The 142,781-nt window shown below is 39.4% G+C and overlaps 8 protein-coding genes across 13 annotated transcripts in view; 6 read left to right on the top strand and 2 right to left on the bottom strand.

Annotated features, from left to right (window-relative positions):
- The window catches only part of LOC122843148 (FH1/FH2 domain-containing protein 3-like), a 57,663-nt gene extending 40,211 nt beyond the window's left edge, over window positions 1-17,452 (top strand). For 4 of the 5 annotated variants that reach the window (XM_044137699.1, XM_044137698.1, XM_044137696.1 and 1 more), the window contains 12 exons: window positions 1-634; window positions 1,481-1,621; window positions 4,838-4,996; window positions 5,074-5,256; window positions 6,985-7,104; window positions 10,816-10,977; window positions 11,135-11,325; window positions 12,122-12,326; window positions 12,496-12,519; window positions 12,718-12,925; window positions 13,909-14,073; window positions 16,174-17,452. The exon at window positions 1-634 is cut by the window's left edge and continues 58 nt beyond it. In XM_044137699.1, coding sequence (XP_043993634.1) covers window positions 1-634; window positions 1,481-1,621; window positions 4,838-4,996; window positions 5,074-5,256; window positions 6,985-7,104; window positions 10,816-10,977; window positions 11,135-11,325; window positions 12,122-12,326; window positions 12,496-12,519; window positions 12,718-12,925; window positions 13,909-14,073; window positions 16,174-16,250 — 2,269 coding nt within the window. In that variant the 3' untranslated portion in view covers window positions 16,251-17,452. The remainder of the gene's footprint in view (window positions 635-1,480; window positions 1,622-4,837; window positions 4,997-5,073; window positions 5,257-6,984; window positions 7,105-10,815; window positions 10,978-11,134; window positions 11,326-12,121; window positions 12,327-12,495; window positions 12,520-12,717; window positions 12,926-13,908; window positions 14,074-16,173) is intronic. The other variant, XM_044137697.1, reaches the window with a different exon arrangement.
- Window positions 17,453-17,472: 20 nt separating this feature from the next.
- Window positions 17,473-19,760, top strand: LOC122843150 (glutathione S-transferase A-like). Its single transcript, XM_044137701.1, has 6 exons — window positions 17,473-17,776; window positions 18,688-18,753; window positions 18,845-18,950; window positions 19,044-19,162; window positions 19,255-19,340; window positions 19,413-19,760. The coding sequence occupies exons 1-6, from the start codon at window positions 17,609-17,611 to the stop codon at window positions 19,543-19,545; spliced, it is 678 nt and encodes a 225-aa protein (XP_043993636.1). The 5' UTR covers window positions 17,473-17,608; the 3' UTR covers window positions 19,546-19,760.
- Window positions 19,761-22,072: 2,312 nt separating this feature from the next.
- Window positions 22,073-24,259, top strand: LOC122843149 (glutathione S-transferase A-like). Its single transcript, XM_044137700.1, has 6 exons — window positions 22,073-22,510; window positions 23,131-23,196; window positions 23,287-23,392; window positions 23,491-23,609; window positions 23,702-23,787; window positions 23,877-24,259. The coding sequence occupies exons 1-6, from the start codon at window positions 22,343-22,345 to the stop codon at window positions 24,007-24,009; spliced, it is 678 nt and encodes a 225-aa protein (XP_043993635.1). The 5' UTR covers window positions 22,073-22,342; the 3' UTR covers window positions 24,010-24,259.
- Window positions 24,260-25,087: 828 nt separating this feature from the next.
- gstr (glutathione S-transferase rho) lies at window positions 25,088-31,323 on the top strand. Its single transcript, XM_044138883.1, has 6 exons — window positions 25,088-25,324; window positions 26,550-26,615; window positions 26,716-26,821; window positions 26,919-27,037; window positions 27,130-27,218; window positions 30,353-31,323. Exons 1-6 carry the CDS (start codon window positions 25,157-25,159, stop codon window positions 30,483-30,485), a joined length of 681 nt encoding a protein of 226 aa, XP_043994818.1. The 5' UTR covers window positions 25,088-25,156; the 3' UTR covers window positions 30,486-31,323.
- On the top strand, window positions 25,116-38,113 carry LOC122843817 (glutathione S-transferase A-like). Its single transcript, XM_044138884.1, has 7 exons — window positions 25,116-25,168; window positions 32,921-33,076; window positions 34,168-34,233; window positions 34,363-34,468; window positions 37,416-37,534; window positions 37,609-37,697; window positions 37,818-38,113. The coding sequence occupies exons 1-7, from the start codon at window positions 25,157-25,159 to the stop codon at window positions 37,948-37,950; spliced, it is 681 nt and encodes a 226-aa protein (XP_043994819.1). The 5' UTR covers window positions 25,116-25,156; the 3' UTR covers window positions 37,951-38,113.
- Window positions 38,114-45,701: 7,588 nt separating this feature from the next.
- Window positions 45,702-104,134, top strand: ctnnal1 (catenin (cadherin-associated protein), alpha-like 1). 2 transcript variants are annotated; one of them, XM_044137749.1, is made up of 19 exons: window positions 45,702-46,178; window positions 76,890-77,079; window positions 84,608-84,795; window positions 86,243-86,362; window positions 87,632-87,721; window positions 87,927-88,097; window positions 89,759-89,959; window positions 93,014-93,100; window positions 93,334-93,492; window positions 94,140-94,232; window positions 96,083-96,233; window positions 97,765-97,802; window positions 97,894-97,944; window positions 98,203-98,357; window positions 99,130-99,178; window positions 99,713-99,769; window positions 101,249-101,368; window positions 102,197-102,280; window positions 103,258-104,134. In XM_044137749.1, the coding sequence occupies exons 1-19, from the start codon at window positions 46,083-46,085 to the stop codon at window positions 103,426-103,428; spliced, it is 2,271 nt and encodes a 756-aa protein (XP_043993684.1). In that variant the 5' UTR covers window positions 45,702-46,082; the 3' UTR covers window positions 103,429-104,134. The 2 variants fall into 2 exon arrangements, with proteins under 2 accessions (XP_043993684.1, XP_043993683.1); XM_044137748.1 differs by having other exon boundaries at window positions 93,011-93,100.
- A 393-nt stretch (window positions 104,135-104,527) lies between these two features.
- abitram (actin binding transcription modulator) lies at window positions 104,528-108,499 on the bottom strand. Its single transcript, XM_044137750.1, has 6 exons — window positions 108,284-108,499; window positions 108,155-108,206; window positions 106,012-106,141; window positions 105,839-105,915; window positions 105,685-105,754; window positions 104,528-105,530 (listed from the first exon to the last, which is right to left on the bottom strand). Exons 1-6 carry the CDS (start codon window positions 108,363-108,365, stop codon window positions 105,399-105,401), a joined length of 543 nt encoding a protein of 180 aa, XP_043993685.1. The 5' UTR covers window positions 108,366-108,499; the 3' UTR covers window positions 104,528-105,398.
- A 16,937-nt stretch (window positions 108,500-125,436) lies between these two features.
- Window positions 125,437-132,438, bottom strand: sla1a (Src like adaptor 1a). The gene is made up of 8 exons (XM_044138460.1): window positions 132,257-132,438; window positions 131,726-131,813; window positions 130,797-130,896; window positions 130,554-130,640; window positions 130,258-130,361; window positions 128,554-128,685; window positions 128,036-128,165; window positions 125,437-127,489 (listed from the first exon to the last, which is right to left on the bottom strand). Exons 2-8 carry the CDS (start codon window positions 131,787-131,789, stop codon window positions 127,288-127,290), a joined length of 819 nt encoding a protein of 272 aa, XP_043994395.1. The 5' UTR covers window positions 131,790-131,813; window positions 132,257-132,438; the 3' UTR covers window positions 125,437-127,287.
- Between the last annotated feature and the right edge of the window lie 10,343 nt (window positions 132,439-142,781).

Here is a 142,781-nt window from a genome sequence, read left to right as displayed (position 1 = left end):
CATGCTGGACATGCTGTACTCCCAGAACTCAAAGCCCAGCGCCGAGGAGGAGGAAGAGCGGGAGGAGAAGGGGGAGGGGGAGGAAGAGGACAGGGAGACCCATCAGGAGACGAGCCTGGAGAGCAGCAACAAGGAGGACAAGTCGGAGCATCGACGGGGTATCCGTCCGATCGCCGAGCGCTTCGGTGACCTGGTCAGAGACCTTGGCTCATCCCACCCCCACCTGGACGCCCCGGCCAACGAGCCGCCTCCTCCGCCTCCGCCTCCGCCTCCGCCTCCTCCCAAAAAGGAGTCGGACACCATCTGGGACCAGCTCCTGGCCAGCCCCCGAGAGCTGCGCATCAGGGACATCAGCTTCACCGACCTGACGGACGACGATGACAAGGACATTCTGGACGCCGTTCTGCTGGGAGGGTGCGGCGACCTCCCGCCTCCGCCGCCTCCTCCACCGTTCATCCCACGGCTTCCTCCGCCGCCCCCCATTCTAGGTTGCTGCCCTCCTCCGCCTCCCTTGATCGGCGTCTTGAGGCCTCCGCCGCCTCCCTCCTCTAGCGGTCCAGCCACGGCGCCCCCTCCCTCCGAGCCGCCTCTCTTCAACAAGAAGAAGAAGACAATTAGGCTCTTCTGGAGCGAGGTGAGTCAGGAACAGTTCTAACCTGCTGATCATTTTCCCTTTTGGAGTTTGCATTAACTGCATTCTACAATACATGTTTTATATTTATGTTGGCCTTCCTGCCCTGAACTCATAGGAGCCGAATCGTTGTGAAACGGCATGTGATTGATAATGTGATTGATAATGTGAAACAAAGAGGAAATTATCTTCCAACTTTTGGATGGTTAGCTCTAGAACCGGTGTATTTATTTCTCAAGCTAAAGTCTAACTCCCTGTTTAAAAGTGGAGGCCTGCGGCAGCACCACGTTCGCTGATGCTATTGGTCCTCGATGTTTATGGGTTGAGCTTGGGACCGCTCCTTCACGTCTCTCTCTCTGTCGATTTCCTGTCTGAATTCTGGAAATAAAGGCCACTATTGCCACAAAAACCTAAAATATACAGACCGAAGTGAACAGCAAACACGACTCTGTATACGGAGAAGAAACAACTTCTTCCATCTTTTGTCCTTCCTCTGCCTTCATTTCATTACTCCTCACTGATACTCAAACTTGTTTGCTCAGTAACAACTTCCACATTTAGGAATTTTGTCAGCACAACCTGTTATCTGATCTACTGAACAGAGAATATCTTTTTCCTGAGTCGCCCATCGCCACTCGACTTCTCAGTGCACAAGTAGCTTTATTGAACTCTCCACAGATAATGAGGAGAGTTTGGATCCAGACTAGTCGTCATTTTGTCAAAGTGATTTTGTTTGTTCAGCCACTTAGTCCTCAGGCAACGACTCCTTCTCTATGTCCCAGATCTGCTTTTTTTTAAATATATTTTTTGAAAACGATGTGAGTCAATCTGTTGACTGTTTGTCCTCAGGTGCGTCCCACAGACTGTCAGTACCAGGACCACAAGTGGAGTGGGGACTCCTTCTGGTCCAAAGTGGAACCTGTCAAGTTGGACACAGCCAAACTGGAACACCTGTTTGAGACCAAATCCAAGGAAATACCAGTGACCAAGGTAAAGAGACCAAATCTTGAGTTAGGGCAGTGGTTCCCAAAGTGTGGGGCGCGCCCCCTAGGGGGGGCATATTGCCATTGCATGGGGGGCGCGGGAAGCGGTATGGATGAATGAAAGAAAAAAAACAATCTGTAAAGATGGTTTGTAGTGTGTTTTGTTGCAACCTGAAGTGTGAAATAAACTTCAGTGGAGTTTGAAAACAAAATATGTGTGTAGATTTATGTCTGGTTGAACGATGTGTGTGCCCAGTTGGTTTCTTTTTCTTTTTTGGGGGTGATTTTATTGTAACCCATAGGAGGGCCCAGAAAATCTTTGGGAACCATTGAGTTAGGGATATTCAATATTTTGAGTGTCCCTTCCCTCCCTGTCAAGCTTTGTGCTGTTAGCTAAAGTCTCACTTCCTGTTTAAAAGCAGAGACCAGGGGAAGCACCGTGTATGCTGATGCTATTGGTCCTCGATGTTTCTGATTTGAGCTTGGTCAGACCAGAAACACACAATATCCTCATACTATGAGGATATCCTGCAGACTTGGTTGCAGGATTCTGCAACCAAGTCTGCAGAATCCTGTTACTTTCTCCTTAAAGTAATTCAGTGATGGTGAAGCAGAGAAAAATAGAAGAAATGCAGAATAGCTCTTGAAAGTCATCGTTAAAATCCAAACTAAATTTCTAAGATGCCACCTCCACTTTATGTTGAAAGAACCATAAAGTGGTTAAGCCATAAAGTGAATCACTGAATAATGTTCTATTGTCCATTCATGATATTTTTGCTTTTAAATTTCCCAATTTTTAAACATTTATTTTGAGTTTATTGTTTGGATATTTGTTTTCATCCGTGTTCTACTAAGGGTATTTTCTAAGTTCTCCCTCTGATTTCTCGAATGCTTCACCTTCTAGGGTTAAATGAGGTTGTGAGTGTTTGATCCCGATCAAACAGGGGAGGCTTGATCCCTTTGCAATTTTCATAAAGCCTTTAAATAAGAGCTGTGTGGGGTTCAAAGGTGGAGAGCAGAGGCTGGGACTCTCACTCTTTGAACGCCTGAGCCTTCGCTTCAGAACCTGCAATTTACGCCGAAGCCCGATCATCGGTGGCTCTGCGTGGTTCTGATGTGACAGGAGGCGTGACGGCGGTTAGCGCCGGCTAGCAGGACGGCTTTGTTCACTTCACTTGCACTCCAACACAGTGTGTGTGAAAGGATAGCAGGTGAATTATCAAAGAAATGTTGCTAATCCCTAAAATAAAAGTATTTCCACTCATTGAGCACACTGGAGGTCATAAGTTTACATACACTCATCTTCATAATCATGACTGCAATTTTAATTTGAGGCTTTTAATGATTTAAACTGGTTTTTTTTTTTTGAGGGATTAAAAAGATCCAACAAGCAACAATTATGTGCAAAATTATTTAGATTTTTTTGTAGATTTTCTCTAATCTGAACAAGGTTTAAATTGTGTAGATGTATGAAGTATGTGCATCCCCACCAGTGTGTGTACATGTGTAAAGCCTACACAAAGTCCTGATTTAATTCTGGCTGGATAATTGACCTCTCTTCTTGTCATGGACAAAATGGTAGAGTTCAATGAAATTAAATTAGTTCATTTGAATTAAATTAGTTTTCTGCCAAAATAAGAAATGGTTTGTAATATAAACATGAAAAAAGCTCCTTCTGTTATATTATCTTTGTGTTTTTCTTTTATTATACAAGTAGGACTAAATATACAAGCATATATTTTTGGTACCTTCTTTTGTTCTGTCTTTCTTTCCCGTAAAGTTGGAGTTTTTTGGTTTAAGAAAATGGTTTTATGGTCTTCTCATAAAAGTTTTAAAATGCCTTTTTGTCCCAGAACCTAGAATTGGATAAACGACTTAGCTCTTTAATTAAACAGTAGAACGTAAATAATTGAAGCAGTTGGTGTTCATAAAACTTGAGCCACTTTCTTTTTCCAGGGGTCACTTAAAGTTTACAGCTCCAGACGTTTCTTTGAATTGGCTCTTTAGAAGGTCAAATTGCTGACCTCTGGTTTAGCCTAACTTTCACCTCTGATGAAGTGAAGCTGCTTAGGATGTTCAGGAGCATCTCCGGAAGATTGAAGTTGCCGTGAAGTGGAAACTCTTGGGCCACCGTTACCTCTGTCCACAGCGATGTTTCACACACAGGCGCCAGGAGTCTGATGACTGAGATTGATGTGGCTTCAAGGTCAAATGAAACGAGCAGCTGCCCCCGTTTCACATGGACAAGTCAAAAACCTTCTGGAAAATAAAACAGAGCAGCTTTTCCACAAAGACAAAATGACGGCTTGCGTCGGTCGAGGTCAGGTTTTGACCCCATACCAGTGTGAACGCATCGTGATGGATGAGGGATTGTTTTTTCCTTAAGTGATATTGGTGAAACAGGACTCAATATTCATTTTTTTTCATGGTTGTTCCTAGAAAGCTGGATCTGCTGTGGAAAATTCACCAGTATATATATATATATGAACAAATTTTTACCTGTTTAAAGAGGAAGAGTGGTCAAACATCCATCCAGAGTTACACCAGGAACTTGTTGATGACCACAAATGCATGTAGATTTTTTTTTTACAAGTAATCAGATTGAGCTTCAATGTATTTTACACGTTTTCACCTCGTGGATGAGAGAAAATCCAAAATAAAAGAGGACGTTAGATCCAAGTTGTTGTTTTTGTCGTTGTCTGAGGTTTGTTGCATCATGACACCACCCTGACGAAAGAATGCATTAAAGATAAAGTTAAAAGCACTCATGCTCATGATGAGTGTAAGTAGATTTCCTACCAGCATGTTAATTACTGTACCATAAAACACTGTAAAGTAGAGTTGCAAGTGTTAGTGAACTGGTGTCTCTTCCATGGTGGATATGAGGTCTTGGCAGCTACTCTGTTACACTTTTATAAGGTAAAATTGTATGACTTCATCCCTTTAAGAGCTTCAAATCCCCTCCAGCTCTGGTAAAGGTCATATATGGTCATGCAGCGGTGTGAAACGGTGCCTATAAATTGATGCAAACACTCTCGTAAAACCTAAACGCGCGCGGTATTTCCTGCTTCCAGTATCCATATAGCCCCCACAGCTGCAGTCGGGTGAAAAGTTGTCGAATCCTTACGGGCCTGTAAAGTGGACCACAGTGAAAGAGGAAACGGGAACAGATGGGGACGGGACGCGGAGCCTGACCCTTTCCTCCATCTTCCCTTTGTCTCAGAAAACGGCGGCGGACGGCAAGCGCCAGGAGATCATCGTCTTGGATTCGAAGAGGAGCAACGCCATCAACATCGGCCTGACGGTCCTGCCTCCGCCGCGCACCATCAAGACGGCCATCTTGAACTTTGATGAGTACGCGCTCAACAAGGAAGGCATAGAGGTGAGAGCGTTGGGTGATTTTCCAAAAAAGAAGTTGCATGCACGCGTCCACTAATCTATCGCTGTCCCGTCCCACAGAAACTCCTGACGATGATTCCGACTGAGGAGGAGAAGCAGAAGATCCAGGAAGCCCAGCTGGCCAATCCGGATGTCCCACTGGGCTCAGCGGAGCAGTTCCTCCTCACGCTGTCCTCCATCAGCGAGCTCTCCGCCAGACTCCAGCTCTGGGCCTTCAAGATGGACTATGAAGCAACAGAGAAGGTCAGTTTGAACTTGAGGTGCTTCAGTTTTGTTCATTTCGGTGACGTTTCCTTGGGGGCGTCAATGTAAGTGCGCATCGAAACTGATGTGCACTGCAAAGACACACTAACTCTTACCAAGCAATTTTGGTCTAATTTCTTGTTTTAGTATCTCAAGTGAATAAGACAAAACAGACTTACAAGTAACTTGTCAGCACTTGCTCTGTTGACAGATTATTACACTTATAACATGGGAGAAATGTCAAGAACCTTTTCAACAGTATTAAGGAATTATTGACTTAAAACAAGTTACTATATCTTGCTTGTTTTACTAACAAGTAACTTTTAAGCTACTATATCTTTCTTAAAAGTTACTTGTAAGTTAGTCTTCTCTTATGTCCGGTGTATTAAGATACTTAACCTACAAACTAAACCAAAATGACTTGGTAAGACTTTGTCTTGTGTCTTTGCAAACATACAACACTTTGTTTGATCACGTCTATCTTGTACTTGATCGCTAAATTCCGAGACGCACTAATCTTACTTTCCTGCCCAAGTATGGAAACCCAAGAAGACCAAAAAAGGCATGAAATGTCATGATGCGATTGCAGCTTCCTGGAGGGACTGCGAGTATACCACAAACATAATGTATTTTGTAAGGACTTAATGAGAAAGACCCATTTTATACACTTGTTACACCAGAGAAGTAGGGTTCAGTTTCCATGCTCCTCTCATCGGGAACAAACTTACAGGAAACTGAAAAAAAAAAAAGCCAAAAAACTCAGTTTTTTCCTTTAAGTCAACACTAAAATCCTACCTGATCATAGCTGGCTTTGATTAGAAGTAAGTGGAGCATTGATCAACATTTTTGATGTGTACTAGCTAGTAATGTAATGTGTATTGCTTGCTTCTTAATGTGTGACCATATGATGTTTTTAGGATGTAAGGCACTGTGAACCGCCTTGTTGCTGAAATGTGCCATACAAATAAACTCAACTTGACTTTACATGCTTCTGGAGTGCAATGAGGAGGACTACCGGGTGTCAGAATTTGTTGCACCAGGCACAAGTGCCATCCGGTCCAAGTGTGTTTTTTATGTTAAGTGGAAACAAATCGCCAACTCCTCTAGCTGCAGAGGTTTGTGGGAAGGTGCGCAGCATGTGTGCCGTTGTTTGTGCAGCCCGGAAGAAACAACATCCTGCAGAACATCAAAATAGTTACATCACAACAAGATATGCACGTTTTATTAGCAGCACCCCTGCCTTCGTCGTCATGCGCGCTGTGATTACTCCGGCAAAGAATGCGTCCGCGGGGAGAAGTTCAAAGCCGGAGAGCCATGAGAAAGAGACGCACCTAAAGTTTACGGCTTTTCGCCGCCTTTCATCTCGATGCGCCCGAGACGCAACCGTGGCTTTTCACGGAGCGGCGCTCACGGCCCGACCCTTCTGGTCTCGGGGGGACTGTTCGCCGCCGAAATGCTCAGCATACCATGCAGAGAAAACAACTGCGCGCACACGCACGCACAGGAAAAGCTGTTGCTTGCTGCTTAGAAAAAACTCAGGGTTCAAGCAACCTGGAGTATATTTTACGGCGCAGGACCAACCTTTAAACAACCTCTCATGAACCTTAAGCGAGAGCAGATGATTTGTAGCGGGAGGCGAGGTGCACCTGTTTTGCCGCAGACTCGTAAAACACATGTTTTCCGAGAGTTCTGTTTGGGTCCGCTAATGATGTACTGCTCTCCTGACAGGAAGTGGCCGAGCCACTGCAGGATCTGAAGGAGGGGATGGAGCAGCTGGTGAAGAACAAAACTCTCAGATGCATCCTCTCTACGCTGCTGTCCATTGGAAATTTCCTCAATGGCGTCAACGTGAGTCATCCCTTGTTTTTAAAAGAACATAAAACAGGAAGTTCATCTTCTTAGAAGTCAGAATATATGTGAAAAAGCACAGAAAATATGCATCGCACGACAAAAAATTATGATAGTAAGCTTCCTGTCAGCTAATAAGGAGGAGGAAGGTGATAGAAATTTTTCCTTATTTAAATAGATTGGAGATCTATCAAACTGGCACCCTGGTAGATAGAATTTGTAATTTCTGGTATGTTTCCACCATATGTCATCATTTCTCTAGGACTATTGTTCTCACAGTAGGAGAGATTTGTGACCCAAATCCGATGTTTATTTTTTTGTTGTTGTTTTTCTTGCCACATTGACCCCATATCTGACTTTTTCCACAACAATCTGAACGTCTCCATTTTAATATTTTCACCCCAGAAAAATCCAATCTGTGCCACTTTCATATGTGTTACTAAATTGGATGCACATCTGACAGTTTTCAATGCGTTTGCAGTCTTAACGGTCATTTTATCCAAATTTTGTGTCGTTGACGTCACACATGCACCAGAAGAAGCCAGCAGACTTTAACGATGGCTGTAAATGAAAGTTCTGAAGTTATGCAGGAAGTTTGCGTCACTGAAGGACGCAAACTTCACAATCGCACCACTCTTCACACATCCAAACAGATAGTTTCAGTCAGTGTGCCACACAGGCCATTTTGTGCTTCCTTTTTATCAGCTACCCTCGTGATGTCACGATCTTGTGACCTTCTACAACTCAATAACTTTAAAATCGACCCTAAGTCAGCAGCATCCCTTGTCTTCTCTGTGCGCTCCTGTGTGACGTCTGTGTTCTTCTGTGCATTCAGGTTGCTTTTGGGTAATAAACTGTTCACGCAAGAGTCTGATCGCATTAAACTAGTACTATAAACAACCACGTAAAAAATAAAAAAAATCGAATTTCAGCAAAAAATCCAAATTAAACGTCAAGACCTGCTGTGTGAGCGTAGCCTAAAAAAAACTTTAAAAAAACGTGCGGCCAGACTATTTGAACATCATTTGTTACGTCTTTTATTTTGCTCAGACACTGAGAAAAAGGGCAAGTCACTGATACAAGTAATTACCATGGGTAAACGCGTAAAAGGAAAGTTTAAGCATAATAGCTGTCGATGTGATTTGTGCTTGGAGATACCAAGACTTGTTTTGTACTGACGCAGAGTTAACCTGTTTAACCCCACATTTTGTCCTGCAAAATAAGTGCATGCATTTCAATCCTTAGTCCTTCATAACACATGATATTTATGAATTATTACATTTGATGTTGGTTATGTTAGTGAAAATGTAGGTTTTATACTCGGCAACAATTGTTGCCGGTGGGAAACTGCAGAGTCTGAACTACACAAATATAAAAATAGAAAAATATAAGAAAAATCATGACATTCATAACCTATTATAACAGAATGGTTACAAGAGTGTATAAAGATTCAATACTACATCCTGCAGATGTCATAGTCTGAATGTGCTGAGTGACCTTTGACCTCATTTGGTCATTTCATCAGTGAGACAAAGTCAGGTGAAAGTGTTGGTATGAACAAATCTGCATCCAGGAGGTAATTCTCCCTGTTCCACCAGACCAAGAAGTACACCTCGGCTCTGTCCTAAAGTAGTTTCAGGCGTGGCGTTATCAACTTGTAGTATTCAAGATGACAAATTCAGTGCAGAGGCCACACTTTGTGTAAAGACTCGCCTTTTCGGGGGAAGAGGGGGGGCTCAACTGTGGGAATGACAGTGATGTAGGAGACATCATTTTCAGGTTCTTTTGGATCTAGAAGATCTAAAATATCTGATAGTTTTAAGCTGTGTGGGAACAGCAAGCAAGACAAACCATTGACATATAGCATAGTGCTGTCTGTGTGTTATACTAGTGGCAACCATTGTTGCCATGCTTACATTCACTCTTTTATGATCAAAATATGGATGAAGGGATACAATTTTCTTTATATATCAGTAGAAGACACTTGTTAAATAGAAATCCATCATCTTTACTTTCCTGAACCTTACACACTTCTGTATAGGGGATTTCTAGGAAAATAAGAGTAAGCACTCACATTATACCTTTATGTGTGCTTGATAAATGGCCATCCGTGCATCCAACATCAATCCTATTTAGAAAAACCTTCTTTGCAAGAAATACTTGTCATGAAGGTAATTCTGTTTTAGAAAAGCAGAGCTCCAAATGTTTTGATTTTTTATGTCAGTAACAGTGACGTGCGGTGAGGGTCATAGCTGGTGAGGCACTGACTTAATCATAATCGGATTTACAATATATATCCCCTGCATGTTGTTATTTACGTAAGGAAATTTCACGCATGCGGACAAAGCTGGAGGGCAAAAAGACAATTCTTCTACATGTCATGCATGGTAGCGCTGCCGCCGTAGAATAATTCCGTTAACTCAGTGAAACCTGGACATGTAGATATTATTAATTTCGTGCTGTGCTCCACAGCAAAGGGAAAAACCGTCAAAGTTCAACTCAAAACCACTTACTCACTCTGCATCAGCGCAGCTATGCGCAGACTCGTTGCCATAGCAACTGACAACAACACCATAAAAAAAAACAGTCAGATATTTCCCACACAAAGTCTGTTGCAGTAGTATGGTTTTAGGCTTAATGTTTATTTTCTGATTATTAGTAATGCTGTTGTACGAGGAGAAAACTATAAATATATTGCAGCACTTGATTTTACTGTATGGCTAGCTCGCTGTTACTGTCTCTTACTCTGCAGTTGCGGAGTCACAATGTCTGGGATCATGAGCGCCCCCTGCCATGAAGCAAGAGAACTGCCTGCCTCACCTCGAATCTGTTCTCTGCCGTTTATAATCGCTCCTCAGCACACAAAACACAAAACACGTCACACACAGTTAGTGACAAAAATATATTCATATCCATCCATCCATCCATTTTCTGTTCACCCTTTGTCCCTAATGGGTTCAGGAGGGTTGCTGGTGCCTCTCCAGCTACGTTCCGGGCGAGAGGCGGGGTTCACCCTGGACAGGTCGCCAGTCTGTCGCAGGGCAACACAGAGACATACAAGCATTCACACACACACTCACACCTAGGGAGAATTTAGAGAGACCAATTAACCTGACAGTCATGTTTTTGGACTGTGGGAGGAAGCCGGAGAACCCGGAGAGAACCCACGCATGCACAGGGAGAACATGCAAACTCCATGCAGAAAGACCCCGGACCGGGAATCGAACCCAGGACCTTCTTGCTGCAAGGCAACAGCTCTACCAACTGCGCCACTGTGCCGCCCCTGTACATTATATTATATAAGCTAAATTATTATCATCAAATGGCAGCCAGTGCAGTTAGTGAGAGGTTGATAAATACCAGGTGACGCTCAGCTCGCTGCTGCCTTTCCGGCTGCGCTTCCGATCATTTGAATGAGAAAATGCGAAAATTCAGCGATTTTGAAGAAAAAAATAATCAGAATTGGTTAAGCTAAATGAAACATAAATACTTTATAGTACAAACCACCGGGTGAAAATAGCAATATAAATTATTTTGTCATTATCATCATTATAAATTATTTTTCCATGATGACCTCCTCTGACCGGTCAGTAATCTATGCTTTAAAATTTTACCCATGAGCTTTGAAAAAATGATAATGAAAATGTCATTTCCTCCAGGATTTTAACTTTTCAGGAAGTTATTTGATATTTTCCCACTAATGTTTTTCAGGCCAAAGGCTTTGAGCTGACATACTTGGAAAAGGTCCCAGAAGTAAAGGACACGGTCCACAAGCAGTCGCTGCTGCACCACGCCTGCTCCGTCGTGGTGGAAAACTTCCCAGAGAGCACCGACCTCTACTCCGAGATCGGAGCCATCACACGTTCCGCAAAAGTACGCTTTAGAAAACTGACCGGCAAACTGTTTTGCATCACAAGAGTTACAGATTCTAGGAATTAAGCAAATAAGTCAAATAATCCAGTTGGTTCCCAAAGTTCGATCATGTCTGGCGTCCTCGTTGGGCGTATAAATAAAGGTCCTGCTCCATCAGGTGGATTTCGACCAGCTGCAGGAGAACTTGTGTCAGATGGAGCGTCGCTGCAAGGCTTCGTGGGACCACCTCAAGGTGATCGCCAAGCACGAGATGAAGCCCCAGCTGAAGCAGAAGATGTCTGACTTCCTCAAAGACTGTGCTGAAAGAATCATCATCCTCAAGATCGTTCACCGCCGGCTGATCAACAGGTAGCCCCGCACGCCTGGTTTACGCTGCAGGATTTACAGTGATGGCTAGCCACGAAGGTCTGGTCTGTTCAATAAAGGAAGCTGGATACAGATGCATGCAGACCACACTTTTCAGATTTTTATCTTAAAAAACGTTAGGAACGAATTTGTACTCTGATAGAATTTGTTTTTCTCTCTAAACCAGAGCCGCTACTAAATGATTAATTAGTTATCATTTGATCTATAATTTTTTTTGACGATTAATCGGCTAATTGGATAAAAATGGCACATCTGACAACTTTTTCATTTAACCACGTATAGGCATACGTTTTACACCATATTAGAAATACATTGAAATATGCAAACAAACAAATAATTCAATTTCTTTACAAATTAGAAAGTAAATTTTTTTTTTCCTAACGTGCGATACCTTAGCATTTCTTTATTAAATCTGAACCGGGTGAAGCTAAAACTACGACATTTAAATTTATGTATTTTTTGTAGGGTTCTTTTCAGGTGTTTGAGTCTGAACACTCTAGTTAACAAGTAATTGATTACAAAAATAATTAGCAGTTATTTCAATAATTGATTAATCGCGACTAATCACAATTAATCACTAGTTTAAATAGGACTTTTTCAGTCTAAATACTCCAGTTAAGGATTAATCGATAACCAATTTAGTTGATGATTACTTCAACAATTTATTTATCACGATTAATTGCGATTAATTAATTCAAATAGAGGACACTCGCTGTGTTTTTCTCCTCTTCGTGTGGTAAACTGTTGCCGGGCGTTCCCGTCACGTTTCCCTGCTCAGGTTTCACTCCTTCCTGTTGTACCTCGGCCATCCAGCCTACAGCGTGAGGGAGATCAGCGTCAACCGCTTCAGCAAAATCCTCAGCGAGTTCGCTCTGGAGTACAGGACCACCAGGGACCGCGTGCTGCAGCAGAAGCAGAAACGAGCCGACCACCGGGAGCGCAACAAAACCCGGGGCAAGATGATCATGGACATGAACGCACCTGTGAGCGCCTCACACACACACACACACACACACACGCACACACACTCGCACATGGACATCCTCAAACACTCCCAGCTGAATTTTTTTTTTTCTTCTGCTCCCTTCCGAGTTCTGATTTTCACTTTTCTCCCTGCTTCTCTTTGATTTTAAATCCTCCTTCCTCCTGTAGTCTGATGATGAAGAAGAGCGAGAGGTACTGAGATGTGCGCCAGCCCGTGTGCATGCTTGTGTGATATTGACACCCTAACCTTTTCCTGGATCAGTTTTTAAACTTTTTACCTAACATCTGAGTGAAATTGAACTGGTTTCCTTCATGATTTAACTTAGGAAAATACAGATTTCGCAAGCAGCCAACTTCTGAACTCCGGTTCTGAACTTCTGTTCGCTGCAGTGCGGTCGCGACGGCTCAAGCTGCAGCAACAACGGTGCCCCTAGTGGGCAGGACAGCGACCAGCCCCAGGGTCTGGGCCACACTGAGGATGCTGCAGAGCACGAGCACATGAAGGCTGTACTGAGAACAACCCTGACAGGGAGCGACAAAGAGGCCGTCGGAGTGCCAGGACTCAGGACGAGGACCAGATCTCGGCCGGGAAGAGGAGGTGAGAGAATGCTGGAGGTCCGATGTGGACACGTTGCAGCGGCCAAAGTCCCGCCCAGAAAAACTGCCCACCGACGACGACTACCACACGTTTTAGCTGTCAAGTTGTCAACATAATGCGCTAAGTCATAACTACGTGTCATATATTGAAGAAAAGGGACTCAGTGTTTTGCTATTAATGCTACAACAACTAGAAAACAAAGTCCAAGGGTGTCACTTCCACAGGTCAGTAAAAAACAAATTATAACAATAAAAAAAAGTTGCCAGGGAGAGGAAAGTAGGTCAGTTGTGCTAGCTTGACTTTGATAATTTTAACATGTATATTTACTGCAGAATTCAGTATGTTTGGTTCCTTTAAAAAAATAAAATAAAATAAGTCGACCCACACACTGACTCTCTGTATCAGCAGAGCAGGTGTTTAAATTAGCTAATCAATCAACACCGGCGTTCAGGCGATAACTTATTAATAATTGCAAAATAAACGCGAGCCTCTGACAACATAGCCCTGAATGTTCTGCTCTCTATGTGGGAAATGTTTGCGTCTTTTTGGTCGTTGAATCCCGATGCACTTTGAACGCAATCTCCGCCCCACCTGATAGTGGAGCTGTTGTCTGTTGCTATTGTCAACGGGTCCGAATTTATTCTTCCCTGGATTTTCTGCGTTATTCTCACTTACTTTGCGGGAATGCGTGAATCTTCCGAACGTGAACAATAACAATTCAGCATGTCCACAAGATTAGACGGTCCTTCAGTGGCGTCTAATCTACAGACATTTTGGGGCAATTTACTTGGAACCACAACAGTTTGAGATTTTACACAAGTCATACAACACATTATAAAAAAAAAAAAAAAATGATTTCAGAAGGGCACTCTTTGTTCAGAGGAAAAATGGCTACATGTTCCAGCACCACCTAGTGTCTACCTGTGCCCTGTCCCTGCACTCTTTTATGCGCGCAGTTAAGCTTTTGCCGTCTGTTGGTGCAGGTCACACCGTGCAGCCGTGGACGTCAGCCGTGGAGGACACGCAAGCCTGTGGAGACGACGCTGCAGATGAGATCATGGAGCGCATAGTGCGCTCGGCCACGCAGGGTCCAGGAACCAGAACTCAGCCCAGAGAGAGGAGGAGATCCAGAGCCAACCGCAAATCACGTACGACCCAAACTATACCGCTCATTTCCTGTCTGGCTAAACAAACCTTTGAGTATAAGTCAGACGGGAAAGGCAGAGACGCACCGATCAAAAAGTGTTGGTTGTCAATTTTGTAAAACGCTGACGTCCCAGTACCAATTTTAGTCAATTTTTCCATGCAAGCAATAATTAATATATTATTAACAACTTACTTTACAATACAATGTATTTTTAAAAATGTCAAATTTGTATATTGTACATTCAGAAATAAGTTAAAAGTAGAATTTCAAAGAAAAAGTTACAATTCCAAATAAATATTTATTACAATTAAAGCTCACCTAAAAGAAATTAAAGCATATGTTTTTTTGTTTTTTAAACATTTTCAATTATTGCAGTACATTATATGATACAATCGAAAAATACGTCACGGCTGTGTCCAATTTAATGTTTGTGAGAGGGGGAAAAAAAACCCGGTGATTGTCATGTGAGGCTCAGGGATCAGACCAAAATGCATACAGGAATGTGAAAGACTTACATTAATGCAGTTGGAGATGAACAGAAAACATGAAGGAGAACTACTGACAGATATAGTAATCAAGGAAGTGTGATACATTTCTGTATGTGAGGAATCAGCAGAGAGAAAAAGCAGATCAGTGAATCTTGACACAAGGGGGCAGACATGGCACGGGTAAAATAATTATAGCTCAGAGAAAATGACTAATGGAGATCTAGAAGGAAATAAGCAGAGAGAAAACAATCTTAAAACCTACAAGAACAGAAATATATAATAGGACAGCACCTAAATATTTCCTTACATTTGCCAAAATCTAAGGAAATACATAATGAGATACAATATTAACCTTACAACCAAATCTAAGGGATGATCTTCTACAACTTTCCTATTTGCTTGTCATAACCTTTTATGGCTTATCTGACTTCATTTCAAATGTCTTACTGATAGTAAATACTGTTAGCTTTAATGAAGGGGTCAAAGGCTACCGTTTTGACTTCTCCTCCAGTAGCTAATTGCAGGTGCAATGACAAAGCAACAAAAACAAAACAAGGGCTGTCTTTGAACTCAAACCTCAAACAGCATTTTTCAGACTTCTGCTGAATGTCTTTCTTCCATCCACCCATTTTCTAACACCCTTGTCGCTTAGAGGGGTCGGGAAAGGTGCTGGTGTCTATCTCCAGCTAAGGTTCTGGCCGAGAGGCGGGGTCACCCTGGACAGACAAGACACACACACACACACACCCACACACACACGCACACCTAGGGAGAATTTAGAGAGACCAATTAACCTGACAGTCATGTTTTTGGACTGTGGGAGGAAGCCGGAGAACCCGGAGAAAACCCACCATGCACAGGGAGAACATGCAAACTCCATGCAGAAAGACCCCGGGCCGGGAATCGAACCCAGGACCTTCTTGCTGCAAGGCAACAGCTCTACCAACTGCGCCACTGTGCAGCCCTTAATGTCTTCCAGTCTACATTAATACATATTAAGTTATATGTGGTGGTTGAACTATTAAAATAGGCAGCTATCAGCACTTTGGAATAGAAAGTATCTTTTTAAAACAGAAATGTTGTGTGGCTGCCTACACAATCACGAGGAAGGATGTTGACTGAAGTGCTATCGTTTTACAATGAGGACAAGCCAGAAAAGGTTGTTGAGTGAGTCCCCTTCGTTCAGTTACATCATCTTGTTACTGAACGAAGGGTAACAAGTAACAATTGTGAGCGTTGTAACAGCATCCACAATTGCAACATCAGTTGTTAGCTAGCTAGACGCTAGCTAAGATGTTTGATAGCGTCTAGCTAGCATCTTGCTGTTAATTAGCATCTAACAGCTAACAGGTGTTGGCTATTAAATGCTAGCTACAACCTCCTAGCAGCTAACAGGCTGTGCTGCTGCTAGCATGACCTGCTAGCGCTTAACATAACATGATTTACAGATTTAGAAAAAAAAATTCTTTTTGAGTTTCCAACCAGAGTAAGTTGAAAGTCATTTTATTCTGGTTGCAACATGATTCTTCAACGCATTCCTACATAAAAGTCATCGTGTGGGACTTTCTGTGTATGGTGCTGTGATATTTTTCTTTCTCTTTGTCTCTGTGCAGTGAGGCGGACTCTTAAAAACGGCCTTACACCAGAAGAAGCTCTGGCTTTGGGGTTGACCGATTCTCCGGACACATAAACATGCTGACCTCCCTTCACCTTGACCCCCGACCCCAACCTGTCCCCACTGCTGTGGAAACGCGCCTGCGTGAGACGCCCATGTCAGCCTTTAGAGTTCTAGCCCACCAGCCACAAGCCTCTTTGGGTTTTGCACCAGCTGCTACTAATGTGTTTGAGTGAAGACGCTGCCACCCGGGATGGTGTGTTTGTTCTCGTTTTGTATTCGAAGCACAGAAGCAGAAAACGGAGGTGAAGAAAGACGTGTTCTCTTCAGGACTAGCTTAAAAATCTCTTTCAGTCCCACGCAGGTACTATAAAGAATTCAACGTCTTGGATCTTTCCAAAGATCTTTTAAAGAAATCCAAAGGGATCTTTTCTGATTCATTGAAGCTGTGAATTTTTTATTTTATTTTTTTTTTGCTGTAAAGCAGTTGATAGGAATTTTAATTAGTTTTTTGTTTTAAACCAGAATCCAGGTGATCTCCCTTGAGAAAAAACAAAACAAAAACGAAGAAAGTATTGTACATATGAAATAGGAATATGAAAGGTTTTCAGGCTGATGAGTGCCTTTCTTTTTAAAAAGGGACAATGCTGTACCTTTGCAAGCACCATCCAAGCTACGGTGGCTCAGAGGTGTCACATTTACAGTATTTATTAAAGCTCTGACGTCTTGCACCTTAACTGACATGTATCCTCTCTTATGCTGAAACGAGCGACTGAAACGGAGGAGTGTTTTAATCTCAGAGGAACATTTTTCATAAAAAAGAAAAAAAGAGACGATGATGAAACTTGTAGCAGACACGCAGAGCACTCTGCATTAAATGTGTAAACACCCTCAACAGGTAAAACATCCTGTAGTTCGACAGTGTGCGCGCTTAGTGAGGTGGTGTCGTATTTTTTATTTTTTTTTCTGTAGAAACTTGTATTATAGTCTGTGAGAAAGTTGGAGTTTCTGTGGATTGTAATTGTAAAGAAAACCCATGACAAAATGCGTCCGTCCCAGAAATCTTTGTCTTTTTTTTTTTTATGTTGGAGTGAGGAAGTGTTGGAACTCTCCGTTTTGATTTCTGTGCTTGCATTGTACTCGGTCTGAACTTGAACAGGGGACACGGGGCGCTTCGAAGAGCGCGCGGTTCGGACACGGAGGCGCGCCGACAGACACTTTAACTTGAAATGCCGTGTTAAACACATTCTGCAATAAAAAAAGCAAATGAATGTTCACCTCCTTTTTCTGTTCTTTTCTTTCACCTCTGAGTTAGACATTAACTAATGGGTGGGCCTTTGACCGGCCAACTTTTTGATAAATTAGAGAGTGGGAGTTGCTCAGCCGCTCTTGACCACGTTTCCCAGACAGAGCAGTGAGGTTTGAGTCTAACTATGGCGAAGTCGATGTATCTGCTGTGGGGGTCCGGATCCCCTCCCTGCTGGCGCGTCATGATCACCCTGGAGGAGAAGAAACTACAGGGATACAAACAAAAACTGCTGTCTTTTGAGAAAGAGGAGCATAAATCTAAAGAGGTTTTGGACATCAACCCCAGAGGACAGGTAGGTGCACACCTAAACACTGCTTGAAGGGTTTTCACTTCACGATTTAAGCTGGTGCTACGGAGAATTTAGTTTGAAGATGGACTGTTGTATTCTGCTTTGTCATTGTACCTGCAATCAGCTACCAGAGGAGAGGTTACAACTGTAGACTTTGACCCCCCCAACGGAGCCCCTGGCCTAGCAGAAGATCATGATTTTGAACTTATGTCTTATTCTAAAATAGAACTGATTGCAGCTTGTTGCGATTGTTCCAGTTCACAAAAAGCTGTGTATTTTGACCTGAGCATGGTTGTTCTTTAGACTGTTCCTGCAGTAATGTGCCTTTTAATAATAATTTAGAATGGAGTTACAAATGAAAAGTTGTGATGTGTTTCAGTTCATTTTCTTGATCGTGACCGACTGCTAATGAGAAGCCAAATTCTCCAGAAACAAATCAGTACGACCAATAGCAATCCTTTGCTTAAAATAAAATTAAAATGTCCATTTTGGTAATCCAGTCATTGTCATCTTCCACAAGTAGCATCAGCTACAAAAGCTCCTTCGGTAAAGAAGTGCATGAATGGAAAGGAAGAAGAAAATAGTGAGGATTGCAGCTGGAGCTGCTGCATCAACACACAGACATGCAACTGTTCCAATCCCTGGGTTTAGATCATGCTAAACCTAAACCAATGACATGCATTGTTATTGGTATGTAACCAGTTCAGTTAGCTGGGTCATGGTTTAATTGGGTTTGATATAGTTCTGCTCTGAGCACGAGTCCCACCGGAAACTCTTGTATCATTTTACCTCCCAAGTCCTTCAGCTCAGCGCTTAGCAAAGTGGGTATACATGCATGCATTTAATCGAGTAGCAGTGCCACACCATGAGCTTTCCAAGCTGATTTTATTGTGTTGTCAACATCTTCCTACCAGCTTCCTACCTTCAAACATGGAGACGACATAATCAATGAGTCTACTGGAGCGTGTTTATACCTGGAGGTAAAGCATAGTTCATAGTGAATATCATCAATGTATTGTTTGAAATTAAAGTTCCCAGGATTATGTTTGCTTTTGTCTCCTGCGGTAAAAGAATCAGTTCAAGTCTCAGGGCAACAAGCTGATCCCCGACAACCCTGCAGAGAAAGCTCTGATGTACCAACGAATGATGGAGGGTCTCACTCTAATTGAGAAACTAAGTTAGTTTCATTCATACATGTGCACAGCTGCTATCATACTAGCTTGAAAAATGCTAAGGACAGAAATAATACCATCAACACTGGTTGTTTCAGACTTGGTTATCTTCTACGACTTCTACGTCCCTGAAGGAGAGCGCCATGACTCTGCTCTGAAGAGAAACAAGGACAATCTGGTCACTGAGCTTCAACTCTGGGAGAGCTACCTGGAGAACGTAGGTTTGAGCGCCGCACACAGAAAGACACGTGGAGAAAGTCACACGTTACGCTGACGACAGTGCTGTTTTCGTTTGCTCTGTGTATGAAGGTGTCTGCAGGCTGCTACCTAGCAGGAGGATTCTCCTTGGCCGATGTTGTCGTCTTTCCAAGCGTTGCTTATGCCTTCCGTTATGGGTATGTAATTAAGTTTGATGTTTTCTGAAAGTCAGATCTTTCTCATGAACATCAAGACTTGGTCTTTTTTAGGCTGTCTGCAGGTCGTTACCCCAAACTGGCCAAATACTACAGCCTTCTGAAGGACAGACCCAGCATCAAAGCTACTTGGCCCCCAAAATGGTTCCAAATCGAACAAAGATCTGAAAGCCTGAAGGACATCTGAACAACGAAAACACTGTCTTCATTTGAAATTACGAACTTAATGTAGCATGACCTTGTTCATACAGGTCGATCATCACATGGTTTCTCTACTTGTGGATAATGTATCAGGTCAGATGTGTCGTGAGGGTTTTACTTATAAAGTTAAACTCAGACGATCAAAAAAATTCGACTAATCACAGTTTTGCTTTGTCACTCAATAAAGTCAATTCAAAACTGCTTGTTTTGTCAGCTTGGTTTGTTATTTTCTGGTATTAAAATATGTTTGATGATCTGCGAAGCTTAAGTGTGACATATAAGTCAAAACCGTAAGAAACCTGTAACCTGTGGAAAGTGGCTACAGGTGCTTTTTGTGGCTTGAATTGAGTTTTGGTTAAGGTGAGGGTTAAGAATAAACTAGCAATAGTAAGGTAATGTCAGGTTTAGGCATAAACATAGTTACTAAAATGATAAAAATCTGTTTTACTGTAGAAAGTATAAGAGAATAACAGAATCCACATTTTAAGGCTGCCTTTAGAATCAGTGATTAGCTGATCTCACAAATATGTTACAACCAAAACAATATTATGATGGATGCCACATGTTTAGCAGCCCCTTTGCATCTTACATTAGCCATTAGCATGTGTGGAGAATTATCAGCTCTCCTTGCTAAGTTCTTGATGTATGAGGTTGAAGAAGAGTCAGCGAGTTGAATTTATGAATTCCATTTATTAATACAAAAATACAGCTGGTCAACTTCTCATGCTACCAGTGCTGTAGTACTCGACACCGGTCTTGGTCTCGAGACCATTTGTCTCTGAGAACAGTTCTTAAAGATACAGTGTTTTCGGCAAAGTTGAGCTGACTGTCCAGGAATGACACAAGGAATTAAACATTTGCCACAGTTTCAACAGGTTGGCCATCAAGTGAAACTGGGATCACTTTCAGGTCTTGTTTATCTCATTTAATTAGCTCTACGTCCTTAAGAAAATGAAAAGGTGTGTTCTTTTGTGAGGGGATTTGTAATATTACGGTTCCAGTAATACCAGAATTAATCATAAACGATGAAGACTTTGTGGTATTCTGATTTAGTGACATAATTAGATTATTGTGTTACCACCCCCACAAGCACACAACGCCTTGTGCTTGGTTACTTCTTGCTTGTTACTCCTTGGTCAGTGTTCATAGTTGAGCATTGCCTCAATTGATATGTTTAATGGTGCAGACAGTGGGGATTTCTTTTTTTTTTCTTTCTTTTTTTTTTAAATTTTATTTAGTCAACTATCTACAACAGTACATTGAATACAGGGACAAAGTAAAACATGACATTTTTTTTTTTCCTTCTCCCCTCCTTCCCACTCCCCATCCTGTGGTCTCTTCCTTTACCTTCTGTTTATTCTGACAGTGGGGATTTCTGACATGAATGATATGGGCAAATGCCCAGGGCATTATCTTTTTAGAAAAGCAGAACAAAGAATTTGTTCTGCTTTTAATATTGGTTAAATTTATTTCAGCTCTAAGTATTTAATATTTAGGAGGTTTTGTGGGTATGTGAATCTTTCAGATCAATTTGTTTAGCAATTTTGATCATATTTCTTCTTGTGTCACGTAACGCGGGGCGCCAGTCTTGGTCTTGTCTCGGTCTTGATACACTCTGGTCTTGGTCTTGTCTTGGTCTCGGGTCAGGTGGTCTTGACTACAACACTGCATGCTACCTTTAGGAGGTAACAAGACAAAATGGCAACAAGGTAATTTCCTTTGTTAGCCTCATCCAGCCTTCCTGTTATCTGCTAAATCTCAACTCTCTGTAAATTCCTACGTAGAAATACTTTGCTATTTAAAAGCTTGATACACTTTTTGTGTCTTGTCCAACTTCATTTTAAACACCTTCCTGATGGACAGTATCACTGATATTGATGGAGTGAGGGGCAGGGTCGACGTTTAGAGTTTTAACCTTTCCTCCATAAGCTAATTGTAGGTCCAGTGACAAAGCAAAATACAAGGGTTGACTTTGAACTAATATCTCACCCTAAATCAGAACCGACTGCAGCTTGTGATTGTTCAAATAGAGATTAAAAAAGCTGTAAATTTCCATCTGAACTCCGAAACAAAAATATTCAGACTATTAATCATTAGTCATTAGATCAACATTACAGCTAAACTGCTTGTAAATAGTTGATAACAAATTGTGTTCTGAGAACTATTACACAGTCTGAGAGACAGCACTCTTGGCCCAAATTACATCCCAAACTCTTTAGCAAAGTGCTTATAAAAGGAGTGAGTGAAACCGAGGAGTGTTTGAGTTCAGAGGAAATTTTTTGTGAAGAGTAAAAACGTTACAATGATGAAACTTGTGGCGGACACGCAGAGCACTCTGCATGAAATGTGTAAATGCCCTCATCAGGTAAGACATCCTGTAGTTCGACAGCGTGCGGGTGATTAGTGAGCTGGTGTACTGGTTTCCCTAGAAACTTGTGTTATGGTCTGAGAAAAAGGTGGAGTTTGTAAGGATTGTAGTTGCAAAGGCAACCCGTGACGTCCGTCCCAGAAATCTTTGTCTTTTGCAAATGATGGAGTGAGGAAGTGTTTGGACACGAAGGAGTGCCAATGGACACCTGCACATGAAATAAACACATTCTGCAAAAAAAAAAAGGAAAATAAGAAAGAAAATGACTGTTCACCTCCTTTTTTGTTCTCTGAGTGAGGCATTAACTAATGGGCGTGGCCCTGAACAGACGGTTTTTGATAAATTAGAGAGTGGGAGTTGCTCAGCCGCTCTTGACCACGTTTCCCAGACAGAGCAGTGAGGTTTGAGTCTAACTATGGCGAAGTCGATGTATCTGCTGTGGGGGTCCGGATCCCCTCCCTGCTGGCGCGTCATGATCACCCTGGAGGAGAAGAAACTACAGGGATACAAACAAAAACTGCTGTCTTTTGAGAAAGAGGAGCATAAATCTAAAGAGGTTTTGGACATCAACCCCAGAGGACAGGTAGGTGCACACCTAAACACTGCTTGAATTATTATTATTATTATTATTATTATTATTATTATTATTATTATTATTATTATTATTATTATTATTATTATTATTATTATTTTTATCAGAATTTTATCTGACATGACTGAGAATTTTGCTTCCGTACTTTTTCAATTGGTGCAAGGTGGACTATTACCAGAGGATACGTACCTTTCTGCATAGAAACTCAGATCTCAATAGAACTGAACTCAGCTTGGTGCAGTTGCTCAGGTAGAGACAGGAAAAGTTGTTCATTTCCATCTGAATGAAAAAGCAAAAATATTAAGGCTAGTATAAATCATTAATCATTAGGTTAGCATTAGAGGTAAATTGCTTCATTTCTTCTTTGTTGATTACAAAATGTGCTCTGACCTTTGAAACTCTGTCCAGGTCAGACAGTTGTACCATGCTGCACCACAACTCCTTTAGCTCAGCACTTAGCAAAGTTTTTATTTTACAAATATATGGTGTTGAAGAAAAAAAAGTACCTCATAATTACAAGTCTGATGATAATACTCTGCATTTAATCAAGTAGCAGTGCCACAAGATGAACTTCACCAGCTAACATCATTATGTCAACATCTTCCTACCAGCTTCCTACCTTCAAACATGGAGACAACATAATCAATGAGTCTGTTGGAGCGTGCTTATACCTGGAGGTAAAGTACGGCGCACACTGAATGTCATACATGTATTGTTTGAAAATGAAGTTCTTATGATTTTATTGCTTTTGTCTCCTGCGGTAAAAGAATCAGTTCAAGTCTCAGGGCAACAAGCTGATCCCTGACAGCCCTGCAGAGCAAGCTCTGATGTACCAACGAATGATGGAGGGTCTTCCCTTTCTTGAGAAAATAGGCAAGTTTCACTCAAGCACGTGCACTTGGACTGCCGTGTTAGCTCGAACAACGCTCGGGACAGAAACAGAAATATTAACACTGGTTGATCTGTCTTAGAACTGGTTATCTTCTACGACTTCTACGTCCCTGAAGGAGAGCGCCATGACTCTGCTCTGAAGAGAAACAAGGACAATCTGGTCACTGAGCTTCAACTCTGGGAGAGCTACCTGGAGAACGTAGGTTTGAGCGCCGCACACAGAAAGACACGTGGAGAAAGTCACACGTTACACTGACGACAGTGCTGTTTTCGTTTGTTCTGCGTATGAAGGTGTCTGCAGGCTGCTACCTAGCAGGAGGATTCTCCTTGGCCGATGTTGTCGTCTTTCCAAGCGTTGCTTGTGCCTTCTCTTATGGGTATGTAACTAAGCTTGGTATTTGCTGGAAAACAGATCTTTCTCATCAATATTATGACTTTGAGGGGGTTATTATTATTTTTTCTTTAGGCTGTCTCCAGAACGATACCCTAAACTGGCCAAATACTACAGCCTTCTGAAGGACAGACCCAGCATCAAAGCTACTTGGCCCCCAAAGTGGTTCCAAATCGAACAAAGATCTGAAAGCCTGAAGGACATCTGAAGACAGCTGAAAATTGCAATTACACATTTAATAAAAAATATAATTAGTATAATTTGCTAACATAGCTAGATCAACCCTGTTTTCTCAATTTGTGTGTAATGTAGTAGGTTAGATGTGAGTGCCCTGTGAAGTTGAAATCAGATGATCAAAATATGTGACTAATCACAGCTCATTTATTAATAACTGAATTGACATTACGTTTTGTATGACTTGGCTACCCCTCAATAAATAAATGTTTTTTTCCAACATAGTTTATTACTGTTGTCGGCCATTAAAATACGTCAACAAATATGTGACAAAATAGCAAAAAAGGAAGATGACAGGGCCTGGCATTTTTCTTTGTGCGTCACACATATGGCACTTGTGTGAGACCAGGAAAAATTCAAATTACATATTGATTAATTTCTAAATTTCCAAAAAAGTAGCCATAAGCACGGCAATGCCAAGATTGCCAAACTTTAGTAAATCCAAAGACGATTGCAGAAAACCTATAATGCATCTTTGTTTGCAAAAATAAGAACTATAGTGCAGAATTGTACTGTGAAACAATTCAAAGCACATCTTTCATTTATCCATAACAATGACAAACAGATGAAATACTGGCATAACTGTAACACACTTTTCAAATCTATAAAAATCTGTAATGTGGCGCCTACTTGAATTCTATCTTCCAATAGAAGTCACGTAATTTGTATCTCAGTGTAGAATCAGAGTGGATAAACAGCACAGAGACTAATAAAAGAACATAGGCCAGGAGTATGTTGTGAACGTGCTGTCGGCGTCCTTGAATTCATTAAACATGGAAATGTATTGTTTCTCGTTTGCATTGCCAACATTTAGTCCCACTGTTTTCTGAATGTCAATTAGAACGTCCTCGTTCTAATTGACATTAGAACGAGTAGGTGGACAGTTCGTCTCCACCTACTGTGGAGTTCGTCTACTGCTCCGACTTCCATCACGGGCTGAACGCAGCATTGACCTCTGGAGATGTAGTTACCTCGCTATGCCACTGGGTGGCAACATAGGCTCTTTTCTCGTGGGCGTATAAATCGAAGAAAGCGGAATTCTGCCTAGTGCGTGTTGTGCACAGACTGACTGTTGCTTAGCTTGTCGAAAGCCTGACTTTGAAACTCTTGAACCTGAAATCATGGCCCAGGACATGACTCTGCTGTGGGGCTCCGGCTCGCCTCCCTGCTGGAGGGTCATGATCGCCCTGGAGGAGAAGAAGCTGCAGGGCTACAACAGCGTGCTGCTGTCCTTCGAGAAAATGGAGCACAAGTCCCAGCAAGTGCTCGACATTAATCCCAGGGGACAGGTAGGTTGACGTTTCTGCAAAGAAATACCGCACTGAAACAAATATTTGCAGACTAATGTTCCCGAATCGCTCTGCCTTGATTGTATCACAATAATAAAAAGGCCGAACTGCTCCTCTCCAGTGCTTTGGTTTTAAAGTAAAATTCCGGGCACAGAAAGCAAAGGATGTGATTATTTGATTAGTCTCAGTAGTGGTAGAAATAGCAACCCAGCTGCATTAAATTTACTACAGCATTTAAACGCCTCCCTTAAACTCAGCTGCATGCCAGGCCTCTTGGATAATAGCGGTTCTGATTGTTTCATAATGAAGGGCCTGTCTGCCACTTCAGCCAAGTCACACACAGTTCACCCAGTGAATAGCAATGAATCCAAAACTTGGATATAGTTTTTCTTCTATACCATAATATTCATAAGTACATTTTACACGTTACAGAACAACTTGTTGAATGAAAAGCTTATAATGGTTTATATCTTAGTCAAATCTCCAAAAGAACTTGTCAAAGTCTTTAGTAGAACCGATAAACTTTTCAAGTGATACCATTGTATGTTTACAGAAATTAAGAAATCTGCAGAATCCTTTTTTTTTTCTGTTGCTTTAGAAGTGTGCATAAAGCTTTCTAATAATATCCCCCTTTTTTATAAGCTGGAATAAACACAAACAGAGACTACTGGTGTGTAATGTGAAGAAATTTAGTTTGAGTACTTTTTCAAAAGCACACCTAAGAGCTACATTGTGAAATAATGTTTTGTTTCAAGCCGTAACAATCATTGTAAGTTTTTATTTTTTTTCAACTTGCTTTATGCATTGGCACTGTGTTTATAATTGCAACAAAATAAGAATGGCTTAAAAAAAAAAAAAGGAATGGTGGTGTCAAAGTCCAGGCTAGGGCTGAAACGATTAATCGAATTAATTGTGATTAATCGAATTAATTGTGACTAATCGATTTTTGAAATGATTGTCAACTAATTCAGGGATCAGTTAATCGTTACCTGGAGTGTACAGACTCAAATAAAATGCCATTTTCTGAAAAAACACACTCAGAGCAGTAATTACACAAAAACTGTACAAAATTTAAAAATGCTTTTTAGATAAAAAAAAAAAGTGTTCAACTTCTAGTTGGACAGGTGTAGCTTCGCCTCGCTCAAATTCTGTGAAAACTAAAGCAAACAATTGTAATCCTTCAGTTTATTTCCTTTTCTCATGTCATTTCTTTATTTTCCTGCAGGTTCCATCATTCAAACATGGAAATGTTATTGTTAATGAATCCTACGCAGCCTGCTTTTACCTTGAGGTGAGGAAGCCAGTCTGCAAGCAGCAATCTGCACAATTGCATGCGATTAGGGGAGGAAAAAAAGAAAAAAAATAGAAATGATGATCGTTTTGTTTCGCAGAGTCGGTTTAAATCCCAGGGAACCAAGCTGATCCCAGACGAACCCGAGGAGCAAGCGCTGACGTACCAGCGCATGTTTGAGGGCCTCTCGCTCTACGACAAACTGAGTAGGATGAACACGAGTCGGGGTCGTTCTGTAGACGTGAGCGACCGCTTGTTCCTGAGCACGTTGGATCAAAACCCGCAAATTTCTCCTCTTTCCAGGTGCGGTCATCTTCTACGACTACTACGTTCCCGAAGGGGAGCGGCTCGAGTCGGCTCTGAAGAGAAACAAGGAGACCCTGGTCACTGAGCTCAAACTCTGGGAGGGTTACCTGGAGAAGGTTTGGGGAACGACCCAACCAACATAAAGCAGCTAAACGAGTTCTGCTGCACCCTAACTGGCTCTTTGTTCCCCCCACTCCTCCTTCTGTAGCTGGGCTCTGGTTCTTACTTGGCAGGAAAGGATTTCACAATGACGGACGTGGTTGTTTTCCCAACTGTTGCCACTGCGTTCAGATTTGGGTAAGAACAAGGAACATTCCTCCTTTTGTTCTGTTTTTTTTTTTTTTCCTAGCTTGTAATTTCAGTTATGACTCTAGGGCTGCTGTAAACAATAATTGTAATAACCTATTGATTTTATTCTGACGATTGAATTATCAAATAAAAAATCTGATCAAGGTAAATATTGATATATAAAGTACTTTAAAAATTTGGGTTCCATAAAACGATAATTGACACATTTAAATCTTTATACAATAAACCAACAGCTAGAATCAAAATTAATGGAGATCTGACCAATTCATTCACTTTGGAGAGAGGAACGAGACAGGGGTGTTGTGTGTCGCCGCTTCTCTTTGCCTTATATATTGAGCCCATGAGTCAACTTATCAGGCAGAGTCCAGATATAAAAGGGGTTTCAACGACATCTGGGGAGCAAAAACTATCCTTGTTTGCTGACGATTTATTGATAAATATAACGCAGCCCACACAGACAATCCCAAAACTGATGAAGTTACTCGAAGAGTTTAGTTTAATTTCTGGTTACAAAATTAACATAAATAAAACTCAAGTATTAACATTTAACTATGATCCACCGTCTTCAATTAAGACTGTGTACAACTGGAAGTGGGAGGCTGAGTCTATCAAATATCTGGGTGTGTCACTACCGAGGGACTTCTCAAAACTGTTTGATATAAATTATGGCCCACTAAATTTGAAAATAAAATCAGATTTACATAGATGGAATGTTATTCCCTTTTTGGGTTTGAGCTCCCGGATAGAATCCATCAGAATGACTCTCCTTCCACAGCTACTGTACTTATTTCAAAGTCTACCCGTCAGAATTCCACCTAAACAGTTCTCAGAATGGGATAGATTAATAGCGAGATATTTATGGCAGGGTAAAAAGGCCAGAATTAAGTTTAAAACTTTACAACTAAAAAAGGAAAAGGGTGGAATGGGCCTTCCCTGTTTGCAGGATTACTACCACGCAGCCCAGCTGAGATCTTTAGTCTGCCTGTGCTCACCATCATACACCGCAGCATGGAAGGAAATAGAAGGCACAACAATAAGAGGAATCCCAATAACAGCCCTACTTGGTGATTATAAACTACAAGAGGAACAGCAGATCCCAGAAGACTCCATTACAGGTAGTTTTCTCAGGTCCTGGCAGGAATTGGCTAAAATCTGCAGAATAGGAAAAACATCTAAAATTATGAGGTGGTGTGCCTATGATTCAGATTTTGCACCTAATAGGACTGATAACAGATTTAAGTTATGGATCTCAAAAGGATTAACTACCTATTATTCATTTGTCCATAAAGGGATATTTCAGAGTTTTGAAACCCTACAGAAGGATCATGGACTGGAGAAAGATGATTTTTTTAGGTACCTGCAGGTGAGACATTATTTTAATAGTAATTTTAAAGAGGGGCTGAGAAAGAGTGATTCAAGTTTCATGGAGACATTTCTATCACTAATTAAACCCAGTTCAGACAGTAGAATTATCTCTAAGTTATATAATGCCATACAGCTGTCTAAACATGAGAATACAGAATACATAAAGAGGAAATGGGAAAAGGAAATTAAGGTTAAAATCTCACAAGAAGGCTGGGAAGAAATATGTCAACTGCAGTGGGTCTCAACTGGATCGAACACATGGCGGGAGTTTTGTTGGAAAAACATCGCACGATTTTTTGTTACACCCATTCAGAGACGATATCAAAACAACGATGACGCCTGCTGGAGGCTCTGTGGGTCTAAGGGAGCCAACCACTTCCATGTTTTTTGGGAGTGCCAAGCAATAACACCATACTGGGAAGAGTTCCACAAACATATTGAAAATGTATTTAATGTAAAGATTCCATTCAAATGTGAAACATTGTACTTGGGTAACTTACATTTGGACACATGGACAAATACAGACAAAAAAACTTCTGGCCATACTACTGGCAGCCAGTAAGAAAGCCATTACAAGGAAATGGCTAAAACCAGACCCACCCACTGTTGATGAATGGATTGAAATTGTTCACCAGATTTATGTTATGGAAAAGATTTCTTTTTCCCTCCAAGTTGAAAAGGGAAAGTTTTATAAGATCTGGACCGAGTATGTAAAACCGACTAGATCTGACTTCATTTGACTGTTCTTGAGAAGTATGTGCCCCCCCCCCCCCTCTTGTATGTTCTTGTGTTTTTTTTATTGCTTGAGATGGTGCAATCCCCATTATTGTTCAATTCTGTTCATTTTTGTTATTGTTTACAACCAAAACTAGTAATAGTCTGTAAAAATACTAGAAAGGCAATATGGATAAATTCATTTAAACTTTCTGGTAGTATACTCATGTACTATCTTAAGGGGGTAAAGCTGTAATCAACGTATGTGATGGAAATTTGTCTTTCTAAATAAAAATATAAATATATAAAAAAAAAAGTTAAATATTGATAAATGCTGTGATAACAGCAGAGTTGATATCCGATAGAAATATTGGCCAAAATTTTTCAAACTGAGCATCCCTAACTTACTTTTCTGTTGCAAGATCCCGCCTCCCCAGCTTGCGACTGGAGGGTGAAAAACTGCTCCACTACCATTGGTTTTAGTTGTTATATTACACTAACTCTTAAATGTGCACATAATACATAAAAAGGGCCTCGCTACTAATTTTCAAACTATGAACTAGATAACAGAGTTAGAAAAAAAGTTTAATATAAAAAAAAGCAATGGAGAGATAATTAGCTATGTTAGCTTGACTATGACAACATTAACATGTAGATGTGCTGTGGAATTTGGTGTTTCAGTTCAGTTAAAGAAAAGATCAGTAGAGCAGGTGTTAAGATTAGCTAATCTGCCTTCGCAGCAATCGGTTATTAATAATCGCAAAATAAACATCAGGCCTAACAACATAACACTGTAGCAGAATGAATGTTCTGATCTTTGTGTGGAAAATGTCTGGACGTTTTTCTGGTGTTGAACCCTGATGCATTCCTGGCGTTGTCAGTCAGTTGCTATAGCAACGAGTCTCTTTGCCCTCCAGCCTTGTGTGCATGTGTGAAATTTCACTTTTTAAGACAACCTGGACACAAAAATTTGAATTGAATTAAAGTCAAATCAAAATGATACAACTCAATGTTTTTCGCGTCTCGCTTTGTTTGATCTGCAGGCTCTCTGCTGGGCGTTACCCCAAACTGGGGGCGTACCACGCTCTGATGAAGGAGAGGCCCAGCATCAAGGCCAGCTGGCCTCCTCATTGGCTGGAGAACCCCAAGGGACAAGACACCCTGAAGGACATCTGAACTGGACCGGGTCCAGTCACTCACGAGAGGAGCCTTGTAGTTCAGCTGTAAATCAGATCTTCTGGTAATCAAGAATGACTAACACAAGATTCCAATTTTGTTCTCTGAAAGGTCAAAAAGTTTCAAAAATGGCATCTCCTGAACATTTCTTTTTTCTTTTTTTTTTTTTTGACAAAAGATGATTTTAGTTTCTGCTCAGGATGCCGGTGCCGTTTGTTGGTCTCCTTTCACTAAAGCTGCATCTCTTACGATCCGTTTTCATTTCTGCATAGAAAAAAGTGTCTAACAATTTTCCTCTTCCCACAAGTTAGTTCTGCTTCAAGTTTTCTACACAACTAGAGGCTAGCCAAAGAAATGTTGCACTATAAAAAACAAACAGTGGGGCCATGATTGTGGAATAGGTCAAATAAGGTCGGTGTGTTTGAAGGTGTTCAAAGTATGACTGCAAGAGATAAAAATGTCCTGTTGCAGAAGATCCATGTTATCTGGTTTATCGTTTGAAAATCATTGTCAGAAACTGATTTGCGCTTCCCGAAGGTGACTCGACTGTTTCTTGCTGCAATGACTTAGCATAAATCAGTCCTTTAAAATTGCGTCCTTTGCATAATTTTGCACTTCCTGTTCAGCTCTCAGACCATCTGTGACCCGGCTGTGTGCTGTATGTAGACCTCACTAAAATGTGAGTGCGAGTCTCTTCTCACTGTAAACATGACATCATGTTCTGCACGTTTGGAGAAACTGGCACTATGTTTTTGGGTATTCCCTGGTTTGTTTCTCCCCCCCGTTAGCCTCTTTATTAAATGTGACATTTACCAGTTTAATAAAACAGTTGACAGAACCACCATGTCCAAGAATATTTTTTGAAAAGGGTTCCGATGCATTCTTGCGAAGTTTGCTTTTATCACTTTCAGGTCTTCGCAGGACGTTAAATGATTTCCAGACTGTATTCCCTCTGTTTAAAGAAAATTTTTTTTTATCCTTTTCCAATACATTTTATATTGTCTTACAACATTGGAAATAATATTTTACCAAAAATGTATTTGTGTAAAAAATGTACATCCATGTCCCAAATTGTTATAACCAAACATCCCCACAGCACAATGCTGCCACCACCATGTCATAGGGATGCTGGAGTTGATCGCCAGCCCCAACGTCTGCATTGTGTTTTATGGTTAGTGGAACTTGACACATTCCAGGATTAAATAGTTCCCGCTAAATGTTGGCATTTTGTATAATCAATACCCACAGATGCTCAACATGAGACCGGTTGTGCTTGGCAGTTGTAAAGGTATTTAAGATTTTTCTAATTTCAGCTCAACAATTGAACACACCACCAAAAAATTACCCTTAAACTCATTTTCCATTTCACACCACTTGTCTTACAATGCATTGTTTTGTTTTCTGCAGACATAGTTTTATTTTTGCATATTTTAACTGATTGACACATAGTGTATTGATATTTTTATCTTGCACTGCATTAGCTTAAAGCTACTTTCTGGTCCAAATGACACATTGTGATAAAAATGGCTAATGGTCTTTGCATGATGGGAGAGAACTTCCTTGAAATAACACTTTGATGCAGCTAAACCCTCACAACTACAGCAAAGAGTGTTTATTTAGATGAGGGAGACTTTCAGCCTCTTCCTTTCACTGTTGCTGCGTTTCACACAATATAAAATTAGTCTGTTCTGGAGACACTTAGGAAATACAACTTCTACTTTAATTTTCATATTATAATTTTGTAACAGTCATTCATCATGCTGTGAATGGCAGGTGGATTAGGATATCAGTAAAAAAAACACTTTTAAATACTTGGTAGGGTGCTGGTCTGGTAGGTCTCCCAGGATACTGTTCTCCGGACTGCTGCACCTCTAGCCAAGTAAATTTCATTTTATACGCTCAAATTTGAGCTGGAAAGTTTATATCACTAACTTTGTCTTGTTTAGCCATGAAGTTGTGCGTTTATGCTAGAGTATTGTTCTATTGTCTTAATTTTTGTTTTTTTCTTACAATATTGACTTTGGTCATCCAGCCATAGAAAATAACCTGTTGTTAGGATAACCCTACGATGGAAAGCTACTGAGCGGTAATAATAATTTTATCATGTGGCTACAACAGGGTGATTTTCGTCACATGCGTGCACAACAATAAATTTTTACTGCTGGCTTTCATCTTTGGCTTTTTGTACAAAGTTCATCCGACATCAAAGAACTTCAAGAGCATGCGTTGGGCGAACGCAATCGTTTGGCCTAACGAACAGAGGGGTTTGTTAATCCGTTTACAAGTTTGTTGCGTCGTTATCGTTGATGAGTGGATGAGACGTTTTCAAACCCTCCAATCCAGTAGTAGACTGGAAGAAACAAACTCTGGACAGAGCTTTTACTGTCACAACTCTGTTAGATGTAGCAGCTGTCTCTGAAATCATGGCCAAGAACATGACTCTGCTGTGGGGCTCCGGCTCGCCTCCCTGCTGGAGGGTCATGATCGCCCTAGAGGAGAAGAAGCTGCAGGGCTACAACAGCAGACTGCTGTCCTTCGACAGAGAGGAGATCAAGTCTCAGGAAGTGTTCAATATCAATCCAAGGGGTCAGGTAGGGAGAAAAGCACAATCATGAACAAGATGTTTTGGCCAGTAGCAGATGTCTTTGTACGCGGTTGGAGGTTTGCCTAAGTCAATGCTGCATGCAAAGGTCGTGAAGGTCACATAACGGTGTGTGTTAATGATTCAGCAGAGAGCAGTTCTTGAAGGTCGTTTTCCTGAATAAGGGATGAATTACCAGCTGTAGCACTTTCAGTTCTAAGCTTATTCTAAATCAACATTTAATACTGCGAGGTCAAATAATGAATTAATGGAATTTGTTTGCCAACAGAGTGGATCACAAATTCCAATTACAGTGTTACAAAAAGTACTACCTTCCGTTTTGACTTTTTTTTTTTTTTTTTTTACATATTTCAAATCATGAAGCAAACTAAATCAAAGATAGTTTTTATTTTATTTCGAACATACAAAAAGTAGATATTTAAGACCTCTCGTCTTTGCCAAGTAGTTTAAATTTGAAAGTTTTTTTTTTTTAAGGTTCTGCCGTACCACCTTATATAATTCAAGTCTGTACTTTGATTAGGCCACTTGAAAGAGCAGAATTCATGTCGTGGATTCGTCAATTGTAGCCATCCATATAGCATTGCTGACCCAAATCATCACACTAACACCCTCATGTTTGACTTTTTCTAAAAAAAAAATTTAAAAAAAGAAGAAAATTGGTCAATTTTACACCAGACACCCGGACCTTCTGCAAAGTTACACTTTGCTTATTCACGCCACAAAATATTTTTCACACACAGTAACGTTGGCTTGTAGGTCTTTTTTATTTGGAAACTGTATTTTTGTCCGAAATTAACGATGAGTTGAAACATTTAATTGTTGGAAGAAAAGCAGAACAGATACCAATAAAAAAGTGATTAAAACAGGGCGACATAAATGATGTATGCGAGTAACGTTAAAAGTAAATAATAAGTTGAAAATTTATAGTTTAACTTATTTGTAAAATGAACATGAATTCTGTTCGGTTTATTTGAAAATGAACCGACATTGGAAAAAACAACAACTTATTGCTAACCATTCGCTTTACTTTAGCAAATCCTTTAATAATCCGAATTTCCTTTTTAAATATTCTGCTTTTAGGTGCCGTCTTTTAAACATGGAAACGTAATTGTCAACGAATCCTACGCGGCCTGTTTTTACCTGGAGGTGAGGGAGCCACTTCGTCAACTGAAGCTTGAATCTGAAACAAACACAGATGTGTACGCTGACCGAGAACGACTCAACATGGTGAGCATTTAATGTGACATATGTTATTTTCTTCTCCGTTTTTGCCAGAGCCAGTTTAAGTCTCAAGGAACGAAACTGATCCCAGACAGCACTGAAGAACAAGCGCTGATGTACCAACGCATGTTTGAGGGCCTCACTTTCTACGACAAACTGAGTAAGAAAACCAGTCAAAATTAAGCATTTGCCTAAATCTTTTTATAGGCTTCACCCTTGGTTGTAAAGCTGCTAAACACACTCTCCACAATATTTATCTGCAGAATAAAGAGTTCAGAAATTGCTTGGGGGGCGGGCGGGGATTGTTTCCTGTAGCAGCTAGCTGCTAGTGCTAATGCTAGCTGGTAAAACAGGAAAAAAAACTATCAGTTTCAGCTGTATTTTTTTTATTTATCTATATACCACAGCTAGAAACATTTTGCTAGCTTCTCTGCTTCTAAATATAAAAGCTGTTCTTTGCTGTTGCTTCAGTAATGTTTCTGATGCATCATTTTGCTGTAACTATGCAAACATCACAAGGGTAAGGTGACCAGATTTCTAAGACTAAATCTGGAGACATTTCTCACTCGGTGATAAAGAAGAAGCAAATTTATTAAAGTAAAATGAAAAAACTGGGACAGATAAGTTTACATATTTACTAACATTTAAACATTAAAAATCAAATATAAAATCAGGAACGTGTCTCTCCACACAGTGGTAATATTACTATTATTAATAATGAAAGTAATAGCAGCAATAGAAAATTAAAACTGGAAATATGGGGGGAAATTGTGTACATAGTTTGTAAGTGACCATGCATATATATGAATAACATAGTTAGTACTTCTGTTAATTAACAAAAAGCCCACAATGGTAACAGAAGTAACTTGAAACTGACAAAAGTAGTAAAAAGTTGTTTACTGACAAACTGATGAAAGTCAGACACTGCTTTTAAATTGTGGCTCAATTAAAATGATGGTAGCTAAAACTTATTAGCATTTTTGTGTCTGTGACCAAAGAGCTGATGCACCTTTTGTCTCATTTCTCTCAGAACCTGTCTGGTAAATTCAGCCTCACTTTTTTATGATTTGCTCCTTAGTCATTTCACATCAGTTCCACCTTGACCTTGGAGTTCACCTTTACTTTCTGGACTTGGTTGTTCTGGACTTTTAGTAACCATTCATATCATAATTTTCTTGAATTTGTCCATTTTCTTCCTGCAGCCACAGCCAGAGAGACCAGCTCCAGTCCTATGGACCTTAAGTTTCAGAATAATATGTACAATTGTAGTCATCTTGGTCTGACATTTTCTTATTCTGTTGAACCTCAATTAAAAACAATGTCTGATTTTTATTGGTTAATTTTCAGCAAATTTTCATTTATTACTTTTGTTGGTTTCAAGTTGTTTCAGTGACCACTGTGGGTTTTTCAATCATTAACAGAAGATACCAACAACTTTGTCCACCTGTGAATGTTGTGCATGAATGGACACATAAATGTCCATACATACATGAGGTGTGTGTGTAAAGTAATGTAGTTGATATGTAAGGACACTGTGTGTATTTGAGATGAGTGAACTCTGGTCAGGAAGTCCATCAACATGAGCTCATCTTTGGTTCTGCAAACCGTCCTCAGTCTGAAGAGCCATCAGCCACATGATCATAGAGATCTGGATAGAATAATAAGAGCAGAAAAGATTATGTGAAAAACTGAGAAAGACCACAGGTGATAGTAAAGAGAAACACATAAATTAAAACTTATGAGACACAATTAAATAATGATATGCTTATATTTCATATTTCTCTCCAGCTTTGTCAGTTTTTTCTGTTTTCCTCATTCGTTCAGTTCTATCGGAATATTTTTCTCCTGTCTCATCTTCTATCAGTCTGCCAGTATTCTAAAACAGAGACATAATATCATCTCAATCTCCCCCAAAAACATTAGAATGTACAGATCACATACTGAAAATTTAAGAAATAAAAATAGATTTGCTTTCTTTGGTTTGGAATTTGGTTATTTTGAGATGAGGAGCTGGATTCTTCCTAGTAAAATCTATTTAATATAAATATTAACCTTTTTCATCAGCTGATGAAATGTTAAAAATGCCATATTTAGCAAAAATGAATGAATAAATAAAAAAAATAAAATCTCTCCATCCTCATCAGTATCAGTTTATGCTCTTCTTCATTCATTTTCCTGTCACTGAGTGACTCCATTTTTGGTGAGAAACTTTAATATGCCCAAACTCATATCTAGCTTTGAAAATACAACCCACTGATCACCAGTTAACTCCAAAACATCTTTCTTTACAATGAGTTTATTTTAACCATCCTGTTACTATTTCTCTCTCATTCTGGATATTTTTGTAGCTGTTCATTGTGCTCTGGTCTTGTGTTTAAGAAAAGCTTCGTTTTATTTTACCGTGAACCAAATCTTTATGACGGCAAGAATTAGCCCAGTTCAAACAAATCACGTTGATTCACACATACATACCGTATCAGGTCAGCTTCCCTTCGAAGCTGGTCAAAACTCCAGCTCTCCTCTTCCAGCTTGTTGTTCTTATTCTTAATTTTTATTGGTTGTTGGCTCTGCTGCTGTTCCTCTCTGTAACGTTAGCAGTAGTGCGAGCAGCTACCGTAACTGCTGTTGTTGCGCGCAACACGCTAACTCACGCTTTCTACTCCCTGGAGTCTCCGGCTATCGTAATTACAATCTATAGAAGCTTTTTTTCCTCATTTATAAAACGCTAAAATCGGGGACTTTTCCGGGAACGGCTTCACCCGGGGACAGGCCATCTAAAACGGGGACTGTCCCCGGAAATCGGGGACGTCTGGCCAGCTACCAGACTCCGAACAGCCACATGCTTCTCTCCCATAGTTCAGGATTGTTTTGAATAAAAAGTTGTCAGAAATTAATTGCTAACCTGTACTAGATAACTCCTATAAAGTATAACTCCTAATAAGTTGGGCCCAGGTTTCAAACTTTTTTTTTTTTTGCTAAGGCAATTTCCAAATTGAAATCCCATGCCATACTTTAAAATGCTACCATTTCTAAGATATCAATCCTTTTTTTTAAGTCCAAGGTGTTTATCTGGAAAATTTGCACTTTTTTTTTCAAATTCTTTCCAGCTGCAGTTATTTTCTATGAGTACTACGTCCCCGAAGGCGAGAGGCTTGCCTCAGCTGTGAAGAGACACAAAGAGGCTCTGAGCACGGAGCTCAAACTATGGGAGGGCCACTTGCACAAGGTGTGTGAACGAAGCTCAAAAACACAAACTATCTGAAGAATCCGTAACATATTCCCATCTTCTTTCTTTTCTAGACGGGTTCTGGCTCTAACCTGGCAGGGAAGTCTTTCACACTTGCAGATGTAGTCATTTTTCCAACCGTTGCCACTCTTTTTAGATTTGGGTGAGTGAGAAAAACAAGTGAAGTTTGCATTTAGCTCTTCTTTTGTATGTTTTGATTATCAGTTAATCAAAAGATGTACAGTTTAAAAGAGTTTTCCACTTTTTTTTCTTTTTTCTGTAGGTTGTCTGAAAAGCGTTACCCCAGACTGGGAGAGTACTACGCTCTGCTGAGGGAGAGGCCGAGCATCAAGGCCAGCTGGCCTCCCCATTGGCTGGAGAACACCAAGGGACAAGACACCCTGAATGACGTCTGACAAAGAAATATTTCAGTCAGCGGAAGCACCATTTTATGTTTTTTTTTGTTTTTTTGTAACGGCATAAATCCCTTCCCTCAAAAATGGCAGCCGTTTCGACAATCTTGCAATATAGAGTAGCAACATGATCGGATATTCCTTATAATAAACGTGTTGAAATTGACATTTACATTTATTTGCGTTTGAGGCTATTGGATTTATTTCCTTTGGAGAAATGTCAAGCCAACAGTCATCCCTCTGATTGCGCACACCATAAATTAGGCGTATCAAAAGATTTAAATTAACACTTCAATGATATTCTTAGTCACTAAGTCGCACCTGCATGTTAATATACCGGCAACGATGGTGACAGTGAGGTGCACTGCCCAGTAAACGCCACTAGGTGACGCAAGATAATCATAGAAGGAAAACAAATCCTTGCCGTCTATGATTTGAGCCATTTTAAATTTTAATTATTCAAAGTCTAAAAATTAGTATTGTGCTCCTTAAATCATAGAAGTACATTATGATTTGAATCTCATCATGATCTCAGAGATCTCTGAGGTGAGTGTTACATAGTTTGCTGAATTAGATATGGGTTTGTTCCCTTCTCATGAACAAGATGACAAAAGGGCCAATTTTTATTTATAGCTTGGTTTGGAAAATGTCAACTGCATTTTCTCTACAGAATGCACCCTGCAAGCATAAAGCCATTTCATTTTATCATTTATTTGCCCTTTAATTATTGAAAAATGGAGCTGACTTCATAACAACAAGTTTCCTTCGAGGTGGTCAGAGAATCCGACTAAAGCTGCTCAAAGTGAAATACAACTAAAGAGAACGTTGCTGAAACATAAATACACTGTTGTGTCAGAGTGTGTTAGTCCCTCTCTGAGATTTGATGGAGGTTGACTGGTCACAGCTGAGCCAGCTGCCAGCCAAACATTCTGTCTTATTAAGATGAAAAAAATTAAAAACAATTAAAACAATTAATAAGAGGACGTTTTACCGTCAAAGAGAAGAAATCATATCATTTCTGAATTATACACATTTCCTAAAATTTTGTACATTGAGTATTACTGCAAACACAAGTTTCCCCACTGACAAACACACACAGAGAGAGAAAAACAATATGAAGAGGAGGAAACTGGGGGAGCAGAGGATGGGTGGCTGAGCCTCTTCTGGCTCCGTGCTGACCGTGCTGACTTGCAGTCTATATCTGCGTGACAAAGACAAAACAGGCTCACTGTCACCAGCTCTCCGGGTAGAAAATAGCCACTGTTTGCTTTGCCATTGTCCCTCTTCCCTCAGTCTCAGGGAAACGAGATTTGGACGGACTTGGCAGAGTGAGACGACCCATGCATCTACAGAGTGTGGCTCTTATGTCAGCAGCAGCAGGAAAGCAATGGCTGGGAAGTTTCTGTTTCATTTTGGTGCTGTGTCGATCATCTGCAGCTGCTTATGTAACATAGGACTAATATGATCAAATGTATCAAGTCACTGCAGGACAAGAGGGTGTTTTGTTGAAAATCCTGTCTTTGTTATTACTGCCAGAAAAAAAAAAAAAAGTGTAGTAGGACATGCTTTTGTCTGTCATGTTTAGTCAACATGTTCTTGCTCCATGGTGATAGAGTCACTTTAAATATCCAGCATAGCGTATTATAATAACAGCACTTGGCAGAGTCATATGAAGAAAGTTCCAAGTTGCTTTATATTTGTGCATGCCTGTCAAGTAAGGTTCAGAGGTTCTACTTTAAAATTAGTCTATGATAAAAATTAGTTTATGTTTAACATTATTGCTTAAAAATATGCTTACATATCCTGCCATGTTTCATCTGCTGCTGTTTAAAACTGAGAACAGCTGTCGCAATAATGAAATCTGAATTCTGACGAGCCTTTGTGAGATGTGTGTGACTATACAACAAGAAAAACGCACATTAAGTGAAATCTAGGCCCTCCATGCTGGGTGTCTGCATTTCACGTTGCAAACTGTCAGTGTTGTTTATGTGTAATTAAATTTATCCTGAGAGCCTTCCTGACAAGACAACAGCTGAAAAGGACTGAGAGATGGCCTATCCTTGACAGCACTGCTGCTTTAAGTGTGCTTTTCATTTGAATGCATTCATCTCAGCGCTTTTAGATCCCAGTGCTGCTTTTGATATAATAGACCATAGCATTTCGTTCTTATTTAGAGCATCACGTTGAGATTAAAGGATCAGCTCTGCAATGGTTTAAATCTTAATTATACAATGCAGCTTTTACAGTCAGTGTGGCTGACACTTTACCTTCAGATGAACATCTGTTGTGTGGTGTTCGTTGGAGGAGACTACTCTTAAAACCTTTGGGCTTTAGTTAAGAAGTGTGGATCACACAGCCATGTGGTTGACACATGCTTACTGAAAAGCATATATTTTTTTATCAGTATTTTTACGGAAGATATCAGAAAACCTACAACTGTAGAACATTTTGAGATCGGTACGTAAAAGCACCGTTGGGGCACATACTTGTGACTCCTTACCTCTGTTTGAACTCCTCTCTTCCACAGAGGTCTTCTCTGGTCACTGTATCGTGCTAAGAGAGTGAGTTCAGCTGGAGGTCTCAGATAAGGGCAAAGCAGTCTAACACACAAAGGTATTCTGAGTGATTGTGCAAGCAAATTAAACTACCTTAACCAGCACTTTCTGGATATATATATATGTATATATATATTTCCCCCTGAAGTTAATGTGTGCACTGAGACGGACGGCACTGAAATAATAACTACAGTATGAAGCTTAATCCTGTATAAATATGTATGCAGAAACTCTCTTGCAATTTTGGTGAGAGGGTTTCATCCACTCATCAAGATTGTGAATGTCAAGTTATTTTTTTTACTTTTAACGATTTATTACAACCATTCTTCTTCCAGGGTATGCAAATATAGCTTCTTTTTTTTTTTTTTTTTTTCTTATAGGGGATGTATTTGTATTTGACTAGCCAGAATTTAATGTTACCTGATGCATTCTTGGCAACACAGGTTTGAAAATGTGAATAGGTTCACTGCTCTGTTGGAACACCGAATTGCATCCAAGTTTCAACCATCAACCTATGTATGTGTTTTGAAAAGTTGTAGAATTTTGAGGCACATTTTGACAAAGTTCTTCTTAAAATTTCTATGAACTTTTTCTAGATATACACCAGTGCCGCTGGCCCATCAGCATGACGTCCCCACCACCGTGCTTAAAGGTTGATACAGTTTGTTCTGTTTAAAAGTCTGACTTTGACAGCTCCTCCATTTTTCACTGGTTTGAAGTTTTAATCTATTCAGCCATAATTCTCACATGAAAGAAAATGTTCCAAGATAAAAGAAATTTGGAACGAAGACTGCCCAAGTTTACGACAAAGTACTTGTCTTACTCTCCTCAGTCAGGCAAGGTTTATATGACCATAGGTTTCAGCCAAGCAAAAACACTTTTAAGTTACACTGAAATTTGTTGTGAAGTGTGTGGATAAGCCAAATGACTTATACAGAAAACTGCTACGGTAAGACAAAATACAGATTTAGCTGTCTGGACATAACAGAGAAGTCTATTATGGACTATATTTAGAGAAGTCAAAGTTTGTTTTTTTTCTATTTAGGAAGATAGTGCATACTCTCAAACACAGAGGTGACAGCATCACCATGTTGCAAATGCTACTGATTATTAAACGCACAGGATGGATAGAAAGTAAAGTATCTGGACCATATTTGAATTCTTCAAAATTTCTACAAATCAACAACCTGACATTTGAAACTTGCTCACATTAAGGTGTTCCTCTCGGAGTTGATCTCAAACAAATTCAAACTTGTTCACCTAATTCTTACTTTTCTAACTATGGGAAGCTGTTTAATGTATGATCACGTTCTCCAGATAGTTGGTTAAATACACCATTTTGTGACATTCATGCCAATAATTTGACTGCAAACGCAAACCACGTGCACACTAAAATCAATTTTAGCCGACATAAACTGTTTGTGTCATTTTCCATTCCTAATTTTAATCTTCCTGTCCAACGTAGAACTGAGGGCACTCATTTCACATATTCTGATATGCAAAATATCTATCTCTTTCGGCTCAGCATCCCAGGAGTGGCACAACAAAGAGGGTATGATCAAGAGAGAAAGGGAAATCAGCACTTCTAAAGCACACACAGAAGAGGGAAAGGGACTGTAGCAGCTGTTAGCAACACAGTCACACTGAGCATAATCAGCTCTTTTTTAATGAGTAATACCCTGGGACCGTGTGGATAAGAATGCACAAAAGTTGACTCGCTCCCTTGAGTTTGAGGTAAACATTCAAAATGCTGAGTGCCAACACAAGAGTACAAACTGAGGAGCAAATCTCCAAAACTGTAGAACAAATTAGGCACAGTAAAGAAAAACAAGTCTGTTTCACCATGTGACACACTGTGTTTGAGGGTACATGCAGAACTCCAACCAGCTCTCTAACTAAGCTATTTTCTGCAGCGGTAAAGGATAATCACATTTCTTATCTCAGTGTACCACTTTGACTTATCTACTCTGACCACAGTGACTCATGCCAGCACAAGTTAATGCAGCCGGTGCAAGTAGCTAAAGTTGGGTTTGCTATCAGCTTATCATTCGGTTGAGAGCCCAAGTGCAGATTAAAAAAAACAAAAAAAAAACAAAAAAAAAACAAAACACACCCAGATATCATCTAGAAGTGGTAGTAGAGCCATTCATCACAGCTGAGTATCCTTGTTCGCTCAACAGCTCGCATACCTTCTTAATGATGCACTGAATGTGTGTACACGTCTGTGGTGTTGCGGAGAAACCAGTGAAGACATGGCTAAACAGCTTTAGGGTGTGCTTTCACATAAATATTAGGTTGGCACACTCACTTATGATGAAACCCACCCCTGACACAGAGTACAAGTCCTCCTATACACACTGGGCATCAAAATAAGCCATGGCTCTCGGTGCCACAGAGTTTCCAAACCTCATGTGCTCTTAGTCATCTATCGTGTTCACACTATGAGATATGGTGTCACCCAAGGACTCTGCTTGTAAAGTAATACACAGCTCAAGGACCAACAAGAGTTTGGAAATAGGTTACCTGAATTAAAATACAGATGCACGTGAAATAATTTTACATTGCGGTCACGTGTCATGCTTTGTTTTTTATCTGGGCAGCCTAAACACAACTAAAATAGAGTCAGATGGCGATGCCCATAGTATGCCTGGGCCCCATCCTGGCATCCAGCTTACATGGCAACCAACATCACAACTGTGGGGACATGTGAGGCGATTCCTCATAACTGTCCCAAGTTGCCTACGATTGCCTACAGTTTTCTTATTATTGTACTTTCCCACTTTTTCAAATATTTTATCACTGGGTCCAAGCAGGAGAGTTCAAGAGACCTCTAATTCATAATGAGTCATGCTAGCTTTAAATGGATTCTTTATTAGCAATTGTGGCCTTGTCTACAGTAATGTGGGCACACGTGGTGTCTGTTGAAGTAAAGAACGCTAAGACAAAAAGCAAAGATCTTGATTTATTCTTTTCTCTTTGCTCTGATCCGGGGGAAGTCCCCATTGGAGAGGGTCTGCAATGCAGATCCAGAACCAACTGAAAGGAATGGATGGATGGATGTAGGTTTCACATTCATTTCCAACTTTTGACACTTTGATATCCATCCATCCATTTTCTATACACTCTTTGTCCCTAATGGGGTCAGGAGGGTTGCTGGTTCCTATCCCCAGCTAACGTTCCGGGCGAGAGGCGGGGTTCACCCTGGACAGGTCGCCAGTCTGTCACAGACACTTTGATATCTGTTTCACAATTTCAAGAAAGTGCTGAGGAGTCAAGCAGAGGATGTAATACTACCATCAAACACAACAAACAGGGGATTCATTAAAACACTAGAGATTACAACAAGCTAAGTGCCATGTTTTAGTCAAGTCTCAGACACCCAGGCTCTGTTGTTCTGCTTGTGAACAAATTGTGTCTTAAGTCATGATCTAATAACTTTCTAAAAGATTTATGCTGACTTGGATCTTCTCTGAAGTCAGAGCTCCAATCTGGGAATGATTACACATCAGACTAGAGTGAGTTCCAGTCGCAAGCTGGAAAAACAGTGTAGTTTGGCAAATGTTGATTATAACCATAGTAGAAATACAAAGAAAAAACAAACTATTTCCTTTTTATACAGTCAAACATTAAAAGAACGCATTCATAAATAACATTTGTACAACACTATCTGTGCTGCTGGCTTACTGAGAAACAGTGAGAGGTCTTAGTCAATAACTTATATCTTAAATTTTTTGGTATGTTCAGTGGAGACTGCACTCATTTTGTCACATCTATTTTCAAGTGGAAGCTTGAAATAGTCAAATCCCAGAGTTTACAAAGAATGCAGCACAACTCATAGGTTTAAAAAAAAAACAACCAAATACACAATTGTTGAGTAAAACAATTCTGTTTTTCAGCGCTTCATTTCCTCCGGGACTGGTGTAAGTGAATTTACCTGAAAATCTTCAAATGAAAGTGACGAAAAAGAACGTAAGCGAAGGAAAAAGCTACAAGCGGACGTATCGGAGTATCATTCTGAGCAATTTATCAAAACAAATAAAGGAAAGAAAATTAAAACGATAGAGTAAAACCTTTTACAGTGTTATGGAAGAGGTTTATGGCATCAATTACTTAATATGCTGAAATACTTCAGAGTTTTCTGTTTGGTAGAGTATCGGCCTTTGTTTCTAAAAAGATGATAAAAAGCGCCAAGCTCTTTGTTCAGCTACTCAACTATCTATCACTTTTGACCTGAAATTATGCTTATGGGCTTATGGGAAGCAGCTGTAAATAGTTTAGAAAGCTATTTAAAATGTCAGTGGGGGACATGCTTCTATTAGCAAAAGCACAAAAAATTCAGACATTTTTTCTGTTGTCAATGTTGCAGTTTTAAGACTTCATTAATAAGAACCAGTATAATGAAATCCCAGCCTGTCAGCTTGGGAACCTTGCTGCTTTCTCTGGGTAAACAAAAGTCAAAGGATTTTGGCCGTTGGGCAATGAGTTTCAGTCAATCTGCTCCTTTTCAGGAGAGGACTTTCGCAGTGGGGTTTAATTGTGCACTGTTTGATTGGTAACCTTTCTGTATTTGTAAAAGGAAAAAGATACTTCACACTTCTGCGATGATATTGTGCAAGTCCACCAGAATGTAAAAAGAATACGTGAATTCACCTAAAACCAGTTGAAATCATCAAAGTATGATATAATCCGCAGTCAACGCACATTTTTTCAGATCAAAAATCCACTGAGCCTACTCAGATTTTCAGAGTTCCCAGACGTTTTAGTTAATGTTTAACACATTAAAAACTAGAGGTCACTATGGCAGATTTACCCACATTGGCCAGGCTTTAAATATGGATACTCTATTCAACCAGAAATGAATCAGGAAGGAAGTTTTAGACAATAAAGACTAGAAATACCTTCCCTCCAAACCCCATCACTACTTTTTATACATTCTCTACACGTGAAAATAACCAATTGTTGTACCTTCCCTGGCTAAGCAGGAGCATCGATAATAAAAAGAGCATTTAAGTACATTTTTCTATGGTATTTGTTAAGATGAACCATTGATGATATTATAGTAAATCCCTATATCACAAGTAGAAAATGGATTGGCCTTTAATTATGTGAGAACAGAAACAGAAACCCTTGATGTTTATGCTGCACAATCTGAAGTGGGATGGCATAAATGAAAACAGCCAGTAGTGGGAACCTGCAAGTGTGTTCATGCTGTGCATGCGTGCCTATGTGTGAATGTGGTTGCCCACAGTGGTGTGCTGCAGTCCGCTCCCTGCTGTAGCTCAGTAAACTACATGGACATTAGCGGGCGTAGCGGCGCAGCCACCGACCAGGAGGGGGATTAAAGCAACGTGCGTGTGTGAAGAACTGCTCGATTACCGTCTGTGTGACGAAGTGCGAACAAAAATAACAACAACAACAAAAAAAAAACTCGGTGTTTTAAATCTCGAGTCCGCGGCAGCCAGTTTTGCAGCTGCTAACGCAGCGGAGATTAGGAGCGAACTCAGTAAGTGTTCGTCCGTGCGTCGTGATTGAGTGTTTGCGAGCCAGAGAGAGGGGGGAGAAAGAAAAAGCTCGGCGGGAATGGCTTCATCTCCGTGCGGCAACAGCAACTTTGATTCCGGCCTGGAGATCAAAACTCGCTCCGTGGAGCAGACGCTTATTCCGCTGGTGTCGCAGGTGAGTATTTTCGGAAGCTTTGTAACTTTTCCCACTGCTGTTCTGGGGGCTCAAACGAGGGCAACTCTTGTGTTTACCGGTTTGTGTCCAGACTGCGTGCTTCCCTTCTGGTGCGGCGTTTAAACGCAGCTCCGACACTTTAGATAATCTCAGTTATGTCACTGTAAATAGCCAATTCACATTAGCGTGACACCTAATCTCATGTTCCCCACTCGAACTTGCTGGGTACATTCAAAACATTCTAAACTCTTGCAAAGTATTGAATGTTTTCAAACTTTTATACGAAACACAAGAGGATTACTTTAAAAATTATCTAAATAAAGAAGTAAAATGATAACCATTAACAAAGCAATTCAATGAATTTCCAGACAGCCAATAGGATTAGGGTCTTAATTCCCTCTTTGCAAAAGTTTTTACTTTTTTCCTGCGCTCCGAAGTCAGTTTGGGAATAACGTGTCAAAGTCCAGAAGAATTTCCTAGAACTTCCTGGTCCGGAGGTGAACTGTGATTCCCACCTCTCGGAGCACGTGCTGTGTTCGACAATAAACAGATGAAAAATGAAAAACCCTCTTGAGTTTTCGCTTAGCAACTCTTTTGTAGTTCCAGTGGAACTTAGGTCAATTAGTTTCATAAGAACGCACACAGACAGTTACATTTGTTAAACCTGTACAGCTTACACCTGTAAGATGATTCATTTGCTTCCATTTAAGAAAAAAAATAAAATAAAAGCCACTATTATTTTGTGTATTTATTTTCACTTTAAAAAGCGTACATAATACAAAAACAATGCACATTAACCCAATAAATTTACTAGTGGCTTCCATGCCCCTATTGCTAAGAATCACTTGTTTACCTCCAAACTGACCTGAGAGGGGCCAAATTGAGAGTAAAGTTCTACAATCTTAAAAGTTCTGCCTCATAAAGGCCCCAACAGTTTATGGGAATGCCATTTTCTGAACCTTTAATTTGTCACCCTGTTACACAAGAGCTGCTAATTATTTGAATGAATAGAATACCATTCACCTAAACAACTGTAAAACATTTGGACTTTAGCTTTATAGCAGATACTCCAATAAGAAATGCTTTAAATGTCCCATTCTCGTTCCTTGCCTTATGGACGAGCGTTGGGATTTGTATAAATAACAGTACACTGCCAGCAGAGTGATGATTTAAAGTTTTATATAGCGTTTACATTAACTGCAGTGATGTGTTTGAGATGGGAGTTTTTTGTTTGAATTGGTGCCATGTAAAAAAAAAAACTTAATTGGTTTTTAATTGATTGATTAAGATAGTTGATAGTTGTTCTTGGTGCATTTTGGACTAACTGTAAGCTTCAGCCTTTGCAACCAACTGATTTGAATTTATGCTAATAAATTCAAAACTGTGTCTTTAGTAAGAGTGACAGATAGATGATTCTTCATTGATTTACAGTCACTTTTTGTCGCAACAGGTGGGAGAGGGGCATCACTGTGTGACTCTTCCTCCAAATTGGTTCCAGTCTTTTAACTAGTCCTAATTAGTAGGAGGCAGGTTTTTGTGTTTCTGCTGAGGCTGGTTCTAGTCTGGCACTTGTTTTCAGCCGGGCCAGAGGAGAGAATCGCTTCCTTTCAGAAGAATAGAGGGAAGCTAATGGAGAAATGTAGTGAATTAAAAAGAGGGAATTGTTTAAAACTCCAGAGTTTAGTTTGATTAGTGAATTTAAAACACTGAAAACACAACACATCAATGATGATAAAATGTTGGATTAGCGTCAGAATAACATAATCTGACTGTCTCTGATCGTCTCAGTTTATTTCGAATTCACTCGTAATGGAGGTTAAGTAGGTCAGTGCGCCGCTTACAACTCAATCACAGGCGATGATTTTCTCCTGAATTTATTAACTCCATTTCCACTTGGGTACTTTAGCACTTTCAGTTTTTTAAGATCTCCAGGTGGTGTCAATAAATCTTAATCTAAAAGCTCTGTCCAGCCCTTAATCAGCTGGTGGGAAATCCGGAGCTGAGGAGTGTTGAACTACATTTGGTAGTTTAAAACGACATTAGGTGGTGATATTAGTGCATCTATTGCAGGGTTGCTTGGACAAATAAAATCATTTGTGGTCTTAATCGTCTCAAAAGCATAGGATAAAACACAGGAAAGATTAAATGTTAACTGGATGAGAGTGTCATAATGGCCGCGCTCTGACTCAGCCCTGTTTGGTGGAAGAGCAAACCAGCACTTTTACAGAACAGTTAAGAACTGGCTACAGTACTAACACTGATTTAGGAACTGAAATCTCTTTGGTGAAGAAAAAAAAAAAAAGACTCTGGTCACACTTGTACCTTCTTGTACATCTCATTGAAAGGAGTTTAAAGTGCAGGAAGGGTATGATAAAACATTTTGCAAACTGTTTCAATAACTTTTAGGACTTTTGAAAACCTTGGTTTCAGTTACGGGCCCAAACCGAGAACAACTGCGTTTCACAAAGTCGGGGGGGAAAAAGAAACACTAATCCTTTGAATGCTAAAGTCTTTTTTTCTGTGTAGGAGTCTAAAGGGACAAAGACATGTAAAAGCCCTGTTGTTCTCAGTGAAAGACAGTGGCAGAGAAAGAGAGGCACCTCACTGTTGGGCATACAGAGTGGGTGGAAGAATGGTGGGCATGCAAGAGGTGTCCATGAAACTGTCATCCCCTCACCACCTCCCATCTCTTGTCTGCTTTCCCAAATAGCTTCCTCCCTCTCATCGCTCTGGCTCATTTCAGAGATAAGGTCATGTAGCGCTGGATGGATGGGTTGGTTATCAGAAAAGCACATCAGTTTAGGGGGTGTGCTTTCAATGTAGGATGTTCCCTTAAACTTTCAGTCATTTATAAAAACGGCTCAAGAAAGCTAAAGGGGAATGAAGAGCAGATCCTGGTGAAGTTATAGATAGTGTTACAGTTTATAAAGAAAATTGCCGTGATGTTATACAGACGTGTAAACTCCTTCCTGCGGAGATAGGCTGGCTCAGCTTTGGCGAACAGCAAAGAGAAATGTTTTTGTACGCTGCAGTGGCATTCAGATTATCAGCGTCTCCTGTTGAATAGTTGGGCCTCAAGGACAGCCTTCGTAATTTTCTTTTTCTGTTCGCATTGTGAGACGTGTCCCCATAGCAACAGAGCTTTCCAGTGCTCAAAGAAATTACCTTTTCAAAGACTATCAATTTCAAAATTGTTAACTATTGTTGGAGTGATGGCGTCAGTGGCTGTTGTGAGAAAGTTTTTTTTTTCATGTGTTGTAGTTAAATCAATTTGTGCCAAGTGTACCAAGTGATTAAGTAATTGAAAAATAGACTGTTTATCGAGCCGAGAACTTCAGCTGTCAATTAGATACAAAAATTGCTCGAAGAGACAGCCTTGTAAACACCAGATCCTTGTGCAGAGGCTCTGGACCCTCAGCTATAGAGAAACGATTACCTGTTGGAGGCGTCAGTGTCTAAGGGTTTATTTAGCAGCAGACTGCAGGCTAGCAAGTTAATAACTTAAATGTTGTTTATAAAATGATTTGGGTTGTTATATCTTTTTGTTGGATTTTTGACTGTACACCATTATACAGTGATTTATTTTTTTTTTTCTCAAGCTCATACTGTGAAATTCGCACACTGGCTGAAGCAGAGTGTGAATCACATATTTGCAAATTGGGCACAACACATGTCCCTATACCCTTTATATTGAAGCTCACACATAAAATGACTAGTTTAAAGGAAAAGCATATATTTAGTAGTGAAATTTACACTTGCTTTAAGACAATTACCCCCTTACACAGTTAATAGTAACTGCAGGATCATTGCTTAGTGGCATTTCTGAGAAACTGGAATCCATTTGAGGGGATTTCATTAAATCGTTATACTAAAATTGCACAAAATCATTATGTGCAAGTTTGCATGTTGCAAACTTCCAAAGCAACACCAAATGTTATTGAGTTTGTCTATTTATGCAACATATATGTTGTATAGGTTGATGTCTAACTAGCGAGAAGGAAAAAAAAAACCTTCTCCCCTCCCTGTCTTGTTGATGTGCCCAGGCCTCAGTTATCAGCTTCACTCCCACCAGGCTGTAATTACAGGCCTGGGAGTGTCCCCGCCTTGCACTTCTCTTACATACACACTCACAGCTCTGTGTCCCACCCACGTCCTTCTTTTCATGTTCACCTGTCATACTGATTCGTGGATTGTACATTTTAGGAAAGGGTGCAACATGTCGGCGTCTTTTACAAAGTTTTCTTTCAGTCTTAGTTCCCTGTTTTTTAATGTTTATAATGGATTTCCTGGCCCTTTTCTGTCATTTAGATTCTTTTCAAGACACAATTATCTTTTCACGCAGTTTTCAAAGCTGCTTTTCTCAGCAAGAAAGTTTTTATTTATTTTCTCTCTAGATGTGCTTTGCTTCACTTCCAGCCTCAGATTTGCTTTAAAGGACCTGATGAAGCAAATTAATTGCTCTGGTGGTGGTCAGAAATGCACTGGGCACCACACAGAGAGAAGGGGAAGGAAACGAGCACGTCTGCAGTTCTGTGCGTGTGGCCCACCTGTGATGTGGTCTATGACAACAGTGGAAAGCAATTAGCAATAATGTGGTGTGTATTTTCCTTGAGATCTGACCCCTATTTTCATGTGACGGTTGGTGAGCTAGCAGCTTTGTTATAGGCTTCTTTTTTTTTTTTTCTTTTTTAATCGAGTCGTGCTTCCCTAATAAAAGCCCTGCAGCCTAGCCTGGGTGCAGACATGGTGGTGTTTCTTTGGCAAATTTTACTTATTTATTTTCTTTTTTTAAAGTGCGTGGGAATACATAGTAGCGCAGAAGTAATATCTAAGACTTTGATCAGTTCAGTGCACATTTAAATACGTGTGACAACTAAGTCTTGTGGTTACACAGCCCTCTTGTCTCCATCAGTTTTCTTCCGGACAATGCATGGAGATTTGCTGTTATAATTGGGCCGGGAAAATCCGTTCCCTGTCTAAGTCTGTTAGCATCGACTTTGTCGTCCTCCCGGGCTTTCTGTAGCACATGCAGTATTGCTTTCCTGTGTGCTAAAGAGGGCAGTGGGTGAGAAGAAAAGCCACTTCTTTACATTTCTTTTTTTGCTCACAAACAGTTATTTTTCACCCAAATAAGAACTCAGTAGAAAGTTTTGCATTAAACGGCCCACTGGAAAAAAAAAAAAAAGAAGACTTAAAACAAAAGTTGTATATAATTGCAATTTGTAAGTAAAATGATGAAGTGTGGCTTGCTTTTGTATTTGTCACCCCTCAGTTAAAAACAACAATTATGTAGTGATGTAATTGATCTAACAAAAAAAAAAAGTCCCATCAGAATACACTGAAGCTGTTGACTTCAACAAGACAAAGATTTACTAAATAATTTGCAGAGTGTTGTGCTTCTGTCATGATATCTCCAGCCCCGTGGTTCAGTGACATGACAAATTTCCAGGTAGAGCTAAAGTGGATTCTCATACCCAGGCACAGAGGCAGCACTGTAGCCACGAGCTATAACAAATCCTCTTCCTTGAACCTCATGATGATAATGAAGACAAATGAGGCCCTGGAATGAAAGGATTACTGTGTGTGTGTCTGTGTCTGTGTGCGTGTGTGTGTGTGTGTGTAAGCTCTCACAAATCAAATTGTACTAATCCCATGGTAATATAGGGCACAATAAACCTTCATTGTATGTATTAGAACCTATGGGAGAAGGAGGAGGGCTCCCATAGTTTTCTTTTTTTTATCTATGCGCTTGTAGTACGGTGTCAACTATGCCAGTTTTGTTGAACTGATATTTAATCTCAAATGCTGATAATACTAAAACTATGTACAGCTGTAAGCCAAGCCAATTCACACCTATACAATTCATCAGCTGGTCTGTTTTTTTTAGGTACTACTTGAGATCAGATGCGTCTTCCTTTTTTTTTTTTTATGCGAACAAATGCAATTTATGCACCACTGCTGTTTGCAAGAAACAACTATAAGTCTTGCATGAGTCCAATTTAGCAAAGCAGCATGCTATTACACTATCATTGCTTTGTTCTCGAAACAAAAATAAAAATACAGCAGCCCAACTGTGATCACACTGACATGCTTTATTGCCACTTGGTTAATAGTATTTTATTTTTATTTATGCTAGTAGCTCATGTAACATGGGTGACGCATATTAGCTGCTGGTTGCTTGTGGCAAACAAGGCAGTTGAAAAACTTCTCCTAATGTGTGCTCACGCAAACTAGCATAGCTGTTTTTAATTGGTTGTTTTGTCAGACTTTAGCGCAGAGCAGGGATGCTCACGCTTTTTCAGCCTGCGAGCTGCTTACAACCAGTGTTGGGTAAGTTACTTTAAAAATGTAATCCGTTACAGTTACAAGTTACCTTGTTTAAAATGTAATTGTAGTGTAACTTTTTTGATTACTTTTAAAAAGTAATGTAACTAATTACTTTTGATTACTTTTTGATTACTTTAAGGTTTTAATGAGTATTGACCCATGTTCAACATTTTATTGTTCTTAGTGCACACTTGAGGTTAGTGCAATAATATGATTCTGCATTATCTGTTTCTCTCAGGTTAGGGAACTGCCTTGGACAGCAAGGCAGTTTATTAGCATTAGCCTTTTAGTTTAAATAAGATATTACCTATTTTTCTGACTTAATAGCCATGTTTAGTATACTGAATGGAGTAAGTAAATTATAGAAAACATTCTAATGATACCCCACATGCTGCTGAAAGTATTTAGGCTTACATTAGCATTTTGGCTAATTTCAGCTTATAGACTCATTTTAACAGACTGAATGGTGCACGTCCAGCTTACTTAACATACTTGTGACTTTCCACAAGCTAATGACTACTATTCAGCTAAGCTTAGCATTGATGCTAATTCTTAGCATCAGAACCCTGGGTCCAAACCGACGGGCACACTTTGGCAGGCCCCAGTTAAATTTCTTCAGGAATTTTCTAGTTTACTTTATGTTCAGGGGAATGCAGGGGAAGCTTGAATGACCAGGGTTGACCTTTGTCGCCTGTCTTGAAAGCTTCTCACTATTGGTATCATGGGAGTCATTACAAAGCTCAGTTTTCTTTAAGTGCCTATAACCGGGTCTGCCTCAGATGTTGGTGCAGTCACCTTTCATCAGACAATTTACTTCCAGTTAAAAAAAACAAAACAGTATTTTTTTTAATGCGCTTGATTGAATGACTGCGCATGGCCCCCAAATAATCCCATAAAAGTAAATCGATCTTTAAGAGACACAAGAGAGTTAGCAAGATTGCTGAAAAAGCTCGTACACATTCTGCTATTTAGGTTATTCAAAAGCTTGAACTAAGAGAGAACTTTTTTTTTTTAATAGTTTCAGTGAAAAACTTTTCACAAAGGTGTATACTTATACACTAAATGCTGATTGAGTATTGTTTAAACAACTGGAATGACCTGTACTCACTGGCTTGGGGGGTGTTAACTCTTTGCCCAATTGAAATGCTTGTGTTTTAGAGTCATATTGACTCTTTGTCTGAATTTGTACAGCTTCTTTTAGGCACTGAAATCCAGCCTATTATTATCTCTGCGGGGAGATCCAGCCCATTACCAGCTTGTATTTACAGTATATTGTTGTTTTACGGTGATGAGATATCTCATAAATGGGAGAGCGCATATGGGGAGCTCAACAAGCGGGTATATGGTGCCTAACGTAGCATGATGTTTGGCATCTGAGTGGGAGCTCCAGGAGTAGACTGAAACAGAGGCAAGCACACAGTTAAGAAGAAAAACAAGGTTAAATTTCATTTTGAATTTCTTGTTTAAAATGAAAGCAAGTCAAAAAAATCTCTTGGCGGCAACTCCATTAATTTCAGTATTTTAATTGAGAGGAGGATGACTTGCTAACGGTGTTGCTTCTGGAAGGAACGGTCCTATTTTTTAAGAAACTATTGTTCTAATGACATTTTTCATACAGCCATCTCAAATGTTTTGCAAAGAATGGTCCAAAAAAAGGGGGAGAAAATCAAATGTGCAGAGTGTGGACTAAAATGCCTTGTTGATGTAAAAAAAAAAAAAATCAAGATTGAGCAGATTGGTTTGAGAGGACAAAAGGGCAACAAATTCTCAAAATTCAAAATATGAATAACACCAAATCTAAATGCACAATAGTTGCACGTATTCATGCTGGGTAACAGTTTGCAAAGGCTTACCAAAAGTAGACAATAACTGGCAGCAAAAACATTGTCTTGTCTGATAGGTTTTGATTTCACCAGCGACATTCAGGTGGTGGGGTCACATATATGGTGAACGAATATTTCTATCTTGCATTATATGAAGAAGTTTAAACTTGTGATTACGCCTATTCCACGCTGAACAGCTCTGTGTGGACACGTCATGTCCGCTGCCTGAGATAAGATACTGTTTGGAGTTTGCAAGATCCGGCCTTCACTCAGGTAGTTATGTAAATCCACAAAAGCAGTCTATCAATCATATCACTTTTGTCCAGTATACAGCTCGGCAATTGTTGTACGACCTCTAAAGAAGTTGTGAAAAACGGGGAGGAACCATGCCGGATCTCCTAATGAAAACAAATCTGGGTTGGGTGGACGGAGGCAGGACTGGTTAAAGGCTCTCCAGTTCTGCCTCGGGAGAAGAGGGAGAAGAGTGTTGCGCTTCAGCTGATCCTTGTCGCTGTCCATGTCCATCCCTGTAATCCGCAGTGTACCCATCCTCTGATGATTATGTCCAGCAGGAAAATGTACTCTCAAAATGGTTTCTGGAACATGACAATGAAGAGTCCACAGACTGTTGCAGAACAGTCTCCGCAGCCACCAGTTCTCCATTAAATAGGGAACATTTGGGATGTGGAAAGGTAGAGCTGCATCATGGATATTTTTCCAACACCTTGTTGCTACAGAAAATCTTGCGGGTTTGAAGGCACAACGGGGTTCCGTTTGTGATTTAAGGTGGTTTTAATGGCACATAAATGTATCTCAAATGAGTTATCGTTTCGTCTCGGTGCATAGCAAAAAAAAAAATTGCATATTGTTTTCTTCGCGGAAATTTAGATTTTTGAACTGTTCAGTAGAATATCCACTGGGCCTGATTCTCAGGGTATCATTACCATGTGTTAAAGTCTAATGCTTTCATGAGATTTACACAAAAACTATAAATATAAAAAGGTATGGCATATCACTGAAATGAACTCGGCTCCAAAAATAACAGAACAAAATAATAAAATGAATAAATTATTGTTTACTTTGCAAAATATCTCTTTTTCTCTGCTGTTTATCGAGTAAGATACCAAGCTGATATTGACTGATTTAGTAGTGAGGCTGTCTGTCAGACACGCTGCATGTAGCTTCCCCATTGTAGGGTATCTTTCCAAATGGTTGAATCTCTTGGTTGTAAACAAGGGAAAGGTGTTGCAAACGGTTTTTTTTTTGCAGCACCTGTACAGCAACTCTTTCCTCCATATAGACAGACACTTTATTCTGTGTCTCATTAACAATAAAAGTAATTGAAACTGTAGGAATCGATTGATAGAAACTTTTTAAAATCTGACTTCCCAATCATACTGATACCTGAACCATGCCTACGCTAAAGACGTATCGACAAAAGAAACATTTACTGTTATCTTTTTTTTTTTTTTTCTGGGATACTCCATAACATACTCCACTAAATTATAATATAGAAAATAAAACATTTTGTGGACGTAGACAAATAAGCAAGAAAAGGCCACTCACTGTGCATGGCATATTCTTACACTCTGCTGCCTGGACAACCCCAGGTAAACACATTTCTCTTTGGCAGGCAGCTGTTCGTCTCCCACTGCTTTCCTGTTCATGCTCTCTTTGCTCAGCACAATCATGATTCTGGTGTCGGGAACATGAAATGGACCAGAAGACGCTGGGAAATGCTTTTGCAAAACTGTATTGCCTGCATCTATGATATCAGTAAAAAAAAACTTATGTTTGCTTTGATAATAAATGTTACATTAATTTAAAAAAAATTAAACGGCCTTTTAGGATCATGCAAAAGCAGAAATATTTAAATTCACCCTGAGGCTGTCCCGTGTGTCCTCTCTGTGTCCTGCAGAAACATGGCGAACGTTGCCAGCGGGGAATTTTCCTCGTGTTAATTGCTTTCTTCAAGTATCTTTGAACTTCTCCCCTCTTCATAATAGATTTTTTTTTAAAGAAATGAAGTTTGACATGCCAGAACAAAGACAGTGTGAAGGACACAGAACTGAGAATACCAAACATTTTCTTCTCTAGCTTAGATATTTGGAAATTGCAGAGGTAAATTTTTCAGTTGAGTCAAGCTTTACTTTTTAACAAATCTGTACTGCCACTGGAAATGGTTCCCTGCCTATTCAGACGTTTTGCTTTTATGTTTGCTTTTTTTATTGATGCACCGGTTGATCTGGCTGTGATAGAAATTGGCTAATTTTTCTCTTGATTGGCTTTGAGCAGAGTGGAACATCAAATATGATTTCTATTGAGCTTATTATTGAACAAAAAAAAAAAAACCTAATTAAAAACTCACAACTTACATAAATAGACAAAGGGAAGAAAATATTATGTTCACTTAACGTGAAAATTGACAATGCTACTTTGAGAGTGTGGATTCCAATGATCCCTTAATTTTCGCTATCAAGAATGCTCATGCACATTTTCTTTATACAAAGATTTTATTTTACAAACTATATATTTTTCAGTCTTTTAGTCAAATTATTTAGGATGTTTTATTTTTTTTGATCAAATGCAGTCCAGATTAAGCGTAGATTTCAGTCGATGTGTGACTCACATTAAATAGCAGTACAAAGATTTCACAGCGCCCACAATAATACCTTATGGACACATCAAACTGTTGGAGTTTTACCTGACAGACGAGAAATGTTGTGGCTACAAGATCTCATTCCATCTAAGGTATTATCCTAATAATGCAGTAGTCTTGTAATTTTTAATGTTCAGGTTTTCATCCGTCGTTGAAGGAAAAAATTGCACCACATGTTTGATTATCAGACGTTGTGTATTGCAATCACTTTCACTGAGAGCAACGTTCAATCAATCAATCAATCAATCAATCAATTACTTTATTTTGGTAAACCGTCCACACCGCACAACAAAAAGAAAAAAGCAAAAAAAAACAACAATAAACAAAAGGAATAGGCCGAAGCAAAGCTTATTCTTGCCTCTCCTGTTTTCATACCTTACAACCTACCAGGATATCTTCACAGTACATATAGAAATCTACATAGCAGCAGGTTAAGTAGAGGAATCTTTCAGTTCGTAGAGGCGACTTTAGGGAGAAGCTGGTAGGACGTATCAGGATGTAAGATGCTGCAGTACCTCTTTTGTATGCCTTCTGTCCCTCCTGTGTTCCTTTGCTCAATTTCCTGAGTTTGTTTTCCTGTCACACACATCTTACAATCTTGCTCTTTGGTTTTGTCTTCAGCCTTAGTTTCGCTCCTTCCCTCCACAAACCCCCGCCTCCCACTCCCCCTGCTTTTAATCTCAACTTCTCCAGAGTCCCCTGTCCCCGTATGCCATGATTAATTATGCGTCCCGGTGAAACCTTAGCCAGGGGCTACAGGTTTGCTCAGAAGCTCAGCTTTACATTTTCTCTTTGAATCAGTTCCCTTTTCTACATAGCTATAAACTGAGACACGATCCTCAGCCCTGCACCTTTTCTTCAGCAAGAAAAACATGAATTATGTGGGGAAAGAAAGGGAGAGGGATGTTTAAGGCAGATTTACATGTTCTCTCTTTGACAGAGAGTACCCGAAAGTGGTCACGATGGTGGTATTCTTAAGATCTTTTTGTATGGTCGGCACACGTCTTCAGGGGACACGCTGCTCAGGACACACTTGTAAGGGAAGAGGATCGTGAAAAGACTTCTCACCAAAATTGAAACAATGATTTCTAACGTGGCACTGCAAAGATTACAGAGCTGTGGGACTCTGAACAAATCTGGTTTTACACTGAAAGACTTTGCAGAAGGAGCGGGATTTAAAGTTCCATTATTTTCTCAGGCTGCTTTAAAGATTGAGACACAGTGCCTGCTTGTAGCCATAGATATTTTTTTTATTTTTTTTTTTAAACACAATTGTCTCATTACAACCACAAATATAACTAATTTTTTATTGGGATTTTATGTGATAGACCCATGCTCAGTACAGAATAACAGTACAATGGAGGAAAAACAATACATAGTTTTAACATTTTGTACAGATAAAAATTGGAAAAGCAGAGCAATCCCTTTGTTTTGATACTGCAAGAAGTAAATTGAGACCACCTGTGTGTAATTCACTTTTAAGTATCAATAAAAGATGTCCAGTGAAGGTCTCAAAATCAACAACTGCATGTCATGCGCAACATAAATCTGTTCTCAAGAGAAGAGTGACAGAAAGAAGGCCTCTGCTAAAAGAAGGACTTAAGAAGTCACTTTTAAAGTATCCGACAAGCCATTTAACAGCAAACAGCATTTTGGCCTGTTAAAAACTCTATGTGGAGGATGATAATACATCATCCCTGTTGTGAAACATGATGGTGGCAGCATTATTCTCTGGGGATGCAGAGTTAAAACATACATAGACTGGTGTAATACCTTTCTAGCATACATAAAATTTTGGAAACTATATATAATTTCCCCTCCATTTTATAATCACGTGCTACGTTTTGTTACTCGGTCGCATAAAAACCTATTAAAATAATTTTCAGTGTGTAGTCAAACTATTGATGGGAATGCTTTTACAAATAAGACACCTAAAAGGGATTTTCTTGTAAATTTTATTTGCATATAAGAATTTGTTTTGTAAACTAGTGGGGCAGACGCATCTGGACAGCAACTTCTACAATTTAAATGACAGTTTATAAACCTCAGATTGAGCACGTCATCGATCGCATCTGTTCATTCACCTCCTGTCTTCTCGACAGACTGAAAACGCTTCACGCCTCGCCTTTCCAGTGTGACGTAGGTCTCCTTATCTTGCCGTTGTGTGTAGATGACTGGGGCCACTGGGTGACAGCTGGGGCCAGTCATCCAGGAAACACAGCCCAGTGTGTTCTCAATGACACACAGTCAGCGCCAAATCCTATAAATAAGTTAAAGCTGCCTAACTCCTATAAATAAAGTTGTGGTTCTTCAGGATGTTTTCATTTGATCTGTTGTCTGAACCACTGGAAGAAGTTATTGAAGATAAAACCTTCATCTGTCTAGTTGAGAGGATATCTATAGTCATTTGCAGGTGTTTTCAGAGGTCACTTCTTGTATATTTTGTGCCACCATGTCCAGGCTCCAAAACAAATTTGCCTGTATTGAAATTCAGCCAGTAAAAATATGGCATGTGTCATGAAGTGAAAGCATGTTCCTTAAGCCATAAATGTGTTTGAAAGTCTGTGTGTGTCCCACAACACAAGCTATTATGCTGTCAGACGTCTGGGGGTCTGCATTCCTTCCAGGGTTCGTGTTTCATTCTCCTACAATGTGCATCAGTGTGTGTGTGTGTGTGTGTGGAGTCTAAAAACATGTCTCTGTATCCTTTATGGTGGTATCAAGGCTGGGGTTAAAAGTCAAAGTCCCAAAGGGTGAAACTCTCAGGCATGCCAAACCTTTTTTTAGTTTGCTTACCACTTTCACAGACTCTTCCTGTTTTGCTCTAATAGCATTCAAAGTTCTGATGTTTGTTTGTTTTTTCTCACCTTTTATAACCTGAGCACAGTTCTTTCATTTTCATAGTATCTTTTTTTCCTAATATGTCAGTTTTTTCCACCCATGTAGCTACTTGGTTTGTGCCAATGTTGACTTTTTTCAACACCTGACTTTTTCTTATTACCTTTTCTCATCTTGATAAAACCTCCTGTCTGTAAAAGGAGAGGAGGATTTCTAAATGAGCCTTCTAAAATATCCTTAATAAGTGTTTTCCCTCAATAAGTGTGTTGCAAACAAAATTGAATCTCCTGGATCTTTCTGCTTTTTCAATCGACAGGAGCAGATATTTGTTTAAAGAAAACCCGTTGAGTTTTTTTAAAGTGTCACTTTCTTCCCTGCAGACCATTCAGTCCTTGATTGAATCTGTCAGCCTGGTTAGGCTGCGTTCAAAACGCAGTTTCACTGCACTCTGTTATTTGTCGATTGCTTGTAATTACCCATCATGATGACTGATGGGAGGTTTTTATGGCTGATATGAAGATTTTGTAGTTGTTCTGCTGATACATAAACAAAATCAGCCAGTTGTTAACGATGACTCAGAATGGAGGCAACAAGCTTAGGATTTTAAGGGGGTGAAAATGATTTATGTATGTTGTTTGCATAAGAAATCACATCTACTCTGCTGGTCATCAACACAGCATATTTTTTTTTACTATTTCAACATGGTATTCTTTTGTACCGTAATAACAGTGCATATACATAACTAACATAATCATATCCATATTAAAATGTATGTATATTGCTTCTTGTTTTGTGCATAATCTTGACCAATAAAGTTGAAGCTGATTTTCTTCTTGGCTCTGATCTTAAGGCTTCAATCAACTGTTGTCATGTAGAACTTGTTATTCAGTGAGAACGGGCCGGTGTTGGTCGTTTTCAGCAGCAGTATGATGTCAAAACATGAAGTGTGACTATGCAAAGACACTGAAGAAGCTATTTAAAAGCAAGTGTTTTGGGCTGTAAGAGGGCGCAAGATTTACAGCAGAAAACAGGAAGGCTAATGGGATTCCATCAAAGTTATGCTGTTTCATCTTTTTGAGGTTTCAACTTTTGCATTTGTTGGATTTGGCTAATTTTAGCAGACTTTTATCAAATACAAAGCAATTAGAATGCTGTTTTGGTAAAGCTAGGCAGGTTAACAACAGTTCAAGCTTTTTAAAGATGCCTCTGCTGCAAAAGCTATGACACAGTTTTTACTGATGTGTGGCATAAGTATTGGTGTAGCTCTGATTTTCTCCATATACAGCACAGACCAAAAGTTTGGACACACAGTTGTGTCCAAACTTTTTTGTAACAATTCAGCTACGAACAAAGCGGATAATGCTCTGATGTTGCATAGTTAATTGCATAGTTAATTGACTTGATTGGGGTTGTTTTTGTGTGTGTGTGCATGTGCGTGAAGGTCACACAAGTGCTCATCACTCTCTTAGATGATTGAGAAGCTGAGAGGAGAGTACAAGCGCATCTCGCCAGAAACCACGCTGTTTCTCACAAAGTAAAATGTAGTGGGGACTATTCAAGGTCTGGAGTGTAACAGGACTGTAAGAACAATGTCAAAAATATGCCCAAGGTCACATTTTGGTTGCAACGTCCAAAGCGTTGGGAGGGATTTGCTGCAGCTTGTTTTAATCTTTTCATTTACCTACATCTCCTTGTTTCTTTCAGTTTTACAAGGTAAAACTGATTGAAATGATGGACTGTTTTTTTTCCATGTTTGACTTTTTTTGCATTCCCAGCTCAGATAAACAGAGTGCTACTAACCTTGAGGCTTGAGAGATTTACTATTTATGAATTCCAGAGTTTCTTGTTATGCAAACCTGTGAACGACCCTGTTGAACCCACATTATGAATCAGTTGGATCACTGACTGGAAGTACAGTCTATAAGGAGCCATTGAGACCCATGACTAGGTGTTTGAGTTATATATGAGTAGCTTAGTGGAATTGGAAGATTACATTGCAGAGGTCACATTTAACATCTTTGATGGTGCCTTTTTTTTGCTTTCGTTACATTTTCTTGTGAGATTAAACGGCTAAAATGGTAACTGTCTTGCAGGGGAAATGATTCTTCTATCAAAGAATGAGGTCATTACTTGAAGGATGTGTGACGGCACAAAGTGTACATTTTCAAATGAGTTGCATTTTATCTCCATTGCTCTGCTGACCCAGACAGAGATGTCTTTAATATTTCTTCTTGGAAGAACAAAATAGCTTACATCCACAGCTGTCTGTTTAATCTGACTGCTCAGATTTCATTAATAACAATAAGAAAAAACAAACAAACAAACAAAAAAAACTTTCCGCTTAAATTTTGAACACACTACAGGAACTGTGATTTATATTTTAACCGATTTCTGAAAAATTGTTCAAACAAGCATATTGTTCCTGGTCTTTATCCGGTTCTACAAGTATTTATATGTAGCCCTAACATTTCTAAAACACACAACATATTCCATTATGTCTTCACGAGGCAGAAATATGGAAAGGAAGTACTTTACAACATTTCTTACAGTTGACAATCCTCTCATGACAAAACCTCCAAACAAAATGAGCCTGGAGAGGTGATAATTTGTGGTTATTCGTGAGCCACTCAACTAGGGAACCTTGACGCCGTTGAGCCTACCATGAACTCAGCCTCATAGGTGATGCAAAGTCAAATGTAAGGTCATCTGTCATGCTTGGTTGAAACTGGGCCAGGCAGGCAGTGTTGAACTAAAATAAGTCGACCAAAAAAAATGCTTCAAATTCAAGTTGTTGTTGCTGAAGGTGGTACAAGTTGTTTGATAAGAAATTTTACTTATTTATACACAGATTGTCTCCTTTGGTTCTTTGTTGGTGTGTGACTGGCTTCGAACTAAAATGTAGAATGCTGTAAATATAGTTGAACATATTTAATCAAGTTCTTTTTTTTAGCGTAAGCAGTTTATCTAATGCTCTCTTTGGTTGGCGTATTACTGGTTGGCATGTTTCTGGATAATTTGTGCCATAATCAGGTAGCTTATTGTGCATTTCATTTGTAACCAGAGATGCACCAATCAGACTTCTTCTAACTGATGAATCTGACAGTTTTCTTTTGAGGTGAGACGTACCGATTCCTATTTTAACTGATTCATGTAAAAACCTACATTTGGCTTTTTTAACCTTGCTTGAAATGCATAGCATTCACTGCACTCTACTGTGTTTAGCAATTGATTCCAGAAGGAGAATTGCACTGTTGATATGATAACCACAGTCAGATTTTTGAATTTCTAATTGTTTAGCCTGAATGGTGGTTAGCAAAGAAACATTTGATCTTCAGTCGTTTTGTGTTTGACGTAGGAATTTCAGGCTGTGTTTATTCTGACGCTCGCATCTCATCCGTACACAGTACTAATCTTTCATGAAAAGTTGTGATGTGAATCCAGTTTCCTGATAGAGACTTGCTTTGCTGTGTTTCTTTGTCAGATATGTTTTGCCTTATTGTCAGTCTCGGATGTCTGCCATCTTTCTTTATTTATTGTGTGTCCGCTCCTTTATACCTGCCTATCGCTCTATCCCAGCTGCCCGTCTGTTTTTCTCCCAGGTTTATCATTCTTTCTTATCTGTTTCTGCTTCCTGTAAGCTTCCTGCTCCTCATATCAGCCTGACTGATTACACAGTAGCAGTGCTCTGCTTTCAGTAAAGGTGGTGTGTGATCATCGGTGGGTGCACTACCAGGTCACTGTGGTCGAACAGCTTCTAGATTTACTTAGCTATGTCGAAATGCATTTACTTGAAAATCATTTAAGCTTTCCAAACCTATGATTATGAAGTCTTCCAGTGTTTTCAAAGTAAAGATGGATAAATGCTTTATTCAGGTTCAGTCTGATAGATCTCGTCACTGCAGACTCAGGTCAGAGTGACTTTGGGCAGTTTTGGAGAGCTAGGTGCTCGCTTAAGACTTGATAGATTTCCCCTTATTTTTAGACAGCAGTGATGGAGCGGCAGGTAGCAACAAGGCCTCTCCGCTTTCCTTCCTGAACAGGAACACTACCAAAATCTAGCAGACAAATGCCAAACCAGTTTTCTTGCACAGCCTCAGAGATAAAAACAAACAAAACAAAAACAAAAAAAAAGTTCTTTATTGCAACAATCTCAAACATGTAATCTAAAATCCCTTGGCCACGCTTCCATCCCATTATTTGAATTCTCGTTCTTGGGAGGTTTCGGGGAAACGCTGGGCTCTCAAGCTGTGGCAGAGCATGGAGGGTCGATGCCAAGATTTTAAAACCAGACAGCAAGTGGGATTTCAGCTGTTCATTTGACAGCGAATGGTCTCTCTGAAGATTTGAGAGGAGTTTATTGGTTTGTCTTCTCTGTGCCAACCTAATCTATTTTGTTGTTGTTTTGTCCTGTCTTATCTGCCTCAGTGCGTGTCGCCAGAACTAATTGACTCTAAAGTTGCCGTGCTCTTCTACTGCACAAGAAACACCAGAGAAATAATTTTCAGACTGAATGACGATTTATTTTCAAACTTGAACTTTCTTTGAATTTAACCCTCCGTCCCCAAAAAAAAAACATACTTTCGATTTTATTTCTGAATATAATATGCATCAAAAGCACCAATAGTCTTCTTGATTAATGTAATCATGCAAGTACTTTGTCCACTGAATCCTTGCTGTCTTCTCTATTAAATCCAAAGGACTGTTGTTACTCATCCCAATTTGCCCGAAACCTGAATTTGTTAACACACAAACAATGAGCAGTGCAGCAGTGTTCAGCGCTCTTTGGTGGTGTGATTAAAACCTGGAACAGGAAAAAGAACCAGCAGATCTGACAAACTGTCCCGCTTAGTCATGTAAGGGAGGATTTCAGCAGAGAACCGAAGGGTTAGATGTCACTGCAGATTTAATGAGAAAGCTGACAGTGTGACTGGATAATGTTTACCTCAATACTAATTCAAAATGTGCTTCAGTTTGTCAGAACTTGGTTAGTTTATTAATCTCTGAGCTCATTCTAGGTTGCACCTCATCCTTTGATTCTTTTATCTATATTTCAGAATCTTTAACGATAATAATAATAATAATAATAATAATAATAATAATAATAATGAATAATAAAACAATTGAAGATTTTGACACTCTTTTGTTCTAAAGCAACTGCATTTTTACTTAGATTGGTTTAATATTATTAATTAATATAAAAAAGATAAACACATTTTTTAATATTTTACTCAACAGTGAACAAATCAGGAAATTTAATGAACAAATATCCAGTTAAGCTAAAAAATGAAAACATGCAGCCATTAAGGTGCACACAGGGTAAATGGAGAGTATTTATATTCACTGTTTTTATTTCACGAAAATAGTAAAACATAGGAATTTCAAAGTTTTACTTGTCATGTCATGCCAAACCTAGTTTACAAATAATTATGTGAAACTGCCCATGTTTTATTTCTGAAGGAGTGCGTCAATGAGACGAAAAACAACATGAATAATGATCAGCACAAAGTTTGTGACGTGGAATCTTCTAAATATAAATACATTTAGAAAGTCTGTTCTTCATAAACTCCTTATATCTTTTATACTGGAGAAATGCAGAAAGTCTGGAAATCCAAAATCCAGTTTTTAATTGTCCACTCTTATCCCGAGTTGGAGAATTACAAAGTCAAAGCACCCAATTAAAGTCCATCAAAGGGCATAAGAACCCATATATATATATACATATATATATAAATGAAATGAATCAGCAATAATAGCATAAGTCCTGGCCAACTGCAGCTTGTACTTCCTGGTGTAATTTGACAAAAGGGAACTTTGTAAAATGGTAGAGTTCAAGCTTCCCGAAAATGTTGCTCACCATGGAGACGCTCTTGCCCTCGCAGATCCAGGGTGTCGAGCAGCAACGTACTGCTGGTGGACTCATAAGCTCTTGGGCTTTTTGTCCCGCTCTGTTTCAGTACATTTTTAACTATGTTACCTATGAAATAGTTTAAAACCCCCCCAGCTATTTAAACATTTTTTTTATCCTAAATTGATATCCTGAAGATCATGACTCCTACTATCAAGATGCAATCACCCTAATTTTATCTGTATGAGCTGGTGTGCGTCTTTACATGTATGGACACTTTATTTTGAAAAGAAAAATTGGATGTTGTTTCTCATGATCACAAAAATGACATGATCGTGATTGTTATCTAGTATAATATGGCTCATCTGAAATGGAAAGTCAAGACAGAACAATGTCTTTTTTTATTGTGATGTGAAGATAATTTTTATTTATTGAAGGCAGACAACCTAAATGGTTAAATGTAACATAATATATTGCGAAGAAAAAAAACTAATAATGATGGGATTAAAGTGTTATTCATACAGAACAGACAGTTATTGGAATTTAAAGAGATAAAACATTAGAATAATGTCAAGCATCTATGTTTTTAGCTCTCTATCTGTCAGCTTTTTCACAATCCAGGTTCTCTGTATTTGATAACGAACATTTATGCATCAATGCTGGCTCCATTCTCTGGTTAGCTTAAGAAATAGAACCTGAACAGTTAACACAGTGAAAGTGAATCTGACCCAGCATTTTCCTTTGTGCTGAAAGTACATCTTACTTCTGCGTGCTGACCCCTTCCTTGACTTCCTCTTTGTCTCTCTCTGTCTCACCGTCTCCCTCCTACCTTCTATCCAGAGCATTACGTGAGCAGACATATTGTGTTCCTGTGAATGCGAGCAGTGTGTTTCTGAGGCTTTTCCTGGCAGCTTTTTATTCATATGATCATCTTGGCGTTTGGACACAAGAAACAAGGACATTTTAAAACTCGTTTTAATAGTCCAGCATCTCATGCAGCCAACATGATGTTGTTTATTCGTGTAAACAACACGAAAAGCTGAACTTGTGCTCCTGAAAACAGAAGTTTCAAAATGCATTCTTATACAAACAAACAAACAAAAAAAAAACCTCCTATTTGCTTATCTGGTTGTTGGAACTAAGCCAAGAAAATTTCTCCTGACCAGGCTGTGTGGCCTTGTAATGAGGACTTTACATAAATTTTTGGGACCTTGCCCGGGCTCCATATGTGTGAACATTCACAGCACATTTTTGTGTCTGAAACTTTATGTGCTGCACAGAAAATTAAAAGTGAGACTTATAGTCGCCACCACATGGTGGAACTGCAAATTGAACTATTATCTTGTCCTATAGAATCTTTGTCTCTTGCTAAGCTCTGCTGAAAACCTTCAAAAAGCATTAAAACCTATTAGCACATTGTTTATTGTTAAAACATTAGTCAGTTGTAGTATTGTTTTCATACCAACTGGGTACTTGAGTTACTTTCACACTAGGCAACAGACATAGTGGGTTATTTGCTACAGGTCTATTTTCACTTTCTGCTGCTGCTTCTTCAGGTACAGACATCCTGTAATTTTCCCTCTGCATTCCTATCGAGACTTAAATGCGGCCAGATCTCAGACCTGCGCGCCGCCGTCACGTCATTGTCTTAAAACAAGCCTTCATTGTGTGTTGTGCCTGCATGTGGGAGAAATCAACTTTTGTTTGTTTTGAACATCGCGTGCTTTTCAAAGGGCAATATTTAACTACAGACTGGATGATAGTTTTAGTTATAGGTTTTACTCAGATTGAACCTGGTTCTCATGGCATTTCATTATATTTTCAAGAAGTCTGCTGTGAATCAAAGGCTAGTGTGTAAAATGTCTTTTGGCTCCTGCTTTAGGCTGATTTTGTTGTAATGCGAATAAGCTGATTCTCTTAATTGTTGCCAGAAAATGACTGAAAAGCATGTACAGATTTACTTAGACACTCATTTTGGGCGAGAAATTGTGTTGTTTTTTTTTGTAGATTGACTTTAATTGGCAATAAAATTGGGACTTTTAAGAACAGTAAGGAAGAACTGGACCATCATCAGTAAATAATTTAGCAGCAGGAAGTAGTTCTTCTTCCCATTCTTCAGTAAAATGTCACCCTCACTCGATGAAGAGAAATGATACTTCTGTGTCTCTTGTCCTTTGCGAGTAGTTGATTCTGCACCCTGGGAAGCAGCTAGTTATTATTCTCAGTGAACTCTTTCTAGCTCATGTTTGCCGTGGAGTCTGTTCACCCTTCCACATATTCAAATGTCAGCTGTGATTGCTGAACTCAAGCTGGAAGGCCAAGCACTGCCCTTTTCTCATGCATATCCAGTGAGGGGTACAGCCTGATAGGAATCCAAAGTCATTCAGCTGCTCCCCCTGTATTCTGCTCAGATCGTCTCTGAGTGTTTTTGCTTCCCGTTTGCCTGCCTGTGTATCAGAAAGCCTCATTACACCCCCACCTCGCTGTCTGTCTGCATCAGTGTCCACACATGCTTGTCTGTCTCATTGGTTGCCTGTCTGTTGGCCTACATGAGCGAGTGGGCTAAAGTTCATGTCATGTGCTCGTCGTCTGATTTGTAGTCTTTTTGTCACATGTTCCCCACTTCCTCACTGATTACAATAACATGTCCGCGGTCCAGACCCAGACAAAGGAAACTGGCTCAGTAATCCACCGGGCAGACCGACACATAAGATAACATTTCAAATATGAAAAGCAAACTGTAGGATCCAATGACATAGGCAAACAACAGTTAATAGTGTTTGTAATGTTCTATTGAGTCTTTGCCTTTTCTTTGAGCAGAATTGCTTTAAGGAAATGGAAGCCATAAACTCAAAAATTAGGAATTAAAATGTAGCTCAATATATTGTAGATTTGGTTACAGTAAGAGAAACGAGCCAGAAAATGTGGTCCTGTTTTACTTCATTCATAGTAAAGGAATTCAAAATTGAATATATTTTTTTAAGACCAATCTGTGAAAATGTGATTGGTTTCTAAAACCTGAAAGCTACCTAGAGATGCACCTTTACAGATTTCTTGCCAAATCTTCTGTCCAGAATTGTTTCATTTAACAACTTCAGATTGTTTACAACCAGTTTTGTCAATTAAATATGAATCTAGACTTTGACCACCATAGACCACAGCAACCTTCATTTAGCATTTTATGTAGGATCAGGGGGGTCACCAGGAGTCTTGGACCCCCTGACAAAAAATTAGATTGAGGCCCCCCCCTTGGAAACGTCTCCCCTCCTCCTCACTGGGAAGTTGAGGGTCCAAGTTCACCCACAGAGCTAAGCTGCTGCAGTACAGTACAGTGTGATACAGCAGCAGTTTGCAGTATTTAAAAGCTGCATTCTTCAGGGACAAATATCTATCTATATATATCTATCTATAGATAGATATATATCTATCTATATATAGATCGATAGACATATAAATATATATATCATATGTATGCATGTACACATACATACATGCATACACATATATCTATATAACTATATAAATATATATATGCATGTAGATCTATAGATAGATCTACCTATCTATAAATAACCAATCAGAACCAGTAGAAGGGTCTAGCGTTGCATCAATTATAGCAGTGGTTCCCAAAGTGCCTTTACAGTATGGATGAATTTAAAAAAAAGTGTTTCAAAAGTGTTTCACTGTAAAGATGGTTTGTAGTTTGTTTTGTTGCAACCTGAAGTGTAAGATAAACCTCAGTGGAGTTTGAAAACAACATATGTGTATTGGTTTATATCTGGTTGAATAATGTGTGTGCACAGGTGACTTTTGTTTATTTTATTTTATTTTTTTGACAGGGGGTTGGGGGGATTTATTGTTATCCATTGGGTGACCCAGAAAATTTTTGTGAATCACTGAATTACAGGAAGTTATCCAACCCCAAACCATAATACTTGTTTGGTGACAGGATTCTTTTTGTAAAATGCTCTAGTTTATTTCTCAACATAATGATCAAATGTATTGACTATACAAACTTTCACTTCTAGAATGTTGTAGAAATGGAGTACAGAGAAATTCAAATGCATTACACGTTCTTTAAAAGATTAGACGAGTTCTTGGTATTCAAACTTAATATTCCAAACTCCAACCAACCTTTGGCGCATCCCAGGCACGGAGCTACATCCAAACATTAATGGTTGTACCAGCACTGATTAACTTGCTGTTGCCACCACATTTACTTTAAATGAACACTTCTCTTATCTCTTTGGCCAAATAAAGTTAAAATAAAGACGCAGCAGCGTGATATTATTTCAGACTAATCTCAAATTAACTTATTGACACATTAGTTTCACTTCCAGAGACTAGCACACGTGCCTCGACATGTGACACATGGACGTGGTTTCGCTTGGAGCGACAATGAGATGCAGTTTTGCAGCTTAAAGTAACACGGTTCCCTGTAAACCTTTTCAGACTCAGCAACTCTTTCCATTGTTTATGGGTAACATAAAACGAGCACTTCCTTAATTTGAGGACACGACTTATCGCAGCAGAATATTTGTTTAATTGGCTGCCTCCCTGATAAGTTATGCTAAAACTTTTTTTTTTTTTGGTATGATAATCACCAAGTGGTCTCCAGAAAAGTGGCTTTGTTGGTTTGGGTTAATTTCTCAGTTTGTTGTCAGCATCTGCAGTGCATTTTGTGGCTAAAATTAGAAGGAGAGAGTTTGATACATTTTTGAAAGATGAGGTAATGTTGGTTTTATATATTTCTACTCTCCTCTATGCAGGGTTTTTACCCTGCTCCCTGAAGAATGCAGCTTTTAAATACTGCAAGCTGCTGCTGTATCACACTGTACTGTACTGTACTGCAGCAGCTTAGCTCTGTGGGTGAACTTGGACCCTCAACTTCCCAGTGAGGAGGAGGGGAGACGTTTCCAGAAAGTTAGAAAAGAAGAAAACAATTCAGTGATACAGAAACAAAACAAGTTAAAGAGAGGCATTCAGTAGAAGCACAGTGTCATCTTTCTTTTTTTTAATCCCCTCCTTATTTCACATTATCTCATCTGCTCATCTGTTCCCCCCCCCCCCTCTTTTTTATCTCCTTATATTCTAGAGTCTGGCTGTCGACCAGCGCGAGATTGAACTCCATTCCCCTTGCAGCCAATTTGCTGGGAATTTACTCTCTTATTAAAGTGCATGTTCAGAGCAGGTTTCCTTGCGCGTTTTGTTTTGCTTCCCACACACATGGCCTCGGGTGAACAGCTAGTCATGTATCTGGTTGCATGAGTAAAGGCTAAACAGAAAGTTGACTTTTTGTCAAGGATGCCACAGCTCAGATAAAGAGATGCTAATACTGTCTGGGAACCTTTTTGGACAAACTTACATGGTTGAGACAAAAACATGTGCAGCATCTTTTTCTTTCTGTTTTTGTTCATGTTATTTACTCCCATTTGTTAAAAGCCTTAAATTCAGCTTCGTTGTTAGTTTTCCAAAATGTTTTTCCTTCGGGGTGCAACAATAATCCCTTTGTGTTGCAACAGGCTGAAATAAGATCTGAAAGTATTTTCTTTTCTATTTAACTAAGTGATTCACCGCTTGTCTGCGGTGACAAGCAGGGACTATTATTATTTCTTTTCTTTTCTCATGAAGCACACGCAAGAAAAGATTTTTCTGGAAAAACTTCTCTGCAAATTTGGGCTTTTCAACAAGCATGATCAAGACGTTACATTTCTCATGTTATTCTCTTGAGCTCAATGATTTATTTTCCAATCCGTGCTCTTCTGCTGCAAAATGTTATCTACAAACTACAAAAAAAATATGCCTCTAGTTTTTGTTAAGCCTTGACTTGCGGATTTTTCTCTAAACTTTTAAAATATACTAGAACATCTCAATAGTTACAATATTGTGCAAAACTGTATTTTTTTTTTCTCTTGCCAGTCACTTCAGGAAGTAAAAGGTCTATTTTGTACAGATTTTTTACACACATAGTAGAAAAATCTAAGCTTTTATTTTTTGGTAAACATGTAAAGAAGACCCAAATATGAGTTTCTCAGAAAATTAGAATATCACACTAAACAGAGCTTTTAAGTACAATTCTAGGCGTCCCCTTGCATGAATTACTGCATCTGTGCCCTGATGGCATTGATGCACCAGAATCACAGGTGATCAGCCTGCACATGTGTAGTGGAAGTCCAGATCACTTTGATAGTTGCCTTTTTGGGTCTGAAAGTAGGTAAATAAGTTTTGTTCTCTCAGTGGAAGCTTCCACTGTCTTTCAGCATAATTGTTTACTTTTGTTGTTCTAGTTTTGCCGGCCTTCTATCACCTGAAGAACATTTCCAGGATTAAAGGACTAATGTCTCAGCCAGATCTAGAGAAACTCATCCATGCATTTATCTTCAGTCGTATTGATTATTGTAACGGCGTCTTCACAGGTCTGTCCAACAAATCAATCAAACAGCTGCAGCTGATCCAGAATGCTGCTGCTCACGTTCTCACTAAAACCAGGAAGATAGAGCACATAACACCAGTTTTAAAGTCTCTCCACTGGCTCCCTGTCGCTCAAAGAATAGACTTTAAAATACTGTTGTTAGTTTATAAATCACTGAATGGTTTAGCACCACCATACATTAAAGACCTGATGTTGTTGTATCAACCTTCCAGAACCTCTCAGGTTCTGGTTCTGGTTCTGCTCTGCATCCCCAGAACCAGAACCAAACGAGGAGAAGTGGCATTTAGCATCTATGCACCACAAATCTGGAACAAACTTCCAGAAAACTGTAAAACAGCTGAAACACTGACTTCCTTTAAATCTCAACTAAAAACCCACTTGTTTAGAGTTTTATTTGAAATGTAATCAATTGCAAATTTATTGAATCTGACTTGATGTTGTGTTTTTATTGTTGATTCTATGTTGCATTGTGTTTTTGTGTTTGATTTGATGTGAAGCACTTTGAAATGCCTTGCTGCTGAAATGTGCTATACAAATAAAGTTTGATTTGATTTTGTTGCTGCAGGTCAGAACTGAAAATTGCTGAAAGTTGTCATTTTTTCATCCACAGGTGATATCCTGGTATTGTCCTTGTACAGATTCAATTAGGACAAAGAATTAGTGATCTTGTCAGCTTAGACAGAGTAATGTTACTTTGGTTCACATTCCCTCCTTCTCGCGTGTGAGGATATCCTTCCGTTTACTTTAGCGTTTTACTTCAGATTTAGTCTCTCTGCTCTTGGAAAATTCAGCTCCCAGCGCTTTACTTGTTGATTCTGTCTGTGAGCCAAGTAGAGCTTAACGGCAATCAGTGGAACAAATGAGACGAGCAAGCAGGCCAACACAGGACTCGCCAAACAAGCAATTATTGTAATGAACATCTACAATGTGTGTTTAATAAAAGTCCCAGTGGGCCTCTCGGTTCAGCTTGTTCGAACTAATACAGTTTTTTAGTTGTTTTTTTCTAGCCACCTCTTGTTAGAAGAGGGATTCTTTGCAGTTCTCAAATGACACAACTGCAACAACTATGTCATTTTAGAAGAAAAGTCTGCTCAGAAAAAATGTTTAGAATAAAAAGTTGCTTGCACGATCAAATTATCCGCATGTGAAAATTAAGAATGAAAACAGCGGCGAATAAAACTGGGCCACGGGACAGGGTGATTCTGATAACATCGGACTTTCTCCTAGCATGGCCATTTAGTGAAACTGAATCTGTAGCCATGGGAGGCAGCCACAAATGTTTCCACCTTTTGTTACCCTCAGATTTATACTCATGTGTCCTTGAGGTACTGGGCTAAATTTCCTGCTAACCAGTGGGTGGAATTGGTTAGCGTATTGTTATTCACAGTGAGGCACATTGAGGTTTTTTCTTATGGCCTTGTAATTGTCTTCCTTATTATGCACAACAAAGAGATGTGAGCTCAATTGTTCGGTATTGACTGGTTGAATACCAAAGTAGATGGAGCGATTGTGAAGGTTACTAGAAAAGGCGTTGAAATAAAAGTTTTAAGTCCAAATTTGAAAAGTTAAAAACCTTGATAAAATTGCCACAGAAGCACGAGGCAGCAAAGTTTATAGCACATTCTTTTTTTTTTCTGTACAAACCTTTTGCAATTTTAAACTTTAGAAGATAAATCATGCGTTGCGCTCATCAATTTGCAGACTTATTGTAATACATTAGTCCTCAAAATGTGATTGTGTTGCCAATGTCTGGTTGATTAAAAAAAAAGAAAAAGTTATTCAGTTACTAAAAGAGTTCAGTTTAAGTTAAGTTAAAAACTTAACACTTTTAAAAATGTGAAGTTTTTCAGAACTTCACATTTTAACTGAGGTGATTGTAAAGTTTTCTTTTTTTTTTTTTCTTTTCTCCCCACTGACATATGTAAAAGGAATGTGCACTTTTCACCTTTCCACAAACTTCCACTGATGAATGCTCAAACACAAAACGCCTTCCTCAGTGTCATGGCACTGTATCAATATTATGTTTTCTCCACTCGGCTCTGTTCCTGTTTGCCTGGCCCAGTAAATGTACCAGAACTAGTCATCCCATAACGGAGGTAATCCCAGACTGCTTGCTTTCTGCTTTCTGCTCTCCTTTTGGAAAACTTTCTTGCCTCTCTTCACCGATTTATATGCCCACCACTGGTTAGGTTCTGTCTGTCAAATCATGGTGGTTTTACATAAAAGACATTATCTGCTGCCGTCGCAAATCACATCCTCATGCAGGTAGTGTTTTTGGTAAGCGAATGAAGATGCACAAACTGGCATTTTTGTGGACAGCTACATTTGAGCTCATATTCATTACAGCTACCTATCACAGAGACATTGCTAAAATAACCTAAAACAAGCAGAACGGTGGGCATTAGTCACAGTGGATGAGGACCACTACTATTCAATAACTTTTCCTTAAAGAGAAATTGGTACTCGGGTGTCTCTTGGTTTAACCTTTTCATTTTATCGCCTTTCTGTGGCACTTTCTTCCTCTCCTCACTTTATTTTTCCTTCCTTCTTCCCTCTCACATCCCAAATTCCACATTCCAAATTCCACATTCCTTTCCTGCCTTCGAGCGTTCATGCATGGTTGAATAAATGCATCCAGGACTCAAAACAGGTCAATTCAACATCGTTCCTTTATTTATGTTGGAGGAACGCCTCCAGGTCTTACGTTTGCTTAAAATGTTAGTGCAGTTATGTTTCTTGATGGGGTATTCCATTTTTGTGGAATATTCAAGCATCCATTCATCCTTTGAATATGTCGACGTGTTTCCTGTTTCCCACTCAATGCTTGCTGGAGACAGGAACCAGCAGCTAGAATATGTGTTTTTGTGGCCAAGTTGTTAAAAATTCATGCCTTGCAGTAAAAAGTAATTCAAAAATGGAAGATGTAAAAAAAAAACAAAAAAAACAACAAAAAAAACAGTGTGACACGTAAAATATTACTTGATTAAAAGAAGAGTCTAAGGTGCACTTCAGGCTATCTTGTCATGTTGCCACAGACTGTAGAACTAAAAGCATAAAAAGCTGTTTGACATGTAACAACTTCTGTTTTTAGACAAAAAGAGCATGAAAATGGTGAAGTACGGCAGGTTTTGCAGCCGCTTTCTTTAACCCGTTGGTGCCCTTTGTACCCTGCCTGGCGCCAACAGTCTATGTGAAGAAGATACTGTGGATAGGACGCAGTGATAATAGACTTATCGGAAGAAAAAGTTGCATCTTAACAAGGTATTGATTTTACACAAGTCCTTTGCTGACATGAGCGATGCCCTGTAAATTATTTTACCAGTTTGTGAAGTGACAGCATTCTGTCATTCAGACAAAGAAAGCCACGTTTCTCATGTGAAATCTTTCTTACAGCTTCAACCAGACATTCTGATAGGCTGAGGGAATCAGTGTGTAAGAGACTATCTGCACTCTTCAAATTGACTAGCAGAAGAAATGGGCACCATGATAAACGATCTAAGCAAAACCAAAAAAACAACAAAAAAGAATAAATTATTACCAGCTACATACATTTATAGGGCTATAGTAAAAGCACTTGTTTTTTTTTTTTTAGAGTATTAGTTATTTACTGCCATACTTAACCTTTTTACCAAGAATGTTTGGGAGCCTAGTAAGTTAATGTTGACTTATATGTTCAAGCTGTGTGTTGGTATAAAGTCTGGTAGGTTTTTGAAAGGCTTGCTGCTGGAGCTTTTTTTCACACATCTGAAACCTTTGCTGTCAATCGACCAGCAGGTGACGCTCTTCTGATAAGTCATGACTGTGACTTTCAATCAATGGTTTTAACCAGATTACAATAATTTCTCTCCTTTGACCATCACACAGTGCTGACTGACGGTGCACAATACATGCATCCAAGACATCTCTGTTGATTCTCTGAAACCTAGTTTGAATAAAGTGGAATGTATAAAAGTCTTATTAATTTGGTACCTTTGACTCTTTTTAAGACCATGACAAATCAACAAGTTGCTCCAGACATATCAGGGTTCAACAAGGACCGGTCTTTTAAATGCGTTGTTCTGTACAGATGATTTGTTGTCATCGATTCCCGTCGTGGACCACCTACAGTCATGTGCCAATTAAAAGGACTGCCCACCTCCTAAAGAAATAAATGATTTATAACATACACACACCCATTCATACACTCAATAACAACAGCTGGAGAGAAGAAGACGCAGCGAATAAATATTTAATGACTGCCTTTATCTATTTATAATTGATTCGTATTACCAAAAGGACATGTATCAGTGAGTTTCCACTGACTTGTCCAGGATTAGACTGTGCTGAATAGGAAACCCTAAAAATGTCTGTCATTTTAGCTGTTTTCCTGTTGAAATACTCTTTGATATAATTGCTCATGTGCAAGTCTCTTTTTCTAAAAGATTAAAATGTAATCTTTTAAACACTGTATTTACCTACAGTGTTAAATATGGAGCCAAGAACAGCTGCTTTGAATATTTGTAATTTTTCTTCATATTTATATTTTATAAATCCTTGGGGTCCTTCAGGATTCTTTTTCATTCCTTGTGTGCTTTTCTTTATGACTTTCCTTCCTGGTTTACTGTACGGGCGCACAGTAACTATTGATATCCTGCAAGAGAATGGATCAAATGACAAATGGCTGTCCAAAATCATGTAGCACTGAGCAGCTTTTTCCTGTTCAAAATAAAACTCTAACCCTTATTTTAATAGAGAGAGAAAAAAAAAACCTCATTTCCTTTTTGCCTTTCTCCTAAAATTTCTGCAGATCACGACGCTGATAAACCACAAAGACAGGCTGAAGAAGTCTGAGCAGACGTCGGCAGCGATTCACCGAGTGGGTCAGGCAGTGAGCGTGGCAGTGGGGCGTTTTGTCGCCGTCGGGGAGGCCATTGCCTCAGAAAACCAGGAGCTGAAGGATGAAATGGGTCAGGCGTGCTTTGAAGCACGCAGAGCAGGTAGGAATCCTTTAGCTGTACCTTGCAGGCGCTGAACATTTGATCTAAATTGTGTGTTTGTACTTCATAAAATGGTGAGCATTTTTTCTGCTTTGTTTCAAAATGACACAGTGCTGTGCAGAAAATAAACAATACTAACAGAGTGGGGTTTTTTTTTTTTTTTTTTAGAAAACGCTTCATCTTTTTTTTGTAAGCACAAAAAGGCTTTATGAGATTTGGGGCTTTCCCAGACCGACCATTCAGTAAGCTAAGAGTTGCCCGTCAGCGTCTTGCTAAGCCAAAGTGTGACAGTTTCATAAAGCTTTAGACACGTCACCTTCAGGCTTCACAGTGTTATCAAATTTTAGCAAATTTCGATTAGTCTGGACAGCCGAGCTGTCACCCAGTATTACACTGAAGACCTCCAGAGTGCTCTACAGACATTGTGATTATCGAGCTGGGGATGAAGGCGAGGGGGGGAAAAACAGCTGCAGCACCCTGGGGTGTTGTGTAGAAGAGGAAATTAATCTGCCTTTACATGGATAATGGGCTGTAATTGAAGGTTATTGGACAATGGTTGTTACCTAAAGAAATATCAACCTGTTAGATTTAAATTGAGGGGGAAAAAAAACCCCAAAGCATTTGTATTGGATGTCTCTTCTTAAGTCGAGTTTTTACAAATCAGCTGTAAAATGTATTTTGTTCCTGTCTCATCAGAACTAATAGGTTCCCATGGGAGGCAGAGATTGAGAGATTTAGCATCATCCCAAATGAATCAGGCAGATTTTCTAAAGGAAGTTTTTCAGTATTAGGATGAGCCAAATATTCATTTTTAAAGCTCCTATTGTAAAGACTTGTAGAAAGTCACGTTTGGTCAACTTGCTGTATTTGCACCAAAATCGTTTTGGCGAAAAGCCTTTTATTAACATTTTGTTTGCCTTTTAGAGTTTAGGCAAACTCTTGGCAGAGTCCAGGTTTTAATAACAATAATTGCATAAAAAATGATACAAAATTGAAAAGAAAAATTGCCATTCGCATCGTCAAAACAAGTAAACATTTGATTCCTGCTACATGGAAGTGAAGAAAAATGTAAAAAATGTCTTTCAAGTTGTTGCCAAATCTTTTGGCACATCTACAAAATAATAAAGACATTGTGGTTATTGAGTTGGGGATGAAAAAACAGCTGCAACACCCCAGGGTGCTGCAGTATAATAAATCCAGAATAAAAGATGATCAAAAGTTTAGTTCTCACTTGATTGCGTAGAGAGTGTTGTTTAACACATAACCTTCCATCCGTGTTTTATGAATTAGAAGTATTTTTATATCAACTTGTACACATATTCATTCTCTACAATTATATTAGCAAGGTTATACTGTGTGCTGACTTGCATATGGTTTACAAACTAGTGTAATAACTTAGAAAAAGGTTATGTTGGGATTAGCAAGCCAGTTATTATTATTATTTTTTTAAGTAAAAAAAAAAAAAAAAAAAAAGTCAAGGTCATGATGTGCACAGTTACAGATGGACTTACAACATCTTGTGAAAATATGCGGGTCCCGTTACATTAATGTTCATAAACTGATGTTTATTATCTAGTGCAGTTATCAAGTTAGGTTTCCATGTGAACTTTGATTTTGGGAAAGAAAAAAAAAAGAAAAACACCCGTCAGGCTGGACATTGACTTCACATTGTTCTTCACATTTCTCCACCGGTTGAAAAGATCTGTGGCCACCAGGTTTATCTGAGGATCAATATGTTCTAAATGCGTAGAAAGGTGACAAGGAAGCATTATTTTCTTAGAACATCATGTCTTTCTATACGAAGCAAAAAAAATAAATATAATAAATAAACAAACAAAAAAGAACTAATACCCCAAATTAATTTGAGTTGTTCTTTTGTAGTTGAACACAAGGACCCATGTGTGTACAGGGATGTACATGGATGCCAGCAGGAAGGTGGGGGAGGGAGGTACACAAAGAGAAACTACAAGGACAAAAAGTTTAGCAATCACTACACTTACCCGCTCTATCTACGGTGTCGCCTATTTCCTTTCTTACTATTTTTCTACTTCCTTTAAAAAAACCCATTTGCACTACAATACAAGTTTATCCTATCCAGAGTATGTTTTTGTTTAGTCCCAGCAAGGGACTAAATAATCCTAAATTAACGTTTAAAAATGTGTCTCAGTCTTCTGGACATTGTACTTGGTCTAATAAAGTTTGCAAAAATAATTTTACCCCATTTTTGGTAGGTATGTTTCTTCACAAACTCTGAAAAAATGTCCCAAGCTCAATGTGTTTGCAAGTCCTGTTTGCACAGTTGTCACGTATGGGGTACGTTTCACGGTAAAGATTTTGTTTGCTACGTTATTACATTTTTGAAAAATGAGCCACCATTATGGTTAGAAAGCAGAGGTTAGCATTTGTGCTAACACCTCGGGAAGAGGATTCGTGGTTTAGGTTTTGCAACTTCAAATTTAGGTGTAACATTTCTTAATCTGCCCTTAAACTGGAAACAGTGTGGCATTGCTTCCAGTTGGGGGCAAACAGTGTCTCAGTGGCTAAAGGATTTTAAACCCAACATTGTAACAATAGGTTAACGCTGGGGGAACCAGCTGGTGTGGAAAAGCATTTAGTCCTCTCACACTGCTGATTTGTTACGACGGCTAAAACTCTAACAAAGAGGCTGCTGTCGGGAGGAGTTGAGTCGGCTGATGAGGAAATGTTCTTATGAGTCTGTGTGTGCATAGGTGAAGCTGACTGTTCATGCATGTGTTAATATGCGTTTCTGCCTGCTGTGACTTAATTTACTCCAGTTTTCACAGTGATCCATTCAGAGTTCTGCCTTTGGGTTGGCCCTGAAAAACCTTTAAACCATTGCTCATTATAATTTTTTTTTTTTTTCCGCCATCCGACTTCCAAACGTCTCGTATGATCAAAAGGAATAAGCTTTGTTCTTTTTCTTTATACAGTCAGCGGGGGGAGAAGAGGTAGTTAGCAAGGGATTGATGTTTATGTGAACCGTCTATCTGAGCCTTTCTTTGCACTTATCATTATAATAAGAGCAAGGTTAAACTACAATACAGACTGCATTAGAAAATGAAGAAAAAACAAATCTGAAAGCATTTTCCACTTTATATATAAAGTCAAATATTCAGACTCTTGATTGGTATAACTAGTGAGATTTGGCATCTTGCAGAAAAAGTGTTGCCCATTTCCCATCTGCATAGTGAGGGAAGTGGATGCAGGCTGGTGGAGTCTGCTTCTTTTTCAATTACGGTCACTGTATTACAAGTTCTGATTGTGAATACTTAGCAATGTTGACTTCAAGAGTTCAGCCACAGCATGATATTCACATACATATTAAAACCAAAAATGTGGTCTATGATGTACCGTTTAAAACTAAAAGTTTATGAACGCAGGCAAAATTTCAAAAGCTGTTATCCAAGCCCTATGTTCTACATATGGAGAACACAGTGCTGACTGTGTTTTTGCTCACTACTACATGCACAGTCAAGGAACTCGGACAGGATCTCCTGTGAGCCCGGCCACAAAGTTTAACTTGTTAACAGAGCTGGCTCTGAATAGCAGCCTGTCAGATACAATCATTTTGTCCGGGCTGCTTCCTAAAAAGGACAAGCCAGACCTGGAAGAGAATCGAACCGCATTACGTGATATCAGCCTGTGTCCTCATCCTCTTGCTATCAGAGCTGGGTTTTTTTTTTTTCCTTTTCAGACTCTACTCCGCAATCTGATTCCAAAGTCTGTTTTCTCTTCAGTGGAAGCTTCTTAAGGTTTTTTATTATTTTTTTTTTTATAGAATAAAAATAAGGAATGGGAAACGAGAAAAAAAGGGAAGCTGTGAACCCCTGGAGACATTTGAGTGGTTGTTTATAAAATTTCAGTATAGTTGGCATATTCACAAGCTTTTTCCTTGGCTTTTAACTTTTTAGCATGACAAATTGTCTCCACAAAGCATGCAGTTTTGTTTGGGTCAAGCTGGCTCTGTTATTGTAAATGTACTCCCAGAGGTGGAGCGCAATAGACTGGCATAGCATTACATAACAATGTTGCCTCACACAACTCCATTGGTTTTTGCTCCCAGAGAATTGATTTAAAACTAAGGCTGCGTTCCATGAATCCTGAAATCCAGAATTTTGACCTGGGAATGATATTAAATCCAATTAAACTTTGTATAGTTTGCACCCTACACACAGCCAGTATATTTTGCTCTTTGCTGTAAGTGTCCAAGCTAAGAAAAGTTAGCAAATCAAGTGAAAAATGGTGTATTTCTCTTCACTCTAGGCCTTCAAGCATTAAGTGAACATGCTGACAAATGATGATGCACATTGCAACACATGCAACTGGTATAATACAGACCCCCAGAAGACAAAGTAAACATTTTATTTCTGCAACGTTTACTGCATTTTGTATGTGCTGCTGCCTGAAGCTTTACTGGATTTAATTTTTGGTTGCTGTGGGACCTTTCCAGGTTGGAGATTTAACTCAGGGCAGCTATTGTAGATTTCATCTGAATCTGAATTTGGAAATTCAGACTTCAAAGTTCCTGCAAATCATCCCTAAGAGACGGCTGGCGGAAAATTCAACATTATTGTGTGATGCAACAGAGAAGGCATTAAGAAGTGTTGAGTTATACAGCCAAATATGCAACCCTTAGAGCAGCATAGTCTTTTATTAGGAACAAAAAAAGAGATAATTTCATAATTTTAGAGAAAACTACCTTTGATTTTAACACCCCTGTTGAGTGGGGTAAACAAATGAAATGTTACGGCATATATTTTGAAATGCATATTTATTTTTGTTTTGTCACAATTCCTAGGAATTTCCAACTCATTATCATTGATTCATGTGGAAGCCAAGTTAATGTATAAAATATTCAGTTACTGTAAAAACTTCCATCCATCCATTTTCTATACACCCTTCGTCCCTAATGGGGCTGGGAGGGTTGCTGGTTCCTATCCCTAGGTACGTTCAGGACGAGAGGCGGGGTCACCCTGGACAGGTCGCCAGTCTGTTGCAGGGCAACACAGAGACATACAAGACACACAACCATTCACACCTAGGGAGAATTTAGAGAGACCAATTAACCTGACAGTCATGTTTTTGGACTGTGGGAGGAAGCCGGAGAACCCGGAGAGAACCCACCATGCACATGGAGAACATGCAAACTCCATGCAGAAAGACCCCGGGCCGGGAATCGAACCCAGGACCTTCTTGCTGCAAGGCAACAGCTCTACCAACTGCGTCAGTTAATTAGTAATTTAATAAGTGCATTTGTTGAGGTTTAGGTAGCATTATTATATTGCATGTAGCTAATTTCATAATGTTTTATTGTGAATAAGTGTTTTATTTTAAGTTTGTATGCTTTATAAGTTCATTGGCCACTTTGCAATTTATGCAAATGAGGTGCGCGGCCTGAGAGTTAACGAAGATGAGAGAGGAGGAAGAAAGGAAAAGGCGCTGCAAGTGAGAATCGACAGAGCCACACGGTTTTTCAACCGTAGTTTTGTTTTGTGGAGGTTATTTAAGATTTAATTGCTCATGTAAAGGACTACGCAAGAAACTGTGGAATAAGTTTTTGTTTTGCACCTTTACATCGGAGCGCTGTGGAAGTTTTAGCTTTCCTCTTCAAACGCACGAGTGAAATCAGCGAAATTAACCTGGTGGCATCACAGTTCATGATTTTCTCAGACGCCATTTTCTCTGACCTACTCTTCAAAATGGGCAAAACAAGAAAGGATGAACATTTAAAGAAGGCAAAGATAATTGATCTCTGTAATTTGGATGAAAAATAGCTACTCACCTGTACCTGTCCTTATCTGAAGTCAGACCAATAGTTAAAAAGTTTAGATAACTATTTACAACTGTTTACATCGTTATCTTGCCAGCTTACTAAAGTGTGGAGGTTCCTGTATTCTGCTTCCTAATATAGATCCAGATCTCATGCTATTGGGGGAAAAACAAAGAGGCTCCACATCCCTCAAACCTTAAGGTTCTTCTCTGCCCAGATTGCATGTTTGAAAATCTCAGCCAGCTCTCGTTCTGCTTTCACAGCATAAAAACACAGTAAAGAAGATAGTAAGAAAAAAACAAACAAAAAAAAGGTTTCCACAGCATTTCTGTATTCACTTTCTGCCCCCTGAGAGACGGCTTGTCATCCAAGTTCTGAAGTTATTTATGATGACAGATGTTTCTCTCCTAATCTTATTGACTGGCTTCATAAGTTAGCAGTCTGAAAGTGCTACTGCACCAACTTATAAATCAAAAGCTGTCTTTCAGCACAGTTTGGATAAGGAATGGAGGAAGATAACAAGTCATCTTACAACTCAAAAGCTCCTTTGTAGTTTTGAAGTTTAAAGTTGTTGTTTTCTTTTATATGATTTTGCAAAGCCCTAGAGAAGTGCAAAATTGTGAACTGCAAAATCGCTCTGCACTAGTAAGTTTGTGGTTTAGTATGCCTCCTGATGAACCAGCTGAAGCTCTCTTCTCAACTCGAATGTCCTTTTCATATGAATTTACTGAGGTGCCATGAAGTTAATATACAAGCCACAGCTCGGTTCGGTTTTTATTCACTCTTGAACTGATGCATGTGTGATATGATTAGGTTAATATGAGTAAGTTAAGGTCGGGGGACATTCAGCCAGAAATGCATGTTTCCTTTAAATGTCCTTACTGTATTTTATGTAAGATATAATTCTGTACCGGTGATATATTTAACTATGATCAGAAAAAATTAATTCCTCATTTTTCTCTTGCCAGTTGCTGCTTTGAACACTGCATTCAGTCCGCGTTGAAAGATTATAGGTTTCAGAAAAGAGAGGCGCGAGATGAGACCAGTGTTTTCTAGAAAAACTCTCCAGCTCAGTTTTGTATTCAGACTCAGTTTGTGGGATAAAATGAAGCAAATCCACAGACTCTTATCTATACCAGCTGGTGCATTTTAACAAGTTCGAGACGTTTTCAAAAGTGTACATGATTCAGTGATGCGGCTCAAAAAGTGAAATTTATTTATATGTATTAATTCTACACAGAGAGGGATACATTTCTATAATATTTCTGTAATGTCGACGGTAATGGGTTACACGCAATGAAAACCCAAAGTTCAGTTTCTCAGAGAATTAAAATATATAATTAATAAACTGGCCTACCTATAAAGTGTCCCACTTCAAGCAAAGTAATGGAAAGTTGAGTGGATGGAAAATGTGTGGTGCAAAAAAGTGTGCAAACAATAAGGATAGCTCCAAACTTGAGGTGACTGACAACTAAATTTTGCATTTTATTTTTTTTAAATCAATGTTCCAGAGACTAGACCAGAGACGTGACCTGGTTCTCAGATGGTATATTTACTGAGATTTGCCTGAAAATGTATGCATTTAAAACATTACAATACCTGTATAACAACACGACAAACTACTTCCATAGTTATGTATTAGAAGTTGAAAGTTCACCTCTGGGGAACAAATAAGTTTCTATTCTGTTCTATTCTTGTCGGTGAACCTGATTCGACCTCTTTGTCGTTGTTTCTTAGGTGATGCTATAGCCCAGCTGACAGACGTGGGGTCAGCCCTGCAGCCTCAGACAGACGGGCGTGTCACAGTGTTCAGTGACAGGACCGGGATGGTAAAGGCCGCCCGCCTGCTCCTCTCTTCCGTCACTAAAGTCCTCGTCCTTGCCGATCGCATCGTCATCAAACAGATAATCGCATCACGCAACAAGGTAAAGCTGCCTGACATGAGGTGCGCTGCCTTGAACAACATCTGTAAACGAATCAATCACTTACACGAGGAAAACACTCCCGGGTCCTTTATTTTCCTGAGGAGTAAAGAGGGGCCTCTTTGAAAGAAAACGCTGGATGTTATTGAAGGGAAGCAGCACTTTTAGTGACCACATGAAAACGCCTGGCCACAGACCGTGTCTCTCTCAAATCAGGCTGTGCTCCTAGCCAGTGTGATTCGGACGTCGCTTCAGACTGGGCCAAGAATGGAAACGGGGGCCCAAAACATGACCGGCTTGCTTTGTTCCGACAGACAGTCGACAGCCCTCTGTTCTCCATTACTGGCAAACACAATTAGATCTCTTCCTCCTCTTTATACAGCACAGATAAAAGCTGCTGCTGCTGCTGTGTTGTTCCTGCCGACCAGCAAAACTTCAACGACTAAATTAGCAGCTTACATAGACTGTTGTTTTCCAAAGTACTGTGTAACTTGAATTTTTTTAGTCTGTAGTGGCCTTTATTTAACAGTAAATGGACAGAGGAGAGAAGGGGAAGAGATGCACCAAATGGGAATTGAATCCACGACAACCTCTGCATATGGTGCACATGCTCCGTCAACTCAGCCACCCAGCAGCCCTTTATTTAGAATTGTATCCATGTGATGATGTCAGGAATTAAAATGAAAAATATAGATATAATACAGAGCCTTGCAAGGGAACCTTGACGGGTTTCTTTTTCCATTTTCAGGTTTTCAACACCAACTTCAATGTTGTTTTTTTTTGTCTTATTTTTTTCAGGATATATGCGATAACGCAACACAAAGTTGTACATAATTCTAAAATGGAGAGAAAATGATGCCAGATTTTGAATACTTTTGCCAAATAGCGGTGAATTGGTTCAGTTCCCAGCTCATTGAGATTGGGTGGACGGTGTCGATTGACATAAATGTTTGAGAGTTTGCCACAGATTCTAAATTGTATTTCCGTGGGTTTCATTTTAACAGATGAATATGCTTTGAGAGCATCCTGAAGCTTTGGATGCAAAACCTTTCGAACATACCCGCATTAAAGTGATGGCTCGATATAGTCATGATGCTGTATTACGCAGCAGAAATGGCGTGTTTAGTACTTAATCCTGTGTTTTTTTTGGGATTCTTTTCTTTCTAATTTACCATTAGGAGCTACCTTGTGTTGATCTGCTGCACAAATTTCTACTTAAAAACAGAATTTTGCGGTCGTAATGTGACAAAACATGAAATATGTTCCACGGCTATTTACACTTTTGTAAGGCACATCCACAGTCCAAATTTAACTTTTGATCATTTGTTGCTATGTGAGCATTGGATAATATGTCCTCCACTGCTCTGAAACCGCATTTGCTAATGAATACGAGCTCCAAGACGCATATTAACCAATCATCTCACCTCACTGATCGTTTTGCTTCTTTCAGGTTCTTGTAACACTTGACAAACTGGAAAGAGTCAGCACCTTCCAGGAGTTTGTGCAGATTTTCAGCCAGTTTGGCAACGAGATGGTGGAGTTTGCTCACCTCACAGGAGACAGACAGAATGTGAGTGGCAATGCAATTGTTAAATTGCATTTATTTTTCTTTTAATCAAGAAAACCCTTTAGTTTCCTCCTCATGTGAGTGCTGTGCACCAAACTGGGCTTCTCATAAATCTTTATCTACGAGATAACACTGGACTTTGAGAACTGCAGTGTCTGCATAGTGAAGTGCAGCACACTCTGGGGGAAAAAAAAAGAAAAAGAAAAATCAATAATCCAACCATGAAATATTTACATATTTTAAAAATATCTGAACAATTGAATAAGACTTCTTTCTCAGGCCTGGCTTCTTTCCGCAAAGTTTCTTTTCTTATCCATATTCATTTTGCATCGCCAGTCTTCAGAAGCAACTCAGAGGTCAGTTGTGACTCGCGCTCCTCAAAGAATATTTACATCACGATTCCGTTTCGAAAGGAGGTGACCTGTGCTTTCTATCAGCCATATTGCAGCACATTTGCAAAACAAAACATGCACCGAGTGCCTCGAAAACGCCCTCCAACTTGAAGGGGTTCTAAACTTTGCACTGTCAGAGGGCTGATAATCCCACTTTGATGCATACGCTAAGCCTTTGCAGCTAAAGCGCTTTGCCTGCGGAAGTCGACGTGAAATGCAGCGGCTGCGTCATTCAGACGGGGAGGGAGGATCCGTCATCCATCTGTCTGAATTTCATCGGGGGCTCAGGTTTTGAAACGCACATCACGTCGCTGCTAACGCTTCCTCTTCTCATTTGCCACTTTTTTATTTTTGTCATATTTACACCCCCTCATTTACTCTCCATGTTCACACATGGATAGGCACATGTCTTTTTCTTACTTTCTCTTTTTTTTAAAAAAGGAAAAAAAAAGCATCTTCAGCTATTGAAAGCGGATGAGCGGAGAGGCAAAAATAATGACAGATAATCACATCGTCTTTGTAATCTGTGGCAAAGTGCCTGCAGAGGAGTTGATTCAGCTGCCGTTTTCTAATCCTGACTGTAGAATTCAATCCGCGCATCTCCCATGTAGAATTCATGCAGAGTGACACAAACAGGTTTTCTTTTTATATTCTGGTAATATTTATATATTTACTTATTTTTTTAAAGAAAGATAACCCACAAAGCTGCACATGTGTAACCGGCAGAAAAATTCTGATTATATCTGGGTGACCGAGCAGGATCCTTTTTGTGCCTCATATTCCTTGGACACCCTAAGAGTTGTAAGAAGTCTTTACTAAAGTAAAGGCATCCATTTCTGTTGTGTGTGTGTGTGTGTGTGTGTGTGTATTTGTGCTGTAGGACTTGAAAGACGAGAAGAAGAAGGCGAGAATGGCAGCAGCCCGGGCAGTGCTGGAGAAATGCACCATGATGCTCCTCACAGCCTCCAAGGTAAAACTGACCTCGGGTCATTCCTTATTGATCATGTCCGGCTTAAAAAATGAAAACCTCTCTTCGATTTCAAGTTTTCCAACATGCTTGCGTCCGCGCAGCAATTGAGTCAAGACACGTTAAGTAAAAGAGAAATAAAAAAAAGAGAGAGAGAGAGAAGAAGAGGGTACATGGGTTGACATTTCACATCCAACCCCCTCCGCAGACTTGCCTCAGGCACCCAGACTGCGAGTCGGCGAGGATCAACAAAGACGCCGTGTTCCACCGAATGCGCTGTGCCCTAGAGCAGGTCATCGAGATAGTCACTGAGGCACGGAGCTGTGGGGAAAACAAGGTCCTCCCTACTAGTATCTACAACAGCATCAAAGACTTCAAGGTAGAATACCGTTTTGTCGTGAAGGAACGAGCCTCACGCTGCTCAGACGCTATCGGATTGGTTGGAAAGAGACACGATCCTGACTTTTGAATTAAACAGTGACTCGCAAATGTGTTCACGTATGCACTGACATTTTTCACACTCTGTAATGAGCGGAGAAGCGGGGCGATGCAGGGTTTTCAAAATTCTTTGCAAATAAAAATCTTAAAGGTGTGGCAAACGTTTAATTCCCTCCACTTTTACGTTACCCCCGGTGCAGCTGATTGCGTTGATATAAATATCAACACAGCCGTTCTCCAGAGATCTCAGATTTTTATTTAGAGAACATTTCTGATCAAAGCGTCGTGAAGACCAAGGAACACATGTTTGGTCGGGAGTGAAGCTGTGGAGAAGTTTGAAAATCGCAGTTCGGTTGCAAAACAGAATCTCGAGGTTTCAACAGCAGCATCGCACAAAGCATTGCTCAGTCCATCACATGGAAAGAGAAGAAATGCTACAACTGTGAAACCACCAAGACTGGTTGGTTTAGGAGGTCTGTTCAATTAGGAAAGCAACCTAGTAGCCTATGGTAATTAACACTGGAGGAGTTGTAGAAAGTCATAGCTCAGGTGGGACATCCTGGAAAATTAGTGTAAAATAAAGATGCTTTTGAAAAACATTTACCCCCTAGCCACGGTATCCCGGCAACGCTGGAGGAAAGGCAGTTAGAGGGGGCAGCAGATTCACCTTTCAGCAGGACGACAACAGCGAACATGACGCCAGAGCTACAATGGAGTGGATTAGGTCAAAGTATTCCTGTTTCGCTGCAGTGTCCCTGTCATGGTTCAGATTGCAAGACTTGAAATTGATGATGCACACAGATTCGCTCCATCCCAACTGAGTGAGGCTGAGCTGTTGGACAAAGGCTAATAGGGAAAAGTTTCAGTCTCTAGATGCACAAAACCAGTAGAGACATGCCCCAAAAGATTTCCTGTGAAAGGTGTTTTTTTTTCTCTCACTGAAACTGAATACAAATATTTGCCACAGTTTTCAGAGAATAATTTGCAAAAGCATTTTAGAACATAAAATCCCAGTAAAATACGTTGACGTTTGTGTTTGGAAACTCGGCTGGGAGAAGTTGAGGCAGATTGCAGTTGCAGAGTAACCACCGGTACTCTTGCACTCATTGTTTGTCGAAGCTTCAGATGAGACCCGACCCATCAGAACTGTGGTGCATGCGTTCTCACTTTGTAATTCTGCTAACACAGTTGTATAAATCGCCACAGAAGCTCTCCAATGCAGTCGCTAATCTGCTCTCTCCGCTGGAAGATGAAAGGAGTGAACCTGCGTAAAAGCACTTTGAGGGCAGAGAAAGTATTTAATGACAGGCCTTGAGAATGCTGCTGCTTTTAATTCAGGGTTCACAGCGTTTTAATGGTTAACTTTAGGAAAAGTTATGTAAACTGATCATCATTCAGCATGTAAGCAGATGCTCTTAAAATGAGCTCTTTGTTGAAGAAAGAGAAATAGAAAAATGGAAAAGAGGGCGGGGGGGAGGGGATTGCATTAGCTTTAGTTGTTTTGTTTTTTGAAGTAATGTGCAAAGGCTGCTTTTACACAAAAACGCCCTATTTATTCATGTTATTTAAATACAAACCCTGCTCTTGCTCCCCACTCTGCAGGGCAGTGTTGAGTGCCTTAGAGAGAACCTGCACTCTTCGACGCCGCAGATCATGGCCGGTCAGCTGGAGACGCTGGTGGAGCGCACCGAGGACTTCACCGATTCGCCCTACACCAGTCATGAGCAGCGGCAGGCCATCCTTGGTGTGTGCCAGCTGGCCCGCCAGGACACCCAGCAGCTGGTGCACGCCTGGATCGAGGCGGTACGTTGATGCAGTCTCGCGTTCGTACCTGCAGAAGTGTTTGAAAAGCAGCACGAAACCGAGTGAGGAAAGTACAGAGTTCCTCAACTGTAACGCGCTTGGGTACGTAATTATCATTTGAATGACTGAAAAAGTACAACAAATGCGTTCAGTCGGATCAAACGACGCCTTTATTACTATTGATGGAAACAAAATGCATCAGTCGGTGGACAGAATCAGTCAGGTTTCTTCATAAGATGAATGTTGACATGTTTCATTTTACAAACTGAAACATGTTATCAAACTGTTCCCTCCACAGATACGGGGACAACTTGTACATGTATAAAGTATCTCTTGCACACACAAAAATGCTGCAGTTTTCCTATTTTCTCTGTTGCAAACAACAGGAAAGGACAGCTGTGAGTCAAAAGATGTAAGTGTTGGCCTGTCAAAAAGGGTGTTTTTTTGGGTTTTTTTTAAACAGAATGGATATATCTGAAAATCTGGACCACAGTACATATCTGGTCTTTGCCCCGTGCACATTTGTTTTTCTGTTTGGTAAATAGACAAATTTGTGTATCAAAAATAACCAGAGAAAATGCTAAGGCAGTTTTCAAATGATAATTGAATTTAAGGAAACAAAGTTAGCCAAAACCAACCTGGCTCTTTGTGGAAAAGCAATTGCTCTTCATCAAGCGCCCACCACATACTGTCTTTTGTTGAATTACTGTAATTCAGAAACCTTGGTTTTTGAGTATGAATTGGCTGTTTAAAGTTGTGCCTTAAACACTGCCACCATATTCGATTGTCAGTATAACATTCGTTTTTCTTTTTTTGTGTTGGTTTATGTTGTAGGACACATAGATCTTTCATAAAAAATACATTTTTGTCTCTTCAAGATACAGAATATTTTTTTCTGAATAATAAAGATGCTTATTGGCAACTTTGAAATGGGACGTTTTGTTCTGTTTGGTCACAGCTGAGGCCAAATTGATTTGGAGAATTTTTCCATCCATCCATCCATTTTCTGTTCATCCTTTGTCCCTAATGGGGTCGGGAGGGTTGCTGGTTCCTATCTCCAGCTACGTTCCGGGTGAGAGGCGGGTTCACCCTGGACAGGTCGCCGGTCTGTCACATGGAGAATTATTTATTTATTTTTTTCCTATTTGAATATTTGCTCTTATGGTTTTTTTTTTTATCTATCCCTGTTGCAGCACAAATGAATAAAAAACAACAAATTGGGCATAGGGGGAAGATATTTGTTTCAAAAGACAGAATATTGTAATTTGAACAGAAAAGGTCTCGACTTTGGTCCAACTTCTCTTACGTTACTATGACAACTTTGTGCTTTTACATATCGTTGTGGCGCCTGCTGCAACAGGGAAATAAAGTACCGAGTCACATCATGAGTGCATTCCCCAGAGAGGCGAATTGAACTCTTTGTCACATTAAAAATCTCCCAAAAAACCCCAACCAAAAGAAAATCAACACTTCAGTTTCTTTTCCCTCTAAATCAGTGTATTAAAATTAAAGTTTAGATTGTTCTACATCTTTCAGTTCCAAATTTGCTCTTTCAAACTCACTGGACACCAATCAAGTAATATGAACTCAGTCCCAAGCCATCTTTTTGGAAACTGGTGACATTTTTCATCATCTGCCAATAGACTGATGGTGACGTCGAGTATATGGTGTTGCTGTAGATAACTCGCATGTATCTATGTATAACAAGGGCTCTTTCTGTGTTGTTGACATTTGACAGCAATAATAAGCAACAGAGTTGATTCGCATGTTGAACTGTAATGAGTTTTCTATTAGCTTTTAAGCGGAGGACACAGAGTGTTTCTGGTAAACAAGAAGGAAAGCAAACAATTTGTGTCGCTCATAGGAGCAGAAGAAAAAGCTGTTCTTATTAAAAAAAAACCTAAATAAGACAGGCTTTCCACAGTCTTTAAAAGTCTGGTAAAGTTGGAAAAAATGTCAACGTTTTAGAATAGTTTTCCTATTACAGGACATAAGGTGTTATTGGAATATATTTTGGGCAATTTGTTTTGCTTTTTTTTTTTGAATTAAGTCCTTTTATATCTGAATAGTTTTTGTCTTCTACAATTGATTGCTTAGGATTTTAGACTATCGACAGAACCAACAGATACATGCATGTCCATTCAAAAATCAAAGCAGACAATTTTTTACAGCTTTTTGGCCTCTAGACTCTTAGATTAGGGTTTTGAACTGAACTTGGGCTTTTTTTTCTCCATCCTCGCTGAGTATTCTGCTGCTTCTCATTTAATCGTTTTGTGAATGAAAACTAAAAATGTGCAGAATGCTTTATTTACATTTTTTTCACACATCATTTTCCTGCGGCAGCTGTCGGTACGTTCCGCCTGCAGACTGAAATCGACAGCATCCTTTCACACACTCTTCATTGGCCTCTTCGCTTTCTCCTGCCTCGTCTCTCCTCGCACAGTAACCCACCTGAATAATAATTGTAAATTTTTTTTTACCAAAGCTCAGTCAGTCAGCATAGAAACGGAACGTAGTTTTCCGTTGCAGTCACCAGAAGTCTCCTTGGTCTCAAAAAGCGTCAGACTTGCAAAATGCAATGAGCCTTTTCTTTATGCCACAGCTTTTTCCTCTCTGTAAACTTCTAGCCGTGTGCCCGCAGCTGCATAATTGTACTGTAGTCCCTCATCTAATCCCCCCCAATTGAAGGTCGTGTGGAGGCTTGAAAAGACGGGGCTGCTGCAGTGCTTACGCGATAGAAAGATAATATTCGCATGTTATCATACTGCCCAGGTTTAAGACTGGGAATGATGGCTTTAGCTCCGGTTTTATTTCAACAGCTTCTCTAGAATTTAGAAAATTGTGTGGCATTTGTAGATTACATAATTTGGCTTTCGTTAACTCGTCGGACAAAATCGCAAACTGAAATGCTTTGGGCCTTTTGTGTTTCACAAATGTTAGAGTGAGCTGAAAACACACTCGTTTGCCATTTCCAGTTTTTGTTCTGAACTGTGAGATTAACGTCTAGGTGTGCGTGTTTGTGTTTATTGTCCTCTGCGTCCGTCATCACAGCAGCAGTCTGTCCATGCCAAAGAGGCCACAGAGGAGCTGGAGGTGGCCATTCTGAAGACGTGCCAGAGCATCGGTGACCTGAGACGAGAGGTGAGCGGCAGTCTGTCTCCAAAGCTAGAGACAGAGACGTGAGCTGTTCAGCACCTGTAACTCGCCTCCTCTCTTTCTAATATTCCCACACCTCACCGCTCCTGCTCCTGTCAACTCACTGTCACTTCTGTCCCGCCTCTCTGCCTCGGCTTTCTTTCAAGTTCATCAGGCACATTCGTCTCTCTCGTTGTCTCTCACACCGCTGTTTATCCTCTTGATCCTCCACCGCCCAGCTCCATAAGGTCGCGGTGGGCCGCGCCGCCGACTTGCTGAAAGCTCACGGCGAGCATCTGCCTCTGAGAGCCCTCAAAGCCGCCGGCGCCGAAGGGAACCTGGAGGCAGTGGCAGAGTATTCGCGGACGCTCACCGAGCAGAAGGAGCAGCTGGTGGAGGTGGGTGGGGTCGGCAGCAAAGAGGAAACTCTTTATTTCCGTGGAAAGTTGCAGTTAGGATTATATTTGTCTGACTCATTGTTTTAATGTCATTGGAATTGGTGTAGAGCAAATTTTTGTATATTCTCCATATTGTAAAAATACATTAAAACATTACATTAAATGTACTTTCTAATGATTGATTTTCAGACACTCAATAGTACACCTAGTTGATGGCACCCTTAACAAGTTCCTTAAAATAAAAGTGTTTTAATTGGTAATCCACGACTCCCTCTTTCACCAATCGGCAACTCTTACAATCTGAAGAGTAATTTTCTCCTTGCTCCTGTGCATCTAGATTGCAACCAAAACCCACTTCATTCATTTAAACTTAAAAGTTTTTTTTTGTTTGTTTTGTTTTTGCAGTTTCACGGTGTAGCATAGGACTCAGTTGCCAAATGGCTCAACCAGTTCTTTGTTTTGGGGTAATTACTTTTCCACATATGTCCAGATTACATTACAGGTACATAGGAAGAATAAAATATCTATTATGTCCTGATTTTTTTTTTTAAAGCCTCAGTACCAAAATAGGGTGTACTTACATTGCCTCACTAATAAACTATTTATTATGACGAATAAAAGAGACTAAACCTCTTGTTTATTTCCAGACATGCAGACTGTTGTGCCATGTGTCGGGGACGGAGCCATTAGAGATTACCTGCATACACGCAGAGGAGACCTTTCAGGTCATTGGTCCACAGGTAGCGTGACAAATTTCCCCGTACATTATGATGTTGTGTCGTATCGGTGCGAAGTGGCAGCCACAGTAGAAAGAAACTTGTCTTGTCTTTGTTTAAACAACCCATTGTGCATTCAACTCTCTGCTTGTAGGATTAACTGGATATTGTTTGGAATGTAAAAGTTAACCCAGTAGATGTGATAGTGACGAGGAAGAGAAGCAGACACATTTCCTGTGCCTTCTGCACCTCAAATCCATTCTGAACATGCTGTTCACCTATCGCATATCTAATTATATTTGCTCTTGAAAACCATTTGTGGCTGTAATTACCCGGCAGTGTGGACTGTTCCTGTTCCACGGCCCTAATGTCAGGCTCCACACGACTCTGCAGTAATGACTCAGCTCCTAAGTTCAAGGGTCACCCAATCAATAATGCTGTGGCACAGGCCAGGGCTGGTGATATCTTTCTGTGTCCGCTTAGGCTAGTGCAGGGGTGGCCCGCAGGGTAATTGGCAATTAAATCCAACACGGTAGGAGGCGGACGTGTTGGATGTGCGTCGGTTAGGGGTGTAACAAAGCATGCAGCTCAGGAGATGTAGCGATGCACAATATGGGCTCTTGAGAATGAGATAAGATGAAATTGTAACGTTATTAATCAGAAACGTAGGAATTTAAGTATTTTTTATACTTTTGTTTGTTTGTAAATATGAACTATGTTTCTCCAGGGCTGGCTCCGGGTTGTATCGGGCCTTAAGTAGAGTTTGATTTGGAGCCCTTCGTCCTGTTAAGTGAATCACCACAACTAACAGCGGTTCAGTACAGATTTAGTTGATTGTGGAAGAGGGAGCCAAGCTTAATTTCAAACAATTTCATGATTTTTCATGTGTTTGTGCTGAAACCATCTCATCAAATATTTTAGTTTTTTAGTAAGTAAATCTATAAGTTTTTGATTTGTCGTCTTTGTTAAAATTGAAGCATTTATGGGTGGCTCCTGACGCTTTGGGGACCCTAAGCAGTGATTTAGTTTGCTTATGCTTGTGGCCGGCTCTGGGTTTTGCAATAGACAAAACTATACTTGACAGAATATTTTTTCGGTGTGGAAATGTCTGCATCAGGGATCAACAGTCTACATGTGTTTGATTCTGAACTGCAGATGATCAAACACTATCAGATTTCCTTTTTTAAAACTGTGGAAAAGCCCTTGCAATTAAGCTTTAACACCTAAGGGCCAAAAAACACAATTTGTAAATTTGACCAATCTCTATAAATGTATAGATAGATCTTGGAATATGTAACAGAAGCTGTGAATGGAGGGCAGCACAGAATCCTTAGCTAGTATTGTTAGCTAGCATTATTATGTAGTCAAGGTGTTCCCCAACAGTTTCTACAGCGCCTACAAATTTTATGAGTGTAGTATCGCACTATGTGAAGTTTCTATTGGTCCTGGTTAGAAATATTACAAGATATTTGGTGCCCAAAATACTGCCAAACAAAAGTTAAAATAGGGGGAAGCTTTGATTTAAAATTAGCTTTGCCAATGATTGCAGTTGGTTTGTGCTTTGTGAGACGAATGAGCTGTACATGGAAACTATCCGTAGCATTTTAATATTGCAAAGTTATCTGTTTGCATCTTACAAACGCATACACTTCCTCTCACTTATGTTTTAAAAATGTTTCAAATGCTGAAGATAGCTCCACAACGAAGAGAGTTTTCCGGGGTGCGTGCTGTGGTGTGTTCACAATTCAGGAAAGAGATTTCATTGTTGCGTTGAAGATGAAAATACGTTGGCTCTGATCACCATCAAGCTCTTTGTGCATTCCAGCTGATCGCCACAACAGTAGAAGTTACGTGACCTTTCTTCACTCTCTCAGATCATCTCGGCTGCCCAGACGTTGGCCCTTCATCCATCCAGTAAGATTGCTAAAGAGAACCTGGAGGTGTTCTGCGAGGCCTGGGACTCCCAGCTGTGTGACATGGCTCTGCTGCTCAAAGAGATCAGCGACGTCTTTGAAGGAAGACGAGGTGTGCTGATGATTAATTGATGGTTGTTGGAACCACAGGCACTTGTGCCGGTTGCCGTTTTGCTTTCAGAATCCAGAAACGTGTATTTGAATCTGTAGACAATTAAGTTAGCAAAGTTTTCTTTTTGGATCTATATGTTAATCCGTCTTCTAATATTTTAGCCTTTTCAAATTAAATTAAACATTGCGTAAAAGGCTCTACCTTTTGGTCTTGCCCCAGTCGGTACATTTTCAGACTTACAGCTGATGGTCTTGCAGCTTTGATCATCTTTTCACTAGAAATAATAACATTCTCTGTTGAAGCTCAGATGAATCATTTTGTCCTTGAAATCTTTCTGAAATATTAATGAAAGTTGAGACATTGCAAGCAGTGTGGACATATTGTTTTTATTTATGCTTTTCAAAATGAATCATCACATGACGTGGAGAGTATTTTGTTATCGTCTAGAGTTGTCGTCACTGCCCCTGAACTTCTGTGCGTCCGTTTCTTCTCTGCTCCGCGTGTCTTTGCTTATTGTTCTGATCATGGGCAGACTCCTAAAATCAAAAGTTTTATCTTTATCAAGAAAAAGTTAAGTGTTGAAAAAAAGTGTTTCCACATTGCCTTATTCTCACAATGAAACTTTTTTTTCTTTTTCTTTTATCTTCAAATAAAGGTCATATTCCGACACTCGAGGATTTTTCAACAATTACATCGTGTTGGTCAGATCCTCGAAGAGCAAATCCAACCCAAAGCCGCGTTGGTTTTACAAAGTTTTGTAACTCTTTCCAGGCTGATAAATGTTGATGAGTTTCGTTTCTCACGTGTTCTTGAATATATTTAGGTGTGATGTGCTGCTTTGTTAAACATTATGGCCTACAGTGATTTCTTGATTCTGCAGGTCAGGCGGTAATCAGACCTGAGTGTAGTAGACTTGTGTTAGTAGAATTGAAAATAAAATGGAGTTAATCGTTATACTTTTTCTACCTTACAAAGGGGGCAGTTGCATTACTACCCAGGTTAGTTAGTTTTGTTTTGTTTTTTTCACAATAAAGGAAATGAATCATTTGTTCTTATTTTTGCCCAATACATATATAAAAAAATATGTTCATTGTCTGAAAGTATTTAGATGGGAAACCAGCCAGACATGAGACTTTACAGCATTGATTTCATTTATTTTTTAACCATGCTGAGAAGGAAGCTCCTTTCAATGCTCTGCTGTTTCAATGCTGGAATGCAGTGGAGAGTTTGACACGAACCTCATTATACGATTTGAACTCTCCCTCAGGTGGGTCAAGGATCGTGTTCATCGTCCAGCCAAAACAATGTCTTAAAATCCCTTATGGCCACCATAATTGCGTTTTTTTCCCCACGTCTTTTATTACAAATGTGGCAATAAACTTTATGAAGCTGGATAAAAATGCATAAAAACTAGATGGTGATAAAATGATATGTGATGGAAGTAAAAGCAGGATCCATATCATATATCATATCATATCATCTTTTGTCAAGATCAGAATGCAAGATAATCACAATAAATGTCTTCTTCTAGGTGACAAAAGGCCCTATCTGTCCCTTCCAAGACCTGGGGTGTGTATCGCAGTGTTCATCTTTATAAATGCTTTACTGATGCAATGGTGTGTTGCCTTTTGATTAATAACAACAAATTTTTGTACCACAGAAACACTCAGCTAATCTGAAGACTGCCAAGGCTGTCAAGTTGGATGCAGAGGTAGCGCTCACTGCATGCTCCACTTAATCACGTTATGTTTTCTATGTTCTAGCAGCAGCATATTCATCACCAACAGGGTTTGCCTCACTCTCTTGGAGATGAATAATGTTTTTTGTTTTTTTTGTTTTGTTTTGCTTAGCTGCATTTTTACCAAAAGAAGCACCAGGAAGTTCATTGCAGGCTTCCTACAAGTGAAAAATGCTCATTTGCATTTCCAAAATAACCTTAGTTGCTCTGTGTGCATCTCTGTGGGTGCAGGAGCAGACGAGCATGGCCAAGCTGGGACTGGAGCTCCGTCTGCTCTCGTCAGATGTGGACTCGGAGGTGGAGAAATGGGAGGAGCAGGAACATGACATAGTGCGGCAGAGTCAGAGCCTCGCCAGCATGGCCTACAACATGTACCTGTTCACAAGGTGCCGAACAGTACTCTCGTACAGTATATATAGCCATCAACATATTTATTGGGACTACTACAAAATATGTATAAGAACTCCTAAAAGACGATGTTTTAGAAAAACTCCTTCCTTATTAGGAGTTTTTTCCGAGTCCTGTGTCCTTTCTTGTGTCATGGAGCAAAAGGACGCTGCGATTTCCATTCGGTTGATCTGCAGAACGTTTTGCAACACGAGCGCATCGAAAGTGATGCACGTACCTTAAAGACTTTACCTTCGACAAATTATGTGTTTCAAAACACCCAAAAAAGATGGGAAACGGTAGCTTTGGACTTTGCTTATTGAAATCTGACGACTTCTTTACACGAGATTGTTTTATCTGTTGAACATTTGCAGCGTTACTAAAGCAGAATTTCAATTTTCTGTTAGATTAATCTATTCTACGGCTTTTGACACATTTTCCCAAGAGTTTCGGAGGAATTAGAACGGTGCTGCATCTGGAGTTGGCTGAACTGGTTCAATCATTTCCAAATTACATATTGTAAAAAAGAAAAAAAAAAAAAAAAAACAGCTAAGCAGCCACATGAACCTCCTCTGAGGCTTAGTGTTAATGAGATTCTCAATCCCCAAGCCATCAATATTTACAAAGCACATTTGGAGGATCGGGAAATGGTGACACAATATTAGGATTATACTGATTTGTTTACACTTTTTATTCGTGGCGCTGACCGTGGTAGTTTGTCCTTGTCCATCTTTCTAATCTATGTTATTATTTTTGTTGATGAAACCAAAGAGGGGAGGGGCTGCTGAAGACAACTCTGGATCTTTTTCATCAAGCTGAGGTAATAACATCCGGATCCTCCCCCCCCCGTCTTCTCTTTTCCCACCTCAATTTATTGAAGTTGCAGATAAATGCATGTGTTATTCTACCACGCTGAGGAGGAAGATCAATAGGTCAGCAAACGCACACGGCTATTCATTCTTTAACCCCTTTTCAGATCCAACAGCAGATGTCAGAAATATATTAATGTTGCTGGGAAGGCGAAGCAGAAGCTTCCTGGCTGTGTCGGAGAGTCGGGGCGATGCAGCTCTGTGCAGGGGTGTATCCTATTGAACTTAGATCACTGCCAGTAGCATAGAGTCATTTGTGAAATCACAGCACCATGTATCACACAAGATTAATTCAGTTTGGGATGAAACGAGATAAAAGAGAAAGAGAAATGAGAAGACAAAGGAAGGCATACAGAAAAGAAGAACTAAGTTATTCAAGATGTTTCGATTTTGCTTCTTTGTTGCTGTTGACAAGCTTCCTTAGTGCAAAGTTGAAGAAGATGAAAATCTTCTTATATTTATGCAAGTTTTAACTTATTTTTAAGGTTCTGTCGGAAGAGGGACTTCAGCTTTGTTCGTCTCTTCGTACCTTTTCCTCTCAGGTAAATATTCTGTCTCATAGCACAAATGACACACCAACAATAAAGTGATTATTTTTCTTCTTATTTTTCTGAATGTCATTGTAAGAAATATTGTGCCCGAGTTGGGGTTAGTGTCATGTTTGTTTCCGTACTGTTTCTATAATACCTAATATCTTCAACGTACTTCATAAGAATTACATTGATTGACATTCTTTCCACCAGTTTTCAGGCCTAAAGCCCAGTAATACTGGAGTCAAGCGCTCCAAAGCGTTTGACTAATGTATTAGAGCCACACAATGCATTAATCTACAACTCAGCATCAACGTGACCCTTACAGCATTTGAAACAGGTCTTTTCATAGCAACACCTCAGCAAGTCCTGTGAGGCCGTTGTAGTTGCAACAATTCTTTTCCAATATATACCCTAACATTTTAGATAATCATAATTTCCAGTAACTTTAAATTAGTAATATTATCAAGTAACAAGTATGCATATGTCATGACACAAAAGCCAAGTGTGTTGATCTTTATACATATAATTATTTTGTAAAAAAAAAAAAAAGAAACTGGATTGTTATTGACCATTGAATGCAGGGTCAACAGCACACTGACTCTATTAAATGATGTGAAACTGGAGTGCCATAAGGGTCGATTTCAACTTAAAGCAGACAAAATGTTAATATTTTAGACATATTATTTTACTATTATGTTCCAAGATACTTTAGTAGATTAGTCCAATTCAAATACACTCAGAACAGCTTCTAACTTCTCACTTCTTCACACACCCACGTCACCCAGCCTGGCATTGCTTGCTTATTGGGTCTGCCTTATAAATCACACTACAAGAGCAGGAAATTAAGGCTGTCACACACCTCTCTCCCTCCCGAGAGCAGAGATCCCACAACAAACACAGCCTCTGTGGCTTCCTTCCTCTCGCCCTCGACCAACTCCTTCCCCGCGTCCTCAGAGTTAATTTAAATGGCTGTTTTTGACAGCCTTTAACGACTGTCATTTGTCACTGCAGCACATGCGGGTGTGGATGTGAGGAGGGTGGTGGGGCGGACGGGGGGCTGCCATGTGCTTGACTCTCAACAAAGTCATAATCAAGGGGCAAAGTGTTACCGATGAAGCGTCTACATTCAGATAGCTCCCTATCGAACCAAGCTACTGTGTGCTTTTGTCAGTGAAAAAAAGGTCACTCCGGTCATGTAAGTGAAGTAGATCTGGGGATTAATCCAGTTGCTTTAACAGAATAAAGCAGTTATTCACTGTTGCTGATAGTTTAGGGCAGGCAATTCTGATTTTCTGAATCATTTTAATCTTTTTCTCTTTTTACTATTCTTGTTTTGCACTGTAAACTCACACATTCACCCTGACTTCCTGCAGAAAATCTCTGCAGTTCTGAAAGACATCTCTGACTCTCTCTCTCTCTCTCTCTCTCTCTCTCTCTCTCTCTGTCTCTTTCCCTCCCACTGTTTTTGTCTCATTCTCGCTGTTCCAGCCGGTGGATGAGGAAAAGTCTGTGGTGATCACAGAAACGGAGAAACTGGTGGTGCTGTGCCAACAGCTGCAGATGGGGGCCAAAACTCCTGTACAGGGCAAGACTGCCACCTTCCAGAAGGTAACCGTACTACACCTGTCAGGGTTTTGATTCTTTTGTTTATTTTCAGGAACTATAGTTACTTTGTGTTGCACAAGGTTTACGGCGATGCTATTAAAAAGTTCTACAGTATCAATTTTACATTGGTTTCAGACAGAAGTCACTGGGCCCATAAGGACGCTGCTGTTATCTTGATAGTTAAAGGGTTTTAATTTAGTAGTTGGCTTGTAAAATAGACTCTGACATCTGATTGGTTAGCCTCACTTAGAATTTTAAAAGTTGGATATCCAATAAATTCCCAGTGTGCAGTAAGACAAATTATTTATATTGTTACATATTTTATTATCTAATAAACTATGGGCTCCACATTTTGTTAAATATGCATTTTATAGACTTTTGGAGACATTTAAATAATTATAAATTATTGTATGGCTCTTTTTGACAGGCTTTAATGACTGTCATTTGTCACTGCAGCACATGCAGGTGTGCACGTAGTTAGTTCATTTACATACTATTTGATGTCAACTGTCACATATATAAACATTTATTCACTGACTTTATATACTAAATTGATCCAAATTGTGTCAAAATATCCAGAATTTTAATTTAGTTCCGAGATTATGTTTGTTTGCTCAAGGTTACAAAAACCCCCCAAAACGTTAAGCGTGATGGACTTTTATTAAGTAGAAGAGGGTTGTTTAAGGGTTGTGTTCCTGGCATATGTTGTATTTTCTCTAATGCAAAAATTCTGTCCTTGTATGATCAGGAACAAGAAGAAAGTTTAACTGAATAATTCAAACCTTAACAGACACATCTTGTTAAATGACTTGAGGTGTTCTTTGTCTGCAGGTCGACTCATCCATTCAGACAACCAGAAACATCATGACTGTGGTCCTCTCCCTCCTTCCCATTAGTAATAAGCTATATAAAAAGGTAACATCCACTTACTGCTTTAAGGTAAAGGTGTGCTGCTTTTTATTATTTATTTTTTTTATTGATGGTATTGTTTTGCCTCGGGGCAACAGCTGGATTTGAACAAGTTCTCCATCTTTCATTTGCAGAAAATGGTATTACACTTTTAAAAGTTCAAGTTTGCTCATCTTAGTGCGAATATATATTTTTTGTGTCAGAAGGAAATTAGTCCCGTTGTTAGAAACAAAACAGCTACGTTTACATATTAGAAAAAAAAAAAAAGATGGAGGTCAAGTTGAAACATAACCAGTTCCCATTACCAGACAAATCCTAATTAAGATCTTACCATCAAAGTAATATTCAACGAAACCTCAGCAGGGTTTCATTACTGTATTCTTTAATAGTATTACAGGCAGGTTATGTGTTATATTACAAACAAAATCCTCACACACCATTGTTACGAGATTTTTTTTTAAAAAAAGATGTTCTATGCACAATATGGAAATATTTTGCTAGGTTTTCCTATGTTAAAAAAACTTTTAAAATGAAGTAGTTTTGAGACTAAAAGCCTTTTATGTGCACTTGCACATAAAAGGCTTTTATAATAATTGTCATCTCTTATCATTCTGGTTAATTTGAGTCTGTGACTCACTAAATGGATTCATTGAACCTGCTAATTAAAGAGTTTTTATACTCTATCATTTTTTGTCAGAATTGGTCTAAAATAACAGATTCAAAGAGACGTTCTTTTATATTAAGCAAGCCAATTTTAGGCTTCAGTTTGATACGAGAACTATTTTCAGAACATATTCAACATTTGTTTGGTTTGATGGGTTTAATAGAAATCGGCTTCATATACCGTAAATTAACCTGTGAAGCAGCATGAGCATCTTTTATTCTTATTTTGGCTCTTTACCAATTAAATGAGCTGAAAATGGCTGAAAACAGACGCCTTTTCCCTCGTGTCTAATTATGTATTTATCCCATTGAATTTGCAGTGCAAGTCAGAGAAGACGAGCCTCAGTTCCCTGCAGGACTGGAGAGAACGACCGGACGCGTCAACGCCCGCCAAAGAGGAGGGGGCTCTGAGCGGCAAAAACACAAACGGCTTTGGAGTCAAATCCCTGGAACAGCACATGGCCGGCCTCAACCTCTTGGAGAGCAAATAATCCTGGAGAATGTCTCCTTGTTTGTTTTTTTTTTTGTTTTTTTCCACTGTTGTTGTCAGAGCACCACATAGCCAGCCTTACCTCTGTGAAATTATCCCATCATCCCCTCCTACCACTGTAGCCTGGACTTGAACTGCAAGGCAAAGATGGCCGCCTTCAGGTCAGATAGATTAAATTTGGCACGTGGGGGGATAATTCTGAAAGAAATGCAAACTGAAGCTCTGTATGTCCAATGAGGTGAATTCACTCCACTTTAGGTGCTTAGTATGAACCACCAGTCAACAATCAGCCTCCAAATGAAACTGATTTTTCACTCAATTTTGATTTTCAGGGTTCCTCAACTTACAAATTTCATACATTTTCAGTTTAAATTTTTTTTTCTTGCATTCTGTAGATAAATAGAACAAAAACAAGGTCTTTTCACAAAATTATTAAATTGGCCACCAGTTTTCTGTGTGGTTTAGGGGCATCTGGACTATAATACACAAAGTCTACTTCAAAATCTTCAACTCCTGGATTTGTAAAGGCAGATTATTTAAAGCACAGTTTGTGTAGTTTGTGGTACCAAAAGCTGCAGTTTTTTCTTTGAATTGGCATTCTAATCCCACTAACTTTGAGAACCACGTACGCGGTTCCAATTGAATTTGTTTAGACAAAAAAAAAAAAAAAAACTTTTTTTAAATATTGCCCCTCTTGACTGGTTTTTCACTTCAGTCATTAAAGCGAAAAACCAAAATGCTGAAACACTAAAATCAAGTGTGATGAGTCTATTCAAATATAATAAATGTATCTTTAAGAATTTTTGGACTGAAAATACCTTGGCTGGAAAAGGAAAACTGGAATATCCAACAATTTTCCATACTTATCCAGACCTCAAAAATATATGAGCAGATTGAAAATGTTTCCAGGCCGTGTTGGAAAACTGTTTGTCAGGAGTCACAGTTCAGCCACACATCTGTTGTCGCAGCAGGCCTGTGTGTCCCGATGCCCCCTTTGTTTTTTGGTGTATTGTAACCGAGTTGCACATGCATGGTGGTAACATGTGTAACCGCCATAATGTCACTCCCAAGCAGATCACATAAAAAAAAAAATCACACTATATGTGCCATAGCATTTACTATAGAACATTCCCCATGTGACATGTTGATAGAAAAATAGGAGTCATGCCGAACGATTGAAAAACATTAGCAGAGATATTCTTTCCTTTGAGTGACGAGAAAAAGCTAGAGTTGGTCATTTCTGCTGCTGAGGAGTCAGGATTTTATTTTAAAGCATGTTAAGCGAAACCAAATCATCCGTCGGATTTGAGAGTTGTGAACGGGCACCGAACAGAACCTTCAAGTGTACTTGTTATGAAGACTATCAGTTTGAAGCTGCCAAACAGGCCAATATGTATTATAGTTTATGAGATGTTTAAATATATAGTGTGGTACTCAAAGCAGTCGATGTGGATCTGAAGGTAAAAATCACTTTGGTACTGTGAGAACAGGACACAATGACTCAAATCTGCAATATATAGTAGGCTTTAGGGAAATTATGTATCTTTTGAGAGCAACTAGATATTCTGGACATTATGATGCCACCACAGATTAAAAAAACAAAAAAAACAAATCTAGTTTTGGACCATCTATTTTTTGCTGTTGTTGAAAGGCTGATAAAAGGGTGAGAAAATAAATAAAAAATATTTTTCATACATTTGTTTGATTTTTATGTAGAACAACAAAAAAAAAAAAAAACACCTGCAAATTATCTGCAGCATTTCACAAAAGACTTTGTTGCTTTCCCTCATATTACTCAAACAACATAAAAACAAATTGGTCAACATGATAAACTGAAGGCACTTTGCTTCTGTTGCATAAAAGTGTCTTACGGGAGAGTCAGTCAGTCAACTTTCTCAGTCTTTGTCTTGAACCGGTGAGAGGAGAAAACCAGAGAAACTCTCTCGGATCAGGTTAGTCTTCAACGATCCGTCAGGGGGGTTGTGGCGAACTGCGTTTGGAAACGACAGCCTCAAACTCTTCTCTTGTCAGGAGGTTTTCAGTTATGCTCTTACTTTCCTCAAACTTTGGAAGGATGACGGCAATATATCCTTCAGTAGACGGCTGGTCAGGGTTGATGACAGAAGAGAGAAACGTTTTCAAGCACTTTGTTTCTTAAAGTAAGGCAACAAAAGGCTTATACTTTGATTTATTAGTTTACAGATTTAACCTATGATGGATCTAATATAATTTACATGTGAAATTATTAAGAATTTACCTTTTCTAGCAAGAGATTTGGAGTTTCTAAAATGTTCTCATTGACCTCCAGAAGACGCCCCCTTATGCAACTGAAACAATAACAAAAGAAATATATTGCAAAGAGTCAAATACCAACATGTTCACAAGAGGGGGCCGGGGCGAGAAAATCTCACCTGTAGATTGTGTACTCCGTGTCATCTGAGCACATTATCCTGCACAAAGGTGCAAAATCTGTAAGGAACTGCGCCCCCTATTGTCAGAGAGGGGAAAAACATACCAGGAATTTGGGTTTAAAAGCAGTTCCTATACACATCTACCAAAAACATGTGAAGCGTCATGATTTTACCCGTTTGGACTTCCCGGACACTTTATTATTCAAGCGACTGCAGCCATTACTGATCTGGTAATTGATGCTTTTGATTGCGCGTCCATCCTGAAGTATCGGATGAGTTTCTGCCAAGGTCACAACGCACAACCTGCAATAGGAAAATTATATTTTGACACACATTACAATTTGTTTATAGGCATATCTTTTTTTTTTTTACGGTGTTATGGACTGAGGGATACTTGTAAGTAAAATCTGGGCTCAAATACAATTTAGAATTAAATGGTTAAAAGGAAACGCACGAGGAGATAAAGAAGTGAGGGATATGTAGAAGAATAAAATTAGTCAGGACAAGCAGGTAAGAAAAAAAAAAGAAAGGAAGCACAGAGGAAAGAAGCAAGACAGTAAGGACGACAAAATAAGGGAATTTTTAGACAACAGGATTGGGAAATTTTTTTTGAATTGAATTAGGACTGGACTTTTAATACCGTGGGAAACTTCAACATATGAATACACTTTGATATAAAGCAAAAATGTTTAGATCAGTGCCCTGGTTACGTTTAGGATTTTCATCTACCAGACAGCAACCTCTGCCCAGGTTGGACCTGTACCGAGTTCCATTCATCGTATCCAGTCATGCTGAGCAAACTCCCCTGTTCCTGTAGCAGTGGGAAAATACTCCCACAGCACGACGACGCCTGCGCTTCCATGTTTTAAGGTACGGATGTTGTGCTCAGGGTGCAGATGCTCAGATTTCCGCCAGACGTGGCTTTCGGCAAGATCAGTTTTAATCTCATTTGAATGATTACGTTCTTCCACGAGTTTGCGTGGCTTGTGCCAAATTAAAAACTAACCTTCCAATGGTTTTCTTTAAACTGTAGCTGTTGGTTTGTGATGGAAAAAAAAAATCAAGACAGCGTCCAGCCATTGTAGAGCTCTAATTTTTTCCTTTTTGCAGTGCTTCAGACATTGCACTACAATTCATAGCCTGACAGGCATTCCAAACAACAGGACGGAAAGTCTCCCTCTGATCCAAACTACCTGGCTTTTAAAGCATGGCCAGGACTAATTAAGGGGCGGCGACAACAATTACATTTCCAGGTAGAAGAAAGAAAACATTTGTGCTAAACAATATTCCTAGACAAATATATACAAAATTACAACTAACAATTTCACAACAAGAAACAGAAACAAGCTGGGCCCAAACTAAATCCGAAACGCGTCTCCCCTCCTTCTCAAACCATGGACCTTCCCAGTGAGGCAGATTGAAAACACCAGGTCCTTGTCAGCACTGCTCATGGGCGCGCTTCCATGGCAACACATGACCTCAAAGAGAAGAGAGGATGATTAAAACAAAAATATTAAATAAAGCAAGAATATAGAAAGCACAAAAAACACCTGTTAGGGAGGGGGTAAAATCCCTCACAGTAGCTTTCTTTTTACTAATCTCTGGAAAAGATCAGTTTGTGGAGCACACAACTCATAATTGTCCTAGCCACAGATTCTCCCCCTTCAAGTGTGGATCTCCAGGGTATCCGAAGGCCTCTCAGCTGATTAATACTGTCCTTGCCAGCCTCTAAGTTCAAGTGGACAAACATTGTCTTAACAGGCTTGCAGTTGGGTCACACCATTTTCTTGTTCATATTAAAACAAACCTGCACATGATACCCAAAGCTCAGCATACTCTTTTATAACCTCGGTCTGCTTTAAACTTCACAAGTTTATCACTGGCTGGTCTAATGTGCTTCTTGGTCTTCAAAAATGCAGGATGTCCACCAATGTCCTCAAACAAACCTTTGAGTATCGAGATTTACACCGAGCATAAACTCTGCAGACTATACTGTCTGTATTTATGTAGGGTGTAAAGAGGACCAAAGTCACACAACCGTTTTCAGAGTTTTGTTAAGATAATAATAATAATAATAATAATAATAATAATAATAATAATAATAATAATAACAAACATTTGGGAGAAAAACACACTGACGTTTGTTTGTAACCTGGCAAAACGAGGAATACTTTTACAAATCACTGCAAACGTGCGCCTTCATCATCACATTCAGTTATTTTAAAGCTCTTTGTTATGCTATGAGATAATAGCTGGTCATAAACTAAAGTCCAGAGATTGTAATTCAAATAGGCGATTATTACAACAACAAATTACCTGTTTGAATGTTGTAAGATGCAATGATCCTCACACGATTTGCCCTTCATATCTAAACAACATAAAGAAAGTATATAAAAACAGAAAAACAAGAGCATTTAGCTTTTTGTTAAATATTGATATTGTTACCTGCTCTGTACCACCTTGTGAAATATCGGTCGATAACAGAGGGCGCTTCTGCGTCTGCGTTACTCTGCTCCACACAGTCCATCAAGACAATTCAACAAACAACCTTAAACAATTAAATAAATAAAAAATAATAATAAACCTGAACACATTTGCTTCATATGTGCTTAGCTTGACGGAAATGTAACGGCGTGACACCAGAGTTGTCCGCCTTTTAAATGTTTCCGCAGTCTTGGAAAAGGAAATAATAGTATGGGTTCCGCCAGCGGTTGATACGATGAGACGAGCGAAACATTATTCAGTAAGAGACTTTGTATAAAAACGCGAATGGTTCCGCTCACCGATCTTATGAGTTCAGTGTACTTTTAAGGACATTCATATTTACTTGGTCATTTCTTATACTCCAAGTATTCATCGCTATTGCAAGACACATTCTACAAGACGCCGTAATTTTCAGTAAGTAAGCAGGAAAAATAAGTATTCCTCTTTTTGTACTATTTTAAAAATAATTTATGGATGGATCACATCATAGATAAATGTTGTCCCCTGAATTTTTGCTAGAAGTCTACATAAAAAACCTTACTCTTTAATAATAATAATAATAATAATAATAATAATAATAATAATAATAATAATAATAATAATAATAATAATAATAATAATATTATTATTATTGTTATTATTATTATTATTATTAATAATAATAATAATAATTATTATTATTATTATTATTATATAATATTATTATTATATATAATGGCTTCTTTATTATTATTATTATTATAATAATAATAATAATAATAAAGGTATTATTATTATTATTATTATTATTATTATTATTATTATTATTATTATTATTATTATTATTACTTAATATATACATATATTGCATAGTTTGTTATCCACGTCACCACAATTTTGAAATAATTTATTGAATTTATATATATTTGAAAAAAAAATCTTTAACAGCTAGATTAAGTAACTCAGTATAAATTTTTTAAAAGGAAATTACTCATTCATTAAAAATGCTGCTTTAAGTTACATTTAATTTGATTTGACAAACATCCCTCATAATGTGTCCACATAGACTCGCCACTAGATGGCAGAATATTTCCGACAACAGAATACACAGCTCCTACTGTTTACATAAGATCCCCGGAAAGCTTAATGCTCGCGAGACATTGTACGGTGACGAATCAGGTGCATTTTGGTTTATGTAAGCCAGTAAAGAAAGAGTTATACATTATATCATCTCATCAGGACAGCTTAGGACATCTGTTCATTTTTTGACAATCTGGAGCATTTTTTTCAACCTAGCTCTAATGCCTTTCCAGAAATCTTGGATGTGTGCAGAAACTATGGAATGTTTTCTTTTCCTTTGGATCTTACGAATACAGCTCCTGAGGGATTCAGGCAAATGAACTGCCAAGCATATCTGGTATTATATGTTCCATTACCTTCCCTCTGTGGACACTGCTACCAGTAGCATGAGGTAAATTACACGGTAATGACTTCATCTCTGTAGCATAATTGAGAGAAATCAAGCCCAGAAGCTATTTGGCAGATGCTTGTTCCACACAATGAGTTTTCCGTGTACCCACTCACCACTTCTAAATCTATGAGGCGTTTTCTGTCCTGGTTGATCCTGATTAGTTTTTCCATTCCTCCTCCATGAAGCGGACATAAACAGAGTCTGATCTGAACCGATGATGTGGAAGACGGTCACAAACAATAAACACAACCACAATCAATACAGTTTTGAGAGCCTTATTGAATGTGCACTGCAACTTTATAGCTCCCCCAACACTTGCTGTCAAAGTACCTAATAACTGTGAGACGTCATGAGGTGTTCTGTAATGCTCGATGACATTCGTATAAGCTAGTGACAGTATTTTCTTTCTCCTCACATTCAACTCCTTACTTTTTATTTGTTTGAGCAAAAATATTCCCCTCTTTTCCACATTTTGAGACTTGCCTCTAGGATCTACTGACACAGATGTGCAGAGTGCCTCCAGCTGCACGGGCTTCAGTGAATGAATGTGTGCTCAGGATGCACACATAGCTCCACGTCAGTTACTGCAAATCCTCTCCAGTCTGCCGTCCGTCTGCTTGGCTCCAGCAGCCCGTCTCTTCACGTGGACGCCTTCCAGCTGCTTTCTGTGAATTGGTCTCTGTGGTTCTGGTGTAGCTGGTATTTTTGTGTCTTACGAAAGACACAAAAACCTAATATAAGACGAACTAAAAATTAAGATATTAATATGTCATAATTAGGCCCGAGCAGCAAAGCGCTGCGAAGGCCTATTGTTTTTGTACTGTTTATTATTAGGCCCGAGCAGCAAAGCGCTGCGAAGGCCTATTGTATCTGTACTGTTTCTTATTATTAGGCCCGAGCAGCAAAGCGCTGCGAAGGCCTATTGTTTTTGTACTGTTTATTATTAGGCCCGAGCAGCAAAGCGCTGCGAAGGCCTATTGTTTTTGTACTGTTTATTATTATTAGGCCCGAGCAGCAAAGCGCTGCGAAGGCCTATTGTATCTGTATTGTTTATTATTCTTTTTCTTCCACCCTCTTTGGAGGCCTTTTTGGAGGCTTTATCATATTCAAAAACTCACCAAACTTGGCGGACGCGTAAAGCCTATTTAAAAATTTCGTATTTTAAGGTCGTTGCAAAAATCGCCAAAAAAATGGCTCAACAGCGCCACCTAGAAATTTTCAAAAGACCCTTTTCTATTCACTTACTTTGTCGTAGAGACTTGAAATTTGGTACACTTGTAGAGCTCCCCAAGACGCTCAGAATTTACAATTATTGTCATAGTCCAAGTATCACAGGAAGTCGGCCATTTTGGATCGAAGGTCACATTTTGACCCGATTTTTGCCGTTTACACCCTTCGTATTTGATCGAACTCCTCCTAGGGATTTGATTGATCGCTTCAAACTCGGTCAGTCTGATCATAAGGCATGGCCGATTAAAAGTTATCAAAACGGTGACTTTTGAGTATGCTGAAGGGGGCTAGCGGGGTCAAAGTTCACCAACTCGCCACGAAACTCTAAACAGTTATAACTCCTACACTAAAACTCTCAGAGGAACCAAACTTTCAGTGATTGAGCATCATGGGTTGACCTAAAATACCCTGGGGTCAAATGATGACATCACTAAGGCCACGCCCCCTGAGAACAGGAAGTGTCATGTTTTACTGGGAACGGTCCCTATATTACACCTTTGAACTAATCAACATGAAACTGTGTTAACAGACAGGAAACATGTGGCTCTATAAGGGATTCCAGCCCCGACCCGCTTTGATGGAGCAGGTGGGCGTGGCGGCGTGGCGAAGTGACCTCTAACGCCGCTGTCATACGTTTGGCTCTGAATTCCACAGTTTTGGGCCAAACTTCTCCAAACTCACTAGGATGGATCTTTATCCACCCCAAGACAGGAATCCATAATAAAATTTGGTGGGCGTGGCCTAATTTCTCTATAGCGCCCCTAGAAAATTTTAAATGACCCCAAGCCATGCTTTAACCTATAATTACAAAACTTCTTACACATCTGTATATTGTCCTGATGTACAAAAAGTCTCTTGGATCCATGGTCTCAACCCAACAGGAAGTCGGCCATTTTGGAATAAAGTTCCAAAATTGACCCCATTTTGATGTTTACAGCCTTTGTATTTGATCGAACTCCTCCTACAGTTTTTCTGATACAGACTTCAAAATCGCTCAGCACACACTTGAGGCATGAAAGGTGAAAAGTTATCAAAGGAATTGTCGTACTTCAAAGTATGTGGGCGTGGCTATGTGTCAAACTTTGACTATTCGCCATGAAACATAAAACTCTTATAACTCCTACAGTAAAACTCTCAGAGGAACCAAACTTTCAGTGATTGATCATCATGGGTTGACCCAAAAGACCCTGTGGTCAAATGATGACATCACTCAGGCCACGCCCCCTGAGAACAGGAAGTGTCATGTTTTACTGGGAACGGTCGCTATCTTACACCTTTGACCTAATCAACTTGAAAGTTTTTCCAGACACAGAAGACTTTCTGGTGTATTTTGGATTCCAGCCCTGACCGGCTTTGATGGAGCAGGTGGGCGTGGCGGCATGAGTGACCTCTACGCTGGGTCTGATAAAATACAATATCAGACCCGAGCATATGGATTTAATCCAGTGCAAACTCACTTAAAATGATAAGGTGATGACATCTGTCAATGCTGGTTGAACAGTGTTGGCGTGGCCAAATGGCGAATATCAGACCCTCGCCATATTCATACGATTGTCTTTAAATCACACATGGATGAGCCGATTGGAACCAAACTTGAAATGTAAGACCTGTGGTAACCTTTAAAGAGCTCAAAAGTTTTGAAATGTAATTTGACTCCACTGCGCCCCCTAGGTTAATCCATCAGCTATATCTCCGCCGTAAATGGACCGATCTGCGCCAGATTTTTTGTGAGTTGTCGGGGAGCGCTGCCGAACGCTTTCATGTGTGTCGTCTGGCGGGCGATCGGGCGCCAGACGACAGCTGGCGCCCGATCGACGTGACAGCTCCTGCTGCGGCGAGCGGGCGCCGGTGCGAGAGCTTTCGCGGCGGCTGGAACTCCGCGGTGGCCAGTGAGCCGGAGCGGCGCTTGCTGCGAGGGCCGCACGACGCTGCTCCGCAGCTTTAATTAGGCCCGAGCAGCAAAGCGCTGCGAAGGCCTATTGTATCTGTATTGTTTATTATTCTTTTTCTTCCACCCTCTTTGGAGGCCTTTTTGGAGGCTTTATCATATTCAAAAACTCACCAAACTTGGCGGACGCGTAAAGCCTATTTAAAAATTTCGTATTTTAAGGTCGTTGCAAAAATCGCCAAAAAAATGGCTCAACAGCGCCACCTAGAAATTTTCAAAAGACCCTTTTCTATTCACTTACTTTGTCGTAGAGACTTGAAATTTGGTACAGTTGTAGAGCTCCCCAAGACGCTCAGAATTTACAATTATTGTCATAGTGCAAGTATCACAGGAAGTCGGCCATTTTGGATCGAAGGTCACATTTTGACCCGATTTTTGCCGTTTACAGCCTTCGTATTTGATCGAACTCCTCCTAGGGATTTCGATTGATCGGCTTCAAACTCGGTCAGTCTGATCATAAGGCATGGCCGATTAAAAGTTATCAAAACGGTGACTTTTTGAGTATGCTGAAGGGGGGCTAGCAGGGGTCAAAGTTCACCAACTCGCCACGAAACTCTAAACAGTTATAACTCCTACACTAAAACTCTCAGAGGAACCAAACTTTCAGTGATTGAGCATCATGGGTTGACCTAAAATACCCTGGGGTCAAATGATGACATCACTAAAGGCCACGCCCCTGAGAACAGGAAGTGTCATATTTTACTGGGAACGGTCCTATATTACACCTTTGACCTAATCAACATGAAACTGTGTTAACAGACAGGAAACATGTTGCTGTATTGAAGATTCCAGCCCGACCGGCTTTGATGGAGCAGGTGGGCGTGGCGGCGTGTGAGTGACCTCTAACGCCGCTGTCATACGTTTGGCTCTGAATTCCAGAATTTTGGGCCAAACTTCTCCAAACTCACTAGGATGGATCTTTATCCACCCCAAGACAGGAATCCATGATAAAATTTGGTGGGCGTGGCCGAATTTCTCTATGGCGCCCCCTAGAAAATTTTAAATGATCAGCCCGAAGCCATGCTATAACCTATAATTACGAAACTTCTTACACATCTGTATATTGTCCTGATGTACAAAAAAGTCTCTTGGAGCCATGGTCTCAACCCAACAGGAAGTCGGCCATTTTGGAATGAATTTCCAAAATTGACCCCATTTTTGATGTTTACAGCCTTCGTATTTGATCGAACTCCTCCTACAGTTTTTCTGATACAGACTTCAAAATCGCTCAGCACACACTTGAGGCATGAAAGGTGAAAAGTTATCAAAGGAATTGTCGTACTTCAAAGTATGTGGGCGTGGCTATGTGTCAAACTTTGACTATTCGCCATGAAACATAAAACTCTTATAACTCCTACACTAAAACTCTCAGAGGAACCAAACTTTCAGTGATTGATCATCATGGGTTGACCCAAAAGACCCTGTGGTCAAATGATGACATCACTCAGGCCACGCCCCCTGAGAACAGGAAGTGTCATGTTTTACTGGGAACGGTCGCTATCTTACACCTTTGACCTAATCAACTTGAAAGTTTTTCCAGACACAGAAGACTTTCTGGTGTATTTTGGATTCCAGCCCCGACCGGCTTTGATGGAGCAGGTGGGCGTGGCGGCATGCCGAAGTGACCTCTAACGCCGCTCGGGTCTGATAAAATACAATATCAGACCCGAGCATATGGATTTAATCCAGTGCAAACTCACTTAAAATGATAAGGTGATGACATCTGTCAATGCTGGTTGAACAGTGTTGGCGTGGCCAAATGGCGAATATCAGACCCTCGCCATATTCATACGATTGTCTTTAAATCACACATGGATGAGCCGATTGGAACCAAACTTGAAATGTAAGACCTGTGGTAACCTTTAAAGAGCTCAAAAGTTTTGAAATGTAATTTGACTCCACTGCGCCCCCTAGGTTAATCCATCAGCTATATCTCCGCCGTAAATGGACCGATCTGCGCCAGATTTTTTGTGAGTTGTCGGGGAGCGCTGCCGAACGCTTTCATGTGTGTCGTCTGGCGGGCGATCGGGCGGGGAAGGTTCGTGACAGCTCCTGCTGCGGCGAGCGGGCGCCGGTGCGAGAGCTTTCGCGGCGGCTGGAACTCCGCGGTGGCCAGTGAGCCGGAGCGGCGCTTGCTGCGAGGGCCGCACGACGCTGCTCCGCAGCTTTAATTTTTTTTATTTTTCTGCCCCCCCAAAGAGGGGCCTTTTTGGAGGCTTTATCATATTCAAAAACTCACCAAACTTGGCGGACGCATAGAGACTGTTTAAAATTTACGTATTTTAAGGTCGTCGCAAAAATCGCCAAAAAAACCGCTCAACGGCGCCACCTAGAAATTTTCAAAAGACCCAAACCAATCACTTTACTTTATCGTAGAGACTTGAAATTTGGTACAGTTGTAGAGCTCCCCAAGACGCTCAGAATTTACAATTATAGTCATAGTGCAAGTATCACAGGAAGTCGGCCATTTTGGATCGAAGGTCACATTTTGACCCGATTTTTGCCGTTTACAGCCTTCGTATTTGATCAAACTCCTCCTAGGGATTTCGATTGATCGGCTTCAAACTCGGTCAGTCTTATCATAAGGCATGGCCGATTAAAAGTTATCAAAACGGTGACTTTTTGAGTATGCTGAAGGGGGGTTAGCAGGGGTCAAAGTTCACCGACTCGCCACGAAACTCTAAACAGTTATAACTCCTACACTAAAAGTCTCAGAGGAACCAAACTTTCAGTGATTGAGCATCATGGGTTGACCTAAAATACCCTGGGGTCAAATGATGACATCACTAAGGCCACGCCCCCTGAGAACAGGAAGTGTCATATTTTACTGGGAACGGTCCCTATATTACACCTTTGACCTAATCAACATGAAACTGTGTTAACAGACAGGAAACATGTTGCTGTATTGAAGATTCCAGCCCCGACCGGCTTTGATGGAGCAGGTGGGCGTGGCGGCGTGGCGAAGTGACCTCTAACGCCGCTGTCATACGTTTGGCTCTGAATTCCACAGTTTTGGGCCAAACTTCTCCAAACTCACTAGGATGGATCTTTATCCACCCCAAGACAGGAATCCATAATAAGATTTGGTGGGCGTGGCCTAATTTCTCTATAGCGCCCCCTAGAAAATTTTAAATGATCAGCCCCAAGCTATGGTTTAACCTAGAATTATGAAACTTCTTACACATTTGTATCTTGTCAGGACGTACAAAAAAGTCTCTTGGAGCCATGGTCTCAACCCAACAGGAAGTCGGCCATTTTGGAATGAAGTTCCAAAATTGACCTCATTTTTGATGTTTACAGCCTTCGTATTTGATCGAACTCCTCCTACAGTTTTTCAGATACAGACTTCAAAATCGCTCAGCACACACTTGAGGCATCAAAGGTGAAAAGTTATCAAAGGAATTCTCGTACTTCAAAGTATGTGGGCGTGGCTATGTGTCAAACTTTGACTATTCGCCGTGAAAAACAAAACAGTTATAACTCCTACATTAAAACTCTCAGAGGAACCAAACTTTCAGTGATTGATCATCATGGGCTGACCTAAAATACCCTGTTGTTAAATGATGACATCACTAAGGCCACGCCCCCTGAGAACAGGAAGTGTCATGTTTTACTGGGAACGGTCGCTATCTTACACCTTTGAACTAATCAACTTGAAACTTTTTCCATAGACAGAAAACATGTTGCTGTATTGTACATTCCAGCCCCGACCGGCTTGGATGGAACAGGTGGGCGTGCCGGCGTGCCGAAGTGACCTCTAACGCCGCTGTCATTCGTTTGGCTCTGATTTCCACAGTTTTGGGCCGAGCTGTTCCAAACTCACTAGGATGTATCTTTATCCACCCCCTGAAAGAAATCCATAATAAAATTTGGTGGGCGTGGCCTAATGTATTTATGGCGCCACCTAGAAAACTTTAAATGATCAGCCCTAAGCCATGCTTTAACCTAGAATTATGAAACTTGGTACATATGTGTAACTTTTCAGGACGAACAAAAAAGTCTCTTGGATCAATATTCTAAATTCAACGGATTTTCTGTAATTATGGATTTCATTTCAATGTTTAGAAAAAAACATATGTAATTAGCCATATCAGCCACTTGGTGTCACTGTTACTCCACGCATGACTCAGGGGATAATTCCTCAGTATTAGAAACAAGTTCTGTAATGGCCATATTCGCCAGTGGGGTCACTATTACTCCACACATGACTATGTATACATTTTTACCAGTAAAATTCCCAAAGATGCATCTGTGCATTTTGTAGTTCCACATTTACGTTGTTTTCGGCTGGCTCGTTGGGATAAAAATAGCCTCCACGGATAACATCCATGATTAATCCCGTGTTTATGAAACCTGTGTGCGTTTTTATTATGTAAGTATACATTTCCATGTCTGGTATTTGCTTTTATATCACTTATTAGCACTAGAGAACTGCGCAGAAGCCTGCAGAATTTCGCCTGCAGCTGTACCTTATTAATTTCCCCTGAAGTAAAAAAAGAAAAGAAGAATTTCTGATATCTTTATTATTGAACCCTCTTTATAATTAAGAAAATTGTGGAAACATTGTTTCAAAACATCTTGTACGTAGCGCATGCTAAAGCTTAAATCTTATTTCTCAGTTCGGTTTTCGCACGCCCCCACCCCTCCTCCCCCTCCGCCGCCCACATATACGTAGCAATGGCTGGCTCGTTGGGATAAAAATAGCCTCCACGGATAACATTCACGATCAATCAAGCTGTCATGTCACCCGAAGGGGTGAATATGACGGTTGACAGTCAACGTAGCTAAGCTACGTAGCTAAGCTGTCGGACCTAACGAATAGGAGACAGATGTCATGGGTATTAGCGGTGAGATGTCCTGTTGTTGCATTCCAACTTATCAACGTGTTTGCTGCAGAGATGTGGATTCTGGTGAGTCTGATATGCTAAACAATTTCTTGCTCATTTAATGGAAGCCACATTATTTTGTTTGAACCGTACATGGGCTGCACACTCAAAGCTGTGGAGTTTAGTACTTTCAAAATATCCTTACAGTTAAAAGTTTGCCTGGCAAACCTATTAAACGATATTACCTCCAAAGTGTTGACAGGAAGTGAATTTTATTTATTAGACAATAAAATAAACTGGTCCAAAAAACGTGAAAACAGCCACGAATGAACGTGTCCGTAGTTGCCAAGAATTATAATGGCAACTTAACGCCACTATAATAATTAATATTGAGATAAGTGTCACAAATCTGTGCAGCAATCTGAGCTGTGGAACTGCAGGAGGATCGCTGAGCTTTGATATTAAACGCAGGGCCGTAACGCAGAACCTGGAGGCGGTGGGTGGGGTGGGGGGCTTTAAAGTAATTCTTAGAGTTTTCCACACAGCAGTGGACCACACAAATTACTCACGTTTTTATTTTTTGGACAATCACATGGATGAGCCGATTGGAACCAAACTTGAAATGTAAGACCTGTGGTAACCTTTAAAGAGCTCAAAAGTTTTGAAATGTAATTTGACTCCACTGCGCCCCCTAGGTTAATCCATCAGCTATATCTCCGCCGTAAATGGACCGATCTGCGCCAGATTTTTTGTGAGTTGTCGGGGAGCGCTGCCGAACGCTTTCATGTGTGTCGTCTGGCGGGTGATCGGGCGGGGAAGGTTCGCGACAGCTCCTGCTGGGCAAGCGGGCGCCGGTGCGAGAGCTTCCGCGGCGGCTGGAACTCCGCGGTGGCCAGTGAGCCGGAGCGGCGCTTGCTGCGAGGGCCGCACGACGCTGCTCCGCAGCTTTAATTTTGTATTATAACCAAGTGGAGAAGCAGATTAAATACCTCTGAACTAGAGTAAATGCTAGCGCTCATGCAAAAAGAAAAAAACTGTTTCAACCATCTGTAGTGCTTTTCCCACGACTTGATGAATGTCACACTCTTTTTAGAACTGTGTTTCAGGTCTTTGAGGTCTGTGGGCCTTAAGTCACAAGCAGTCTTTCTAAAATACTTCTGTCTCACAACTTTTACGTTTTTTTCCCCCCTTAGACTTTTGTAGGAGTTGTCAGTGTCAAATTATTCTTACACGTCCTCCAGTTAAATCTTGGAACTAAAGCTTCATTATCTCTACTTGGTTCACTCAGCTGTAACATTACTCCCAGCTCTGAACTCATTGGAAAGAAGAACAGATGATGATTATAATCGGTTTGACAGACATGTGGGTTTCATCTGTAGGGGCTGATAAAAAATAAAACATTTCATTCTTGTGACATTATCGATAAGGTTAGTGGACACAGCAGCCTTTCCCTTTCATATACCGTAACTGCACAATTATTACAATTAAATTATACATTTCCACAGCAGAATGTCAATAAAAATGAAACACACTGACACACAGATGTGAAGAACAATAGGGAAAAAACACAAACGATCAAACTTCCGTTTACACCTTTTATCATTACAAATGAAACAATAAAACTAAACTAATCAAAAAGCTGACTGTGGAATTTTGTCAACAAGTTGAATTTCATTTAATTTTCAATTTTCTAATCTGATATTTACAGGTTATCAACGAGGGTGTTTTTTTTTTGTTGTTGTTTTTTTCCAATATTACCTGCTGTAACTTTTCTTCAGTGTCATCACATGGAAATATTGCTCTCTAGGTCCACTGTGGACATTAACTTATTAGCATGTTTATTACAACAATATATCTAAGTGACATATTTAATCGCACAAAAAAAAAAATCAATTCCTCTGAACTGAAACTAGTACTGGTTCTTCTAAACAGTTTAAATGTCATGTTTGCAGCAGTTTTATCACTCCGATAAGGTCTCCTTTAATGCTGACAGATACTAAGCAGCTTGCAGGTGCAATCCATCAAGTCGGAGAGTTTCTGTTTTTGTTTTTTTTTAACCTTTCTCCAAAGGCAGGAAAGGACAGGCAGTGAAAAACCTGTGCTTTTGCAAGAGTGTATCTGCTGTCAGACCCCTTTCCAAACCTCTGCAAAAATTTCTAACCATTTAAGGACCTAGAAAAAGCCTATAGAAATGCTGCTCAAGACTTATTTCAATGAACAAAAGATATGGCTTCTTTGAACCACAGTGTGGAAACGTTTCTCACAACGTTTTTATGGCTCTCTATTGGGCCAATGTTAACTATGTTAAACTCTGTAAGTGCCTGGAAATGTTAGCTTAAAGAAAGATTGCTTTTTTTTTTTTTTTTTTTCACCCGCCATTGATGCAGTTTCTACACTATCTGACGTGTGAGAAATGAGAGGAAGTGGTCTCAGCAGGGACGTTTCAACCACCTGCTGGCAGTTTAGGACGCAGCTACGCTCGGCGTCGCTGATTGGTTTGGTCCTGTGCGTTGCTTTCAGTTTCATCGAACGCTAAAAAATGTTGGGAAGTTAAAGTTATTTCTTCAACTGTGAGAAATAAATGTATATATATATATATTTTTTTTATGCTGGGGATGTAAATAAAGCTTATATACAAGCAAAGTAAAATGTCATTTTTGAAAGGGTAGGCCTATTCCAAATATCTGCATTTCCTTTTATTGCTGTGAACATTCTAGCTCAGGCCTAGCAGCAAACATAAATTTCCAGCCGATTACGTCAGCTCGCCATGTTCCTTGGAAAAGACTTGGCTGCTTTGCAGCTTTTACTTCTCATGAATGTTTGCTTTTTGTTTGTTATTTTTTTCTTCTTGGCTCCGCGCACAGCCTTGGTTGTATTGGCTCGGTATCCTGTAGTTCAACAGTGAAGGCCATGTTCTCATGGTTTTTTTTTTTGTTTATTTTTTTTTTTCTCTTTTCTCTACGACCAACATTAAAAAGGTTCTGCAGATGGTTCACGGGGTTGGAGTCATTTACGGTATCGCCATTTAACAAGAGCTAATTTATTCAAAGCATTTTTACTCTGAAGCTCCCGTGTTTACCGTCCGTCCACCCTTTGTCCTCTGAAAAAAACTAAATAAATGTTCATGCACACCAAACTGAACTTGAAATAGATTTACACAATCTAACAGTATTCTGACAGGAAATGAATACGCTACCGCCTTTTTGTACCATGCTTATAACAGAAATTCCCCTTTTGTGTTGTTAACTGACCACATATCTCTGCTGTCAAATTGAAAGGAAGGTATTTTTGATCAGGCCATAAAAATATTTATGCGCATGTTCCACATCTCACCAGTAAGCTCTTGGTGAAGTCAGAGGTTTGGACAGCTGGACCTGGGGATAATGTGGTAAGACTTCAGGAACTCGAATAATAGAAACACGTTTCAGAGATACTAATCTCCTTCCATCTCTTAATTTCCTTGAAGTATCTCATCGTTTTGTTCCTTAATTCCTTCCCTGAAGGAATAAATGTTCACAGGCCTCATTTGTTGGTTTTAGACTAAACAGGAAAAAAAAAAAGTACAGTTTGAATATTATATTTGGGGTTTAAATTCCCTGTAAAACAATATTTTTTTCCTTAAATTTAATCCTCTTTGTTCGTCTAAAAGTCAGCTTGAACCCCTGAGCCTTTTCTACACAAGAGGACAAGCATTGTGAGGATATCTTGTTTATTTAGTTACCTTTGAAATTCAATAATTCCCCTTTTTCTCCCACCAAAGCTTTTGTTTTCATGTAGTGCACAGATTTATTGGCAAAGAGACACTGGCTAATCTGTCCTATCTGCAGCAGTTTTACAGTGAACGCTAAAGAGACAATTTTCTCAAATCTACACTAATGTGAATGTGATGAGCTGTGATCCTTGTTGCTTCATCCTCATTCTGATTGCTGCAGGCAGAAATTACTTTTCCCCACAACAACCTTTTATTTATTGGAACATTTCGTGCGAATGCTCCAAATAAATTCCTTCAAATAAGTTCACCTTTGATGAAGTAGCATAAATTCCCTGTAATATTTTTCAAAAAATAATAAAACTTTGCATTCAACATATTTAAGCACATTTATTTTGACTGGAGAAAGTTAAGAAATGAATGTCTCTTTTACGAAATCCCTCCTAATGCATTATTTGGGACCAGCAAACAATTCCCATAAAATAAATGAAACTGGCACATTATACTTCTTTTTTTTTTTTTTTTAAAGCAGTCAAAGATTTCAGAAACTCTCTGCTAATAGTGAGTGACTTCCTGCTTTTCAGGATAGAAACGTGACAACACCTCTTTGCCAATAATTTCAAAAAGTGGGAGTTAAGGGAGCTAGAATAATACTAACACTGAACTGTGAAAATGACGTGATAAACAAAGCGAAACCTGAACGTCACAGTCACCCCAGTTTCTGTGCGGGAATCTCTTATCTGCAGTGAAACACTAGGATGCGAGCGGCAAGTAATGCTGACTGGACAGCAGTCTCCACAGGTTGCTTTAGAGCCTCCAGATGTTTGAGTCTGCATCGGCGGCTCTTCCATTCAGCACACGCGTTTCGACTTTACTCCAATCAGTCACTCGCAGACGTTTAACGAGTGCTTATAACAAGCTTACACAACTCTCACATCCTTTTGTTTTTTACAGGAGGGAAAGTGCTGAGCTCGACTTGACTGATCACACGCTTGTCGGCTCGTAAAGTTAATGAAGACATTAATAAGATTGGCAGGGCTGCCAACTTTGAGGAGAACGTGTGTGGGTGAACAGCAGCTTTCTTAAGTTACCCCACTGTGAGTAAAATGTAAGCTTGCATGCTCCTGTCTTTACAAAGACCCGGGAACGGAGCTTTGATCAGGAGGCTTGAGGCTGGAAGTTAAGAGGAGCCAAAGGAATTTTAATTATTATGGGATGTATTTTCCAAAAGTTTTGCCTAAAGAATCCTCCTTTCCATTTTCATTAGAGCAAAGAGCACAAGCACGTGACTAAAGCAACAGAAAGTAGCTGGAAACACAAAGGCTGGTTACAGAAGGTTGCAATAATGCCACATGAACGTGAATTTTTAACCCTCGATTTACAGATACTTCTGTGTTGAAATTAAAACGTTCCTGAAAAGGATTAATGCATTCAAACTCAGTAAACCATTGTAACTTGTCAGAGCAATGTAAAGCTAAATGATCACAGCTTCACACTGACTTTATTCTGTGAAGTCCAAACACTATACATTTCCTATATGGACTTACTTGTACTGCATTGGCTTCAACATCACATCAAAGTGATAACGCAACTCTGTTGTTGGGCTAGAAACCTATATTTCTTGTAATAATCGAACCTAAACTGATTTAATTCTGGCTTTCGCAAGTTGGTTTTAAAGCACAACAAAAGCCAGAGCGAGGAAACACTTAAGCCGGCCCAAACCGAGGTGTGGGTTCAGGAAACACATTATTCTGAACCCATGCCTCCCTAAAATGGAAACACTTTTCTAAGCATTTATGATGATGTAGAAAAGAGCATGACGGTTTCAAAGAGAAGACTACTTTCTTGTTAAAAAGATCTTTCGTATATGTGTAGCAGTGAATGAGCACTCGTACTTTACCCAAATATCCAGCAAAGGAAAACGAGAAAATTCATGAACACAAGTAGGTGAAGAGATTGGGTCTCTCATCTTCCACCAGAAAAAGCGTTCTTGCTTAAAACACTTCTTTCCACGAGACTATCAGGCAAATGGAATCTTGGCTTCGAGAAAAGGAAAAATCCAAACATGAGTGTAGCCCGAGCAGTCAGGAGGAAGACCAGCAAGGTGCCTTCTGTCCTTGCTTGTGAGGTTATAGATTCTTCTGTGAGAAACTGCATTGTTTCTGTTTCTGTGGGGTTTTAACTGTAAAATACTTGCAGGAATGTATAACACATGTATAACATTGTAGAGCCAAGGATATCTTGCAGTGAGAAAAATATGATGGTTTTTATCGGGCCCAATGTCCTCAGAAAAACGTTTCAACGTTTAAACTGTTGCAGTGCAATTAATCTCTTCTAAGTAAACAAAAACTGATTACATAAGCAAAAGTGAAATTTCCACCTGCTTCCCATTCACTGCTGTGAATTTAATGCTTTGTAAAAAATAAAGCTTTCTAGTGAAAGCTGTTTGAAGAGTGTTGGTGCAAAGCCGTGTCTATCAGGGATGACAACTTCGGAACTAGAGCAGGACTTACTTCTACTTTAGTTTTTGAGTTGCAACATGCACTTCTATTAGACAACATTTCTCCTCGTTTACTTGTTCTTCATGCAAAATTGCAGAGTATATATTTGCCTTTTGAACTCAGATTCTAGACGGGCACTTTGCCTTGTGTCAATTCTTTTATGCCCAAGTTTGTTATTCTGTATCGCACTGTACGTTTTCTGACTGCATCCCACTTTGGTCACTTTAAGTAGTTGCTGCACTGGGGTATGTTTACTTCAATGCTCTTTACATCATTCCTAACATTGGTCATGGGAATGTATGTGTGTATCATGAGCACTAAGCTGGAGCACAATTGAAAAGAGAATGTAGTTTCTGTTGGCATATTAAATGCCCTTATGGATGGATGCCTGTTGTAGTTATGCATAAAGGGTTTGTAATTGCTAAGTTGTATTCTAAATTATGACTTTTAAAATAATATCTGGGCTCCGGTCAAATCTTGACAGCAAAAACACCTACCTTTTAAAACTCGGTGAGACAAAGCCGTAGGATACCAGACAGGGTTGCATCATTCAGGGTTATTTTCATGTTGCAAAATTCTGGTTTCTTTTTTCATTTTTTTTGTTTTGTTCATTTTACAACAGATGATTTTGAAACACGGCCCCAAAGATGGCCTGTGTTTCAACATGCCTACCATGTAATTAACTTGACCTTTTCCTCTGCAACTAACATGTGACTCAGTTCTACTTCACCACGCACTGCAAGGCCTGATCATGATGCCTTTAAACACCAAGGAGCCATAAATAGGCAGAAACCCCCCCCCCCAAAAAAAACATTGAAAGTGGTGAGAACAATATATTTTCACATCAAAATTTGCCTCATACATAGAAACCTCTTTTCACCTGTGATTATTCATATTTAATGGCCTGTAAGTGCAATATGCGTTAGAGGAACTTGTTTTAGCACCAAGTTTGGTCATGTTGTTAAATGTGTTCGTTTTCCATTACAACTATTTCCACTGTAATAGAGGAAGATTGTTCACTGACAGGCAGAGTCCATCTGGTCATCTTCTGATAAAACTGGGTTTAAAAGTAAGACAGACAATATTTCAGTGGAAAGTTTTTGAAAAGTAAAAACCGCACAGTAATTTCATCTTCACAGTTTTGCAGCACACGCGTAACACATGGTGGGGTTTTTTATTTAATTTTTTTTATTTGACCTCACAAGCTAAACCATGTAATTTCCACATTTGGCAACTTGTGCCATTTCAAGCACAGTTAAGACAAACATAAATATATTTAAAATAGATATTAAACAGAAGCACGGCACACTTTCATGTTAACCGTATTGAGAGTAAATATATAAATGACTATACAAAGGTAGCTGTTCAAGTCGAAAAGATAAAAGATAACTAAGCTATACATACATAGAACAATATTATAAGACTAACTTTTCAGAAATTAGTGGGAAAATGTGTGCTAAGGCAACGTGGTTTATTTTTGTAGTTAAAGCAGAACAGCAGTTTCACACTTTCTTTTGACTTTAAGACAATTTTAACACCTTCAGTTGACTTTAAAAATGCACATAAAAGGAATTTTACATAAACTGTTTTAGTCAAAACCAGGAGAAAATAAAAAGCAGGTGAAATCCTAAACAGAATTTCTTCAATCGGGTGGAGCAAGCAAGTAATAACAAGCGGAAAACAAAACAAAACAAACAAAAAAACAAGATGACATTTGGGGAGACATTTCAGGAGTTGTCCCAAAATCTAATTAAGTTGTATGGATTCAGTAAAACATTTTTAATTGTTTTCAATGTCATAATGGTTCAGATTTTATACCATTTACCAAAAAAAAAATAAATAAAAAATAAAAACACACAACAAAAATATTCCTAAGCTGCTGGTTCTGATCTTGCCATGCATGTCAATGTGGCTGCAGATGATTTTTGTCATGTGGGTCCACTACAAACATTACAAATGTTGGGCACACTAAATTCTGTCCTGTGTTTGAAATATGGATATTTTGCCCACCCATTAAATAAGTGAAATGTGTAGCCTTTTTAACAGTATACATTTTACAGCACGCTGTTGAGCAAACTCACTAAAGGACCTTTTTCCATGATAAAACTAGTTTTTCTATCTTCCTTTTTCCACTATTAACACCTCGGCTACCTACTTGCTAGATAATCAGAAAGCAGGTAAAAAAAATCTTCCTCTTGAAGCCACTTCAAGCATTTAGTATGCCAGGATGAGTGAATTTTCACCAGCACAGACAGATGTCATGCATAGCATAGCATGACACCAAGACTACTTCAGTTGCACATGTGTACATTCACTACAGGTATCATATTGTATATATATATATATATATATATATTTTTTTTTAAATAGTTGTGGTTTCAAAACAATATGACATAAAAACAAAATCTGTCATACTGTTCTAGGACAGAAAACGTAACAACTTTAACTATAACAAAATATGTATAGCATTGCTAACAAATGTAGCAGATGTTTGTTTTATGTTTTAACATTATTGTAACTGTAATACTCCACGTACGAGATCATTTTTGCAGCAATCGGTGTTATAGTTGCTTTCTAGTTTTTCAGCAAATGCAATTCATGACATTTTTTTTTTTGTACACATATCATGGTACTCTAAAGACATGATACGCAAGGTGCTTGAGTTGCAACACTTATAGCATGTCACGTTTTCTGCACTAAAAAAATAATCTGCTGCAATCTGACTCACACCAGAGAAGCCACAGATTTCAAAGTTTAAGAAAACCTAGACCTAAGCATTTTTAGATTGAAGACAATCCTTCATAAAGCATTGAAACACGTGGAACACAAAAAACTTCATTGTGGGTTAGCAACAGAATTAGATGAGCTTGTGTGAACAAAAACATTAATCTAGTCAACTTCATGAGGTAAAAATTGAACAAAGGTAGCAAACATTTATTCGTACACATATAAGTATTCATCTCCAACTGACAAAGGAAAATAGTTTGAACCAGTGACAGTATTCTAGATACTTTTCATTTCTTCGGACTACTTTGTATTTGAATAATGCTTGTCGTTATTGTTGAAGCCATGTGTGGCATCCACTCTCCTGACTCATTCACGTAAAAACATATTTCGCTTGTCTTTGAAGCATGAGTACATGTGTAACTTACTGTTAAAAGATTTCAAAGTGCTGTTACTTCAACTCACTTTCCGGTGTTATGCATAACACCGGTTCTCTGACCAGAGGTTCCTCATCCGACGTTTGGGAGCTGTAGTAGATATCCGAGAGTCTTTTTGAAATTCATTCGAACCAAGCTCTCTAGAAGTCGTCCTCATACTCAGTGTTTGCATTACTGCTCTCTGGAATCACGTACACAGATCTGGATTTCTTCTTCCTGCGATCGCCTCGCTGCTGCTGAGGGTCTTCTTGGCCAGAAAAGGACAAATAAGCAGCGATGCTGTTCCTCACGCCGTAGCTCACCATGTTGTTGCTGTGGCTGTCTGTGCTGACCAACTGTTTCCTGTAAAACCCATTAACAAAGTCACCCCAACAAAATTCATTTAAAACAGTATGTTATTTAAAAAAATGTCTACAGTAAATTTATTTTTATTTTTTGAAAAATCTACTGCCTTTGTTTGTCTTGAACTAGATGTATAATCACAGTTTCCGTTGTGTTAGTCACTAACCTTTTTGCATAAATGTATATTTTTATAAGGTTGCGTTTTTTTGCATTTTCTCTCATTTCCGAAGCACATTTGCATTTTGTTCTCACAACAAAATGCGGGGTTTTTTCTTTTTAACCAATCTGAGGTATTTTCTTACTAGTCTGAGGTCAATTTTGCATAACGTTGTTTAATTTGCATCTGTAAGTCTTTCATATTGCTGGCATCTTTTTGTCACAAGCTTGTGATATATTGACCATGTGTTGCAGAATTTTAGTTCTCTATTTTGTTTTGTGCCCCTGTCTTTTTTAAGCTTATTCCCGCTTAAAACATTTTTGACCAGCAACCTTTTCATCCTCACGTAAATAAACTAGATCAATGTGATTTTGACGTCTCTTCTGTACCTGTCTACTTTCCTCCAGTCAAAGTTGTGTCGCATGACGACAGGCGGCGGTCCAGGATTTGTTTCTGGTGCCTCAGCTTTTCCCGACAGACAAGGGGTGGTGAGCATGCAGCACAGCCCATCTGCAGAGTCTGTGGAGGAAGACAGAGGGGAAATGATATGAACCAAATAAAACCAATTTTAGGTTGCATTATTTGCGTTCTGTCTTCACACACTATTGCTCAAGCAAATGCCACTCAAACCAAACTGTGAAAGACTGGGGTTCAATCCTGGCCTTAGCAATCGCACTCTTTCAGCTGCCACCAGTTTATTTGACAGTTTGTGCATGGAAAGAGATTATCAGTCATGCATGGCTTACTTCATTTCCTGTTTGTTCCAAAAGTGTTCTCTGAGTGCCGGAAACGTACTTATAATGTTAAGATTGATAAGAAATCTTTCTATTTTGAGGGTATGAATATTATTTTCAGCAACTCAAAGTAAACGCACGTCGGCGCATGAGTTTTCAGTGGGTCCACCTACCAGAGTAATGATTGATCATGTCTTCAAGACACTGGAAAGTGAGCTTTGGTGAGATGTAGTACCAGCTGTTGTCCAGTCTGAAGATTCGATAGTGCTTCACTTCCCTGTGCTTCACTGAGAGCGAATACAGACCTGAGGAAATCACACAGTGCATTTCTAGATAACCGCACACATGGAAAAGAAACGTGAGCATCAAGAAATTACATTGTGTACTATGTTGATGTTGTTTGACAAGTTGATTGTTCAACTGATCACAACAAAGACGAAAAATATGAAGCAGCGTCTTAAAGTGATAGTTTAGGACTTTTTAAAGGGATTCTTCTGTAAAAAGTTATGAGCTATTAATGTCCCACTGACTGTTAACAACTCTATGGGTGTCTTAATAAAAGTAAAATTTGTTTGTCCAGGAGGCTGAACCCAATGGTTAGTCCAACAGTGGCCAAAACCAAAGTACATTTCTATCATTGTAAAATAGTTCTAATCTCTAAAATAATATGAATTTTGCATATAATCTAGTGACCATTTATGTGCTAAAAGGATGTGGAGGGCGATGTACCAGTAGTGACCTTCCTGTGTGAAACATACTGCAAACGGAACAATTACAGTGTTTCTGGTCAGCAAAACAGACAAGTAAGGCAGTGTAAAAATCATCTTTACTTTTATACAGGCAGTTACTTGGAATGGAAACATTTAATGGTTCATTTCTGCGAATACGTTTTTCATGGGATGATAATTGGTGGATTACCTACTTCATACCTCCATGGTTCACGTAAATTATCGTTGGCTTTTGTGAATAATATTTGTGTAAATAGCTATGATCATTTTGAGACTGGAGTTGTTTCAAGACTTTAGACGTCCACTTTGGTTGTGTAGGTTTCCACAATGTTTGTGACATGTTAACAGGATTAATTCTTTAAAAAACCCCACAGGTGCATGCAGAAGAGACGCAGACTGCACACGGTCAGTTCTAGTTTTAATGGCAAAGTTCACGCCACTGTTTCACTGTACAGCCGTCTCTTCTATCGCTAACATTCAGATTTTTACTTTCCGTCACACTGAGAATGTTGGCTCAGGTAAATGCAGAAATAGCAAGCCAGAGTCTTGTATTTGTCTTTGCAGAAGGTTTAGCTAAGGAACCACAAACAGTTTCATTGCTATTTGAAGAGAAGAAAGTCTATTCGTTTTTTTGGGATCATTTTTTTTTAGTTCGTTCCTTCTTTAGTGTTTCACTTCTGAGAGAAATAAAGTTCCTGAAGCTTGTCAATGAATGAAGAAATATATTTACACAAGAAAATATTGAAATAACTATTTGACTGACTGTACCAGCACTGAATATGGCAATGTAAGCAGCAACTGAACTACGCAAAAACAAAAAGACACGGGCGCGCACGCACTTGGAGTTGGCTGCTGCTGTGCCTAACATGCTTGAGGTCAAGGGTTAGGTTAGGCCGGTAATAGCATTGTTCTAAAAATAGCTGCACTTTGTTGATCTTGGTGTAGAGAACAGTGATGTGGGATCTGTTGTACAATGCTACGTTTGGAACAAAACCCCCAGCTCCTGCCACAGCTGCTTCCCTCTTGAATTGACATGCAGATGTAGGAAACAAATAAGCAATAGGGTCTCTGGTCATGCCACCCTGGGTGGTAAGCCACGCTGCCCGTATCGCATGCCAGCGCTGGTTGCGTAGCTGCGTGTGTTCCTACCTCTCTCGCTGGTGCTTTCTCGCACCAGAAACGATCCCACTCTGTTTCCAGGTAGAAGAAGCAGCTCTTCGGCTTTCTGCCTTCCCACCCCGTCAAACAGCCACCTGACAACACAGTAAACATGATCAGCAACACCAAAAATGTTTCCAGAACTGACATTATAGAGAAGTAAACTTATATGGACATGTCATGATAGGAAAGACAAAGAGCATATGTTAATTTTATTTATTTATTTTTTTTATTTTAGATATGCGCTGTGATAGTCAGCTTTAGAAAGAACGTGAAGTTCCACTCACCCATGGTAAACTCTCACCACATGGCTGTTGGGTATAAAGTTTTCCTTCCCCGTGTCAATAGAGCGAACTCTCCACCAATAAGCTTCCCTGGCCGCCATGAAGAAGAAAAGAGGAATTAACCGCTGACCTTTCGAAACACTTCTCCAGAATGGGCTCTTGCACAATAAACTGACTCTTATTTTTGGACGATCATTTTAAATGTGTTGAGAATTTAAACTAAACAAAACAAAACAAACATCTTACTGTGCAATGACTCTGAGCTTCTCCCCCATTTTGTAAATGGGTTCGCTGATTTCCATAGAGGGGTAGTCGTTGATCACAACCGCTATGTCATCATCAGAACCTGACAACAAAGCCGGATATTTGCGAACATTACAAATATTGACTTTGCGCAGGCCTTACGTCTAAAAAGCATGCATTTCCGGATGTTTGCTTGCTTTCATTTGAATATTAATTATTATTCTTTTCAGAGGATAATTAACTAATAAAACAATGCTACATATTTTTTAAAGATGGCTATGGATGTTTTGATTAAAAAAACAAAAAGAGATGGATCATTTCAATTTCCTTTGTAAATACTCAATTTAAAATTGAAATGCATGTTGTTGCTTTTTAGTTAGATTAAAATCTACGTTTCCTTTTAATGTCCAATGTGATGAAAATGAAAAGTCACCAACAAAGAAAAACGAGAAGGAGATTTATTTATTTTTTCTCTACATTTTTCCAGGTGGACAGCTGATTCTGTGAATTCAATGCTGAACTCACCCAGATCCTGGTCAAGCAGCGATTTCATAGGATGAAGCCTTTGTTTTTATCAGTGCAAGCAGAAAAAATATATATTTTTCTCTTTGTGACTTATGCTTTGATTTTTTTTTTTACCATAAAAACATAAAATTTACCAGTACAGATGTACTACAGTATTTTAAAACTAATTTCAAAATCACTACTTGTGTTTTGTTTTTTTGGGGTTTTTTTCTCACTTTTGGTCACTGATGAGAAGCTTCAGCTGCCAAAACATGTGCAGACCAGCATTTTGCACTCTTTCATTTTAATTTTTAATTGCAAAAACTATACAACTGACAGCAGCGGATAAAGATTTCATTTCTTTTTTTCAAATCAAGTAACTTTGCAAATGCACTTCTAAGTTTTTAAGTTTTCAGGGGTGACCTTACCCTTCTGAGCACTCTCAGGGTTGTCACTGTTGACTTTGCTGGCACCTCGCATCATATTCCCCATCCTCCAGGGGCACCAAACTCCAGCCTGAAGTCAACAGACAGACATGCAATAAAGTCTTCATATGCTGCTCCTTAAAGTCTCCCTGGTCTCATGCACTTTAAGTTCTGCATCTCACTGCGAGCTGACCAGTGAGCAATCTCATTTCTCAACCATCTCAGTTCAGAATGGGGAAACTGAGGTTAGATGCTATCGGCCAGAATTTTCCATTGCAGCTTCCAGTTTGGTTTAGTCAACTGATAGAGGCAGATTGAGGTGTCGTTGTACGTAAAACCCAACCTTTCAAACTGCTAATTTTACATGTTCTGTGTAGCGCCCATGAGGAAGGACCGAAAATCTATCTGTATATGTAAATCAAGACCTTGTATATTTGATCCAGAGCTACTTTACACAGTGTCCCTTAATCTGGAATGGAGAAGTAACGGTCTGTACATAAACTAAGTAGCAGATATGAGAAGTATTCAACCTACCCATAGAATTAGCAGTCCATTGCAGGTGTTTCCAATGTGGTGATAAAAGCCATCGTCCAAACAGAGCCACGGTGGCAGCCGTGGCAGAATCTAGACCCAGAGCTGTTTCATGTTAGCAAGACTTTACCAGAATTACATGTAGAGTGCGGTGACCGCCCTGCATCACACTGCAAACTTACTTCCTGTAACGAAATGAGGAAGAGAGAAGGCAAATGTGCTTTGTAAAAAAAACAAAAAAACAAACCAAAATACAACTTAAGAGTTGCGTTCACAGCAGTTGCCCTGTTTAGCCTAAGTGAAAAACCTCTTGAAGTGGGTTTAACATGTTCTAGCTTTTACGTTTTTGCTAATCACAAATTAAGAAGAAAAGACTAATTTGTTGAACTGAGTCAAAATGTATCAAGTTGTATACATTTTTACAGGTAAAGGATAAACAGACTAACTGTAATTGGGTCATTGTTATTGCATTGGACAGGAATGAGCGAAGAGTCTTCAGACTGAAGACACCTCACTTCAATCATGATGTTGTGAAGAGGATTGCAGTTTTTCTCCATCAACTGTAGAGCAGCATTATTTATTGCACCATCAGACCAGTCCAACTTCATCAAATAAAGACAAGAACTGGTCTCTCAAATAAAACATTACACTTACTGGCCCCTTTATTTTGATACGCCACGCTACCGCAGGGATTCACAACTCTTACATTGAGAACTACCTAACATCTTTCTGGCATACATTCAACAAGCTACTACGAATCTCCTATAAATATTTTGACATAGAATTGTGCACATTTGTCAGATGTACATCCATAATGGAAATTTCCTCTTCTATCACATCCCAAAGGTTGATTTGATGTCAGATATGGTAACAGTCGGAGTACAGTGAACAAATCCCCCTTCTTTCCCATTTTCAAGCAAAGTCAGAACTTCAGCAAGTCCTCTTCACCATGTCTTGATGCTGAAATGCATTTATTTGCAGGCACAGACATAAGGTTGACTTTTTTGGTTTATGATACCAAGCATTTGAACAAAGTTACCAAAGAAAGTGTAACATAAAATAACTAATCTTCACAAGCTCTCTTAAATTTATATAGTAGAGTTTTGTTTGTCCCTGCTAGAGATCAGCCAGTCTACTGAATTTTGTTGTGAAACTAAAAAAAATCAAACAGCTCTAGTTCTCTCGACCTCTGTTTTTTACCTGGAAACCTGTTGCCAGTTGTTTTAAAACAAAAAAAGTTTTACTTTTGTATTCTTTCAGGTGAAAATAGCTTATTACCAGTACACAGACACTTTATCTATGAAGTTGTGTGAGATGACGTACGTTAAGTTCGTACATCAAGACGAGGTATGACGCCACTTCCTGTTTTAATTGGTTGCAACAGGAGTGTCCAAATGGACTTGTAATGACAGTCAAAATAAAATAAGTAGCCTGCTTATAATGTTTCAACTGTTTGAAAATCAAAACTTAGAACATCTTGCAGAGGTATTCATGTCTTAAAGTCTCTGTTCTGGTTTCTTCACGAAACACCACAAACTTCACTGTATTTCATTCAGGTTTCTTTTCATAGAAAAAAAACAAAACAAAACAAAAAAAAAAACAGTGCTTTTTGTGGAGAAAAAAAAAAGTTCATACAGTTTAACAGCCTCTAAAAGTTTTCTTCTTCTCAGGATTTTTCTGTTTGCGACGTCAAGTATGAACAGCTTCCCTGAGGAAATAATACACCATCAGAAAACCTTCTCATTTTTGAAGACAAACGTATTTCTTGACCTTCACACACCTCCTTTAAAACGCAGCGCTGACACATTCATGTAGAAAAATGACTAATTGTTTGAAAGAAGGTAGACTTATCATTTTGTGGTGGCTTTTTTTCCCCCAAAACACTGAGTTAGCAGTACCTTTGGTGAGTTAATGCAGTCCTGCGTATTTTTGTGTGTGCATGTCTGGGAAAGAGGTAGAAAGAGAATCAACTCTGGGAACAAAATATTCCTAAAACATACTTGACAAAGTTGTGCATCACTTTATTTATAAACCAAACAGGTTAGCATGTTCTGTGACAGAAACTGTCACTGTGGTTTGGCTGCTGGTGGCCAGTTTCAAATGCCAATTCTGACTCTGTCAGGAAGGAAGTTGTGACTAGGTTCAGATTAAAATAAATTCACAGTCAGCATGTAGCTTCTGTGGTAATTAGTAAATTTCCTGTGGCTAATATAAAAAGAATCTCATATAAGATGCACTTTCTTACTTGCACATGGAGATTTTAGTCCAAAAGGATACTTTGAAATATAATTTTTGTTCAGTTGGTTTTAATTAATCCATGTTTTACCTATAAAAATATTAAGAGATTGTGAAATGAAGAGCAGCTCAAACTGCACTCTACTGTTTTTTTTGTTTGTTTTTTTTTCATTATTTTCAACCAAAATATAGCAATATCCATGTGTTTTCACATCAGTGACATTTAATAAGTCACAAGAAGGTGCACAACTTTCAAAAGATACGTCCCTGAGGTCATTCTTTTAACAAGCTTTTTTTGGCACACCGCTCCGTTATTAATAAGTTTATATGAATACTTTTTCTAATTTTTGCTTTGATAAGCTCTAATTCTGCAAATTATACCTGGGAAAAAGTGATTGTAATAATGAAGCACCGTTTTTTTTCGGTTTTTTTTCTTTCTTTGTTTCTTTGTTGTTGTTTTTTTCTACAAGGAGGTTTTGGCATCAAGATGAAGAGAATTGGCTCATGGCCTGCTGTTTGAATCATTCAACACACCCTGCAGTTTTCTTTTAAGTCAACAGATGTCGCCAGAGTGGAACTATACGCAACGCTCCAAGAGACATGGGAAATTTATTTTTTCCAAACCTTTGCGTTCCCTCGCAAAATTTTTGCGTTCCCTCGCAATACTCTGCTGATCAGTTATGCAGCATAATTGAACACTGTAAGCCTTGTCTTACGGTGGCCGCCGTACTTTCTGCCTTAATACAAGATTATGTGAGGTTTGTCCCTGTATGTTAAGATCACCTTGTGAAATATCTGACATTTTATATCTTTTTCTAGAGTATAGAAATGCACTACAAACCTGTGATATAAACAGAAACTTTCCGTAAGTAGGAAAGAAATGAAAATACATCCAAACTATTTGGACTAGTTCTGAGTTATTATCGCGGGTAATAAGTCATCTGACAGTGTTGATTGTGTCTCCGTTGTGTTCGCAATCTGAAAGGTCTAAAGGGCCGTTTTCATGTTCAGTTTTTGTTTATATAATAGGTTTGTGGTGCCTTTCTATCCTAAAGAAAAAGATGCAAAACTCCAGATATTTCACAAAGATATATTAACTTTCACGGAGGTAAGAAAGGCTTACAGTATTCAATTATGCCACATGAAATTAATGAAAAGGAAGACTTTTAAACGCGCATTATTAGCCGTAACTGTTACAAGTCAAAACAGTTTATATGTCTTTTATTGCTGTTGGGGTACAAAAAGTAAGACGTTTTTATTGTGAAACCCTCCATGAAAATCTCCCTGGCAGGTGTTTGGAAGAGTTACGGCTGTCTGTAAAGCTGATATTATGCTGCCAAGGCCTTTCCTCACACAGGTGCTTTGAAAGAGCGGGAAAGTGATTAATGACCGAACTGGTATGGCATAGAAATGAAGATGGGAACCTCCACTTTGAAGATGATGAGTGATTTGCTAGCATTGGTCCTGGCAATTGAGTCTTAATGTGTTTTCTTGTAAAAGACTCAGTGTCTGCTTGACTGTGGTCGACTCTGGCTGCTTGCCAGAGGCTACTGTGGTACAATCTAGATGTGTCTGAACATTTCTAGAAGAGCTTTCCACACCCTCTGTCTAAAATTACTAAATTACTGACTGGAAGGAATTCTCATCATAATTTCCCCCTTTGGTCTAAATAAAGACGTTCATATGACTTTGCCCCGTCTGTTAGGATTGGAACCAAGAAGTGAGAGTTGTTACACTGGAGATCTTCTTGGTTTCTCTTTTGCACAAACAGCAAAGGACAAAACAAGTGGAGTTAAACTTTTAGGGTTTGCTATCCCTCGGTAATAAGCAGTATCTGAATTCAGAAGCCCAGCTGACCCCACTGGACTCAAAACCACTGGACAAACTCATAGGAATGTTTCTCCAGTAAATGTTTTTGTGACATTTTTGTCCTCAGACTTAAAATATCTGCTGCCAAAAGAACACGTAGCCTGCATTTTGGTCAATTCACTATCTGGGGGTAATTTTGCCATCTGGAACATCTTAATCTGTGAAATTATCTGTGAAGGTAATTAACTCTCTCTGAGTATGCGTGCATAAATGCATACAATTTGATATTCTTTGTTAATGCTGTTTGCTTACTTAGTGATTTAAATAAACTATGATGATAGTGTATTTTACTCTGGATCATGAGTAGAATCATTTGGGTAACATAATTGGGCAAAATCTTATGAAAAAAACATCTGTGTCTATCATGCGCTGCATCATTGTCCCAGTCTGAGATGCGAAACACCACACAGCCATGAAGTTGACCTTCTCCTTCCAAGTTTTCTCTCAGGGAAGCTTGAGAAGCAAAAAACCAACAGCAACCATTTGCAGACCAGAAACATTCATTGCATTCAGCCGCAGTAAATAGGAGAAGACCTAATGAGTTTGGGAAAGAATTACTCCTAAGAATTACATCACTGACTTCACTGTGAACTGCGACCACAATTGCAAACGTTCAGTTTTAGGCTCTTTGTGTGTGTGTGTGTGTGTGTGGGGGGGTATGTGTGTGTGTAGCATTAAAAGGACACTTTTAGGATGCCCTTGGAAAATGAATGTATGATTATATAGTTGAAGTAGCTATGTCTGATTAACCAAATTGCTCGATTGCACAAATTGAAATTATGAAAACACATTTGTTTAGTGGAAACACGTTCTTCTAATGTCTTATAGTTGATCAGCGCCGGTGCCATGGCTGAATCATGAATTTGTTTCATTTAACCGAAATACATTCAGTCACATCCGTGGATGCCATTATTTTTACTGACTTATCACGTCAACAAGCTGATTCACATGTGATTTTTCAACACATTTCTCATTCAATGGAAACAACAACTGCAAGGTTTTGTTCGTTCGACATTAGCAGAATAGCGATGAAGATTTTTGTGCACATTTGTAATGGAAACCTGGTTACTGATGACAAGCAGGCGCTTATGCTAATTCTGCTACTTCTACACTCGGTGGCAGAATTCTGATAATTACAAGTCAGAATAAAATTGAAAGAAAACTAAACTGAAAACTAGAAAATTCCTGAAGAAATTTAACTGGGGACTGCCAAAGTGTGCCCGTCGGTTTGGACCCAGCGTTCTGATGCTAAGAATTAGCATCAGTGCTAAAGAAAGCTGCAATGTAATCAATAGCATGTGGAGAATCACAAGAATGTTAAGTAAGCTAGACGTGCAACATTCAGTATGATAAAGTAAGTGTATTAGCTAAAAAAAATTAGCAAATATGCTAATGTAAGCATAAATACTTTCAGTAGAATGTGGGGTATCATTAGGATTTTTACTCTCATTTACTTACTCCATTAAGTATACTAAACATGGCTAGTTAGTCTGAAAAATGGGTAATAGCTTATTTAAACTAAAAGGCTAATACTAACGAACTGCCTTGCTGCGCAAGGCAGTTCCCTAACTTGAGAGAAGCAGATAATGCAGAATCATATTAGTGTTAGAACTACAGATATGGCGTTTTTGTAGTCCTATTTATTATCATTAGGTCATAGGTTAATGCTATTGCACTGGCTTGCTCATTAGTTCTAATGAGCCCTGCATTGAACTGTTCAATGTTAATGAACTGCAGGAAGGCAGTTCATTAACATTTACTTCATAATAGAGACAAAGAAAAATTTTTTATTGAATAACCCACACACACAACAGATCACAGTTTAAATATATATTGAACACATGTTAAAGATTTCTACAAGGATTTTACAGGTAAAGTTTACAATGAACTAAAATTACAACATTTAAAGAAAACAATAAATTTGAGAATCTGATGCCTCTGCAATAAATTTTTTTTTTAATTTACATGTGTCCTGTCTGGCCATGTGGCACTCAGGGTTGTTGCCTGAGTGTCAAGGTGAGGCCCGACAGATTTACTATCACAAGTGAAACATTATGGCTTTGCCACGATGATCCACTTGTATGTCATTGTAAAATCATGAAATTAGACAATAACTTTTCCTTTGTGTAATCATTTTCAAAGTATCATACTGTTGCTTCAAAACAACCATATTCTATTCACTTCAACCAACAATATCAGCTCCCACCAAGAGGGCCAAATCAAAATAATTCAACAATCAATTTAAATCTGTAAGATGTACATAAAAAGAAAACCTATTACTTATGTGCAATGAAATTGTAAGGCTAATAATGCCCTTGAATTATAATAATTCTGAAAAAAATATATAATCATATGATTAATTGCATAATTTAAATTGGAAATATTTAGATAACTAAACCTACATTAAGCTCTAAATAACTACTCTAAAATCGATTACACAGTATGGGGGGGGGGGGGGGGGAGGTAACGTCTAAAAAAAATAAATATTTGCAACGCTGATGAGAACCGATTACATGTAGCAAAGAAAAAAAAAGGAAAAAAAAAAAAAAAAAACATCAACGCTTCCGATTAATGGATAACACAATGAGTCAGGATACCACCGTAGTCTAACAAAATTGGGTCGGGAAGTGTATAGGTAACTTGATACATGTAGCGAACTCTTATAACGGCTGTTTCACGACCGTTATTGCTACAATCTTGCTAACTGTAATCACGAACAAAATCACTTTTTTTTCTCTAGCTTTTAAACACATCCGTCATGTAATTGTGAAATTGGTATGAAATTAATTTGTAATTTAACATTTCTTTAGCGTTTACAGTTTCCACCAGCTTCTCATCACTAACCTGTAACAAGAACAGCTCCAGTGAATGAGAGAGCGACCGCCGTCTTCTTCCCCAAACTCTGTCTGAGGGGCGAGGGGGCGGGGCTCCTCACTCTGGGTCTTCTGGTGGAGCGCTGTCTATAATTTGGTTCCCCCTTTTCTTTCTTGTCCAATTTGACGTGATACTGTGGTAAATTTCACTCTAAAAAAATCTTGCACTTTATGGTGTATCACATATACACATACATGAAAACATATTTGAAACTATAGTATAAATGAAACTATTTGAAATATATACATACATACATACAAGAAAAACTATTTACAACTATAAACAACAACAACAAAAAAGAACTGCTTTGGTTTGGCCAACTTCTTCTTCGGCATCCGGAATATTTCGATGAGGTCACCAGGTTGAGGGTCAGCAGAGGGCTCAGAAAGCTCAGGGTCATTAGAGGCCATTTAATACACAGAGCAAAAAAGACAATTATTTTCACAAATGATCTTTTTGTGTCACAAAAAGACTGTTTTGGTAAATAAAACAACTAGAACAAGGGTCAGCAACCTTTACTGTCAAAAGATCCATTTTACCGCCTCCTTCACAAAAGAAAAATAGTCTAGAGCCGCAAAACATAACAACTTATAAACGTTTGAAAGTTTAAATAAAAAATAAATAAAAAATTACATTGGCTGGTTGTGGTTGGCAAGGTGGCTGATCCGCGTCGTTCGGACCCCTTCGCCTGGACTGTGGTAGTACAATAACCTCTGTGGAAATGTAATTGATGCTCCTGCAGTAAAAGTACGTAACAGCAACTTAAGCATTACATATGCACAAAATGAAGTAAAACCCGACTAAATGTCACACAAGTGTGAAGCTTTTCACAATGTGCAGGAAAACTGCTGATCAAATACAGGCAGGCTCAAAAAAGTCTGAAAGGCTTCAACTGCATACCGCTGGCTTTGCAAACACGCCACACATAGACTTTGAATGTAAAGTCGACGGCCCTAACGATCAAATCAAATCGATGTGAATTCAGCATTAGTATGAAGTCGTTTGAATCTAACCACTAATGTGCTTCTGACACGCAAAATAAAAGCCACACTCTCCCAGCCGGAAAAATATCTCATCCAATCCCAATGTATGACTGTATATCACATAGAGAAATACGAACAAAAACAGCTAAGTTTGTTTAGTCCATCAGAACCAGAACCGCGATGTTCTCCGTTGCTGAGTCACGCTAAAAATCAACAGAGAAATGACTGCAGGTGCTGCGCTTCAGACCATACTACACTCGAACCGAACCGAATCACACATTAACCTGTTATAGAGAGCAACTTGCGACTGTTAAGTGCCGTAAGATGCACTTGCGGAACTATATCATATATCACGAGGGCTAGGAATAAATTGGCTAAATCTACAAAAATCCTGTTCCATCAAGCTATCGGGTATGCTATCAGAGCCACAACAAAATATTCCACAGCAGTCAAACTTTTAAAATTGAGCACATTTCTCAAAGAACACATTAAGTCTAAGCAGTTATAATAATACTGTAATCAAATGAAATATTGAAATAGTATATTTTATGGAGAGAGCACAAACACTTCTTACCTTGACCGAAGCAGACTCGGAAGCAGAAAGTTCCAGAAGCTTCCACGACTTGGTAGTACGTGGCAGCCAATCAGAGATGGTGCTTTTCCCGCTTCTAAGACGTATCCTGCTGCTGACCAGTCAGCTTCGCATAGCAACGATTTTAAAAAATGCAAACATCACAGCTGGCTGGCAACTTCTTCACCTTACGTCACAGGCATAGATACAAGATGGTATGTGTCAACCAATCAGTGATTGACATTTTCCAGCGTGTATGACATATGCTTCAGCTGACGTGTCACGTCTAAAAAAAATATATACATATAGAAAATTTATATATTTTTTAAAAAAGGTTTATTTTTAATATATATAAGTAAGAGAAATAGCTAATAGCTTATTTAAGCTAAAAGGTTAATGCAAATGAACTGCCTTCCACAAGGCAGTTCCATAACCTAAGAAGAAAAGATATTGCAGGCTAATATTATTGCACCACCATAGAGGGTGCAATACTATTAGCCCCCACTAGTGGGGGACAGTGAAATGCTAATGTCAGTGCTAAAGGTAATGCACTGTCTTGCTGCGCAACCTGAGAGAAAAAAAATTATGCAAACTGATCTTATTGCACTGCCATAGGGTGCAATAAGATCAGCACTAACTAAAATTTTTACTAAAGTAAAATGCTAATGTGCTAAAGTTAATGTGCTAAAGTTAAGATCAGCACTAACTAAGGGGGCAGTAAAATGCTAATGTGCTAAAGTTAACTTGAGAGAAAAATAATTATGCAACACAACAGCTTTCTTTTCATTTGATATTATTATTGAGTCTAGGTTTCTGTATTTAAACTGGATTTCTGTGTCTTGTGACGTTTCTTCAGATGACGTTTGCAGTGAATGGAAAAGGGAATAAATTTAATTTAAATGGGTTAGGTGGCTAGGTTACTCTAGTTGTCCTTTGAGTAAGCGTGTGTGCATGCGTGGTTGTCTGTTCTATGTCTTTGTGTCACCCTGTGATAGATTGGCAGCCTGTCCAGGATGTACCCAAATGACCTTAACCTCACACTGAATTGAACTGTAGCACTCTTATAGAGATGGACGTAAATATGGTACTAGTAGCTTTAACTGAATGTCCCTTTGTAGTTTATGTTCATCTCCAAGCTATAATTTGCACCACATCTAGCTACTAGAAAACTCACCGTAGTTCACTTCCAAGTTTTGCCATTTGACAGCCATTGTAGGAACCGTTTCTCTTGCGGTCACTTATACGGTATGTCGCCGCTGTTCATGAGATAGCAAAATTGTGAAATGTTGAGCGGACGTTCTCTACAAGAGATCAATGAAGGCTAACTGTGGCAAGGGTTTATTCTTCCTTTTATTTCTGGTATGATGTGAAATTCGAGTTTCAAATAGAACTCTTCAGGTGTTGCTAAATAAGTGCGGTGTGGTCCATTAATTGTAAAAGTGTACATACAGTTGAGGAGGTCGGCTTAAGCGCGATAATCAATGTTCTACCTGTGTATTCTGACAACACCACCCTGAACCTTCACTCACACATGCACACCTCGAGGATAATGCCAGCCTTCATGCTCTAAGTTGTGCAACCACTAGTTACGCTGTCAGTCAGCCTCGTACAACCCATAATAAGAGTCTGCATCAGCGGTTTCTCTCACTCCCTTCAGTCCAGATGGGAAATCACTGCATATCGCTGCGTCATCATCTGATACCCACTCATTACAGGGCAGGGAGCTATTTTCACCATGTATGGATTCACTGTGCACCTGTGGAAGTTGTGTCCTCCCACCTGCAGACGTACAGCAAACCTGCTGTTTTCCAGACATTTAAATCCCCGAAATCCAATAAAGACGCTAATGATAACATTGGCTCCGGAGTTAACGTGCGTTTGCCAAGTGATAATATCGTATGAGAATGTATAGTTGAATGGAGTGTAACACAGGCAGATTGTAGGTATTATCTTTCCTGAGTCTAATGAATGATATATTTGTTATCACAGGTTGTCC

Source organism: Gambusia affinis, linkage group LG14 (assembly GCF_019740435.1).
Source record: "Gambusia affinis linkage group LG14, SWU_Gaff_1.0, whole genome shotgun sequence".
Taxonomy (NCBI): domain Eukaryota; kingdom Metazoa; phylum Chordata; class Actinopteri; order Cyprinodontiformes; family Poeciliidae; genus Gambusia; species Gambusia affinis.
Note: the sequence above shows the minus strand (reverse complement) of the source record. Positions and strands in the feature narration are given on the sequence as shown.

What these genes read in the sequence shown, in the direction of transcription:
- LOC122843150 (XM_044137701.1), top strand. Translation starts at nt 17,609, where the DNA reads ATGGCGAAGTCGATGTATCTGCTGTGGGGGTCCGGATCCCCTCCCTGC. An exon ending in CACTCTAATTGAGAAACTAA is followed by an intron (nt 18,951 to 19,043) that starts GTTAGTTTCATT and finishes TGGTTGTTTCAG; the next exon opens with ACTTGGTTATCTTCTACGAC. An exon ending in GCTTATGCCTTCCGTTATGG is followed by an intron (nt 19,341 to 19,412) that starts GTATGTAATTAA and finishes GGTCTTTTTTAG; the next exon opens with GCTGTCTGCAGGTCGTTACC.
- LOC122843149 (XM_044137700.1), top strand. Translation starts at nt 22,343, where the DNA reads ATGGCGAAGTCGATGTATCTGCTGTGGGGGTCCGGATCCCCTCCCTGC. An exon ending in ACATCAACCCCAGAGGACAG is followed by an intron (nt 22,511 to 23,130) that starts GTAGGTGCACAC and finishes TCTTCCTACCAG; the next exon opens with CTTCCTACCTTCAAACATGG. An exon ending in GCTTGTGCCTTCTCTTATGG is followed by an intron (nt 23,788 to 23,876) that starts GTATGTAACTAA and finishes TTTTTTCTTTAG; the next exon opens with GCTGTCTCCAGAACGATACC.
- LOC122843817 (XM_044138884.1), top strand. An exon ending in ATATCAATCCAAGGGGTCAG is followed by an intron (nt 33,077 to 34,167) that starts GTAGGGAGAAAA and finishes TTCTGCTTTTAG; the next exon opens with GTGCCGTCTTTTAAACATGG. An exon ending in CACTTTCTACGACAAACTGA is followed by an intron (nt 34,469 to 37,415) that starts GTAAGAAAACCA and finishes AATTCTTTCCAG; the next exon opens with CTGCAGTTATTTTCTATGAG.
- gstr (XM_044138883.1), top strand. Translation starts at nt 25,157, where the DNA reads ATGGCCCAGGACATGACTCTGCTGTGGGGCTCCGGCTCGCCTCCCTGC. An exon ending in CTCGCTCTACGACAAACTGA is followed by an intron (nt 26,822 to 26,918) that starts GTAGGATGAACA and finishes TCCTCTTTCCAG; the next exon opens with GTGCGGTCATCTTCTACGAC. An exon ending in GGGAGGGTTACCTGGAGAAG is followed by an intron (nt 27,038 to 27,129) that starts GTTTGGGGAACG and finishes CTCCTTCTGTAG; the next exon opens with CTGGGCTCTGGTTCTTACTT.
- ctnnal1 (XM_044137748.1), top strand. Translation starts at nt 46,083, where the DNA reads ATGGCTTCATCTCCGTGCGGCAACAGCAACTTTGATTCCGGCCTGGAG. An exon ending in TTCAGGTCATTGGTCCACAG is followed by an intron (nt 94,233 to 96,082) that starts GTAGCGTGACAA and finishes TCACTCTCTCAG; the next exon opens with ATCATCTCGGCTGCCCAGAC. An exon ending in GTAATAAGCTATATAAAAAG is followed by an intron (nt 102,281 to 103,257) that starts GTAACATCCACT and finishes TTGAATTTGCAG; the next exon opens with TGCAAGTCAGAGAAGACGAG.
- abitram (XM_044137750.1), bottom strand. Translation starts at nt 108,365, where the DNA reads ATGGACTGTGTGGAGCAGAGTAACGCAGACGCAGAAGCGCCCTCTGTT. An exon ending in ATCTTACAACATTCAAACAG is followed by an intron (nt 106,142 to 108,154) that starts GTAATTTGTTGT and finishes TTCCTATTGCAG; the next exon opens with GTTGTGCGTTGTGACCTTGG. An exon ending in ACGGAGTACACAATCTACAG is followed by an intron (nt 105,755 to 105,838) that starts GTGAGATTTTCT and finishes TTATTGTTTCAG; the next exon opens with TTGCATAAGGGGGCGTCTTC.
- sla1a (XM_044138460.1), bottom strand. Translation starts at nt 131,789, where the DNA reads ATGGGGAATATGATGCGAGGTGCCAGCAAAGTCAACAGTGACAACCCT. An exon ending in CCCTGAGAGTGCTCAGAAGG is followed by an intron (nt 130,897 to 131,725) that starts GTAAGGTCACCC and finishes CTTTGTTGTCAG; the next exon opens with GTTCTGATGATGACATAGCG. An exon ending in GACTGGAGGAAAGTAGACAG is followed by an intron (nt 127,490 to 128,035) that starts GTACAGAAGAGA and finishes TGGGTTTTACAG; the next exon opens with GAAACAGTTGGTCAGCACAG.